This window comes from Sceloporus occidentalis, unplaced genomic scaffold, assembly GCF_023333645.1.
Source record: "Sceloporus occidentalis isolate IW3139 unplaced genomic scaffold, rSceOcc1.0.p SCAF_121, whole genome shotgun sequence".
Lineage (NCBI taxonomy): Eukaryota > Metazoa > Chordata > Lepidosauria > Squamata > Phrynosomatidae > Sceloporus > Sceloporus occidentalis.
Window position 1 is genome coordinate 2,682,346 of NW_028317101.1, and position 144,179 is coordinate 2,826,524.

Consider the following 144,179-nt stretch of genomic DNA (forward strand, 5'->3'; position numbering starts at 1 on the left):
CGTTGTGTTGAGTGCTGAGGTGATGCTTCATGCTAGCACTGGTAAAATGGCCAGACACTTTCCCTCTGCTTATTAGATTCCCACAATGCACTTTCCATGGCGCCCGTCTTCAACATTTTCAAAGTTCTCCCAAATTGGGGCGCGCATAGCCTTGGGGTGTGCCTTGGGTGCTGCTTCTACTGCTCGGGGTGGATGAACAGCAGCAGAACTAGTGGTGGTGGCACTGGTGGTACTACCAGTACTGGCCATAGTGGGACTGCTAATTGCTTTAAGTCTAGCAGATTTGGTAGGTTTTGATGCTGCTGGTGGTGGTGATGATCGCAGTGGAGAAGGTGGAGGCACAGGGGAAAATTGTGCACTAGTCATTGGACACTGCTCCCTGAGGAATCTGATTCCTGACCACTCATCTCCTCTACTTCCTCTGGCTCATAGTCTAGTTCTTCATTAGCCAGATCAAATGGAATTCCTGCTAGGCTGGAGCTAAGACTGATATCGTGACTAGTAGTAGTGCGAGCAGGAAGAACAGACTCTGCACTTGGCCTCTCAGGCTCATCTGCTACCTCGCTAGCTGGAGTTCCACTATGTGTAGCCATCTCTCTAACTGTCTTTACAAAAATATTGTAAGGACTTGGTGGCTTGCTAGAGGTGCTAGGAGGACATGGCGTGGCGGTACTGGGGAGAACAGTAGGCGCAGCACTAGTGGTGGTAGAGGTGGTGGTGGTTTTCCCTACAAAGGAATGAGATCGCTTTGGTTTGGGAAAACCCCTCTGAGTCTTGCTGCTAATTTGGCTCTGCTTGGTACCTTGCATGCTGCTCGTGGATGGGGAAGATGCTGCTTGGGGCAAAAGGCACTTCTTTTTACTGACTGGGCTAGTAGAAGTACTAGTTGTGCTACCCTTTAACTTTGAACGTGCTTCTGGTGCTTTAGGCTTTCCGTAAAAAACCATAGAGCTTGTGGGCCTAGCAGCCCTACTACTGCCTGCTTGTGGTGCCTTTCCTTTAGTTGATGATCCTTCAAGCAATGCTTCCCCAAATGATAAGCGAGAGCTTGGCCTACTTGGCCGACTAGACTGACGCAAAGGCTGCATCTTAGAACTGGTGGTGGTGGTGGTAGATGGAGCTTGTCCCTCCTTAGTCCCAAAAGGAGGATTCATTTCAAATTTTGTGTTGTGTGTGTAGTGTAGTGTTTAAAAAACTATATTAAAAAAAAGATTAAAAAAAAAAAGGAAAAAGAAATTAAAGACAAAAAAATTAGAGGAAGTTCTCTTCAGTGCTACTGCTTAAAAAGTAAAACTATGCACAACTGCACTGTGCTGTTGTGTGCAATCTGCCAAAGTGCTAAAGTTATTTAAATTATTAACTCAAGATTAACTATTTATATAACTAGCAGTATTTTATTTTTAATTTGAATTTACACGGGCCTAAGAGCTTAGCCTACTACTATGCTAAAGCTATATTTCCTTACTATAAATCTACCTCTAGGCAGACGCTCTCAAGCCCACTAAACTAAAGTGAGGTTAAATCAGATTCAGTATATGATTTATTAATTAATATTAAGTTATATAATATTAATAGATTAGAAATAATTACTTATATTGTGTATTATAGATAGAAGAATATAGATTAGGAATTAGAATTTAGAATTAGAATTACTTATATTATAGATTATGAATTACAATTTATATTATATATTTATAATATATTATAGATTAAGATTAAAGAAGATTAGAATTATTTTAGTACTACAGCTAGTAGCTTGAAGCTTTGCTTAGTACAGTTGTTGTAATCACACAGTCAATCTTTCTTCAAAAGAAATTAGAATAGAAAATAAAATGTAAGAGCAAAACAGTTATCTTCATTGCTTGCTGAACAAAAACACACAGCACTTATGCGGCTGCACTCACTAGCCCAACAAGTTCACTTCACTGATGGACTGAGGTGAGCAAAACACTAAGGGTACTTTTAATAAAATTAAAATAAAATGTAAAATAAATGAGAAAATCTTTGCAAAACAGTTAACGTCACTGCTTGCTGATCAAAAAAGAACACAGCACTTATGCGGCTGCACTCACTAGCCCAACAAGTTCACTTCACTGATGGACTGAGGTGAGCAAAACACAAGAAATAAAATTAAATATTATTAATTAAGAAAAATTGACTTGGTCTCTTGCTGTTGCTAAAACAAAGCACAAACTATAGAGCTGCAGCACCAGTACTAATAAGATTAGCTGAACTATACGCTAGTAGTAATTAATTATTAATTTTATTTATAGCTAATTAACTATTAAGCTAGCTAAAATGAATTATATAATATTACTAATATAATGATTTTAGATTAGACACTAGTAGATGTCTTGAATGTCTACAGTCCACTCTACACTAGTATACCATAGTATATAATATATATATGACTGACAAATATATATAATATTATAAATTAATGTACTATTCAATTATTATATATTCTATTAAATTATTATTTATAAATTCTATTATTTAATTTATCTAACTGAGGACAGGACAGGCAGTAGGCACTAGTGTCAGCCCAGGGCAAGGGCACCCCAGTGCCACTGAGGCACTGGGTGCACTGTCAACTCAACAGCACTACACAGTTGATGACAGAAGCACTGGAAAAAAATTAAAACTGAAGTGAGGAAGAATACACTGTGAGAAATGGCAGGCTGAGGCTTACCAGTCTCACACAGAACAGAACAATCTCTCTGTAACGCTCGGATGCAGCACAGCAGTGTTGCCAAAGCAGTCACAGCGAAAAATGAATGGATCTCTCAGGCAAGCTCTGGTCTTATAAAGGCGCTTTCAGAATTCAAAAAACAGCAGCACAGGCATTGGACGAGACCCGTAGCGTGACGTCACAAGAGTGAGCTGATTGGACAGACGAGATCAGCTCACTCCTGTTTAAAATTTTGGCGGCTGCGCGGCGAAAACGAATTCGATTCTTCGTGGTTGTGAGTCTTCGTCTTCGTCTACGTTTTGCCGGCACTGTATTCTGTTCTACGTTCCTTCGGAACGAACCAAAAAAACAGCCTCTTCGTGCTCATTTTCATGTTCGCCTGAAGACGAATGAGCAAGTCTAGTTGAAACTATATTGATCTGTTAAAAATCTTTCCATACTCCATTTAATCCACTGCCCTTCTACTGACAAACTCTGACCTAATCAAGCAATTATATATCTGTCTACATTGATAACAAAAATTAAATTCATTGCATTCTGGAAGACAGCCAGAACATTACACAGTCAGTAGGACATCACGGCATAGCTTTTGGTCCAAGTGTCATTTTCTATTCATCATTGGATAATTGGGAAAGCTTTATGTAAAGATTCAGTTGATCAAATAGTAACCTTTTAAAGCTGGTTGCTAAAAATTACCTTCAGGGGGTCAATGTTTGCAGATTCACTTTTCCAATTTCCTCATCAAACAATATTTTATATTCATATATTGGTCACTTTGCATGCCTATTGTTATTGGTTATTTGTATCACTTCTCATAAACCTATAAATCATACATGTCAGATGTTTCTAGGTTTGAGATGGCTACCCTTGCTTGTTGCTTCTTTTACTTCTTCACTACCTCCACTGATCTCAGACTGTCATCATGATTTACACTGATTTTACCCTCTCATCCTAAAATTGGTTCTGCTCACTCTGTTTGCTTTTGCAGGCAGGGGTATTATAGCCGGAGAGGAGATCATCTGGTCTCCCTTGACTTGCCCATGGAGCTGTAAAATCAATGAAGGTCTGTGCTACAAAACTCCTTCCTATGTCCAACATGGCCTCCTCACAATGTTCTGAAGGTGAACCTCTGGTTAAGGTAGGTGTGCAGTCGAGGCCCCATCCCTCCCCACCTTCAGCCACTACCATGATTGACATTAGATACAATGGGGGTTTGATATGAATTCTTACAGTATTTTTTATTTTATGTCTTCTACGTCCCCCGATAGACTTTATGGTATAGGTGGTTCACAGCTGCATCCGCTAACAACTGCAGTTATACTTCTGAATGCCAGATATACAATATATAGAACAACAAATAGCTGATTTTACCCAGAGTATCTTTAATCGGGCACAATCAAGAACACATTCCATCTATATAACTGAAAGAGTTCTGCAATGATCCAAAAAGAATGTCAAAACCAGCAAACTTCCAGCCTGAGTAACAATGCAGACTGTCTCTTAATAACAAACTCTGAGGAGCAGATATTCTTAACTTAACAAAATAACTAATAATAGATAAAGCTCTTGAGTAAAATGTATAGTTATCAGAGATCTATAAAACTTCCACACTGCCTTTCATTCTACTACCTAAACAAATGGGATGCCAAAGGAACTATAGTCAAATTGTGTGCTAATTGTACTAACTGCCTAAACCTTTACAAAATCAGTTTACTATACTCTGTATCACATTTGAAGGTTGATTATATTTAGTTATAGCTCGGTATACACTCCAGTGAGCATGTCAATGTTCTGCCAAAAGTCAGTGAATCGCCCCCTGTCTTGTTTTTTAATGCAAGGTGTGTAAATTTATGCTTTAATATATATATATATATATATATATATATATATATATATATATATTAAAGCATAAATTTACACACCTTGCATTATTATATATTCTATCAGCCTAAGGTATCAGCATCAGTCCCAGCCCTAAAATGTCTCGCTTTTTATGGCTAGGTAAACTATGTTCTTGGTGCGTACACTTGCTTGCTAACCACTTTCTTTGTGTTTATCTTATACACAGCTGGTACTACACCAACTATATTCAACTAAGTACACAAACAATATTAGCAGTAACGATAATTATTTCAAAATTTAGCAAATTGACTTCCGACAGCTTCAATTCAATGACAGAACAGCAATTGATGTTATGTTTATCAACTTACATAAACAGATGTGGCATTAGTAGTTTAGCCTGTTATTGCTATTCCCAATACTAATATCTTCGGAGGATTCCAATATCGGTGAATTGCCAGTTCCAGGTGCTAATTAAACATTATGCGTTGGATTAACAGTTAGTGTAATAGTCAGATACTCCTCCCTGAGTCTTCATAGCCAAGTATCTGGTGCGTGCTAAGACTCAGCAAGATTCCAGCTAAGCACCATTTACTTGGAATATGCTCTTCACAGTGGTAAAACTAATCACATCTCTTTAAGGATTTGAGACATGCCAGAAATGCTGACTTGCAGTGCCTATTTTTTATTAACCTTTCAATTATATTCTCGAAGATGCATTAAGTTTTTGTGATTATGTAGTTAATTGGCCTGCACTGATTGTTCAGGGGCTGCATACCGAATGTGTTGGTCCCATGCCACGACTATTCTCTTCAATTTAATACAACGAATGAGCAATAATGCTAATCTCACACACAGAATACAGGATGTCACACAGTGAGATTGTGTGTGTGTGTTTGTATATATATATATATATATATATATATATACACATTTGGATTTTGGAGGATTTAGCCCATGCTCTGCGCAGATTTTCCTGTACACAATTCCAGCAAGGATGGAGGTTGTGCCGTTCAATATATATATATATATCCAAGTGTCATTGTAGCAAACTGGACATAAGCTTTTAGTGAAAACTACAAAGCCTTTATGACAGATATTTTAGGGACAGGAGTTTGAAGCAAATGCAGTCCAACTATCCCTTTTTTTGTGGGACAAGTGTGATTTGCAGACACTGTCCCACTGAGCCGTGCCACTGCTTTGGTGTGAAGTGGTAATCATGGGCAAGTTGGGGTAATCATGAGCATATTCCCTGACTGGCCCAGTAAACTGTAGAAATGCAGCAGAGGCCTTAATCAGAGCACCTCAAATCCTATTAAAGTGGATCACTGGGATCTAGCATCATATGACTTCTACAGAGGTCTGTACCTAGCTGACATGGCCTCCATACCTCCATAGTATCTTGTACTCAGAGCTGACATCCATCTGAGGTGAAGCACTAGGGTGGCCCAGCGGTCAGTATTTGACCGACTTGACAGTTTTTAAATGTCCAGCTGGTTACTGGTTATATAGACAGCCAGTCTTTGAAGAGAGGTGGCTGATTTGCGACAGGTTGGCGTCCCCTTTAAGAGCTGACATATATACTGTAACAGCTTGCAGCTTGTAAAGGCATACTATGTTACGGCTACAGTTTGAATTTGGCAAACCAAAGGGCTAAAAACGAACCAGGGAAGCTGCATTCATTTTTTTATTGAGATTGAGGATGATATTGTTCAGACTTTGCATAGTACAAGACATTCTCTTAAAACATATGACAATTAATGCATGTAGTGTCCCATAGTAGATCCCCGCCTCGAACACTAGCCTTAATGTCCTGTAAAACTGCAGATCAATAATATTAACAATTATGTTGGGCTTCGAAACCCCTTTTTTTTTTTTTTTTTTGCTGTTAGCTTCCTATAGTGCTCCAAAAGTTCAAATGAAGTCCTGATACCGTGTACAGACTCCAAACAAGTTATAAAAAGATTGAACAGCACAAAGTTTGAAGCCACTTGTATTTCATATAGTAACATTACTGATTTTTGACTGGTCTTTTAAAACAAAAAAGCCATGTGACAAGAGTGCTTCCTCACTGTCAGTACTTGTTCTAACAGAAATAAAAACAATGGCCTGTGTGCTGCCCTTGAGCCCTTGTGAGTTATCTGGCCTGATTTATATAGCTCATTTCAATATGACGCAACATGGGCTACAACTGTTAAAAGGACAGTAGTATTAGCAAGTTGATCTAGGGAGTAATCTGATTACCACTATGGAATCAAGAAGGAATTTTTCCCCTGTTGTGGCATAATTGGTAATTGCCCCAAATACGGTTTTTGTTGCCTTATTTGGATCAACTTTTGAACTTCAGAAGTGGGTATGTGTGAAAGGTTGAACTTGATGGTCTGAAGTCTTTTCTCAACCTACTATACTATACTATATTAACATTTAGGTGCAACCTCTCACACCTTATGCATAGTGCCCAGATGAAGCTTATCTCAGAGTCATCCGGCCTGATTTATATAGTACATTTCAATATGACACAACATGGGCTACAACTGTTAAAAGGACAGTAGTATTAAAAAGTTTATCCAGGGAGTAATCTGATTGCCACTATGGAATCAAGAAGGATTGTTTCCCCTGTTGTGGCATAATTGGTAGTTGTCCCAAGTAGGGTTTTTTGCCTTATTTTGGATCAACTTTAGAACTTTAGAAGTGGGTATGTGTGAAAGGTTGAACTTGATGAACGGAAGTCTTTTTTCAACCTACTTTACTATATTAACATTTAGGTGCAACCTCTCCAACCTTATGCATAGTGCCCAGATTAAGCTTATTTTGTGGTGCCATAGGAGGGTCCAAAGTCTCAGTGATATAGTTAGATCATTGGGTAAGACTGCCTGTATTCTCTAGACACTGTGTGTTTTGGTCGCCATCCAACAAGAATTTGGTCCCATTATATAGTTAAATATCATAACATTAGAACTGTTTCCAGGCTAATGTATATCATTAATTCTACCATCAGCATAAGGCCTAAGCCTCACATAAATAGACCTGTATATGGACCCCTTGCCCATGTCTTATTCAGCGTAGCCCATGTACGTGTAAACCTCCACAAGGCTATTCCACCCTCTCAGTGAAGAAATAATTTCCTAATATTTTATCTGAACCTTTAACTCTCTGGTATTAATTTATTTTTAGTGTAATATTTAGTTATTTATATAGCATGTCTGTGGCTTGGATGTGATATAAAAACATGTTATTTCACTGGGGGATGGTCTCAGCCAATATCTTGGAATATATTGGAATATTAATTGTCTTGCTTCATAGTTTTGAGTCTCACATGATCACCATAATTGTTTCTTTTAGAGTAAAAAGTAAATGTTCTACTGGTGCGTTTCTGAAGTTGCCCAGATCACTTTACATTCATTCATTGTTTACATTACAGTTATCCTGCTTTTTATAGTTATGCATCCATATTTACCCATAACTGTCATGAGGTGGCAGTCTTCCACTATGTGACAGCCATAACTGCCCTACATTAAGGAACCTGATGGGTTGCATGAAGCTTAGATCTTTTTTGTCTGTATGGTAATAAACTTGTACATCAATATCCTGTACCTCAATCTTGAAATCCTACTTAAAGGAATTATAAAGTTTCAATAATGAAAGGCTACTATTTTTTATCCATATTGCTAAAATGACCGTTTTAATGAATGCAATTAAAAATGCCATCCCCACATAAAGAGACTAGTGACTCTCCCCCTTGCTTTCTTGTCATACAGAACCACGGATAGAGAGTCCTATGACATAAGAGTCCGGGAGCTATTTATATGGAATATATTGGGTTTGTTTGTTCACTTATTTAGATCACTCTTTCCCTATATATAGGTTGTAATTCCAGGGTATGTTTATCTGGGGATGGTATTTTGGATTGTATTATTATGGTTGGTTTAGAAATATAGACTAAAAGTTAATTTTTAAAGAGATCACACAGTATTAGTCTTTATTTTTTGGGGGTTAACCCCTAGTGTATCTCCTTGGACAATAGGTGATATATATATATTCAAATTGTTGAAATAATTTATGAAAATATGGGAAATTTCTGTTTTTGAAAATGACCAGAAACATTGAAGATACCTACATTGAAGATAACAATTTTTAATCAAATTGTAATGGGATATTAATAAATTGCTCTACACAATTGATGAATCTGATTATAGATTGTAAAAAAACAAAATGTACTTGATGTGAAATAACACTTATATTCTCATAAATTCACACTAGATTTTCAGGATTTGGAAATATTTTAAAAGGAAGTTGATATAACAAAAACACCAAAAATTCCTTAGAGATCACTGTGACTTTTCTTTGGATAATATTTTCACTCATTTACATGGTAGGAGAAAGAATATATCACCAAATAGTTACATGAGTGTTACAAATGTCAAATATAAAAGAAATCAATCCATCACAATCAGACACAGTCCATTCTAATCCCCCTCCATGCAAATATCAATCAGAAAGAATCATCACATTTAAGGTTATCACAGAAAGGAAGAAAATCATTATTATTTACCACTTAAAGGCAAATTTGCCTGGATTAAAGATATCAATTCAGAATTTTTTTACAATAAACAGAAAGAAAAAAAAGTCAAAACAAAGAAGGCTACACATGCAGGAAAAAGAATGTATCAGCAATTTAGAAGTTTTGATTGATGAACAAGAGAAAACAGAAGGCATCTATACAGGGCTTAGGACCCCGAGTCCATATACCCGTCCATTTTCAGAATCCCCAGCAGTAGAACTGTTTGTAAAAAGTATTGACATTGAATGTCTAAATTCGGCACAGATACATATTCCAAGAATTTGTCTAAAGACAAGTTGAAAGCATTAGATGCGCTACGCTCTGATAAAAATGTCATTATAAAAAAGATAAGATAATAAAATGAATAAGCCCTATCATACAACGGAGTGTTACAGTAAAACCAAACATGGGCCCGTTATAGGTGAGGTCCACAAGCATAACTCCAGTACCCAAGGTGGTTCATAGGGAACCAATGCCTAGCACAGGAAACTTAACCCTGAAGAAGGTTAGTTCAAATAGCACAGTGACCCTTTCCCACTAAAATGTTTGTTGAAGAATCAGCAGTGTCAAAACAAAGATTTTGTTTTGGAATGAAGGTCGTTGTGACATTGGAAACAGTGATTGTGATTGGTCTCTTCTTTGTTGACTACAATTCATTGGGTTTTTGGCAGAACTTCTCACCAGGTCTGGTCTTGGCAGTAGTGTGGTGCACTGACTGTCCACTGTACAGATGTAGAACCTGAAGACAAAATCTATAGATCAGAGAAGGTCTGGAAAACTTAAAGGAGAATAGGAGCAGGTATTGAGGGTCTGATTTAAATTTAAATGACTAGTCAGTATGAATAGGTAGGGAAAGTGTTTGATGGTCTGAGCAGTCTGGATGTCCACATCCTGGGAAGTAACACAACAAAATCCATAGCAGGTCTATATTAAATGGGCATTCTGATAGCTGAGTCACATTAGCAATACTTCTTTTTTATCTGGGAAATACAAGGAGGGATTTATCTGGATTCTCTTTTTCACTTCATTCCCCTATCCCTTAGAACCTTGGCTTGCATGAGATTTGCTCAGCCAAAAAAGGGGTTCATCACGTATACTTTACTTACTGCCATCCAGTTGCAGCAATAGAGATCCAGGGTATCTAATGAGTCACTTCAATTGATCCAAGCAACCATGAGAAAATTTGATAATGGAGGAGGTATCATTTTTATAAAGAAAGTTTTTTTTTTTACTTAGTTCACTTAAACCCGTTTGTGACCAGCGACGAATCATCATGAAAAGATAGAGGACCAATGATGTACCTAGTACAGCCAATCACACAGATACAGTTAAATGCTTGTAAGTACTCTGTTCTCTTCCCTTCTCCTGCTGAATATGGTTTAAAAAAAAGCCCTACAAATATAATTTGTGTGGGTTCACCAAATGAAAAAGAGAGAAAGAGGGTTAAAGAAAGACATAGCATAAACACAAAAAATGCTATGGTCCTGTATCGTAAAAAAGCCCTGTTTTTGAAGAGGTACATACTCTATGCATTGTACATTGGTGGGGCTGTATGGTGCACAGGAGAGTCACTTTAAAGCATTATTGGCATTGTTGAATTATCCCTTTAATAGCCCAGAATTTGTAAAAAAAAAAAAAAAATACTTGCACATACTTTGATTTGTGTAGAAAGAGCAGAGATTTGGACAGAAGACATCCCATTCTTGATGTTCAGAGGAATGTTTGCAGAAGCTTTTATTGGCACATGCTCTTCGTTTATTTATGTTTGCAGACAGCTGAAAATTTTCCTTTCACAAGCCAAATTAACTGCATCTAAACCATGATTTGGGATTCTCTTTGGTTTCTGCCAACAACCCGGACTTGGCAACTAATGAGATGACTGTACCTAATGGAAAACAGAAAGAGTACTCACGTAATATGCCCATATTAAAGGATATTTAGCAGGACACTTTCAAAATTAAAAGCTAGCATTTATGCCTCCTGGCTTCCTAATACACCTCATCTCCCTTCAAACCCCATGTGGAATACAAGATGTTTGCTAACTCATTTTGAAATGTTTACAAAAAAAATCTTATAATTCCAAATTGAGAAATTAAGATGCTTCTCCAAGATCAAGTCAATGAAGAAACCCCAATATTTATTGGAAAGAAGTGTTGATAGCTTTTTTTCTCTCCAAAATGTAAATTTACTAATTTACTAAAAAGTACTAATGTATAACTCTGTAACAGTTAGCAGCAGCATTGGCATTGCTGCATTCATTTCACATTAAAGAATGAATGGGGAAACGGCAGCTGCTCAGACTCTATATTTGTTGATGCCAGACGAGCCCCCTGCCGGCGACCAATAGAGTCGCTCTTACAGACCTTTAAATCCTGGCGCCAAAGCCGGGTTTTCCACTTAGTGATTCCCCGCCATGATGATTCTGGTTAGAGCGCTAAGAATCTATTTTTCTCCCACTATTAGCTTTTTCTCCCTTGTGGATTCCCATATTAACCCCTGCTATACTATGAAAGACATAAGATAGGCTAGAGGCAGTGACTTGTATTGGGGAAGGGACCAGGGAGATTAGCTAGAGATATTCAAGGAGATATTTAATAGGCTAACATGAAGAAACAAAGATTCCTCGTGTTGTGCCTCTTCGTCTTTGTCTAGGTTTATCGGGCCGCCATATTCATGTGTTTGTTATTAAGTTTGACAAATGAAAATGCAACATTCGTGTTCATTTTCATGTTCTCCTGTATACGAATGCACACATCTACTTATTATAAACATAAGCCAATACTTGGCTACTTACACCAGGATAATACTTTTAAACTCTGTCTGTGGATGAAAGGGTTACATTTCATCTGAAGCACTATTTTGGCCATCCTAATTTGTTCGGTCATTTCATCTGCAAAGGAAAAACTATCCCATTCCAGAATAAACATTCATCTATCTGATGCATGTTTACAACAATTTCTTTCATTAGTCCGAAAAACCCATCCACTATTACATTCCCATATGTACAGATCTTCTTTGTAATATGTGTGATGTAAATAAGAGTTTAAGGTTTTTTTAACCAGCTGTGGCTGCACGTAATGTCTGGAGCTATTATTAAATATATATGTATCCACATGTGAATATTATGTGCCTTGTAACTAATATGTTTCTCAAATATATCACAATCAAAGACAAATTTGAACGGTTCACGTACTAGATTAAGGGTACACAACTGCAATATTCTGGGGCCAAAACCTTTGAAGGTTAACATAATGTAACACCGTGTTTTAATGCAAAAGCATTCTTGCTGTTTCTCTGGTCTGCAAAAAAAAAATGACTAGCCCTAAGCAGTTGTGATGGGCAAGATGGTGTGTAACCAAGCCAGACCTCAAGCTGGCTTGTGGAGATGGCACACAAGCTAGGGTGTAACTAGAAAGCAGAGCAAAAATTGCCCCGGGGCCCCCAACTTTACAGCAGGCCTGTGCCATCATTGCCCTCAAACAACTCGTCTGTGCCTTCTTTGCCCCTTGCCCCCCCCCCGCTTCCAACATACACTCTGGGATGGTTGCACGCCTGTCCATATCGCTACTAGAAGGCTCTGCGGTTGCTATAACCCTTGTCTACCAGGACACCTGTAATTGTGGACTGCTTACCACCCAACATAGCCATTTATAAGTAATTAGTTGTCTTTCAAAGCCTTACTGGTTTTGGGATCTTCCTTTAGCACATAGAAAAATAATTTGTTGGCAGATCAGACCCAACCAGCCAATCCCCTGATGATAGCGTAGTGATAACAACGGTGAAATGCACAAAGGATTAATTATATTCGATTTAGTGAGGTTTGTTATTTGTCCCTCTTGATATATTAGGTCATGAATACTATATACAAAGTCAATAGACACATCAGAGCCATTATACAGGACTGTTGGATTCTGCACCTGAGGTTATAGGACTAATAAGCAACCACTAGCGATGGAGGTTTCACGTGATTAACGTGCATTGATCTCTATTTTAGTTGCGTCTTAATAAATGTTACTTTTTATCAGATAGGATTCATTCTTTTGAAAGAGTTTATATAAACATGCATACACTTTGACCAGTATAGTAGGATAACATTATGAGTGGGTATATATATATACTGTATGTATATATATATATATATATATATATATATATATATATATATATATATATATAACCTCCATCCCCTGCTTATGGCTGTGTAGCCTGCAGGATAGGTGTAAATGCCCCCCTGCTGGACTACTCCAATAGTACTACTGCTGTTATTGTGGACTCCTCCTAAAACTCGTGCGTACGCCTTTAAGATCTGCCGGCTGCCGGAGTCTCGGTGAGTCAGAGCTGCACATGGTGCTCAGAGGAGAAGCATAGGACCCCTTTACTACTGTGGGAGTGGGATCAGAGCCGAGCCATGATCTGGAAGGGGCTGTGTGTCCTGTTCCTGTTGCCCCTGCTGCCCTCTAGCAGTCAGCGGGGTGTGGAGCCTTATGACCTGATGTATGACAGTGGGATAGAAGCGTATTACAGGAACGACTACCAGAAAGTGGTGGACTTTATGGAAAACGCTATCAGCAGCTACACTACGCTGAGGCAAACTAAGATCACATGCAGGTTGGACTGCAGGGACAAGTATCCTTTGGAGCTGCAGCCCAGAGATTGGGATGTGAGCTTTTTCAGTGCCATGCTGGCCAGAGCGGCTTGCGTGAACCGGTGCGAGGAGAGCATACTGGGGGCAGTGTCCAGACACAGGGTCAGCGAGGACATCAAGAGTGAATTCTACAGGAGAGTTCCCTACAACTTCCTACAGAGGGCGTACTTCAAGGTGAGGCTGGACTCCTTTGTGTGGTCAGCGCCGAGCCTATTACACAACTGGCTGCTGTAACTCGCATAACTTATACTCTCTATTACAATAAGATGCAGGTGAGGAGGATGTGCATCTGCTGGCAGGGAGCTGTGGTTGAAAGCTTTAACCCTTTATTCCCTAAAAGATTTCATAAAAGACACACCGCTTTTTGTTTATCCCCCCTGAATACCTATCTTTTTGCATGCCATTATTTTTTTGTTCTTCATTCACTGAAGGTACTTAATGTGCCTAAAGCGTACCAACTTTTTTAAAGTGGTAGGAGGCAGTGAGTAGAGGTAATACGGGTCAACTAATAAACTAGTTCATTAAGGTCACTTCTTGCTATTAGTTATGATTCAACTGTACCTGTGTTTGGAAACAAACATGATAATGCTTTGTGGATACACGTGTATGTAACAATTGTTGCAGTGGACTTCTTAAAGTTTGTTTCTTTATGTAAAAAAGTGCCATTGGTCATTCATTCCACATAATGAAAGGGTTAAATGTAAAATTCTGCAGCATTACTCCTTGGGTTATCCGTAGTTCCATTTGTACTTAACCAGTCATTTTTCATATCGGGATTGCTTTTGTAGAACAGTAATTGTGCTCGCATGTAACACTAGCAACTGTCATTTTAATTTAGCATCCTGCCTAAAAAGGGACTTAAGAATTAAACTAAGGAAAAGTATTTAAGTTATTAAGTTAAATGTTACTTTACTGAAATGTAAATGTAAGCATTATTATGTATTGTCTTGTATGGCGCCATCATATTCCGTAGCGCTGTACAATGGGTAAATAAGTTAAAAAAAATACTCAAGATATAGTCTATGCTTTTTCCCTATTGGTCAAGAGCTATTCTGTTGTATTAATATACTTTAGTCAACAGCTATCATGACTGTAATCATAAGCTTAGGATTTATTCAGGTTGAATGTTTTAAGGAAATTAAAATCCTGAGTAGGGAGCAGGTTGCTAGCCAAGCCTAAGCAAAAATTTTTGCAAACTTGTCAACCCTCCCCTTAGTTAATAGACCCCAAAGTGTTCTGTTAAGGACGCTTTTTGGTGTGCTAGGAAATGTCAGATCTTGAGTAGGAAACAGGTTGCTGGCCAAGACTTGCAGGGTGATTCTCAGCTTGCTGAAAGACTGCTCCTTGACAGCCTCACCTGATCCCCTGGACCATTTAGACTTTTTGTCCATCCCCAGGTGTCATTCCTGTGATAACACCACAGTTTTACACGCTGAAACTAACTTTTGCTTCCCTGTGCTATATTTGTTGTATGAATGGTTGATGGTCCTGCAACAGTGCAGTACTTTCATATGTATGAGTGTTTTGGTGTCTAAGATATATACTATTTTTAATATTATTGACTGTACACATGTTATACTTGTACATATTTGGTGGAACCCTTGATATTTGTGTTCTGGTTTGCATTGCAACAGGCCTTGTATATGATATGTATCAAACTTGTGCAAATGGGACAAATACGATTTGAATTAATTTTTCGTTTAGTTTTCTGTCTGTTCTTTTTTGGGCAACAGTCTCCCTGCCTTCTCTGCCAATTACTTCTGTGTCCCTGTGAATGGGAGTGTAAGAGAAAGTGAGTGAGAATGCGAAAGAGCCTGAGAGAATAAATGAGCGTGAGTGGAAAAAAAATGACAAAATTCAAACGAAAATCCTTAGGCAACCACTTGTGCCACCTTTCCACAACACGGCAAAGCTTTTTTCTACTTGCATGACAGAGGCTGCCTACACAGAACGTGTCTTTGATGTCGTAGCTTCTAGATGTATGTAAGAAGTCAGGGGTGGCCATAGGACCTTAAATCAAACTCCTGCATTTTCTGTTTTTCCAATTTGGGTAGCTTCATCCCAAGTGGTATATTGAAAAATGGCCCCTCTACAGGGCTTTGTTTCACCACTTTTACACAGAATGTAAAATTCTTAGCACGCTTCCATCAGTCTGTATAAATATACAAATTGCATTACGAAAACAATGTAGCCTAAAAAAAGACCAGCACATTTAGTAACCTTTTATTTTTCTTTTTAAGCTGTGCATGTGGGCCTAGTGTCATGAATGCCACTGGCGGCTGGATAGTGGACTCTAAAAAATGCCATAAACCAATGTGGAAAATATCTTTTTTTTGTGAAAAGGTTTGAGATTTGTTTTTCCAAATATTACACATTTTTCATGTTTTATGCTTTTGGCAAATCATTTTCTCTTCAGTTCAGATGGGTGCACATATAAACAGGACTTATTATTTTCCTGCTTAATAATATTTGACCCCTTCGTTGTTGCATAGCCCAGTACCCTGCTGATGCTTGTGTTTTGAAGCATATACACACCTTTTTGGGTACTGTATTATGGAATACACTAATAACTACCGTTTGTTGTTTTAGAACACATCTGTGAAACCAAAAAAATATGTTAATTTTTATAGTACAATATGTATAACATAAATATGTGTATCATTTAACAAAACAGTGTCTGTATGTTTTAAAAAGGATATATTGTTGTGAAATTGGTGTAATTTAGGACTGGACAGCTGCAAGCATTTGGTGGACCATCAATCCCATTACCCTGTTCCAGAGGTTGACTCTCTCCAAATGTGTCCCTACCGTTTCAGCTGACCTCTTCTGTGTTTCTGAGTCAGTGCTGCGCATCTTCTTTCTTCATCCAACGATTCAGAAAGTCTCCATTCTTTGCCCGCGTCTCCGTAGACAACTGTACATGGCCTTCCAGTGAATTGCCGCAAAAGCACAGAGCCTCAGGCCACAGAACGGCCATGTCCAGTTGTCCACGGAGAAGCAGAAGAAAGAAGACTTCTTGGAGCAGCAGACGAAGAAAGAAGACAGAGGGATGGGAGTTGGGTTCCAGCAATTACATTTTCCAGATACTATAGAGGCCAGTCTGGTTCTATGGAAGCTCCTTAGACCATGCCTGTCAGTCTTATGAATGCCATGTATCTTGAGTATCACACACACACACAAATCACTAATCACTGGAATGTATGTGAATAAGAGACAGCTGTGCAGAAGCTGTGGCGCTGGATGACTTTGGGAAAATCACTATTTTGTATTTTAACCCTTTCGGTGTCAGTGTAGAATAGAACACCTCGCTTTTGCAAGAACGCTCTAAAAGAGAGGTATCCGGGAACGAAGAAGTGCTTCTTTCTCCAAAGGGGGTACTGTAACCTTTGCTGACTTAATGCCTGTGTTGGAGGCATAACCCTATAGTAACTAAGTATGAAAAAGCTTCATAATATGTATCTTTTCCAGTCTTCCAGCCTTTATTTGTACAGCTGTTTGCTCTTAGAGGCATAACTATGATATATACTCTTCAGCAGTAGCAAAATTTAATTCAGCTATTTAAAGGAACAGCCCACTGCTCCAAACAGCCTCATCAATGATGAATGCATATTAAAGAACTTTGTAAGTACTTTAACCTAAAAAAACTACTTCCCATGATAAAATGCTGTCAGTTTAAAACCATACCATCAGAATGAAGGAACCTGATCACCCAGCTCCTCTTTACCTTCAATACATAATTTCTTTTGGTTTTGTTTTTAACCTGATCTCATATTGATACACATATTCAGTGTGGCTTTTTAAAAAGGTTTTAGTAGATTCATTTTCTGTAGGGTACATTGGAGAACTTATACCTAACACAATTGTCACGGGGTCAGGTAGCGAAGGAGGATCCAACTATGCAGATATGCACTGTTAGAGAAGTCCAGTAAACAGTCCGTGATCAAGGGCAATGGCAGGCAGCGAGGTGAAACGTATCCGAGGTCAAGGCAGGCAGATCAGAAGCAAAAACGGTTAAACAGGTCCGGGGTCGTAGGCAGGCAGAGAAGAATCGTGGTCAAATAACAGGCAAAGGTCGGTACACAAGGCAATAGAGAAATGGCAGGAAACAGCACACCCAAAAAGCATAACACTTTGAACGGGTAAAGACTGGGGATACAAATGGGGCTTAAATAGGTCGCGGCTGACGCGGACCTTCGACGCGTCATAACCGCGGTCCCGGCAGTACGCGTAGGGGACACGCTTGCACGTCCTCGGTGTGCAGGCGCGATCCCGGCTGAGGGTGTGGAGACAGGGCTGCCCTGCGGACGTCGGATCGTGGTTGGAGGCGGAGCGGTGACACTGATGTGTGCGCACGGCGTCGGCGGCAGTGACGGAGGTGCCGGGAACTGGCGAGCCGACGCGAGCGCCAAAGGTACGTGTCACGGCGGCGCACTTGACAACAATAATCAGGAAGGTATCTTTGGTTCCTAATAACACATTTTTATCACTTTGTACCAGGGTTGCTCTTTATCCAAAATCTCGCACTATTGATGCTGTTCACATACATTGACCAAAAGAAAGATAAGAATTCTAGTGATACCATCAATTCACATCAATTTCAATATGGGTTGCCACTTACTTTTTTTTTTTTAGTTGCCCTTTACAAAAACATTAATCGTGGTCTAATATTCTCCTTGTATTGCTTTTATTGGTTTCCTTCATTCTGCCACCATCCCTATCAGACTGTCTCCCAATACATTGTTTAGTGTCCCTAGATGCTCTTATTCTATTTTCCCCCATCTTTGTTGAATCCCTTTGTCATCTGTGCATTATCATAAACATCATCAGTCGACCTTGCATCTGGACAAAGACACCCTGAGATTACCCTGCAGTCTGTAAGCCACAACACCTACTTGTTATTTTTGCATCATGCCTGTGTATCTTGTACTGTATGGTCTCTACTGTGTCATTTCCCAGCTGTGGAGGTTGGGTCACTGCTGTGAGTTTTGAAGCCATAATGAAAATATTGAAAAACCACAAGGGACTGAATTCAAAGAGTAGAACAAGTGAGAGCAAAGTGTGATGTTTAACTAGACAAGTGAGGATGCTGCTGGAGTTATTTATATCTGCGGACAAAGACATGGTGGCTGTCTACTAGTTTGCTTTGCTGTGGGTTCCAATCTGGTAAATGACAGATTCACTGCTTGACTGAATTTAGCATGCCAGCTGCACTGTTTTATAAAAAGCAAAAGTCATCATTTGAGTTCTGTTTTTTCTACATGTACTTGGAAAGCTTCCAAAATGTTCTCAAGTAGTAGATGTTTTTCAAAAAATGTACTACGGTATAAAGACTTTTGTGGAATTCACACTGACTTTCCATTTAGACTCAAATGTTGTTCTTACGTGTTGTGATTAGCATTATTTTAAAAGAAGAATTTGGATCTCAAAGAGGCATCCTCCGCTGGATTAGTTGACATGGACAACTGAACCACTTAAATTAAGGTATAGGTTTGAGAAGTGCCATATTGGACATGCTGAATAAAAGAGCCATGCAAAAAAAAAACCTGGCACACAGGGCCGGTCCAAAATTGTTCACAAAGGGTAGGTCTGACCTTTGTGTAACAAGAGGCTGGAATAGATTTGTGGAGAAAGAGACATGCAAAAACAATTCTCTTTCTCAGCCAACCTGTCTTTATTATTTTGGTCTCCCGGTGAACTTTGGCAAAAGGGTGGAGCCTGTGGGCACACTCTCTCCCTGTTCCTCCAATCAAATCCTCTCTTCCTGCATGATTCCAAGTGCTGGCTGAGTCCCATGAGCCTATGTAAGGGCCAGGTCTGGTGGGTTGCTGGTCAGCCCGGGGCATATGTTTACTTTGCCCACTTATTAATGCAGCCGTGAAGACAAGGAAGGACAGGAAGCCGAAATGGCAAAATAACAAGAGTGTTTTGTGTGGGACTGTTAAATTCAGTTAACTTTATAGAACTTTTAAAATATTGGAAACATTATTTGGATCTGTATTTACTTCCCAATTAAATACGTTTATTTTGGTTGTCTATAAGAAATATTTTTAAATGGAATAAAAATATGCTTTAATATTTCACATGTCGTGCAATCCGTTTTTTATTAAGTACTGTAAAACATTAATCAGGCCTTAGATGAAATGTGCTATAAGTTTGTCCAAGTCCTGCCTGTGCTCTGAACAAGCCAATAAAAGCTTGTGAGAAAAGAAATGTAGGTACTGGATGTGAAACTTGTACTCGGTAAACAAAGTGATGACAGAAATGTGTTAAATGACAAATAGCTTTTAATGAAATACAGACACAAAAACCTTGTAGTCCAGTTCTATTCAAAAGTCCAGATTAATCACAAAAAAACTGTTGTTGGCTGATTTATTGCATGCAAATCTGCCAACAACATAATACTGGAACATAATTCGTGTAGACCAGTAATAAAATGTATCATATCCCAGCATGCCATAGAGCAGAGTGGGGTTTAACATGGGAATGAAGGTGTTACTTGCTTGGAAGGAACATATTTAATCCCACATTAAATAGAAATACGCATTCCCTAAATTGCCTGACCACTTGATTTATTTTTCACAAAATAGTTACCAATTGGTGGGTTGTAGGAATTTTACTTGGCATTAAGACAGATAACCTCTTTGATTCTGCTCCCCCGTAATGAATGTCTGTAGATGTTTCTCTCACCTCGGTTTATTTAATTACCCTTGTTTCTATTTTTAAGTGTGTGCTGTTGAACATCTCTTTTTGATATATTTATAATGAATACGGTAATTCTTCTGTGAGCATATCCTGTGTTTAGGACATGGAATCCAAACTTCTTACTTGATGCTTCACATTTCTGGTTTAAGTAGGGCTGTATTTACCTTTGGCACTGACCCATGCCTAACCCAGGGTAGTGCCACCAGATTATGATCCTTACTGCTGAGAGCCAAGATATGACATCACATTCGCCTTTAGGATGAGAGGTGCTGCACAGAAATCAACTCCAGAGGACTGTACCGACTTTGCATAGTCCTCCATAGGGTTAGTGGGCCAGTTGGGAAGATCAGTGATGTCCCATTTTAACTGGCCCATTGTGCAGTGGAGAAACTAGTATATTCCTGGTTCTTATAGGCAGTGGTGTATTTCTGTCCTAGACAGGCAAGTTGGGGGGGCAGCCCCTCTGCCGCAGAACAGGGAGCCAAATTTGCCTACATTAAACAGTACCGATGGCTACCTCTAAAACATTATGAAATATCAACTATATTATTAAACATGTGTTGTTAATGTATTCCGGGGACCCTTTAAAGACAGTCGTGACTATTTCCCCCCTTACCTATAGACAAAGCATACTGATGCATGGACTGATAAGAGTATACTTGCAGATACTGATTCCTATAAAAAACAAAGCAGCATGACTTATAAGAAAGGATTGTCTCAGTGGAGACAAACATTTTCTGTTGTGTCTGTTCACGTAGGTGGTACTCTTTAGGAGAAGTAATTTGGACATGACAGAATTCAGTAGGTACACATAGCTCAGGAATGCTGCTTAAACATGTTTGGGGATTGCCCGCCCTGCTTGTCCTATTAAGCACGCACCTTCATACTATGCCAATTTGGAAGGAAAAAAAATGAAAGTCGAGTTTGCCCATTCTTGCCTAATGTTGCTTTCTGTTCCCCCTCTGGGGCGCAAGTAGGTCAAGCACTGTTTGATCCTAGGGCTGATTTTGTTGATCAGTGTTTTGATGCAAACTAAATAAAAGCTGTGGTCCTGCTACCATAATCAGAAATGTGTGTTTTGTTTTCATCATAAAGTTAATACAGCCCACTGAACTATGTACTAGATGAGGGCTGCAAGAGGTATTTATAAAATTGCCCTCTGAGCTGTGAAGACTTTTAGAAGCATTTTATCACTAGTGAATAATTTTGTGTTCCTTCCTCAACCAGGGCATGAGAAAACACAGATGTTGAAGGGCATTGTGTGTTATTTTTTTTTGTTGTTTGTTTGTTTTACTTTTTCCAGCAGGGTCATCCCAGGTTTATTACTTGGTTGCCCTGGTACCTTTTCCTTTATAAAAACATTGGCTGCTACGTATGTGTCTGAATTTTATATAAACTTGTCCAGGGGTATTATAATATGCTGTACATTTTAGCAGGTGTTTGTGAGAAGGCACTAAAAAGAGCTCATTGTGAATTTCCATTATTTCCGCTGTGTATATGTCCAGCCCACTACTTGCCATATAGTGGGTCTAGACTAGAGAGAAAGAGGGGATGTGATGGAAACATTTAAATACATAAATACATAAAGATTCTTAACAATGGTAAGGAGGAAAGTTTTCTTTGAAGTGGGGGAATTTTAAAAATGAAGGGTCAAAAGTTTAAATGTGATACAGGGAAGTTTGAGTTTACAGAGAGGGTGGAAGATAACTGGAAAAGCATCACAGCAGAAGCAGTGGAGGCTAAAACACTCAACAAACTGAAATGTGCATGGGATGGGAATGGACTATCCCGAATCTAAGACAAGAATATTAACTGATTGAGGTTTGATGTTGGGAAAGTTGGTAGACATGATTCTTGTCTACTATAAAGTTACACATTTCTTTATCTGGCATTTAGCCATGTCCACTTCATCTCTCACTCTGAGCCCATTTAAAGGCTGCCTCAGGCTAACCCCATCCTATGCTTGGCTAGTCACTCCCACAGAAGAGTAAGAGCTCCAGGTAGCCCACCCTATGAAGTTCCCATGGATCCAATGATACCTGGCCTAAAGCTTGTGCCCCCTTACTCATTTTATAGTGCACATCAAGTAAAGCATACAAAGTTTAGTATACATCAAAATGTCCATTGAAAGGTAATGGAAAAGTAAAAGTTTGGAAATTACAACAGCAGACCACTGAAAGTAGAATACAAAATTGATTTGTAGCAACATGTATTGCAGACTAAATGGCAAAAGAGTAAACCTCTAAAACATTAGTCAGCAGAGGATGAGGAACATTTAGTAAGTGTTCTGCTTGTTGGTTATAAGCCATTTTTCATGAAGCAGCTTGTAAACTAATTACTTTGGTGTCTATGTTCTTTCATTAATGTAACACATAAAAAATTTGAGATCACTCCAAAAGCATCGTTTTTACTTCCTTACATACCAGCCAGCACTAGCTTGCACATTACCATGAAACCAAGTTCAAGGTATTTTCCATCCACAAAGCAGCCCACCATGGCAGGGTAACCTCTGTGTGGCACCGACATCTCTGCAATAAATTTACATGAATGGTTAAAGTTATATCCTCTTTTTCACCTATACAGTATATTGTCATTTTTTCATGTCACATTTTACTGATTTTTTTTTTGTTCTATTGTACAAATTACTATGTTGAATAATTTTAACTCTTTTTTAAATAGCTGCACATTTTACTGTAATCAGTATATTTGTTCTATTATTGAAATTCATATCCTTTAAAGGCAAAAGCATGCTATTTAGGTAACCTGCATAATTGTACTTTTTTTGCAAGTCTATTGTAGGCTTGGTGGTTGAATGTTGTGACCAAAGCTTACTAGGCCAACATTGCAAGGTGGAGACTTACTTACAACAATTATTATAATTTTTATTATTATTATTATTATTATTATTAGCTCTACCACTGATATGATTGCCCAGGTCCTGTCCTGCTCTAAAGGTTGTTATATGTACCCTACACAAACCTTGACATAATCTACCAAAGCCCTACTGAACAAGGAACACAGAGTGCCTCGTGCTGCATTCAGTTAAGTTGGTCAAAAGACCAGCCAACACTTAACATTACTGCTTTTTTGTAATTGCTTGGTCTGTCAGCTACCTAGGCAAGCATGTTGGAAACAAACTAACCCCTTCTTCGTTATACTCTCAAAACCCAGCTTTTTATATGAATGCCTCGACGAAGACAAGAACTGAGCTGAATGGAAAATAAGATACATAAGGCCACAAGGGTGATGAAGAGAATGTAATATTGGATACAAAGAGAAGCCTTATTGTTCATGCATCACCCATCTTAAATTAATCACTGATTGTTCATGGCATATGGTTAACTCCTACCCTTTTCTTATGTAGTAAACCAACTTCTTCATAGGCTTACTTCCTGCTGGCATATCATGTGCTCACTGACGACTCAATTCAGTGACCTGTCTAAACTATTTAGATGAAAATGAAGTCTGCACATTAAAACCATACTCATGAGTAAGCAATTCCCAAAGAATCCATAACCTCCTACGAAAATAGTTGTGAAAGTGCGGTAGTAAATAAGTCCATGTCACTACAAAATCAGAGGAGTATTTAGCATAGTATAGTGGCTTCTTTTTTATGTTTCATTCCAAGTATTGGCATCAAAAGGTTAAATAGTCAATTAATAGGAAATAAATTTAAGTTCACAAAGGATTAAGTGTAAAGCAACCAAGTGCTGCGTCTTAAAAAACCTCTTGTTAAATTTCAATGCAGAATCTTCAGGGTTTTTTTTTAGGCAACCACCATATAGGAGAAAATCCAAAAAATAGTTCACAGTGCAATAAGCTTGTAATACATTTAACACAAGCTTATTGCACTATAAGCTCTGTTCCTATATTTTCTCCCAGAACTTCACCTGGTGGCCAGGTTCACAGAGAAGCCATATTAATTCAATCAGGTAGCCCAAAGTCACTATTAGTGACCTATGCACAGTCTGAAAGTAATAGTAGCTCCTTCATTTCTAACGGTCCGTTGCTTATCTGTTGAACCATAGCATAGCCTAACATCCGATTGTCTAGAAAAAGATGCCATGTCTTGTTGACTTGCTGTTTCATAAGTTAACTTTCTTATTGGGGTAGCTGTAGATGCCCATGAGAAAGATCTGTGATGCATAACTCACTCCTGATACAGCTAAAAGCACAGACAAAAATCTAATTGGGAATCCCAAATTGGGATTTGACTAGTACATTAGAACCATTCGGCTCATCTTGTTGCATTTTCGTGCTAACAGTGCATTTAAAAATGTGTTGTGATATTTGGAACCACTGTTAGAATTTTTAAGCTGGTTAAAATTATTTTGAAAAGCCAAATTAAGTTCAAACCTAATTGGTAAACAGGGGGGTACCTCTTCGTTTTCGGACATTCCTTTGAATTGCCAAAATTGGCAAATTTTTGTTAAAATTGCAATTTTTACAAATCCAAATGCATAGGTCTAATACATATTCTAAATATTTTTGTATATGCTTACATTTCCTTCCAAATAAGCTCCCTTAAAATAGTTTTGTTATTCACAAGCATGTTACTTTATTACTAAAAGTGTATTAATTTTGTGAAAATACTAATGAATCAAAACAAACCCAATAACAAAAACTCATGCTTTTACATTTTTAACATACTATCGAAATTCATTAGCATATGGTTAAATGCATGTTTGACAAAGTTTCATTTCTGATCTAATGGAATAACTTGCAAATAACGTTCATTGAGCAGTACGTGACATACTTTGAAAGTTTGGAGGACTTGACATACTTCCAAAGAAGTAGCAACAGTTCTTTTTTCCCATGCTTCGAGCTGTACAGGAAGCGCACATGGACTAAAAGACTGGCCTTATCTCAAATGTTTGTTTGACAAATGTTCATGATGAATCATATTGGAGGAAACTAAAAGTCATGTCCCCTGGGGACTTATCTCATTTGTTTACAAAGTATAAGCATATTCGAGTTTTCAAAGATGATGTATGCTTTAAAAACACTACACATTTGAACCCACTAACCCAAAAGGAAAGCAAAGCTGTTAAGTACCACAGCTTAGAGATATTCATGGATTTCTTTAGATCACGTATTATGATTTTGATAAACAAGTCATGGTAATATGTCAGCAAGTGCTGCAAAGAATGTACCTTAATTTATTGTTGTTGCAGGAGGTAGTTTATACATGGGTTACGAGTACCAGTAGATTCTATAAGGCTATTGCCATAGGGGTTATTAACAATAACATTAAAATTAACAATATGCTCAATTGACAATAAGCATTAGGATATGCAGGTACAGAAGGAGCAGAGGGCACTGTTCTCGTAAGCTTACAATCTATTAGGGAGTTGATGGGGAATGATGACAGAAGGAGAGGGGCTGTTGGGGTGAGAACAGTTTGGTTGTAGTGAGGGTCAGTGGCATGGAGATTTTAAAGGTAGGGAGAACAGTTGGTTTCTGGAAATAATGAATGCAATTATAGCAAAGGGAATAGCAACGCTTTAGGTAAAATCCTAAATACACAAGTGGGAAGAAGCAGTGGCATGTTCTGGTCCAAGCTTATGGCGGCTGGTCCAGGGGGATTACTGCCCGTCTGCCGCATAATACTGAGCCTGATCAACCTGATTGAACAATCAGGCTCTTTGTAATGCCACTACTCAATGGACCAGTTAAAAGGGATACCACTGATCCCCCCCACAAACACTATGGACGGCTGTGATGAGTTGGCACAGTCTACCATAGATTCCTTCTGTGCTACGCCTTCTTTAAAAGCAGAGCACCAGGATATGTTGTCATATCCTGACTCCCAGTAGAAATGAGAGGGGACGTCAGGAGGCGCTGCCCTGCCTTAGGCCTAGGCCAGCATCAAAGTTAAATACGCCACTAGGAAGAAGTGATAACGATTGAAAAGAAATTGTGGCAGAACAAAGATGGTCATATTTGGAGATAAGGGTTCGTTAATTGAAACCTATTGCAATCCATGCCATTTAGCCTGCTAAACATGAAACAGGAATGTGGATTAGAAGATCCACCATATTTAGGCCATATATAATGTTATTTGAATTCCTTAGCCATTGGAGCAAAGCCTCATGCTGGCAACCATTTGCATTTGACCATAAACCTTTTACTGCAGGTGAAGAAGTGCAGACATCTGTAGCAGCTGGTGGGTTCCCACTACAATTATATATGATGGGTTTAGGATGGAAAAAATAAACAGTTTCCAGGAAATATAATGAGTTCAAAATGCATAACTGTTGTATTGCACAATCTTGTTTAGAGAAATGCATTTTGCTTTGTTTCTGCCAGATGGTTGGGTTATAGTTGCTCAATAGCAGTTTAATTAGAAATCATTCACATGTAATTAGCAATAGAAACAGCAGCACCAACATAAATTCTGGACATTAAAAAAAAACATGTCATTTTTTTATTTAGGAAGACTGAATAATGGAGAATAATTTGCTAATTTACCTGGCATGATCTTGGGCACTTTGTCATCTGTCTCCTGCAGAGTTATCCTCTTAATCTCAGCAGTGCCATTACGTTCTGTGCCGGTGATGCCAAATCCATTGCTAAATGATTTATGTTCATGAGTACATTTGTATGTAATTTATTTATTTTATTTCAGATTTTTATTGATTCAATTGTGAATATTATAGCTAGTGTTTAACATAATGTGCCCACTCCTTGACTGCCCCATTTCATTAGCCCATTTTTTTCTCTGTGTGGTTTCACTGAAAAATGATATGATTTAAAGTAAATTACATAAAGTTTTGAACTCATGAGTGCCAGAATTGAGATGTTTATGTGAACAGTACAGCAAAACCACACTTTTAAGTTTGTAACATTGTTACAATCCAGTGCATGTGACGTCACACCCAAGGCTGCCTATGGTACAAGAGCAATACTGAGATATCATTAACATCCATGTTATTATTATTTATTGATCTATAGAGTGCCATCATGTTATGCAGCGATGTTATCCAGACACAAAATGTAAGGATGGCCCTGCTCTAACAATCTAGAAGAAGTTGTGTTGATAGGCATAAGTACAGACCAGCAGCATTAATGAGCCTAGGAAAAGGGAGGACAAGGGAGGTTGAGTGAACCTGTCAACTGGCTTTCCTGAAGAAGTGCATCTCAATGAATTTATTTGATGGACCAGAGGCAAATGGAGAGCCAGATAAGCTATGGTGGGCATTCCCAAGGATGTAAGCAGCCCTAGAAAAGTCTTTTGTATGTGTGTGTGAGGTAGAAATCGAAGCGAAGGACAGATGAAGATCATCTGATGAGTAGAAGGACCAGTTGGGAGTATATCTGGTGAGAAGAGACATAGTTAGGGGAGCCGTTATAAAGAGCATTGAAGGTGAGAGTCAGGATTTTAAACTGAATCCTGAAGCTTAGAGGCAACCAGTGAAAACAAATGAGGGAAGAGGTGTTAGTGCAGCATTGGTAAGGAAGAAAAGTCCAGCAGCATTCATGATTGATTATAACGAAACCGGTATGAGGGAGACCAGTTAAGAGTTAGAGTACTCAATACATGAACACAAAACTTACTTGCATCTTATGTTAGGAAGGAGGAAATCTGGGAAAGGTTTTTTTAAGATGTATTTTGCAATTTTTTTAAAACACACTGAATATAAGGGGTGAATGAGTAGTCGAGTATGACACTAAGGGAGAAAGCATGCGGGAAAGAGATGATTGCTGTATTGACATTGTGGAAAACTGTTGTAGGTATGTGATCTAAGAGGGAGGAAGATCCCTCTGTGGTGCTGTGGACATTTCTAGATTGTGGGGTTAGTATAATGGCTGATTTAAAAGACATTCATCGAGGTTTATTCACTAAACGGAGAGTTGGCAAGAGAGTTATGGTTTCATCTCCTTCAATTAACTATTCTTTATGTCTTTGCAAAAAAAATACTTATCTTGCCCTGTATAATGTAAAATGTAATGGATGAGGAGAGTGTCATTGCATAGGGTCAGCCAATCTTTTCCTGCAGCAGAGGCCCGCTGGGTTTCACCCTTCATAATGTACAGTGAAATCAATGAGTTAAAGCACAACTCGCATGTAAACCCTCCTGTCAACTCTTCCTTTAGTGAATAAAGCCTATTGTCTATATATGAGGAATATCTTCCCAAATTATTAAATGTAAGTATGATTTAATGTGGCATGAGAAAATGGTTAAGCATCTTTGAGAATAACAAAATAGTTCCCAGACAAATGCTAACAAGGTTATTTATAGCTTGTTTTAGCTAAATTTTTGTGTTACACTTTCTGTTTATAGTTGAGCAGAGGGATAAAATGCAATATGGCATTACAAATATATGAACAGCATCATGGGCACATTTAGGGAGGGCAACGAGCCATTCCCCCACCAAGAAAGACTGAAGCATGCACAGGTGTAGGGATAAAGAGCTTCAGCATCATATCTGTGAACTATCTTGCTGTGTGCCCTGCCACGTGCCTTGCCAGAGGACTTCTCTGCTGTGTGCTTCTGCCTTTGTGTTAACTCCAATACAGACTGTATTGTATACATATATAGCCTTATGTGTGTTTCTATTAGCCTGTCTGTACCAGGGCTTCTCCTTGACTTCCTGGTCCGTGCCCTGACAAAGCCTTAATTCCAAAGTGGAAACAAAGCCAAGCAGCTCAACCATTCACAAAAACACAGTGCAGGGATGCAAAGAAATTGCAGCAGGTGTTGTGGGCTGGTAAAAAGTTAACATTTGGCTGTAGCAGAAACCAGTTTCTTCACTGAAGGGCTGGAGACTGGTACAAGAATGAGTGTATGCAGGCAACAGTGAAGCATGGTGGAGGTTCCTTGCAAGTTTGGGCCTGCATTTCTGCAACTGGTGTTGGGTGTTTGGTCATAATTAGTGGTATCATAAATGCTTTGAAGTACAAGCATATACTTATCCATCATGCAATACTATAAGGGAGGCATCTGGTCCCAAATTTATTCTGCAGCATGACAACAACCCCAAACATACAACCAAAGTCATTAAGAACTATCTTAAGTGTAAAAAAGAACACGGAGTCCTGGAAGTTATATTATGGCCCCCACAGAGCCCTGATCTAAACATCTTCTGGGAAAGAAGAGATACGAGCAAGTGATACTGCATAAATCCAACCTTCCTTAAAAAATGTGTACAAGTGTACCTAGAAGAATTGATGCTGTTTTGAAGGCAAAGAGTAGTCACACCAAATATTGATTTAACCAAAATAATGAAGGTAAATTTGTTTAGAAAGAGAGCTGCAGAAACGCTTCTCTTTCTGTTCATTATTCTCTTCTCTCGGTGGAGACATCCCCCCTTCTGCCAGTCAGTGGAGAGGGTGTGCCTGAAGGCTCTGTCCTTTTTGCGGAAGTTCACTGGGAGGCCATGTCAAGTTGTCCACAGTAAGCGGATGAAGAAATAAGAACAAAAGGATGCAAGAGAAGAAGCAAAACTTGCAAGGCAAGTAGACCGGGACAGGATAGAAGTCAGCGGAGAAGGTAGGGAGGCATTCAGAGACAGCATGAGAGAGCATTAACAATAGCGTAAGAAAACGTGATTGAGAGAGCATCGTCTGAACTGAAGGGCCAGGAAATGTAATTCGTTGTCCGAAAACAACTGGACCAAAAATGTAATAAAGTGTTTGTTTGAATTGTCATTGGTCAATTTACACAAGGTTAATGTATAGTATATAGAATTAATATTTTGCCGTTGAGGATAACTGTGTTGGTTAGGTGGCATAGTCATTTTAGGAAGGAAACTAGATTAGATGACCACAAAGCTATCATATGCTATGAAGTGCTGTCTGAAGTGTCCAGTCTGTAGATACAATGTGCAGACTGTGCAGAAAAGTTTTTTTAATTTAACTGTAATCTTGCAACAGGGTTGTTTACCAATGAGAAGACTGCAACTATGGACTGAAATCATTGCTCCATATTTATTGAAGAAAATGTTCTGCAGATATCAATCTGTAATGATTCGTTTGTATGCAGGGCTCTATGCAAGAAATGCTCCAGTTTTTGTCTAATGACGTATGAAGTCTAGACTCTCCATTGGCCACAGCATGAATCCATGTGTTGCTATAACCAGATTCTTTAAAGGATAGGAATTTAAAAGAACATTCTTAAGCAGTAGCAACGCGAAACTTAATGAACCGATATCAGTCTATGAATGTGAAGATGAAAAACAGAACAACCGCCTAAGTAAACACACGCACACGTAGGAACCAATAACCCTGGAGAGAACTTAATGAGAAACATATGTGATTAAACCTAAAACATTAAGTGGGATACCCATTTTTGACAGCTATGGGGAAAGTCTAATTTTCTGAATTACAATAACAGTTTACGTGTTAGGATTCTGTGTTGGATGTTTTCAGTTTGGGTTTTTTGCAGACTTTCCAAAAAGTAGCTTGTAATGTGTGTTCCTTTCCCATTGGCCTGATGTTTTTCTTTAAAACCCTAGTGGCAATCCATTTATTACTTAAGAGTTATCTTGCTGCTGCCTTCTTGTATTCCATCCAACAACAAGGCTGCATCTGGATTATGTTAGATGTGTGAAAAAAACATTGTACTTTTAGCTATGTGAAACTATGTGTCAAAGTTTAGGATGGGTAGATGTTACTTGAAATTAAAGAACTTAAGCCTTACATTAAAGTGTTAGTATGAAATAGCATTTTTTCCCACGAGAGAAATGTTTAAAGATGACTTTTTGAAGGAAATTAGCATTATATTGCTAATTGTAGGAAAATAACAACAGGCCAGCTTAGGCCAATGTCTTGGACCCTGTTCCGAGCAGTCCCACAGAAACTAATGAGAGCTGACCAGAGTGTTGTAATCACTGCGATTACCAATTAAAAAGAACACATGTCATTAAGTGACATACACACATTTGTTGTTGGGGGACTGTATACCCTTAGCAGTAAAATGGTTGATAATGTATCCTGCCCAGTGGAATCTTGATCCAGCACTGATGGGAAGAAGAATGTAAGATACATGAAGTTGACCTCACAGTGCATCAGATGTTTGGATTTTACAAATGGTCATTTTAGAAATTTTAGATTTTTCTTTTACACACTAACTTCCTCTGAAACCAAGGAAAATTGGTTTAATGAAATACATTACTGGGTAAGAATAATAATATTTCGAATAGTTGGCTGTGTGATAAAAATGAGTTAGATTGCTTTGTGACAAATCACTTTGGAGCTGACATTTAAAAGATTTAAGTTTTCATCAAGCCAACGACTGTAGTAAAAATGGCAGTAAAATAATAATATAGAATAATGAAGCTTTTCTACTAACAGTGAAATTTATGAGGCTGGAGATTACATTGCATCTGATTTTTGGAGAGTAATATTTTACATTTCTCTTTATTGTAAGTTTATAAGTCACCTTTTACTAGAAATTGTTTGTTTTTTTTTAATATCATTTTTAAGCTGTTTCCTTAAAGGTGGTCATGCCCATCTGCAGTCGGGGTGACTGCAGCTCAGCTGGTACGCTCTCTGGAAACCTCCCTGAATAGCCATGGTTCTGTATAAGCACTGGGTCTAATGCCAGCAAGTAATGGGTGGTTATTTTGTTCATGTGTGACCGATTCATGATGTCATATAGTGCCCTGAAAAAATGACTCCAATCTACAAGTTTGTATTTTCAAGATTATTCAGTTATTTTGTTCCTACAAGATATCTACAGTAACATTGTAAGACAAACACCTACATATCTAGAAGATTGAAGGTTCCGGGCTTTTAAATGAACCTGCTCTTAACACATGCCTTTTCTGTACTCTATTTTATCATATGCAATGTGCAATATTATCCCACTTATCAGGAATTGTTTCATTTAATGCAGAGAACATCACAGAGAAAAAATGATTAGACCATTTGTCTTCAGTGACTTCCGTAATGCCAGATTTCACCAAAGGTCTCCGTAATGGGAGAGAAGCAACTCCATGTTTAGACTATGCTGTTATTTTTTTTTTCTTTCTCTAACCTCTATTATAATGGTTTATTAAATATTCTAATAATTGTTAAATTATTGGATCCATTTAAAAAAAATTATCTAATTTGGCGCATGTACTTCCGGGTGGCATCTATCCAATAAAAATACAACTGAGGATAACTATACTGGTCTCTGGTGTAGAGTTTAACCCAAGGGGTATGCTTTGATAGTCACAGCTGTGTCAGCAGTTTACTCTTTGTTAGCAACATAATATTTGTTTGGAGCATAATACAGCTAAAGAGCAATATTTACCAATGTAGAACTGGAACAATTATGTTACAAAATGGATTTTTCACTCTGAACCGAGACCTAAAAGCCCTGATTTATTAGTGATATTGTGAAATCTGAATCTCCCTTGATCTCTAGACATCACTTACAGACAGCCCTACGTTGTTCCGTCTTAAAGCTAATCCAGATGCACAAGTATTAAATGGTTCAAGAGCTACGCGCATATTTGGCACTTGGTTGTGCCACATATTTCTTTGTACCTTTCAGAACTGAAAGGAGCCCAAAGTACAAATACACACATTAGTGAAGAATGAAAACAACCACATGTCCACGTGATGGGAGAAACCTAAAATGTTCTGGCAACTGGGTGTAGATATTGTGCAAAAGATATATATATGCATACGCCCTCCAGAGCTTAGTTTTTTTGTTTTCTGGGTTTTTGTCTGACAGGTCTTGAAATGTCTTCAGATTTTTGGTTCCTCAGAAGCCAGAGTCTGTTTTGTGGTAAACAAATTATATGTGAATCATTATAACTACAGCTGCCTGGTGATGACAGTTCTGTATGGTCACGCCGATGGCTTGCAAGTTAGGCCATGTATAAACACAGTGCCGGAGAGTCATGTACTGCCGCACGCTCAGCTCAAACCCTGCACCAAGCCCAGGCGAGCACCACAAGGTAGCCAAGCCACAGAGCTGCTGGAGCCCCCACAGAGCAGGTGCTAGAACACTTGCCACTAAGGTGGCTGCTCTGTTTAGGCTTGCATAGATACGGGCCAATGGCTCTTTTACTAACACTCCATTATATTTCCTGCTGGGGCTTGGTTGTTAACGTGGTACTGTGTGGGTGGTGAAATTATAGTAACATAGTAACATAGTAACATAGTTCATAAGGTTGAAAAAAGACCAAAGTCCATCAAGTTCAACCTATATACATATTGTGTCCCTACTGTGTTGATCCAGAGGAAGGCAAAAAACCCTTATGAAGCAGATGCCAATTGCCCCATACCAGGGGGAAAATTCCTTCCCGACTCCAAATATGGCAATCAGAATAAATCCCTGGATCAACGTTCTGTCCCTATTAATCTAATATCCATAACTTGTAATATTATTGCTTTCAAGAAACACGTCCAGGCTCCTTTTGAACTCTTTTATTGAGTTTACCATCACCACTTCCTCTGGCAGAGAGTTCCATAATCTCACCGCTCTTACTGTAAAGAACCCCCGTCTATGCTGGTGTAGAAACCTTCTTTCCTCCAGCCGTAGAGGATGTCCCCTTGTTATAGATACAGTCCTGGGTATAAATAGGTCCTGGGAGTGATCTCTGTACTGTCCCCTTATATATTTATACATAGTTATTAAGTCCCCCCTAAGCCGTCTTTTTTCCAAACTAAATAACCCCAATTCTGATAATGAATAGTAGATTTGTATTTCTTCTCTACAGTATTTGTGGGGCCAATGGAGGGATGGCGTGCATGGATATACTTGTTTTCTTGCCCTGAAGGTTCTTCAAGTAATGATCATGTAAAAAAAAACAATTAGTTACTCTAAGTTGCCCCTGTGTACTGTTAACGTATTTGTCTCTTGCTGAATGAGGATTGACTCTCAACTTTTGAAAGTGAAGGGGCTAAAACTATAGAACATTAACCCATTAAAGATATAAGGACATATTATTATGCCTATGGAAAATGGTCCAGATCACCATTAGGACATAATATATCTTATAATTTTTACAATATGGGAGATGAGTCGTCTGCGATCTTTCCGGTTAGCTTGGTGCAAATACTCCCATGTTGGCATTATCTGCTGGCACCACCAGAAATGACGATCAGAGTAAAATAGTAAAATAGCTCCCAGAGGGTCTATTCAGATGCCCCTGGGATCTCTGACGAGCCCCCTAAATGCTGATCACAGGGAGTGCGATTAGGAATGCATGGCAATGGAGCAAACGGAACATCACCTTAATACAAACTAATTAACAACCAGGTTCCTCGACAGACAACATAACAAGACCTACATTTAATACATGCATTTAATGATGCTGAAAGCTGTATGGTGACAAAACCCTTTTAACATAAATAATCACTACTGGATATATTTGCTAAGGAGCGATAAGCTGTGCTGAGAAAAATCCACTGGAAAACAGTCCAGTGGATCTTAGTATATGTCTCCATAAATACTCCCTTAATACTCATCAATATGCTATTTTGCTCTTAAAATAGTTGGAGTGGGCCCTGCTGTGTCTTTATAGCACAATAATGTTTTTATGTTCACTTTGAACCCTGTTTATAGTCATACTTCAGAGGCACTCATGAAACCACCACTGAGGTGGAATCTTGGCATCACCTTTTTTTTCGTGTTTGGATGTCTTGCAGGCATGAAGAATGGAGCAGTGTTACCAGTTTTGCCCAGAATGATATGGGTCATCTGAGGTAACAGGGCTATTGCAAGATTACAGCATATCTCGTTTAAGGACAATAAAGCACAGTACTCAACATTTTGTGTTAGCACTTAAATCGTATAAATTTTCCGCTAAAAGGTTTACCGTGTAAGCCGTAGTCCTGCTTAATTTATCTGTTTCTATCACTTTTAGTAAAATTTACAAACAAATGTACTTATAATGGGACGTTTGTTATTTGTTAAATAATTCTGATTGCTGTGTATATTCACAGAGGGGCATTTATTATAGTTCCCTTCCAAGTCGTTTGCACATTCTGATTACAGTGTTTTGATGGAGTGAGTTCAGTGCTTGATGTATCACACGCTGATGCCCTGCATCTGCTTTCGTGTGCATATCTTTCTTGAATAATTGCTTTTCTGGGAAAAATGTTTTAGTGTTTGAACAAGCAATTACAAAATAATGTCCCCAGACTTCTGATTCCTCGGAAGCCAGAGACTGTTTTGTTGTAAACAGATTATATGTGAGTTATTCTAACTTCATATATTATTCTTGAATATTTAATAAGGCCAAATCAAAAAAAAAAAAAAAGGTGGTTCTTAATGAGTGGTAGACATTATGTAGTTGGCTGAAAATGATGTGAGTTGTAGCTGTAGAGTCCCAGTCAAAGGGATCTTTAAAGTAATCAGCAATTAAGTGCAGCGGGCTATTCTTTATCACTCACAGTCCTAAAACAACCACATTGATATTCTTTATCACTCACAGTCCTAAAACAACCACAAACGGGATGGATGCTGTAACACTAAATTGTACAAAGTAAGGTTGTAATTGACGATTAATGTTATTTCTACCCACCCCTCACTCTTTATGTGCAAGGTCTTCTATTGCTTTCTGATCCTTAAAGGAACTTTCAAGAAGGGGCCTCTCTACCTCATGTATCAGTTTGCCTTAGTCAGTCAGTTGTATTTTTGTCATGTTCCTTGAATATATGTATGGTAAGAAGCGCTGCGTAAATTGTTGGCGCTATACACGTAAAGTATAATAGTAAAGTAACAGTCATGTTAAACTATTGTTGTGCATTTATTACTGTTATGTTACTGTGCTATTATATTCCTCACTCAGGACGTAACAAGTAGTATATAACATAGCAATTTGGACTGCTACAAAACTGGCACAATAAAATTGGCCACTCTTAAGGCCAGCAGCCGATAAATCACATGCCTGCAGCGGGCATGCTACGCTTATCATCCAGGATAATCGATGGTTCAGGGAAAGGTTTCACAACATAGCAGTTGTAGAGTAGTGTGTGTGGAGAGCCATCAGTGTCCTGCTGTGGGACAATTTAAATTTGATTGAATATGCTGTTTCCAAGGGAAATATATATGTGTGTATATATACACCGATCAGCCATAACATTATGACCACTGACAGGTGAGGTGAATAACACTGATAATCTTGTTATCATAGCACCTGTCAGTGGGTGGGATATATTAGTCAGCAAGCGAACATTTCGTCCTCAAAGTTGGTGTGTTAGAAACAGGAAAAATCGGCAAGCATAAGGATTTGAGCGACATTGACAAGGGCCTAATTGTGATGGCTAGACGACTGGGTCAGAGCATCTGCAAAACTGCAGCTCTTGTGGGGTATTCCCAGTCTGCAGTGGTCAAGGAAGGAAAAGGGGTGAACCAGCGACAGGGTCATGGGTGGCCAAGGCTTATTGATGCACGTGGGGGGCGACCGCCGGCCTGTGTGGTAAAAAGGTGTCAGAACACACATTGCATAGCAGTTTGTTGCATATGGGGCTGCGTAGCTGTAAACCAGTCAGAGTGCCCATGCTGACCCCTGTCCACTGCCAAAAGCACCTACAATGGGCACGTGAGAACTGGACGCTGGAGCAATGGAAGAAGGTGGCCTGGTCTGATGAATCACGTGGAGAGCACATGGCACCAGGATGCATTCATTGATTCCCCAGCTTCCAACTTACAGGACTTAAAGGATCTGCTTCTAACGTCTTGGTGCAGATACCACAGCACACCTTCAGAGGTCTAGAGGAGTACATGCCTTGAAGGTTCAGGGCTGTTTTGGTGGCAAAAGGGGGACCTACAGAATATTAGGAAGTGTTGTGTCCAAATATACACCCATAGTGTAAATATACTGTAGGTTCTGGTTTACATGTCAATCCTGCTGAGCTACATGGGATTGAAACATTCAATTATTAAATGAATAATGTATTTATCGAATTATACATTTGTGATGAATTTGCACATATCCAACACAGTAATAATAATACTTGGCTATCAATGGCAGCCCAACTAATTTATACATATAGGGGTTCTCTGTTGTGGTTGTGGATTGACCTTTTCATTTTCTTGTCTGCCATTGTCTTATTCAATTAGATTGCTTTGTTGGTGAGACATGTTGATTGATTCGTGCACAAAGGCTTTTGAACATGTATCCCTTATTAGTCAGGCTCTCTTGCTAATGCTTACTCTTCTGATGTTTAGCATCGTCGTAATGTGTAAACCGGCAATGTATTCTGGCCTAAGCTAACTAGGCAATCAGACCCCATGTGCCCTGCTACTTAGTCTGCTGGTTACAAGGGAGAGATCTCTAATCTCGCCAACACAAGGCAAGACTGCGTAAGGCGCAATAAATGGAGCTGTGCACCCTTAAGACACAAAGCACAGAGATATTAGATCGTACCCAAGAGCTCCACCGTGGGTACAGCAGCTGCAGAGGTAAATATGCTACCTGTATGAACTGTTATAATGTGTACCTTAAACTTCAGTGAAGCTGGCCAGCTGGCAAGGTATACTCCACTGGAGAAAATAAAAAAGAGATTTTATATGAATTTTATACTTTCCTTAATATTCCTGGCATTATCTGAGTCGTATGTCACTGTAATTTAATGTCCTGCTGCCGTTGTTAATGCTAAAGTCAGATACATTTCGTAGCTGAGCAGTGTCCAGAAGGCATCTCAATACAATAGAAATTGTGTATCCTATTCTCTCTACAAAACTGAAACCCGAGTGATGAAGAACCACTGGCATAACTAATCGTACCTTCCTAGAGGAGTCTTCATTTCATGTGTAGGATTAAAACTGGAGGGACAGTTTTATCTTTCTAGGTAAATATTTTATTGACATTGTAAGGTCTCCCATATATTTAACATTAGAATAAAAATAATTCTCAGGCTTTAGATTCTGGCATGTATGTACTGTTTAATCTGAAGTTTGTCATCAGTATGTGTCTCTTTCTATAGCTTTGGGACTGAAAATCAGTGACCAATAAATACAGTGGGAGCTTTTTTTTAGGTACTGAATCTTATTTGTTTGGCTACGCATTATAAGGGGCCACTCTTGCAGCAGAAACCTAAAACGGTAAGCCGTTGATTATACATATTGAAGATGGGGACTTGATTCACCTCAACTCATCTACAACTCACCATTCACTATATAACCCCTGATCAGTACCTGGGCATATGGGCATAAAATGATTACCACCAAGAAAAAATAGCACAATTGCAACAGCTGCACCAAAGTAGAGTGTTGACCTAATTGTTATTCCTCTTTAGAAGGGTATAGGACTATAGGCAATAGATAGGTTTAAAAAGACATATTCCACTAAAAAATAGTGTATGTTAGTCACAATGGTGCCTTTTTTATGTAGAAAATAAAATATAGAAAGCATTTATGTACACCATATAATAAGAGGCCAAACGCATCCATAAAGTAATCATACTTTAGTGTTTGAAATAGGGCTGTTATTTAACGGTTTCGCACTTTATAATCAAGAGCAGAATCCATCGCGTTTGAAACTTTTTAGTACTAAAAATATTGTTTCCCACAATACAATACATTCGATTCTCCTATTAGTTTTTATATATCAAGTACAAATATGCGAGAAGCAGATTAAAGATTGATAAAATGCATCCAAAAAAATTCAACTAAATCTTACAAATAACAGAAAACTTTATTGTGTTATATAAAAACTATAGTGTGGGTATCGTTATCTTCCTAATTATGACCTCTTCCCGGGATTATTTTGTTACATTTTAGTCTGTGCATGCAGACATCCACCTAACTTTCCTAACAGAGTCCTTTTTCCAAGACTGTGCTCATTGTGGTTAATACAACGCTCTGCTGCCAATTGAGACATACATTTAGGAGGAAAAATAATTAAGGGATAAGCTTGCTGTTATAAATACGAACAGATATAAAACATTTGTGGTTCTGTAAATGTGCAGAATGTGCTCTTTTTGGAAAGTTCAATTTGTTCCAGAGTAAATGTAAAGCAGCAATCAGGGTCCTCTTTACCTAATGTATCTAGTTTCCTCGTTACCCTTGAATAAGAAGAATAACTTAAAAATAATAATTTTCTACGTAGATAGTAAAAATCCTGCAGTTTTAATTGTACACATATAGGTTTTTGCAGACTACAAGTCCCATAATCCCATAATAAGCTATTCAGTACAGATGCTTGGTTAAAGTTCATTGTGTTTAAATTAATGGCTTTTCATTCATTAGGTAATAAGAAGCGTGTTTCAATTAATAAAGCAGTTTTATAGTACCAAAATCATTTCATTAGCCTGTAAAAGTCAAATGCCACCTAATGTTTCCTATCTGGTGTATAAATTCAGTAATAAACTACAAAGGAGATTCTATGAGTTGAATTTACTAACGAGTATAATTGTATGATGAGGAATCCTCTTATAGCCACCAGATGTCCTAGATGTCCTTTGAAACTCATGGAGAACGTGTGACTTTGTTATTGAGAACGAAACTCAATGGGTGGCAAGTTTCTCCTCTGAGAAGGTCCCTTCCCTACGGCATAGTTACTGCAAGTGATGTTCTGGAGACTCGATCCGGGGCTAGAAATAACAAAATCACAAACTGTGAGGTCACTTCCTCCAGAAATGTACTCTCATCATTAACCTTTACATACATGAAAACATCTCTCGTTAGCATTAATATGGATGATTAAAGGCACCATGTCATGGAGGAAGCTGACGACATTTGTGTTTGAATGATTTGAGTAATTTCACACACTGTGTGAGAGTAAGTCTGCCGCCAGCTGTTTAAGCCAATTTCTGGGTTATAGTCTAGGGCTGTTGTCCTCTTGAAGCAGTTTGCTGAAACTCTGCAGGAAGTGATGGCGGATTTAATTACTTGGAAATATGTTCAAGAGCAGGAGATATAAATCCAGCTCCAGGCCTTATACAATTTCATTGGATCCACGTTAAAGGGCAGAGCTGGGACTTATCTGTCTAGGAGGCGAGAACAGCTAAGTAGTGTAGTGCCACAAAACACAGAAAACGTGTTCATCCTGTAAAACCGGCATTCACCAAAATAGACCTGTAAATTAATAATAAAGAAAAATTGCCTGCACTGAGCGTATCTGAATTTTCATTAGTCAGTCTGTAAATGCAGATGATCCGTCGCTTTTTATGATTCTGTATTCACATCTGTTAAAGGGAATGTGTCACATAATCAGTGTTCAACATTTGTACAGATTGTTTATCCTCTACATGCCTTCCCAGGGTGCAAGCAGAGCTGCAAATAAATAAATGAAAGGGGAAATTTCTCATTCACTATCTTGCGTAGTTACCATTTTTCATAAGAAATAAAATATTTAAAATTGTACCATTTTATTTCCATATGGGAATAAATAGTAATAACATCTCATCCAATTATGAGGGGGGGCAGTGTAATACAGTAAATGAAATGTCCCTCACAGCCCCACTACAGAAGAATGCACACTAAAATACTTTAATATTATTCCAAATTGAAAATAAAAAAAAAGTACAGTAGCAACTTGACCTGGAGGTTGATGTTGTGCGCAGCAACTGCTGTCCTCCTCTGTGGTCTGACATTTGTTGCCACTGATTGGCTGCTTGAAGCAGTCAGTCAATAACAAGAAAGTGCTTCTATTAAAATCAATTGTAGTACTTTCCACGCATGTGCACATGGGTGTGAATCCCCACATATACATTTGCACCTTTCCCCACCACCCCAGCTAAATGCTGTGAAGAAGATGTGTTCGGCTCCAGCACTGGATCAGGAATACTGCATGCAGGGGTAAGGTGAAAATGTATATGGGGGGATTCTACAGAATCCCCCATGCATTTGCAAAACAGAAAACATGAACATTTAAAAGGACCACTCAGTTATCAAATGCACTGAAGTGCACATAATGAGTAGAGATGTAGACAAGTGATATTACTTTGAATTGACATCTCCTGTGCGAGGTTTTCTTTTTCTCTAGCTTTTATTAATCATAATTAAAGGATAGCATATATTACTGAGGTTAGAATAGTCTCTGGGACGGGGCTGGTCCTCGTCAAACAGCACACCAGGTAAGAAGCCCCTTTGTCTCCCCACAGGCCTTTTCTCTACATCACTTGTGCTTGCCCCCATCACATTGTGGAGGCTTCCATTACACGCCTGCCAGTTACCAGACCGACTTTTACAGATCAGGGATATTTTCTATAGTGACTGCTGGCACCCCACCACCACCACCACCCCAGGCAGCTGCTCGGTAGCCCTGCAACAGGATAGCCAAGGAAACTAAGTATTCTGCATAAATAATGTATCTATAAATAACCAGCAGGCTTTGAGATTATGTATGTAATATACAACCAGTTCTGTAAGCTTTACAGGGCTTAATGGTTTAAAGATGTCTGTTATTTTGTATTGAATGGTCCTCTACTGCTCTTCGTCTTGTACACTCCTCCACAAACTGTCATTTGTACTTTTACACCATGTAGTCAGATTTTCCAGGGGTTTCTTTCCACTGCCTTGCCTTGACAGAGGCTGCATTGGAATGTCCCTTTAATATATGTTAACAGGACATGCATTATGTGTAGGAATGCACTTAATCAAGGATGCCCTAAGGGGTTTGCATAACAGCCCCCTATTTCATAATTTGAATACCGGCTTGACACATTCTCAGTACTGGACACATTGGCTTTTTCAGGATTTTCCATGCACTTCCCAAACGGACATTGCTGATTATTTGTGTGGGCTTCTTCCATCATCAGGCAATAAAAGCAAAGTTTTAGTGAGGCTTGTGATGTTCTTGTATATAATCCTTACAGCTGGAACATATGATTGCTTTATCCTCGCAAGGGGAGTTACGTAGCTGCAGACTGCAAATAGTAATTCCTTTCACTTATAAGAGTTGATGCAGAAAATAACTTAATAGACCGTAGCTGTTTTGTCGGGCAGGAAGAGGTGTCACCTTTTCTGAAAACAAACTTTTTTTTTATATATATATATTTATTTTTACTATGTAGAAAGAAGCCATCTGTATTTTTCTTGATAGGAAATAAAGTCTCTATCTGTTGATAATATATGGACAAAAGTATTGAGACACCTGACCATTACACTAACAGGGACTTCTATGACATCACATTCAAAATATATAGATAATATATAGTCGCGCCCCCCCCCCCCCCTTGCAGCTATAGCAGCTTCCATTCTTCTGGGAAAAAGGTTTATGTGGCAATGTTTGCCCATTCATCTAGTACAGTGTTTCTGAGGTCAGGCACTGATTTTGGACAAAAAGGCCTGGCTCGCAATCTCCATTCCAGTTCATCCCAAAGGTCTTCGATGGGGATGAGGTCAGGGCTCTGTGCAGCCAGTCAAGTTCTTCCACATCAAACTCATCCGACCATGTCTTTATGGACCTTGCTTTTGTGGTGTTAAACCAAATATAAAAATATATCACAAAGGTTCATCTACTTTAACAGATATTTAATAAGAAACAAAAACACAAAGACTAACCTGCAGCCAAAAGGCCCAACATAACCCAGCACACCACAGATTGCCCCATCCAGGCAGGATGGTGGGCAGAGAGAGACTAAACTAAGATTTTGCATTCAACAAGCGTATTGAATTGCTTGTGAGATCACTGTAGGTGTGCCCTCGCTAACATATCAAAAGACACGTGATACAGGAAGAGTTCAACTGGCAAAAACATTGACAACAATACTTGTTATGTCACCCCTGCTTTGTGCACTGGGACACAGTCATGCTGGAACAGGAAATGGCCTTCCCCAAACTGTTCCCTAAAAGTTGGATGCATACCATTGTCCAAAATGTCTTGGAATGCTGAAGCATTCAGATTTTCCTTCAATGGGCCTAGCCTAAACCCTCATTTCAATAATTAAGAGGTATGTCCCAATACTTTTGTCCATATATTGTATAGTTTGTTGACTTATGGGGCCACTTGAAAAGATCTCATCTTTCGTCTGCTAAGATCTGTCTAGTGGCAGACAGGGCCGGCCCTACAATGGGGCCGACTGGGGCAATTGCCCCAGGCGGCACTTCAGAAGGGGCGGCACTTTGCCGCCCCAAGCGGGTTTTTTTTGTTTTTTTTGAAGCGGAGGAGAGAGAGAGGGGCACCGAGTGATTTTCGCTTACCCGCTCGGCGCCCCTCTCTCTCTCCTCTGCGGCGAGTTTACCTGTTCGGTCTCGGTGCCGGCTTGAAATGCAGAGCGCCGGAAGTGACGTGAATTTCCGGCGCTCAGCATTACAAGCCGGCACCGTGGCAGCACAGGGAGACTCGCCGCAGGACTGTTTAAGGGTAAGTACCGGGGGGGGTAGATAATGCCGCCCCCCCCCGGCGTCGGCGGGGGGCGGCATTTTAAACTTCGCCCCAGGCGGCGTTAAGTCTTCGGCCGGCCCTGGTGGCAGAGATACTATAACTTCATCAGAATAAAAAGAAAATACAGAACCCAAGCCAGGTCTGTATTAACTTTTATAGAATACAGTACAACTGAAGAGAATCCTGGTAAAAAAAAAGGGGTGTAGCAAACTCTAAAGCATAGTTTTAGTACTGTCTGAATCTTTTTACTTGGTGGTGATGGGTGGGAGTTCAGAGAAGTACCATATACCTAAAAGTAGCTCAGTTTTTTTTTATTTAAAATGTGTGAAGTGCTTTTGTCAGCATGGCCACAACCTGGCTGTTTTCTGGTCATTCTTTTAAATTGACTGTTTCAGAGTTTCATAATTTCTTGTTGTCTTGGAATATTTATTGCCTATAATTTATATTCCAGATACTATTTTAGTGAACAGGAAGCATATGTGTTATTCGGACTACTTCTGTTCTCCAGAGAATTACAGGGTCTCTTTCTCCATAATAGATTAGAGGGGCATGTGTACGTGTGACAAGAACAGCCAGATGCACAGACAGTCATCACTTTTTCCATGACTCTGCCCACAGAGGATTCCTCTGCTTTCTTAACCTTTCCCCTGCCAGTAACCACAAGTGTAAAATTTCAGCCTAGTGATCTCATCTAACATTAAGCAAGTTGTTTGAAAATGCAGGGAACCCCATTTGAGCTATTAATATGGTGCTGGTAAAAAAAAACCAAAAAAAAAACATGTTGCTATTAAAATTCCTGTGTTTTTCCATACTTATTTTTTCTATGTCATTCATTGCAGTCTTCTAGATTTCAAGCTTTTTTGAGCAGGGCCCTTTTTTGTTTTTAGAATTCCTAATTGCGATGCACTACTTATGTCTTGTCTACCTATTTTACAGTCCTGTGGAATCAAAATGTAATAATAATATTTTCTTGATAATTTTGATGTCATGGTTAATAAATAATTTGTAAAGATTGGTATATGGAGAAGATGCCTAAATCAGGCTATGAACCCATAAGGGAGGCTGCCCTATCAGCCAGATGCTCCATCGCTTAGTGTGATTCTTTTCTCAACTCCCTGCAGTTCTTGTGTTACTAGTTCACTGTGTGTGAGTTTTCCGTGCAGGTCACCAAGAAGCTTGTATATGTTTGTATTGCATATTTTCTCTTCCTACAATGTTTTGTCTGAAAGGCAGATAGTACAAGGGCCGGCTTTAGGTGTGTGCCACCTGAATCTTAACCCCTGTTTGGAAATAGTATAAAAAGTGTTATGATGGGAATGTAATGCTTAAAAATGTCATGTGATTTGGCAAATGATCTTAGATATCGTTCAAGCTGAGTTCCTGAGCCAATTCTCCACGTAAATCAATTCAGAATCCATTACTGACAACTATGAGTTGATCAACAAATAGTACATTTCACAAGCACTCTATCCCTTGGTAGACCTCAGGTATTGTCTCCTAACTAATGCTTGAACAGACCCGAGTACTATTATTTTGACTTTTTTATTTTTAGTTTAGTTAAACCAGTCTTGTTAGTTTGTAAAATAGAAGTCTTCTGGATGCAGTATTCTTGTGACATTCTTATTTAAAGAAAATATCCATGCAAGTTATATGTTTTTGAACGTGTGTGAACATTTAGGGTGCTTCTAAAATGTTTTCATTCTTTTTGGCTCAGTACAGACCTGCTAAGATCAGAGAGTAGTGGACTTTTTTATACATAAAATTCTTCTGGTTTAAGGTTCCTTGCCAGGGAGTCTGACAGAACGGCAGAAAGAATCCAGTGTTTTAGTCCAAACTACTTTTTTGGCAAATAGTAAAAGAGAGTTAAACACTGTTGCCCTGTCCTTGTATGTGGAAAGCAGCCATTAGGATACAAATCTCTTCATATGAGGTCACATGGAATTCAGTGACAGTTGACTTGGCTTTGGGGTCGCCTGTTAAGAGGTTAAGTCATAAGCAGTTGTTTCGATATAGACTAAAAATACATATTTTTAAGCAGAGCATGTCCCTATTTCTGGAGTTTTATATAAGAGTTTCACAAGCAATTTTGAATTTACAATTATTTGGGTATTATGAGCCTCATGGGAAAATCATAGACTTTTTGAAAGAATTGAAATTGGTGAAGTAGGTTATATCCAATAAAGTGGTTTAGCTTTGCTATAAGAGGGCGTACCCTTAAATCTCTTAACTCATTAGATTACTAATAAGAACTGATCTCAAGATGTGAGTACCTATGATGCTTATGATGGTGTTCTAATGCAGTACGTGGTAATGGAAGCTAATAGGGCACCATAAAGCACCCCTACAGAAAAAAAGTTTATCTTTGTTTACACAAAGCGCTTCAACTCATTCCGAGTTATTTGGATACTTGGAATTCGAAGAAAGTTGGTACTTGTTTACAATAAAATTGTTCTAAGAGATCATTTTGCTTTTCACCATGCAGTTGTTTATCTTGGATTGAATATCTGAGGTCAGCAGAAGGTGATATGATTCCTACTGCATCCGAGAAATGTGTTTACAATGTTAAAGATTTTATTTTGGTTTATCTCTAGATAAATATGGTAATAGATGGTTGTCATGTGTCACCGGAACCCACAGGTTGAATCCTAAGCGTTGTTAAAGGGACACTCTATATTTTATGATAGCTGTGTGGTCCTCTTGCAAATGCATAGAGGGATTTGGCAGAATTGCCCTATATGCATTTTACCCTTTGCCCACCTCCCCAATATTTGGCTCGCGGGAAATGTTTTTGTTTTTTTGTTATTTGACTGGGCACATCTCCTGGCAAGTGATATACTCACCACCAGTCAGCTCCAGACAACTTCCAGTGTATAGAAGTGTACAGAAGAGGACGCTGTGCTGCAGCTTTGGAGCTGTGGCTTCTCCTAAATGTGAGTATTTTCTTCAGTTTTAGTGAAAGTACTTTACTACCTTTACACCTAACAGAGCAAAGTCCTTATATAATATGGTTCATATTTATTCCCCTACCAGCATCCTGAGATCTGTGCAAGGTAATTTTTTTAATTAATACATTTTAGACTTTGAGTATAGCCAGGTATTAGAAAAAAATACACACATATCCGCTTAAGCTTGTTTAAAATATTGGATTTAATTCATTTCTATTATAATATTTAACAGACTGTACAAATGTGGAGTCAGGAGGACATATTCCAGAGACCATCAAGCCTTACTTCAAATTAAACCAAGATGGATACTAAGTATTCCAAACAACAGAAAATACACTAAATTAGGACCATTAATGATCCAAGGTGAAGAGACATCATCCACAGGGATGATCTCACTCCAGAAATATAAAAGACAGGATATTCTCTCTATCCATCCTTTTGTTTTCCATTGCAATAGCTTGTCTCCAAGTGTGTCTATTCCTGCCAATTTGGCACAGAGTTTTTTGAGGATTTACAAATTCTTAGAGCTGAAGGATCATAAAAAGGAGAGAAAAATCTGCCAGTATTTGATATATTTTGTCAGCGCTGTATAAATTGTACCTTGGTGTTTATGGAATGATGGAAGAAGAGAAAATGCTTCCCAGATGCTTCTGGGAATACCATGGGAGGAAATCCTGTGTCCTTATGTCACCCTATGTTTAATTGTCTCCTGGTGGAGGGGGTCACAACCAAGCTACGTCGTCGTATGTTAATGCATTGTTAAGCAAACCACTTGAAAAAATAAATCTCGAATTTCTGTAACATTGCAGTATTAAAGGCCTCATAGTGGTTTTAAAATGAAGGCCTCAATGGTTTCCAGTAACACTGTGCATGAAAAAAATGATTTCCTTTGTATCTTTCACTATACTCCCTGATGGAACAATGGGTCAGCAGCCCTACACAGTATATTGGCAAATGTGGTTAAGTAAAGGCTTCCTCTGAATTTCATTCCCTTTTGTCAGTTTTGACAAGAAACTTGTTCCATCAACAAAACTTGACAAGGCCTTTTTGAAATCCTAATCCAACCCTGTTAGATCCTTACAAGGATGATAAAACACGACTGAAGCCTTTAAGAGTAAAATACATTACTCTTGGTATTGCCACAAGTACATTTTATAATTATTTTATAATTATGATTAGAAATGGTGCAGTTAGTAACTTCAATTTACACAAGAATTTAACTTTGTACATAAACTTCATACCTTGCAAAGAATGCATGAGAATGACTTAAGAGAGTGGATTATACGAACACAGAAAATAATTCCACCACTCCAAACAGCTTCCTAGGAGTTGAGTGCTGAACCATTTTTTCTTTTTTAGGCTAGGTTTCCACTTGGGTTTTTGTCCTGCGTTTTTTTTCTTGATGAAAAACGCCAAGAAAACTGCCACTGCATTTTCCTGCGTTTTGGCGTTTTTTTCTGGAGTTTTTTCTGGCGTTTTAGCCTTTCTGTGGAAATTGCTTTTTTTGACCTTAGGCAGTTTTTCCAGCCTTTACAAGTTAGAAGTTTCACCCAGCTAAAAGGGATTAGGATAAATGGCAAGTATCTGCCCCCTCCTGATGTCATTTACTTGGTAGAGTTCTACTTAAACGCCCCTGCGGACCCTTTTGTCTCTTTTCTGTGGTTTGTAAGGCATGCTTTATTCTGAATGTCTGCTCCTCTAGGAAGATTGGCCCCAAATGATGGTGCAAATGGTTTGCTGTTGCTTTTGGCACGCAGGATCCAGTTGGGTATGTTTGTTTGTAATGGCATGTTTGTTCCAAATGGTGTAGAATTCAATATGAACTTTGTTTTGTGTAAAACTGTTTGTTTCCAGCCTATTTCTCGTAGGACACACAGATACTGGGTCCATCCTCTGCATTGTAACTGTGGAAAAAACGCCATAAAAAAACGCCAAGGCAATAAACCCACATGGCTTTTTCATGGCGTTTTCTCTCTCCCATAGACTTCTATTGGAGAAAAACGCCAAGATTTCATTGCAAAAAACGCCAGTGTCAACATGCTGCGATTTTGAAAAACTGCCACAGAGCCCAAAAAAGCAGAAAAACGCCAAAGAGGACTAAAAAACGCCAAACAAAAAAACGCCAAGTGGATATGGCATTCTGCGATTTCCTATTGAAGAACAGCTAACATCTGGCTGCTGCGTTTTTTCACTAAGAAAACGCCAGGTGGCGCTATTGGCGTTTTTATGGGCGTTTTTAGCTAAAGAAAACCAAGTGGAAACCTAGCCTTAAGAAAGTGGAGTGTCAAAATGTGGCAAGAAAGGCCTTACTGTATCAGGAAGAGCCTTTTCATGGTACAATAAGGGATGATGAGGTAGGTTTTTAGTCCAGTCAGGCAATCCCCACCAAAATCATTGAAGCCAGCAGAAGACGGTGGTTGCACAACTAAGTACATAATTCTTATAAAGCAGCAGAGGGCTGGCAACATTAAGCTCTGGAGGGTAGTTCCAAGTGAAAGAGCAGCCAAAAGCTGGTACACAACGTAACCCACCTTAATAAACAGGGATGCATAAAAACACAGGAATATGGCTTTATGTGAGATTGCAAGTAGAACACATTATTAAGCACCAAGCCTTGGACCAAAATCATTTCATCAGAGAAGCCCAAGGGACAATTTCCCTCCTGCCCCACTATCATGGAACTGTGGAGTGCTGATTTACTAAAGTACCAATCAATGTTCTTGTAATTGATGCAAATTCTAACATTATTGGTTTCTTTAATTTCAAGTTTTTATTTTATCAAATTTTTAAAAAAAGATAAGGGATAATAGAAGAAAAAGAAGGGATAAGGGGGGGATACATGACACAGATTGCTGCTCTTCTTGAGAAAGTCTGACTAACCCATGATAATCCTTTTTTCATTTGTAGTTGGTATAATAATTGTTTTTTAAAGTGCGTCCATAGAAATGGGTGGTTGTCTTTCCAATGCCTAGCTATCAACATTTTAACTGTTGTTACAGAATGGATTAACAGGATTTTCTTTCAATAGAGAGAGTAGGTGGAAAAAGATGGAGGAGGGCTATATCAGGAGATTTATTTATTATTGGTTTCTTATTGTCATACCTGGGGACATCCCAGCTTTCTGGAGCACTCTTCGGGATGTGGGTAGGTGGGTCTAATGACATCTGTGGGCGGTCCCACTAACATTAGTCGGTGGTCCCAACATTGAAGGTGATAGGAGGGGAAGTGGGGGCGGGGAGTGGGGCTTGCCTCATGGCTGACATTCTCAGCTGTGATCTGGAGAAGCAGCACTCCCCAGTATAATTGTTGTTTTCTGTATATTTTCATGATCTTCTGTTACGCTACAATAAAATTATTAAAATAACTTAACAGAGGGTATTTTTTATATTCTGGAAAATATAGAATACCACCAATTGAGTTCATCTATTATGTGAAATAAAGTATTTGCAGCTGCTTAAGCATAGTGGATATTTGAATCTATCCAATGAACTTTTCTTAGCAGCATTCAATTATATTTGTACTGACAGTTTTTGGAAACCATTCCTGCCCATCTTTGTGTTGTTAATTTTCCTCAGATTTTTCCATAATATTTGTGAATTCTCTTCCTCTGGCTGCTGGGGACGGACAGAGAAACCTCAGTAAAATAGCATTGTGATGAGATCAGTGTAAACAGAACTATAGCCACCGCAGAGTGTGTTAATCCGTTTGCTCTACCGGTTCTCTCTAGAGTCTGCGGTATTTGTGTCAGTGGGCCGCTAAGATGTCTGCCCAGTAGGTTTCAAGGTTTTTAGCATACATTGACAAACACCACAAAGCATCATGTTAAATTGTGCTGTCACTCAAATGATCACAGGCACTAAAAATATGGCCTACTTCGTTATATTAATACGAAGTGAAAGAGTAATAAGTGAATGAGGCTTTTCCTTCTCAAAGGGGAACTCCCGTGGAGAAACCAATATTTTTATTTCAACATTAACTCCTTCCGTCCCTTGAGGACGTACCATGTCATCATAAAAAGAGTGGCTTTTAAACTGTTTATGGTGACATAATGTGTCATGTGGAGAAAAAAAAGTAAATTCATTTAAAAAAAAATATGGTTTATCAGAGGCAGTCTGCGTAAAACATCACTGAGCCCCCTGCATTGGGGGTTTTGCACATGAGACTTCATTTAAGTATGAAAGCCTTGGATGCCCGCTAAATGCACAGGCCCCGATTAACACACCCATTAACATTCACAGTGCTGGTGAGAAAAGTAAGCGCGCTCTTGGATTTGGCGGCAATAACTTCAAACAAGTACTTCCAGTAACTTCAGATCAGACCTGTACAACGTTTAGAAGGAATTTTAGACCATTCTTCCATACAGAACTGCTTAAGCTCAGCCATATTCCCAGGATGTCGGGATGGTGGCCTTTTTACACCATTCCCGAACAATTCAACCTTTAGTCCACAAAACAGTGTCAAGGTGCTCTTTGGCAAACTTTAGGAGAACAGTGATATTAAATTGGAGAGGAGAAGCCGTGACTCCATGGATGTTCAATGTTTTGCATATAGTAGACTCATGAACAGAGATGTTAACCAGTTCCAAATATTCCTTCTAGCCTTTAGCTGTTGATCTAGCGTTCTTCTGTGTACCTCATTGAGCATTCTGAATTCTTTGTACCCTTGGAGTCATCTTGGCTGGGCACCTACTTCTAGGGAGAGTAGCCACAGTACTAAATCATCGTAACTATGGACTGACGAATAGGTAAAATCTTTGAGATTACTTTGTAGGCTTTTCCAGCTTTATGCAAATCAACAACTGTTGATTGTTGGTCTTTGGAGATAGTTTTTTTGTGAGGCACGGTTTTCCTCAACAGATGCTTCCTGCAAATAGCAAATAATTTGTGTGTTATTGGTTAAACAGATTGTGTTTGTTTTTGTAACTTAGATGAAGATTGTATCATATTCTAAGAAACATTTATACATAAACTCTGGTAAATCCAAAAGGTTCTCTTATTTTTTCTTGCCACTGTATATTGCACCAACAATTTATGCAATGCTTCTTGCGTTAGATAAATTCAAAGGGAAAATACAATACTGGAATTGACAGACTAAGACATATACATTAGGTAAAGAAGGTCCCGCTTGCAAATTTACAATCTAGAGGGTAATATCTGTTGGACCTCAGTTGGACCCCAATATAGGACCATCTATAGATTTATGAGGAGTTTCTGGAACACTTGACTGTGATTTTTCTAAAATGTCCATTTTCAAATCATTCTATTATTCAATGTTTTTTTATATTAAGTGTATTAGACCTGTTTTATTAGACTTTGTATTATTCAAAGTGAACTTGCCAGCCCTGATTCGATTTTGTGATCATGTTAAATACAGTTAAACATCTCTTTTCTATGCATTATCTCTGAGCTCTGTCTCTCTGTGAGTATGCCATTCATCTCGTGGAGCAAATCAAAGCCACACTACAAATAAATATGACATAGTCCCACAGAATATAATTGATTTAAATAATTTGCAATGAGTGGAAAATTCATTTGGAAAATCACAAAGACCTTTTACTGTATTGCTGCCAGATTTTAAAATTTAGAGCCTTTTCATTAACTTTTTGACCAGATAAGAGTCCTTATTGATGTTACTCGCAGAGATTTGAAGGTCCTGGGAAAATATGCTTTGTACAATATTTTAATTGGGATGAAGCCCTAAATATACATAAATTGAGCAATTACTTTTTGCTTTCCCTCTCAATGACACGGTACAGTATGTCTTCCCTGTTTCTTGTAATAGAGCAGATGTTATGTTGGGTGGTGAATAGACCCTATGACAACCATGGCCACCTTTGTTTTTGGTTATGCATCATGAGTACACCACAAAATTGTGTAAGATATAGGGAGATGTGTTCCTTTAGTATCCTATACTAGAAGATTCTATGTAGTGGCCTATTAGTTGTTGTAACAACCATGTTGTACTGTCGGTCGTCACATACACTATAAATTGTTGGGACTGAAATATGCTCTTTTTTAAGAGTATTCAGAGATATTTATAGAGGTTACAGAGAAAACATAGACCAGGCCCCGAGTCCCATTTCTAGAGCTGCATTTTGTCCCATGCAACTCACCTCTGTGTTGAACCTGTGGGTAAAAGATCTCTACCCATAAAAAGAATATATTTTATAGTCTGTTGCAGTGATATACAGATATTTGATGGTGTTAAGTTAACAGTTTAAATACATGTGATGTGTATGTATTAGAATCCCCTCTGTGTGTACACCATAGGGCAACCATATTATGTTTATGTTCTACGAATTTGTACGATTACTCCTCCCCATTAAATTGTTTGCCTAATATCTGCACGTGTTACATTTGTTACATTTCTGCTCCCATTCATTGGAAGCTGAATGGTTGTCACATGATTTGTAAAGGTTAGGAAAGGAATAGAAAGAATTTGAGCACTTAGTTTGCCCCAATTATTTCACCAATATCAGGTGTAAATCCTTAGGGTAAAATAGGGCACAAGCCTTAAGGCAGTTTTGATAAATGAATATTCTGATAAGAAAAGCTGCATAGATGACAATTTCTTTCATAATATCTGTTTTTATTATTGTCTGTCTCCTCCCTATTTTTCTACTGTCATGCTTCTCATAAAGAAGTTAGCAGTTACAAAATATCCTGAAAATATATATTAAAGTCTTAGAATAGCGGGTACGAGGCAGAAACCACCATTGCTACTTTTCCTTGAGAACCCTATGGAAAGGAGCTCTTTACTGGTACGCTCTATTTACATGAATCTATAGTCTCTGGCATGAAAAGCAAAACATTAAAAAACATGCCTTTTGCCTTGTCCTCTTACTCTCATTGATACAACTATTTGCAGTGTTACATATTTGCTTTCGTTGTTGCAGATCAAAATGGAAAGACCCTTCAGCTATGCTCTGACATAATTTCTAGTTTACATCAGTTCCTTGACAGTTCCTGCAGTTATGACCAGATGTGAACTGCCAAGTATCCTGCTGAGCTCTCCTGACTCTATTAGACAGGAGACAGAGAACAGTAGTTACGTTTCAGTAATGAGCAAGACACCTCACTTATAAATCATGTGCCTTGACAATCTTCCATCCTGTCAGTTCTACTTTTCTATCCAATTAAAGACAGGACACTGCTTGGAACATCAACAGCCTGATAAGCAATCTATGATAGAACTCTTTTCGTGAGGTCTAATTACCAAATTAAGCACAATATTTCTCATCGTTTGTACAAAACTGTTTAAGTATCATAACATAAAAAGTCCATTGCAGTCCTGCTCCCCCACTACATTCCTGACCTTATCCATAAAGACTGCCCTACCTGAACGGGACCCCTTTCTCCTGACCTTCAGGTCATTGACACTGTCCTGACCATTGAACAATGTTGTTTCAATATTTATTAGTTTGCATCAATATTATATTTTTGTATATTCCTATTTTCTATACAACATAATCATAACAGATTTGTCTAAATATCACAGTTTTTAATCAAATATGTAATTATTTTACATAATTGTCCATATTTTCAAGATTAGTGGTTTTGCTTAAGTGCTCCTGTGCAATATAAGCAGCATTTCCAAGAGAAATAGCATTCCTCTAGCAAGCATCATAGGCAGAGTATTTCAAACTTATGTCAACTAGAGTTTTATGTTCATACATCTTTAGACCCTTCTGAGTAATTGGACGCAGAGAAGTAGGAAGTGAATGACGTATGGGTGATAAATTAGTGTTAATGATTTAGTATAATAAGCAAGATTTAACTTTATCCTGAAACAAAACACATGTGCATATGGTTATGGTTCATGCAATGTGCGCTCATGTATGCTTTCCCCATATGTTGTTACATACAATCCTCTTGGGCTACCAGGTTTAGCTTTGAGATGTCTATAGTGTGCTGGAGCTCCAGGAACCTCCTTCATATAATCAAGAAGCTATTTCTCTTTCCCGCAAGCAATTAATGCTCCAAGGCAGTGGTTAGAATATTATGTTATGTTACTGTATGCTTTATTTCTTGATAAGAAGTAGTTTTATACAAGGACAACCCAACACTCATATCTTATGTACCCTTTCGCTAAATCACCAGTAAATTAAGCTGCAGTGATTGCAGAGCTATAGTGGTCTTGGGATTGGTAGCAGTTGCATCCATTTAAGCTCTATTGAGACATATAAGAAATCCTAATTGAATCACACAATAATACTGTGCAATGGGAATCCAAATATACAGCTGTCTTTTTCATTAGCCTTATAGCATCATGGCAGAAGAATGATGTGGATTTTTCCCAGTATTGTGTCCACAGACCTATGGTTTTAGTCCAGGGACTAGTTCCGGTGAGTAATTGATACTATGCCTCTGTTTCCTCACCAGTTCCCTCTTCACGACTCTCATTTTCCATTACTGGGCCTGGGGGCAGTAGTACAGTTTAATGTCAGATTGCATTCCAAGTTCTAAGTTGTTTCTGGCTACCAGCACTTTGCAGGTTTATAATCCTAATGCCAGAAAATACATTCCAAAGTGGTAGTCAGTCATCTTCTATACACCCTCTGTTTTCCAAGACCCTAAACAAATCTCCACTGTACATGTACTGTATATAATTATTGCCTGTAATATTTTTGCAAAAGCCTTGCAAAACACCAGGTTTACTCAAAACAGCAGGGCATTGCAGAAAACATGACCGTGGTTCCTTAATTGGCTTTGTAAAAAAATTTGTCTAAGAATTTAACAGACAACAAGAGTCCCCAGCTCTAGCCCTCTGGGTAACAGTAAAACAATTGGTATGAACAAAAATATTTATCTATGCGGTCATTTGTAGATTTTTCACAACCTTTTTATTCCATCTACGTGAAGACTTTACATTTTTACTGGATTACATAGTTAAATAGCAACCACATTAAGCTACACCACATTCCCAATGTTTCACAACATCTCCTCTTAGGAAGAAATGACACACGTTTCAATAGATTTAAAGTATATGCCATCCTAAATCTAAGATGAGACTATGACGTCAAGAAAATGGGCAGACCAGATGGACTGAATGGTTTGCATCTTATCTATGTTTGTATGTTTATTAGGAAAATGTGATCTCAAAGAGAGAAGATACTACCGGATCCACCAAACTCTATTTTAATTCGCACTGGACACTGATACCTAGTCTAACATAGAAACTTTTATTAGTAAGTTTCAGACCTACTGTTGGTGTTTAAATTTACTTGAGCCATACCTGGCAGTAGTGGCGAACCCTCAGTCATCCAGCTGCCATGACTTTATATCCATCACTCAACTGAATATTGTCATCTAATGTGAACAGATTTCACCTATATCAATGTCCTTCATGGAGACTTCAAAAACACTAATTCCCGTCATATATATTACTCTCCCAGCCACATGCTTTCAACATACATTCTAAATACATTCACATTAATTTCTGGTAGTGCTGTATAATGTACAATTTGTTTGTGGTGTACAACTAAAATGCCTTGACCTATGGGTGGTGCTTTGCTTCATATGAACTTGTGTTAACAGACTTAGTTATGCTCTGTGAATATGTCAGCCTCAGAACTGACAACAACCTTCTGTACCAACAGGAGGAATGAAAGCATGTCTGTATTATCCACCCCTCCATTCATCTTTATTTTCTTCTGATCAATAAGTCTTTCAACATGCTATTTTAGCACATGGGCTAAGTCAATCAAGACAGGGGCACATCAAATTTTAGCAGTTTGCTTAACTCCCGGCTTTGAAGATACCTTTTTTTCCTATCCTGTCCGTGCTCCCTTGATTTTAATCAGGTACTACTTGAGGCACATTTTTCCGTAAGCAGCTGTCACACTTAGCATTTATAAGACATCAGAGGACTTTATACACACGTCAAGAGTGCTACTCAGTGTTTACCGGGGAAAATATTTATATTTTTTCTGGAATCCAACAGCATATATATATAAGGCCCGCATTCAAGTTGATATTGATGGTAGTTAACTATGTTGAATTTTATCTACGTAGTACAAAAACAGCAACATTTCATGTACTGCCAATGTCAATTTCTATAAAAGTAGGTCATCTGTCAACATGGTACAAAAACCAAAGTATTAACATCTGTGAATTGGCTTCCTATATCAGTGTTTCCTTTGTGGTTTGTTGGCCCATGGGGTGCTTTATATAGGTGTGTGTGTGTGAAGATACTTGTATTTGAAATGAAACAGAGGGGAACATACCATTTGTGTACCGCAAATAAAACGTTTCAGAAACTATTGTCAATATTATGTATCCCCAGTAGCGTACCTAGCGGGGGGCGGGGGCGGTCCGCACCGGGTGCCGCTCATCAGGGGGGTGCCAACTTGCCGGCACCCCTCCAGAGACGGACAGTAATGTCCGCCGCTGGAGGAGAAGGCTCGCAAGGGAGCGGTATCGGAGGTCTTTAACAGACCTCCGGCTCCCTTGAGTGATTTTAAGCCTTGAACCGGCTTAAAATCACTCAAGGGAGCCGGAGGTCTGTTAAAGACCTCCGATACCGCTCCCTCGCGATCCACGCGGCAACTGCTGCTGTGCGCCGGGGTTTGTTGTCAGATCCCGGCGCACAACACTGAAGCCGCGCCCACCGCCGTCCGTGCCCTCTGAACCCGGAAGAAGACAGAAGAAGAGGAGCGAAGAAGACAGAAGAAGAGGAGCGAAGAGGAAGAGAAGGAGCTTACTGCTGTAAGAAGAAAAGAGGAAAGGTAGGAAATCATTCAGTGAGAGTGACAGTGAGAGTGGATTGGTATGTGTGGAATCTGTGGATTGGTATGTGTGGATTGGTATGCGTGGAATCTGTGGATTGGTTAGTGTGGATTGGTAAATGTGGATTGGTATGTGTGGATTGGTATGTGTGGAATCTGTGGATTGGTATGTGTGGAATCTGTGGATTGGTATGTGTGGATTGGTATGCGTGGAATCTGTGGATTGGTATGCGTGGAATTTGTGGATTGGTATGTGTGGATTGGTATGCGTGGATTCTGTGGATTGGTAAATGTGGATTGGTATGTGTGGATTGGTATGTGTGGAATCTGTGGATTGGTATGTGTGGAATCTGGATTGGTATGTGTGGATTGGTATGCGTGGAATCTGTGGATTGGTATGTGTGGATTGGTATGCGTGGAATCTGTGGATTGGTAAGTGTGGGATCTGTGGATTGGTATGTGTGGAATCTGTGGATTGGTATGTGTGGAATCTGTGGATTGGTAAGTGTGGATTGGTAAATGTGGATTGGTAAATGTATGAGAGTGATGGGTGTTATGCTGTACCATTTCCAATGTCTTTTTCATTATAATTATGCTCTAAAGTACATCATAACTCCCATCACTCTATACTGTTCCATACAGTGGCAGAGCTGGGAGACAGAGGCCTTGCACCCCCACCGCAGGACTCCTGAAAGGTAAGTGAACTTCAAAGGGGGGAGAGGGTAGATAGGGAGAAGGGAGTGAGACGGGGGGATAGGGGGTAGATAGGGAGAAGGGAGTGAGAAGGGGTAGATAGGGCAGAAGGGGGTGAGAATGGGTAGATAGGGAGAAAGGAGGGTAGCAAGAATATTGAAATAAAGAGTCAGAATGAGAGAGCGAAAATGAATGGATTAATGTGTGGATGAATTGTTTGAATGAGTGAGAGAATTAATGAATTTGTGAGAATGCATCAATGAATATGTGTAAATAATTTGTGTGAAAGAATAAATGATTGTGTGAATGAAAGTGAATTAGTGAGTGACTGTAAAAGTGTTTGTGTTAATCATAGGTGTATAGTTGATTTGTCAAAAAGGCAAAGATGGTATAAGCAGGGTGTTTATGGGACAAAAATGGCACAGGCAGGGTGTTTATGGGACAAAGATGGCACAGGTAGCGTGTTTGGGAACAATGCTGACTCATGCTGGGCTGTTTGGGGGCAAAGATGGCACGTGTAATTTGGGTGCTGGTCAGGTTCTATGTGGGCAATGTGGACGCTGTTTTTTTTGGAGGGTTATTAAAGAAAGCACTATTATATGTTCAGTAAATGTTATTTATATGTGTTTATTTTACTTATAAGTTATTAATTTATTTTTTCAGATTTCTTGTTGTTTACAGTTGACATACAGTTTACAAATTGGTGCAATAAATATTCTTAACATAATGTCTTTACATTTGGTGGGGGGGGGGTGCCACTTACAGGATCCGCCCGGGGTGCCAAATACTCTAGGTACGCCCCTGTGTATCCCATACTTCACAAGCTGTTGTCTACAGCTATGCAAGAATCGATGTATCAAAAGCATACCAAGTGCAGGAAAAAGACTAATACATATTAATGAGGAGAGTAGAGCATAAACACTGAGGTGGAAGATGTCTCTCAAACTTGTATATTTTTACCTTTTTTTCAAAGCTATAATGCTCAAGACTAATGCCAATACTTTTTAATACATTTCTTTCTTACCCCATCCATAAGCAAGTTCTTGGGAGTATACTTGCTATACTATACCATCTCTGTTAAGCCATGGTCACACGGTGTAGATAACCATGAGGGGCACATTTTAGTAAATTCTAGCATTAGCTGGTGTCTTGTAAATGGTTAGCAAATGCTAGCCCTCTATTTCTGCCATGTCTAACTCTCGGCATTCCTACCCCTTCTTGTGGCTGAGCTTTTAGTTTTAGGCTTAATTTCCCAAGTCTTTGAGAAAAGTCCGTTCTTCTCCCTGTATTGAGAGTGTCAGAACAAATTTCAGTTCTTTATACGATAAAGGACATGATGATAACAATAATAATTATAAAATATAACTCCTTACATTTTGGCCGTTTTTAGGCAATGTGTTTGTATTCTTTTGAAAACATATCTGTAACAGGTCTGTCTTTCATCCTCCTACTGAATAGTTGTTCATCAAACTGGACAGATAAAGGTGTGCGTGCCCTGGAACCTGTCTGTGTTTGTAGGGCATAGCTCAGGGGGCTTTATCCACACTAATGAAGACTACCTTCTGTTTGTCATCTCATCTCCTATCTTAATCTTCGCATTCCAGACAGTACACATACAACATAATTTTCTCTGTTTAAAAACTATAATAAGATCAGATATATCTGCGAGGATAACATACATCATTGTAGAAGTTAATAAAGAGAGGGAAGTTAAGCTTGCATGGGCTAGGCATATGGCTATCCTGGCTGTAAAACGAGACCAAGGGCTGCTTTTAAGAGCAGATATTTCCATCAGTCTCCATTGTTGCATTTTTGTAGTGGCTGTTATCAGTTTTACCCCTGAGAATTTGATTTCAGACATGTCATTGAATCATAAACCACTCACTTTTCACCTCAGTTAAAGTTTAGACAGGTCGCTGAAGCAAACCCATTGTGGATAGTTTGAATACAAATACATTGTTTTAAAGATGTTTTTAAATAATGCTCTATCACGGTGATGCAGGTCACCTCAGGCCTCAAGAGCCTCTAACAGGCCACAATTTTTGGATATCCCTGTTTGAGCGCAATCATCGACACACAGAATTCCTGGCATGTTTTCATCCCTCGAGGCCTCAAGCTGTCCACCACTTTGACAGAACATTATAAACATTTTAAACTACGTGTTTTTATTTAAGCCATGCATAACGTAAACCGGAGCGCACAATGCATTAGCTATTGAGAAAAGCCTATTTAACATAATAGCCCAAGGGATATTGTTAAATGTAGATGCTTCTCTTAGCAACACCCTTCATAATTAGCTTTATAATTAGATAACTATTTTATAGACCTTAGGTAGAAAATACCCATAAGGGTGTTCCCAAACATGTTCAGTTCTGTTTTTAACCCCTTAAGGACAATGGGCCCATTGAAAACAATGCAGTTTGAGCCCGTACATGTACAGGCTTTGTCATTAAGGGGTAATGTATTTTTTGTTTAAATACAATGTTCTCTGAGTTTGTTTTGAATGAACAATATGTCCAAAGGTACATTGTATCATTCTGTACATTAGCATAATACTGACCTATAGTTTTGGAAGAGTGTGAAAATGTTTATTTAAAACCTTTTCTAAAATGTGTAGTTATCCCGTATAAGTAGTTTACTCTAAACATGCTTTATGTTTGTCACAGACCCTTAACAATTCCCGTTGTAGCAGTCATAGATTCCAAACCCTGGATGTGGCATAATGTCTCATATGTAAGAAGGAGCTGTGGTTTATTTTTTTCATTTAAAGTGAATGCATGAATTTAATATAAACATATGAGCATCAGAGAAAGCATATGTACAGAATGAAATGAGATGCCGGCTCTATTGAGTTTAAATTACTCTAAACTTTCCAACAGCGTATGTAAAATATGACGTGAGAAGCTAGGGTGACATCATGTCTGGTGCAGACATATTTAATTAGGAAACCTATACTGCTTCCATATGCATACTTACTGTGTATTTAGCAATTATGATAGCTTTATAAATATATGCCGTGATTAAGGGTTTAAGGGACATATGGCTTTCTTTTATAGAAAAGTCCCCAGCCTGTGGGAGTAGTTGGTCATATTCTTCCTTGTGTACACTATAAACCAAATGTATCCCCATGGCCCTGTGAACACATATGTACATTTTAAAGCCTTATGACTTTAAGGATTATTTGGAAAGAAAATGCTTCTTGGTGATCACTAGTGGTTTTAGTACATACAGGTCTGCTGTCTTCATTTCACAGGTATGGCATGACATCATACAGCTTTTAACCAATAAAACAGGTCTAAACAATCCTCATGTCTGCAGGCAGAGAGATAAGCCATGACAGTTCCCAACCATGTTGATAATCATAAATGCATTTTTTACATTTTAACTTATGTTGATTTATTGTCGCAGAAGTAGCCACAATTGATAGTTTAGCTTTGACCCAGGCATTTATGTTAGAACAGGAAGCCTTTCCGTGAAGGTATGAAGAATATTTTGCCCCTGAAGCCATCCTTTTAAAAATGTCACAAACGTGGTAAAATAGCCACATTCAGCAGGGAACACAGAGCAATACAGAGGCATTCATAGCAATGGCATTTAGTGCTCAAGGGGAAAACTTGATTTCTAAGCAACGTCACCCACAAACAAGAAAACCATTGTGGGATGGTGATGTAATTCCCAGACTTGTAACCCTTGTATTTCACCTTTTTGGAATTCTATAAAAAAACAGCTTTAAAAATGTTATTGTATTCTTAATACCCAGGGATACTGATTTATGTGGAATACAATTAACTGTGTACACTTAAATGTCAATGTAAAAATAGGTTAATCTTCTTATTTAACCAGCTACAATGTTCATTGCATTCTTAAGATAACAAACCAAGCTAATGTCTGAAACTATGTAAATTTCTGCTTTAATTAGTAGATAGCATAGTCCTATTATTCGGATATAAACCCAACTAGGTTGTGGCCCTTAAAGAAAGTTCTAATATTTTTCATTCTTTATAGTATAATACTGTCTAATTTGTTTTCACTTTGTGGGCGTTCAAATGTTTATAATCATATAATAATCCATACTCTTAACAATAGTTTTTGGTGTAGACACAGCTAAAATGGCTGATTTTGTGATATATAGATGATGGATGGCCTGGTTCAACATGTGGCCAATAATATTGTTAAGCTAATCTATTAAATATATTCTTCTCTGCTGTATTCACAGAGGAAAATGAAATGCCAGGTAATATACAGCAGGATGAGATAAATGCCCCAGTACATGTCGCCTGTCTAACCCAGGAAGAAGTGCAGTGCCGCCTAAAAAAAATCAAAATAGACAAATCACCAGGTCCAGATGGCATTCACCCCCGCGTTCTAAGGGAGTTAAGTAATGTAATAGACAGACCCCTATTTCTAATATTCAAGGACTCTATAGTGACAGGGTCTGTTCCCCAGGACTGGCGCATAGCAAATGTTGTGCCAATATTCAAAAAGGGGACAAAAAGTGACCCGGGGAATTATAGGCCTGTTAGTTTAACTTCTGTTGTGTGTAAACTGTTTGAGGGTTTCCTAAGAGATGCTATTTTGGAGTATCTCAATGAAAATAAGTGTATGACTCCATATCAGCATGGGTTTACAAGGGATCGGTCCTGTCAAACTAACCTGATCAGCTTTTATGAGGAGGTGAGCTCAAGACTGGATCGGGGTGAATCGCTGGATGTCGTATATCTTGATTTTTCCAAAGCATTTGATACGGTGCCACATAAAAGGCTCGTACATAAAATGAGAATGCTTGGGCTGGGGGAGAATGTGTGTATGTGGGTAAGTAACTGGCTCAGTGATAGGAAACAGAGGGTGGTTATTAATGGTACATACTCTGAGTGGGTGACTGTTGCTAGTGGGGTACCACAGGGGTCAGTTTTGGGTCCTATTCTTTTTAATATATTTATTAATGACCTTGTAGAGGGATTGCATAGTAAAGTATCAATCTTTGCAGACGATACTAAGCTCTGTAACGTGGTTAACACAATAGAGGACAGCGCACGATTACAAATGGATCTGCATAGGTTGGAGGCTTGGGCTGGGATGTGGCAGATGAGGTTCAACACAGATAAATGTAAGGTTATGCACATGGGGAAGAAAAATCCAGGCTGGGAATATGTATTAAATGGGAAAACACTGGGGACTGATATGGAAAAGGACTTAGGAGTTTTAGTTAACAGTAAATTTACCTGTAGCGACCAGTGTCAGGCAGCTGCTGCTAAGGCAAATAAAATCATGGGGTGCATCAAAAGGGGCATAGATGCCCACGACAAGGAAATAATTCTACCCCTGTACAAGTCACTAGTCAGACCACACATGGAATACTGTGTACAGTACTGGGCACCAGTGTACAAGAAAGATATAGTGGAGCTGGAGAGGGTTCAAAGACGGGCAACCAGAGTAATAAGGGGAATGGGAGGACTACAGTACCCAGAAAGATTATCAGAATTGGGGTTATTTAGTTTGGAAAAAAGACGGCTTAGGGGGGACTTAATAACTATGTATAAATATATAAGGGGACAGTACAGAGATCACTCCCAGGACCTATTTAGACCCAGGACTGTATCTATAACAAGGGGACATCCTCTACGGCTGGAGGAAAGAATGTTTCTACACCAGCACAGAAGGGGCTTCTTTACAGTAAGAGCGGTGAGATTATGGAACTCTCTGCCAGAGGAAGTGGTGATGGTAAACTCAATAAAAGAGTTCAAAAGGAGCCTGGACGTGTTTCTTGAAAGCAATAATATTACAAGTTATGGATATTAGATTAATAGGGACAGAACGTTGATCCAGGGATTTATTCTGATTGCCATATTTGGAGTCGGGAAGGAATTTTCCCCCTGGTATGGGGCAATTGGCATCTGCTTCATAAGGGTTTTTTGCCTTCCTCTGGATCAACACAGTAGGGACACAATATGTATATAGGTTGAACTTGATGGACTTTGGTCTTTTTTCAACCTTATGAACTATGTTACTATGTTAATACCTAGACTACCATCAACAACTATTACCATGCTCACACTGACCCTTTATTAGCAACAAACATTCTGTAACATACTACCGAAGGTCTGCTTAATTGTGCTTATCTTTCAGTTATGTGTCTTCTGTTGTTACTTGATGTTGTTCTGTTAGTTATATATTTTTCGATTGTATCTTCAAACCTGTTATTTTCTATGTCCTTCTCAACTGCCAGCTCTCGTGTAGCCAATTTTAGGTGTTTATCATGTGTGGTATCATCTTTTGTATTTATGTCTTCATTTTGACAGCAGGTAAATAAAGGCTCCAGGCACTCAAGAGTTCCAGCGTCAGGCAGATTTATTGAGACAAAAAAACAACGTTTCAACCTCACAATGAGGTCTTTTTCAAGTTTTGACAGCATCATGTAATATGCTGCACCATGGCAATGCCAACATTAAGCTGGTCAAAGCAATAGCCATTATTCTAGCGCCGGTATGCTTAAATGGCTATATATCATGAAGATGACGAGAAGGAAGATGATAATAATGAAATCATTTTGAAGTTGTTGTCCATGTGTTATATACCTTGTTAAACACTTTGCTGAACCTACGTTTGTCTTGCAGTTAAACCAGTTGGATAAAGCTGCAGAAGCTGCCCATACATTCTTCATGGCCAATCCTGAGCACATGGAAATGCAGCAGAATCTAGAGGACTACCACAAGAATTCAGATGCCCATTTGGTGGATAGGGAACGCCTCATTCATATGGTGAGAGTACAGACAGGTTGATACCATTAAAGTGATACCAGTAAGGACACCAGCTGAAGGAATATTATTTATCAAACTGAAAATCTATTTCCAGTAATTCATAGGCTTTTGATGTCATACAAGTGGCTATTTCCGTGTCAATGGTGTCATGAGCCAGAACCTCACAGAAGGAATATAATTTCTCAGCTACTAAAGCATATTAGCATTCTCTCAGACTGAGCTAAGCAGCGAAGTGAAGCATAATATTGTCAAGAACCTAGCTGACTCTGCTCTTTGATGCAATATAATACATTTTACTGCTCATTGCCTGTAAACACAATATGTGCAAATGGTCTAACAGATTGAAGTTACATTTCCTATTGAAATCACATTTGCAAATTAAATGGAAAAAACAAACAATTGAAGCATGTTCTTTTGGCACATTATCTTCCCTGAAAAAAATATGTACTTTGTAATGTAGTGATTAAAAATATATACCAAAGCTATAGTTTTGTGTAACCATTCACTCCTTCACTCAGCCTATTATGACAGAATGAGCAAATCCCAGAATGACATTGCAACGAAAGGCCTCTAAAAACAGTAGGTTGGATACCAATTTCTTAGAAATTCCCATGTGCCTTGGATATAACTAGTGGGCCACTGTCTTTAATGCCACCCTAAATAGACTGAACTCTAGAATTTGCAATATGTATGCGTATATGTTGGGGGGTGAATTGTGTCAACTCTGCAGCCAATAAATACATGCTGCTGCATGCTCGGCTTTTACACTCTTTACACATTAAACTGACCACCACCTTTGGACGTTTGCCCCATTGGCCTGCATTTTTATTATATGTTTCTTTTTTGTAGAGTGACCTTTTTCACACCGTATGTAAAATGACCATCATATTTGTTTACCAAACTACATCAGAGGGGTATCTCAAGTTATTACCGTTATTTTTAAAAAAAATCTTTCTATGTATGATACTTTGTATTGATGAAACCAAGATGGCTGCCCTCTTTACTTATGTAAACATGTTTTTCTGTGTTCTATTCCTAGGAGGATTACCATGCGGGGGTGAAGCTGTATGATGCAGAGCAGTATGAGCTGGCGATCCAGCGCTTAGAGGATGCACTCCAAGGGTATTACAGGGCAGATGTTGAGTGCAGAGCAATGTGTCTGGGTCCTCACAAGTTTGATGAATATGAACATGTGAAATATAGCGCTACTCTCTATGAAGCCATCGCAGGTTAGTTTGGTTACAGTTAATTTGTATAACTTTTAACATGTTTGGACAAGGGTGTATAAGACGATGTCTACTGAATTTCATTTGTGTTTCAATGTGCATTACCACTTGAAACAGGTGAAGAATAATGTTAATAGCCATGCAAACCTATAGCTTTTACAATTTACTTTGCTTTATCAAATACATACATATAACCATCAGGGCCTCCACTGGGGTAGGCCATCTAATTACATGTGTAGCCGCAGCAGCCAATGCACCTGCATTGGTGGCCGCATCCACATGTATAATTAGATGGCCGGTCTTGAGGGTGGCCAGGGCCAGCAATGCAGCTGCAGGGGGCAAAAGAGAACCGTGTGGGCTGATGCACAGATTTCCTACTCAGACTCCTACAGCGCATCTGCCACGCAAAGCAAGATCGCGTTGCGGACTGCCAGAGGATGGGAACGAGGGTGTGAGGTGAGAAGAGAGCTGTTCCATGATGACATATATATGGTAAGACCCCCATGCACAGAAATCTCCCATTGACTCATCAGACCACCGAGGAGGAGGGGAGCTGCAGTTCCTTAAGCATATTAACTCCTTTGGGACCAGGGCTTTTTCATAACCCAAGTACCAGAGTTTTTTGGCATTTTTACCATATGTTTGTTAAATCGTGATTCCCCTTTTCCATATATATATATGATAAACCCACACAAATTATACAGCATTTTTTCCAAGAGAAGAAGGCCCTTTTTTAAGTATATAGTCTCCTGTCGAAAAACAGCTACCCTTGCCTTGAATGTACCAGGCACAAGGGACATGCGTTGACATTCCTCCTACATTAGGCTACAAATGGCTGAAAAAAATACCAGAAGCTATGGGCTCCTTTGAGCATATCACTAGGTAAGTGTATCACCTCAATAGGTTTATCTGCAAAACTGTCATTTAAAAAGGGACAGTTTAGTGTCCCTGACAGCCTTTTATAAAGAAGAATGCCTATTAAAGCACTCTAATACTAGTACTTTAACCCATTCACACCACATTAGGACGTACCAGTACATCCTTAAAAGCAGTGCCAAGATGCCCATTAGAAAATAAGTACGACCTTACTTTGTTACGGCGGCCTGGACTCTCCCCTGTCGGCAGAAGCCAGCATTGCCGGTTTCCTCCTGGTTTACAAAGAATCTTAGTATAGGTTTTGTTAGCTACTATCACAAATAACTATTATGTTTAATGCATTTCTATTATTTTTAAAAAAGGGCCTTCTTCTCTTGGAAAAAATGCTGTATAATTTGTGTGGGTTTATCATATATATATGGAAAAGGGGAATCACGATTTAACAAACATATGGTAAAAATGCCAAAAAACTCTGGTACTTAGGTTATGAAAAAGCCCTGGTCCCAAAGGAGTTAATATGCTTAAGGAACTGCAGCTCCCCTCCTCCTCGGTGGTCTGATGAGTCAATGGGAGATTTCTGTGCATGGGGGTCTTACCATATATATGTCATCATGGAACAGCTTGGCTGTTTCTTCATTCCCAGACCTGGCCTCCATCTGGATAACCCGTTTGGCCATCCTTACAGTACTGTTACCTTACAAGATACTGTTTTCTTTTTTTATTAATAACCCATTATAGAATATAACCCCTAAAGCAAATGACAGTATTGAAACTGCATTATTTGAAAATTTTGGACACTCAACAATTAAAAGTTTAAAAGTTTTTTGTTATACAATGAGAAAGTTACCTCTTACAACTCCCTGAAGGAGCCTTCTGGGAGAAAGCTTTGCAGGTTCGTGGAATGTGCATTCTGGAAGTTAAGTGTTTGGTAGTAGTACTTGGAGTCAGTAACATGACTAATTGAAAGAATATGATGTTATATTAGGCAACGAAAAAGCAATTCCCTCTATGGAGAGCAGAAACTGAAATAAAGATTTGCCAAGTAATTTTGCCATGAATAAACAAAGAAGAAACTTTCACAAATGTACACTTGAGCAGGTCGTTTTTTTTGGCAGCTGCAGCCCTGCTGTGGTTTAAAACCTCACTGAAGATCAAGGTAGAGGTCACCAACCAGTGAGAATTACCTCCCGGTGATCCACAGCAACCCAGAAATAGTCACATTAGGGCAACCTGATATAAAAAACATAACTTATTCTCTGAATTAAAGGAAATTTCAGATTGCCTGTCCATGGTGTACTGTGCCTGATACACCTGGTATATAATTGACCATCAACTTCTCTTTCAGAGGTAGTTACTTGAGTCTGCAGTTGCCATTCAAATTCTAGTATTAATGACTTGGAGAGGTGTTTCTGTCAAAAGTGGTAAATTAATGGAAGACTTTAAACTGTTTTTGACATGCCAAAAAAGACCATTCTGGGACTTATAAATCTATATGAGAAAAGAGGGATTCCAAGTGGGAGTAACCATTTGAGGTGACCTCATCCCGTGAAAAGAATTTGTTTTTCTGAAACCTGCCAAGCTTCACAATTACTTTATTCAGTAAACTAAAAAAAGTGTTTGGATCTGTATAACTCCAGTGCTATGGTAACTGAGTACTATGAACATTATTTTCTTGTCTCAGGGCCAAATATAGTAAATTCATTTGTATGGATTCTTTGTTTGGATGACTTATTTCTATTGGCATTAACATGTAAAAGCTCTTTAAAAATAATAAAGGTTCCAGAGAGAGCTATAACAAAAAGCCTGAAAGTTATCTCATTACGCTAATGGGAATCCGTCCTAATTTCTTTCTCCGTGTAGCTTACCCTTTTTTGTGTTGTATGTCACTGGAGCATTAGACTTGGTATGAAGCCCACACACTACTAAGCAAAACAGTTATTCCCATAAGGTAAATTATGCTTAAATAGAGTATAAGAATACAGCTGTCACAGCCCAGCTGGTGGATATTTGGCATAGCTTGTAATAGTTTGGGTCTATGTATCAATATCTGTTGAATGTTTTCTGAAATATTTGTGCATCTTGCACTTGTGGACAAAAAAACTAACCTTTTGATAGCTTAATAACCTTAATACTTGATCAAAGGGAAAGTCAGTCAGTTATAAAAGAGACAGTTTAATGTCCCATACAGCCTTTCTCTCTCTCTCTCTCTCTCTCCCTTTCGCTCTCGTCCTCCTTCACAGGTAAAGAACGCATAATAAGGTATTTACAACATAATTTACTGTACATTCTTCACTTGCAGATATTGTTTGTATGTGTATGTTAGCATATTAAGAAAGTCATTCAACTTCTTACATTTACATTGGATGTAACCCAGAAATATTATGTGAGCTTAGCAAGGCCATCTTGGCTTATTGCTCAGGGTCGCTATTAGTTAGTGTTGGAAATCTCACTCTCAACAGCAAAAAGATGTTGTGGGGGTTGTTGTGGGCTGGACTGAATGCTAAAATTTCCACCAGCAGCACTCCCACACAATGAATGAGTTAAAGCCCCACAAATTTATTAAAATACCCTTATTGGTAATCATGTGAAAATCTACCAACTATTCTGATAAAAGCTGGCTTTTCAGTTAAAAATGTTGTGGTATCAGTAGGAAGAATGGTAGAAAGCTAAATATCCAAGCTGTAGAACATCACACCAGGGGACAAGTAAGTATTACATGCTTTCAGGTTAGCAAGTACTTAATGTTTATTTAGGATTAGTTTGCTGAAGACAGAAAACAGACTTCATTAGAAAAACGAGTAAGAGGATGTGTTTAATTGCACAGCAATGTGTAAAAGAATGCAGTACTTTATCATAGAGAACTTTCTTTCCTCTAACCCTTTACATCACCCTTTACAATCCAGTTCCTTCGCATAACAATCTATTAAGACAACCCTCACCAAAATTACTAATGATCTCACCGCTAAAACATTTTTCCTATTGGACCACTCTGCTGCCTTTGACACTTTTGACCACCCCTTTTGAAAGCCCTTTATTCTCATGGCATCTGTGACATGCATCTCTCCTAGGTCAAGTCCTACCGTTCTGACCATACTTTCATCGATTCTCTATCATTTGTTCCTCTCTCCCACCACTCTCTGTTAGTATGCATCAAGGCTTGGTTCTGACCTTCTACCCTCCCCTAGCCACATCTCATCCTCTATTCTATTGGATTTCAGTACCATTTCTACCCTGAGAATGCACTAGTTTACTTTTTTTTATCCTGACCCCTCACCCTCTCTTCTAACTCTTGTCTTAATGCAATGACATCTTGGACCTCCATTGGCTTCTCATACCCTCCAGAATTACATTTAAACTCCTGACCTACAAAGCCTTTAACTACACTGCAGCCCCTGCATCTCTACCCATACTACAAGTAGACTTCTTATCTACCTCGTTGTTCTTCCCATTTCTCTCTTTTATCAATATCTCCTCTTCCAGATTGTGTATCTATGATTTTACTCAAGCTGTACCTGTTTCTTGGAATGGCTTTTCCCATTCTGTCAGACTCTCTCCCACTTACTCTAATGTTAAAAGCTTACTATGAACCTACCTATTCAGAAAAGCATACAATCTACCCTTAACTTGCATCCTGGAAAAAAAGATCATGTCCTCACTACCATAGAAATTCCTATAAATGAATGTAATGTAACATATTTAATTATATTACATATCACATTGATATTGACTGAGATCTAGGAATGGAAACCACCAAATGTGAAAGTTTTTTGGTTAAGGGTGAAAGCCTAAAACACCCTACCAAGTGAAAACATTCCACAATAGCCATAAACTATCCAAGCAAACAGATAACTCATTTCCTTAGACTCAATAACAGAAAATTGCTTCTTGCACATGATTACAACCAGTCAGAATGTTATGGACATATTTTGTGGAGCAGACAACAGTTGTTAGTCTTGTATATGATTTCCCACAGATGTTCTATATCCTTTTCTCTGGAAGCTTGATTATATGACCACAGTAAGGCTTGCATTCTAGCCAAAAAGCTTCGTTTTTGAAAATACAATTAAGTAACACAGGCATATGCTTTCCTTCTTCAAGTCTTATTTATACTTTAGTAGTATTCTGCGTGCTGCAGAGACGTAGATATGATGGGCAAGCTGGTTTGTTAGTATCTTCCCAGCTGCAAAGTGTCTGCCAATAGGTCACTCGCAGAGACTTGTCATCATACCTTTATTTATACACAGCTGCACTTGATAAACTTCGGGATCAAAGGATTCTCAAATGCAGTTTTACTTTGTCATTTAGTAGAATATGTATTGTATGTACAGTTTATTTTAACTTCCATGACCTAAAAGAGATGCAGGCAAAACAATTAATCGGTTGGCTACTTTAAGTCCAAGCAAACTAATTGGTTTCGTGATTGGTACATGGACCTCCCAACAATGAAATGTCCTCCAACCATTTCTACTCTCTAAAATGGACTTCATAGAAATTGCATTTAAAGAATCACTATTCTTCCTTATAGAAGTCAGTGTAGCTAAATGGGGAATTGCAAGGAATTACTAGTATGGTTTTAATTCTTCATTGTAGAGCATGATTAAACTCTGCAATGATCCATAAATGCCAAGGACATACAGGTCTGAGAGTTAACACACTGGACTACACCATCTGGCACTAAGAACTACCGTATTGGCTCGGATATAGGCCGCCCCCGTATATAGGCCGCACCCTAAAAGTTTGGTGCTTTTTTAAAGAAAACTTTTTTTTCTTTAAAAAAGCACCAAAAAAACATGCTGCCACTCTGTCTCCCCCCCCCGAGATATGCTGCCACTGTCCTCCCCCCCCCGTGATATGCTGCCACTGTCCTCCCCCCCCGAGATATGCTGCCACTGTCCTCCTCCCCCTCCCGAGATATGCTGCCACGGCTGCGTATACAACTTCCGGTGCCGGCACTCAGCGGATGTGCCGGCACCGGAAGTTGTATACGCGTATTGCGTAGATGTCCCCCGCCGGCCCCGCAAGACACCCGGGAGTCTGCTCTGGTAAGTCTTGGGGGCAGAGGTAAAACGCATCGTGCAGACGTTCACCGGCTGCGGCGATGCGGGTAAACAGCCTCCGCAGCCGGTGACCGTCCGCACGATGCGCTTAGACAACCTCCCGTGCCGGCACCCCCCCGTGGAAAGTGCTGGCAGGGGAGGCTGTCTGAGCGTATCGGAGAGTAGGATACAGGTCCCCTGCACCACTGCGGGGGATCTGTATTCTAACCCCGCTGCTAGACCCCGAATATAGGCCGCACCCCCACTTTAAAGACTTAAAGTGGGGGGGAAAAGTGCGGCCTATATTCGAGCCAATACGGTATATTCAGAATTAATAATCCACTATATATATTATTTGGCTTTTTTTTTAATAATTATACCACACATATCATTCTATTAACCAACTTTTTATATTAGCAAATTAATCTTCCATGCCCATTCTGTTTACTCCACAAAAATGATGTATTTTATGATCAGTGTTTCCAGCGCATCTGTTTTCTCTCAACAATAAAATTGGGGGGATTGTTTGTAATTGACATAATGACTCACAATATATGACTTAACTTTTGACATACTGATTTTTTTAGTTCTATTAACATTCAGCACAAACTAATGGCATAAGGGTGTCTGTTCAGCTGCTGCCTGTGGTCGCATGAATTGGAACAGCATGCTTTGAAAGGTTATATCTGGCAGTTTACTTCATCTACGACTGTTAAAATAATCTCCTGGATAGATGTAGGAAGTTACACATTACAGTAATAGGATATGCCAAATGTGTCGTGTTAAAAGATAAAGTATTTGTGCCAGACGGATGGGCAACACATTGCAGCTGTGACCTGGTTCTTGTGTTTTTTTATACTGTCTCTGTCCACATTTGCCTAGTTTAGCTCGATCTTATGATTCCTATTAAAATGAAGTACTGTGAGGAAAGCCCAGGATTTGGCACTAAGTTTAGGTTATTCTTGTTTCTGTCTTCTTCTTTTTGGTTTTTTTTTACTCCCACGTGATCCTTTTCATCAAAGCAAATGTAATATATCTTAACCAGCCAATAAAGCAATTGCTTACAATACTCCGATTCCTACATTAATTGTCCAATTATTCTTACATCATTACAATTTTCTTTCCAGCCATTTGCATCCATGTTGTTATTCTGTTATATCCCCACCTTGAAGTCTATGGCCATTCCTATTTCTTTTAGAAGGAGGGAGACAAGGACTCATTCCTCTCAGTCTGATCACGCTGTTCAAGAGTGGTTCTTTTTATACAAAAATATTATCAGGCTTACTCTTTGTATCCAGGTTGTTGCTCAGCGACCAAACCTCAAAGAATACTAACAGAAAATGTTTAGTGATTCATTGCATGAACACCTGAGAATTCTAGCCACCCTTGGGGAATATTTCAGGGCAGAGATGGGAATCTCAGGGACCATACTGTATAGATGGTACAACTCATGTACATGATATGTATTACATATATATCATGATTATTGTTTTTTGACAGGGTACCGTGTATGTGTGATTACACAGTTTGTGTGACATAATCGTATTTTGTAATGCTTCTAATCATATTTTGGCATACATGTGTAATGTGTATCTTTGTGACACATGGCACTGATAACAATGATGTGTTCCAGATGGAACATTTTACATTTTCTACAGAGCTCTCATCTCTTTAGCTGATTTATTATTCCCCTTTCATGGCTCCCAGCCAGCTGTACCTGTGATTTTTAACAAACTTAGAAATTAACATCTGGAAATAACTTTGCGAACAACCTTTTAATTGCAGTCTAGCAACGTTTGTGCTACACAGACTCATGTTTGAATGTCACGTCATTGTTATATGTTAAACTGTCCAGATTAATATATGTATTATTTGTAATAAGGGTTATAAAAACAATCTGAAGTTCAAACCGAAACTTACCTTTCTGTCTGATTGCATCTCTTGATGTGAACTAAGATAATTTACTGCTGGTTGCACGTACCGGGGTATGATGAGACACGCATGGATAACATACCCACATTCTCTGCTTATTTGTTTGTTCGCGTAACAGCGATGTTACATAACAAGGGTATGTTGTTTGTGTTATAAAGTAGTGTTTGTTTTCCAAATTCAGATCACTACATCCAGATCCTAGCGTGTGAGCATGAGTGTGTGCGGGAGCTTGCCACACGCCCTGGGCGCTTATCACCTATTGAGAATTTTCTTCCGTTGCATTATGACTTCCTGCAATTCAGCTACTACAGAGGTGATAACTTTATATAACTTCTATAACTTTATATATATCGCACATTTCTGTGGATAATATTTTCAGTTATGTAACGTGTATGATTTTCATAAATTCCCTTTGATTTTTGTATTTTTTTTTAAAATACGGTTCTATACACATATATATATACTGGTAATACATATATTTGTGCTCTAAATGTGTGGATTATATAAGAGGTTTTACAGTGTGTGATACCAGATCCAAAATGTTCATGGCCCAAAGTCTTCTCCTATTGTCCTATTTTCTCTATGCAAAAGTAAAAGCCAGTAAGACATAGGCTAACGTACTCTGGTCTCCCATAACCCTGGAGATATAGGTTATATGGTTATTTATAACGGGTTTCATTCACTTTGTATCTCTTTGTAGTTGGTGATATCATAAAAGCCTTGGAATGTGCCAAGTCCTATCTGCTTTTCCATCCTGGGGACACGGATGTGTCTGAAAATGTGAGCTTTTATGAAAGCCTGTTACCTGAGCATGTGCGTCCAGAGGATATTAAACCTAGAAAAGTGAGTATTAGTATGGATAACAAGCAATGCTGGATCTCCTAAGACTGTACAATATTTGGTTTGTAACAAATCAAAGCAGTTCTTCACGGTGGGTACATGTATAACTCCGTTACAGATTTATTCTAAATCTGGAGATTTTCCAGCCACATGTTAGAAAAACTAAGATGAAAAAGAGTAATAAATGTTTGACATTTAAATGTCTATTGCAGTATTTGTATCTTGTCGCTATGACAGTTCTTGACAGTGTCTTTTTCCATTTTTTATCTCCAGGAAGCTGCTCAGTTTGTTAAACATCATATTTTTGAGTCTGAAATCATGCAAGCCGCAGCTGCTGGCTTGGGGTTTTCATATGATGAACCGGTATGTATTCAATGTTTTCTTAGTGTTTCTGTGTTATATTTTTTATTATTATTTAGTGATTTACAAAGCATCATCATATTCTACAGTGCTGTACAAAGGGTAAACGGGACATAGCAAATAATACATTAATAATAATAACATTACAATTTTAATTTACAGAAACAAGAGGGCCTTGCTTAAACAAGCTTACAATCTAGACAGAGTTAGGGGATGAAAGCAAATCTTTGGGAACATGGTGCAAATGTTCAAACTTTCTCTTTTTGCCCTCTTAAACATTTGTTGCACATGAATGAATGAATGAATGAATGACAGTGAATCTCATATACTGTATGATGTTATATTATTACATTGATAGCATCTGGTCTCCAGCCTAAAATGATGTGTGTACCACTATTTCAACGAGTTCAAAAACATTGTCTTAAAGCAAGAATGTAATGTACAAAAAGCCAAATTCTTAGAGAATGTGATATCATGACTCACCTGATACCGAATATGGAAGAATTTTAAGACTAAATATAATAACACGAGGTTCTTCCACAAAATAAAATCCTGCAGTGCAGTGAAGTGCTTTCTTCCATAAAAGAACTTTGGTGAGAGAGAGGCCTCTCCACACCAATGCATGATTTCACTCAATACTTCTATTCTAAATGTTATTTGATCAGCAGACCAGAACCAGCTGTGATAAACCTGAGTTTCTTGACTGCTTCCGCTGGCATAACACATCATTCTAATGAAAATACTTCCATGTGCCTGTTCAAGGGGAATGAACAGGCACACTTACTGCCCCTGTGACACCTCTCCTTTATATAGCACCTACAAATCCTACATACATAAGAAGTGTAGAGGGTTATTTAGCTGGGTGTTTTTTTCACTTTTTATCCAAATATATATGCAATGTTGTCTCTAGCATGGTTTATAACTAAATAGAAATGACTTATGACATAAAACGTAGAGGATGGCTATTACGCATAATCATAGAAACTTAGAACTTGATTGATGGCGGATAAGAATCATTCAGCCCATCCAGTCTGCCCATTTTTTCTGATGTAAAAACTCAAACATCAATCAGTCCTTGATCTTGTCTTAGTTTCATGATCGATGTATGCCTATCCCTTGCTTGTTTAAATTCTGTGCCATTCGCCATTTAGTTTGAAACTATTCTTGTTCATTGTGGCAGATAAGCATGCTTAGGTGAGATTTGTGGAGTGGCTTATCGGAAGCCATACATAGGATCAGAAACATTACTCTGAAGATGATCGATAATAGATGGTTGCTAAACTTCCAGTACAGTGTGGTATATGTGTCTTAAAATACATGTTACAGGAGGCCAACATGGGTCTTGCAGAGTCAAAGAGTATTTCTAAATGTAAGGAATTACCAAATCTTAACAATAAAATACTGAGTTTGTACCGCATACCTACAGGGCTCTGTTCAGGCACTTCTTCCTTAAGAGGAGTCATTGTAATCTTTTAAAACGATTTTAAACTATGTTAATGACCTCAGACGTCTCGTTTAGTGTGTTGGTTGACTGACATAATCCCAGCCAATAAAAAAGGGATCAATCTGTTTTTTAACCAAGGAAGAGGCATACTGAAATTATTAAATATTATATCAGACTAAATGTCATGACTGTTTCTTTACGTCCTGCACGTGCAGAGAAAATGCGATTATTCTTCCATTTTATAAAGAATTGCTATAAAATAAGTACATTTCACCGTGGATAATTAATATCTCCTTTAAGACATGTCTAACCCTATTGCACTGGGGGGGGGGTTGCATTGTGTTAATGGGAATGTGTAATTAAGTTGTTCCATATGCTCATACTATTCGGATGTCATATGTTTTACACTGATCTGAAGAATAAACATTAAGATTCTTTCAAGCTTGTGCTTTTTTTATTTCTTTACATAAAAATGTACATGAAACATAGATTAAGCATTTTGTTCTACTCAAGTTCCTGAATGCATAATCTGTAAAAAAATTATTCAGAGGTCAATACCTGCAAGCAGTGAATGCGATTGTAGTGTTTGATTTATGAAATGCACTGAAGGGGAAAAGCAATAAAGTTGCTATGAACGAGGAGAAATGTAATTTTGATATCTTGTTACAGGAGTTCTGGGTTACTGGCGGAGATCGGCAAGATGAAAACAGGTATGCACAAGGGTGAAAGTTACCGGTGCACAACAATACATTTTCAGTTTGCTCTTGAGAGGCCTAAAATGTCATCGATGTATCCGGCCACTCATGGGGTCTTTACTTTTCATACTTTATTATATCATCACAGACTAGTTATAGGCAGGTAGAAGTTATGCTGGTGTATGTTAGCTATGCAGAATAAACATGTACCATCTAAGGAACATGTCTTAAGGCTGATATAGTACAAATATTGGTGTGGTCTGAAAACCAAGTTCTTGTACCAAGAGCCCTGTACAAACAATTCACATGGGATGAAAACATTGATTACTGTTCAAATAGGGTTTTCCTGGATGATTTGCCCAAATACTGAAGAATCCAGTTGTAAACCTGGTACATTACATTACTACACCGTAATATACAATTAGTAAAGTCATCAATCCAAATTTCTGGTTATGTCTTCTTACTGTTATAGATATAATATTCAGTGTCATAGATTATTTTAATCCTTGTTTTGGTGTTAGTGTTCCCCCTGTGGCGAATGATGAACTGACAGGTGTCACTGGACTCTTATCTGGAAAGAAGGCTGTTCAGAAAATTGACCGAGAGCTAAGAGAGGGTGAGATTCCAAATTGTTAGGAGTTGCTAAGAAATTTAGATGTGTACCAAAATAATTATGGGGTATAAATAAATCAGTTTTCCTATGTCTTTGTAATTTTGTGTCGTGTGTTTTTTCCTTTGTTGCCATCTAGTGGTCACAACCAAATGAAGCACTGGCCAGCGATTATATAGTAACGGCTTCATGTATTGAATTGTTACCTGGATTAGTATTGTATTTAATATACTTATTTGTTATATTCATGTGGACAGATTTTTTAAATCTTTGTAAACACTAAGATGATAAAAGCTTGTATGGATGGGCACTGTTGTTGCCAGATCTATAACTTTACACACAAACTTTATGTGAGACAAGTTGGCAATATGGACATTGTTACAATCCCCCCCCCCAGGTTTCCTGTTGCTTCTTTAACTACCATGTTTGATTTAATGTGGTCATCATTCAGCAGTCCTTAATTGTTTTTTCCAATTTAATGTATACCTTGCATGTTGGTTGTCCTCTACATATAGGCCTGTATAAAATGACACTTATTGAATGTAAATGTTGTTGTCTGTCCTCTGCAGGAGGTCCTCTGATTTATCCAGACATTAAACTTGTCTATAACTCTGCACACCTGAATGGCACACAGAGGGTACAGCTGGACAACGTTATATCTGACGAGGAGTGCAGAGAGCTGCAAAAACTTGCCAATGTATGTATCACATAAAGTCACACCATGGCTGAACATCCATTCGTGAGGCAGTATACCGTTTTAATCATCAAAGTGTAAAGCAAAAAGCTCAAGGACATCTCGATACATTCCTATTAATTAACATGATAGAACATTTCACTTCTTTAGTATACTGAAAGATTCCTGGCTGAGGGTTTAAGCTTTGACTTTAGGATTTCCAGGAATTCTGTATAGAAACATAGTTTTAATGGAATAGTCTGTGCAAGTCTCTTCATGCTAATATTCTATTGGTTTCCATGTTCCATATATGATCTTCCTTTCTGTTTCCTGTTAAGGAATTCTGTAGACCTTATGAACCAACAAGTTGTTGCCGTTTTAAGAGGACATCCAAACTATTTGTTAACCTAGTACTTTGTGTAAATATGGGATTTGGTAAATGAAGTACTTTTGGCATTGTATGTTATGTAATAATGTCTCAACTATTTCATCTGTATGGCTAAAGTGACTCTGAGTAATAAGGTGCTATTAGTTATCTGAGACAAACACGATTTTAAACTTCCTGTGACAAGGCATAGTTGAAAAATTATTACATTTCATACAAGATGGTCTCTACTGGGAGACTTAAGTATTATCCTGGCTTTACTTGTCATGTGAAGTCCTTTCTATGGAGTCATGTGTTTCTAATAATTAGAATGTACAACGCTCACACAAGTATTATCAATAAAACCCACATTTTAATGTTTTTCCCCCAAATCCTTCATTTTACATTTTAGTAAGCAAAAAATAATTTTGTATGTATACCAAGAGATGAAGTATCTGACTTCCTGTTGTCAGGATCTGTATGATTAAGAACCCCCTATTGATTTTTATTGATTGCTTTAGGCAGACGTTGCAGGGGTGGACTGAGGAAAAGAGAAATCATTTAAACAATGCAACCTTTTCTGCCTTTTTTCTTTGCTAAACTAAATTGACTTAAAACAGGTTTCTTGTAAATTTAGTTATGCTAGAGATCATGAAAGTAACTGTTCCCCTGTAAACACAAGTAATTCACTTGCATGTCATAATGTTGTGGATATAGCATCTTGTTGGCTTTATTTGTCATTCTGCTAAACCAGATTATTTTATCAGATCATAACAATAGCTGGTGATGGATACCGAGGGAAAACCTCTCCCCATACTCCAAATGAGAAGTTTCAAGGGGCCACAGTTCTAAAGGCATTACAGGTATGGATGGTATGCTGGAGTGGGGTTTCTGATGGTGTTATACCGTGCCAATTCACACAAAGACCTACATTCTTCATAATCTAACCAAAAACAAAATACAGTGTAACTAAACCCTGCCACCTACAGTGAGTCAGTGGGACACGTCTGCGTGGATGAAATCTTTCTGATCTGTCCATTATTACTCGGTAACCACTTCCAGTGAGTTTTGGGGGTTTTATCCTAGCAGTAGCCACGTTATGATGTCCTTCATATATACATATGGTCGAAACCATGTAATAAGAACCTGCCCTTTTTTCTCTTCTCCTGAAAGCTTGGGTATGAAGGCCATGTACCAATGAAGAGTGCCCGCTTGTTTTATGATGTCAGTGAAAAAGCCAGAAGTATTGTGCAGTCATATTTCATGCTCAATACAACACTTTTTTTCTCCTACACGCATCTGGTTTGCAGGACAGCTCTACAGGGTGAGTACAACAATATTCTAGTATTATCTCTAAGCGTTCCATTCTACTTCATACTACAATGTGAATACATATACCCTGTAATTTGATTTTGAATGCACTGCTGGATTCTATTACCTATAGAATATTCTCCATATTATCATAGTCAGTAAAATGCATACATAGAATTCACAAGAAGAATTCAATGAGTTAGGGACTAGCTACTCACAGTCTATTATGAATTGATGCCAAGGTAGATTTTGTCTTCAAAATGTAGGTCAACAGGATAACAGAAATGACCTTAGTCACCCAATTCATGCTGACAACTGTTTACTGGATCCAGAGGCCAATGAATGTTGGAAGGAGGCTCCAGCCTACACATTCAGAGATTACAGGTAGGTTCCAGCCTATACATTCAGTGATTACAGGTAGGTTCCAGCCTATACATTCAGAGATTACAGGTAGGTTCCAGCCTATACATTCAGAGATTACAGGTAGGTTCCAGCCTATACATTCAGAGATTACAGGTAGGTTCCATCCTATACATACAGAGTTTACAAGTAGGTTCCAGCCTATACATTCAGAGATTACAGGTAGGTTTCATCCTATACATACAGCGTTTACAAGTAGGTTCCAGCCTATACATTCAGAGATTACAGGTAGGTTCCAGATACATACAGATATTACAGGTAGACCCCAACCTAAAAATAAATCAGTTTACAGACAGGCTCCTTCATATACTGTTCAAACAAAGTGTATAGGCGTTTTGCAACTTGTATACATATCGTACATAGTTTACAGCTAGGCTCCAGACTATACATGTGGAGATTACAGGTAAAATTGAGCCTGTACTTGCAAACATACTATACATGGAGACATTCAAATTGGGCGCCAGTCTAAATTAGCAGAAATCACATGTAGTCTTAAACTTCTATGCAGACCTGTTACAGCTACATTCCAGACTATAGTATACACAGAGAGGTAACAGGTAAGCTTCAGCATACATTATGTTTATATTCCAAAGGTATCATTAGCACTGCACAAGAAGCTGCCCCTTAAAAACAATGGAAAGTGCCTTGTTTTAAGACTTCGGTCGGTTGTAAGAGAAACTATTTCAAGATGTTGCTGCGCATTGACAGACAGCTGGAAACGCCTTATATATGGTAGTAATTTGTACTGAAACATGGCAAAAATCATCTTCCAAGTTCTCTTATCTATCCTTATCTTCTTGTATAAACATCAGATGTCAGCATGTCTATTGCAAGGAGCCAGATATTCCCTGCCCTTCCTTTCTGTCTGACACTACCCATCATTTTAGCTAGTTTGGAGGTAATAGCAGAGGTGATTTTGTCATGTATTAATCTTACAGAAAACATCTTGTAATTATATTGGAAGTGAGAGTATCTATCATTAATATTAGACAGCTTTGAGTGTTTGAGAAGTTTCTATATCTTAGCGAGTTTCCAGTGAAACGCTGATCCATAGCCACAGAAACTAAAGATCTATTAAAAAAAGAAAATAAACATCATATACCAGAAATGTAACCTGGTTGATCCATGTTAATTATATGTGTAGACGAAAGTATTTGAAAGTCTGTTATTGTTGCGTCTGCGCTCCCCTCCGAATAACAATTTCTCCATGTATCTCTGCAGTGCTCTCCTGTATCTAAATGGAGATTTTGACGGAGGAGAATTTGTGTTTACTGAAATGGATGCCAAAACCGTCACTGTGAGTTCATGTCAATAGCACCATAAATAGACTGTATGTCCAGATGCATCCATTGAAATGCAGCATACTTTTGAAGACTCGTTGAGGGCAATGTATATGATAGCCTTGACACAAATGGCAACAATGTATAAATATTATAGCAATAACACTTTTGGGGAATATGAGAATAAAAATGAAAACTCGCATGACCTCACCATAAAAAGTGTTGCATCCCAAATATAATCATTTGCCTGTTTGCAACCAAAAAATGATGTCAGATGTTGTGATATTGCAGCTGTGCCAGATGTGTAAAGCTTGATCATCTGGTTTTTACCTATGTCCAAATTGCAAATGTTGTTCTTATTACCTGCAACATCTTTATTAAGTGCCTCCTGTGTTTTTCATCTAGCTCAGACTTACAGGTAGTCATGACTTTCTGTCTTGAGCAGACAGTGTCAGCAGACAACATGCTTTCTACAAATGTTTAAGTGCCTCATTAACTGTTACTTCTATAAAAGAAGTAAACGTTCTTTGTAACATTTACAAGCTATTTAAAACCATGTCCACTTATCAACATGCTTTCTACACCCTGAGTTATTAAAACCCATAATGTACATACTATAAATATTTGACTTGCTCCCTCTAGTGGCCAGAAGATTATTGTTTATTTCAAATATTCTAAGTAATATTAAAAATAAAAAAGCCCACCACCATACAGTGCACATCCAGCAAAAAAACAAATACTTATATCAGTATGGACAGCATGGAGAAAACACTCTGCTCTTAATTCAAAATGTCCAAAGTTTTAATTGCACTTTAAGAATTCTAGGTAGCGACATTGAACTAAAAGGACACACATCATGCTATTTGGTTCATGCCTAACAAAATTTTACTTCATTTGCATGTTAGTACTGCGTATATACCATTGAGCACAACATAGGGTAAGAACAATATGAGCCAGAGTTCCACTTATATATTGTTAGTTGTCATTAGTGCAAGATAAACACATCAATGACCCGTGCAAGCGGCTTATTCAGTCAAATGTAATCCTTAATCACTTGGTCTTATCAGTGTAGTTTATTTAAAAAAATCAGTGTACTGTTTTAAGTATGCATTATGCAGGGCCAACTAAGCCCTTCCACAAAGGCAAACTTGCCAGGTGTGACCGTTCATCTTTTTAACTAATGGGCGGAGTAGAAACCATAACTTTCCAGTATACTTAGATTTTTGTGCATTAAATGCCTTACAGTGAGCAGAAACATGCAATATTGACACTTTCCCTTTTTTTTTTTTTTTTTACTTTACTGCTGAGATTCTTACCTATACTAATGTAGGTGTATTTTATTGTGTTAGAATGTATTTGAACTGTAGAGTGACTTGTTTTTACCATAGGGTATATAACCATTTCTGAATGGACACATATACATTTCATATATTGAAACCCGCTCAGATAAAGTGCTGGCATGCTGTAGGTAGGATTTATAACCTCACAGAAGGGAATCATTTATTCAGTTATACGTACCAAATACCCCAGCGCAGCACCAAACATGTACTGGTCAGTAATATGTGAAATATACATGTGTACTTGTTACAAAGACACTGCCTGTTTGACATCTGCCATCTTGGGTTTCTTTAACAGGCTTCCATAAAACCTAGGTGTGGTCGTTTGGTTGGTTTTTCTTCTGGAGGAGAGAATCCCCATGGGGTAAAAGCTGTGACCAGAGGACAGAGATGTGCTGTTGCTCTGTGGTTCACATTAGATCCAATGAACCGTGAACTGGTGAGTCGTCATCCCTTCTCTTATTCAGTCAGTGGCCAAGAACAAAGGCAGTGATGGAAAAGAGTAAGATAAAGCCTAGGAGCCTGGATGGGCAGCGATAAGACATATACAAAATCACCAGCAGAGGGCAGCAAAATTAAGTCTTTCTCTGTTCCTTCTATTGGAATCTCATTTGTAATCACAATTTCCTATTTTATTTAAATTTTTCCTATACTGTACTGGGTATGGCTTAGATTTCTTATCTCTCACCACCCTCTTGGTGTCCGTCACCCTCTCCAGATGCGGACTGGTGAAAAAAAAAGAGAGATAAGGAGAAAGGGGAGGTGATAAAGGGAAGCCAAAAAATGAGACAAAGAGAAGAGATCATGAGAAAGGAGAGAATAAAAGAGAAGATGGGGAGAGAAAGAGGAAAGATACTGAAATAGGGGAGACATTGTGAGAAAAGGAAGAGAGAGAGTATGTGTTTTAAAAGTGTTTGTATAGTAGGGCAAGTATGTCTAAGGGCATGTAAGTGTGTGAATGCTGTGGTAAGTGTAAGCCAGATGTTTGTGCAAGGGCAAGCATGAATGCGCGAGTGTGTATATGTATTTTCACAGTCTATCCATTACTATTACTGTTTTGGACCTAAAAGACTCTATAGTCACATTTTAACCTTAACTCTTCTTTTAATTTAAACTAATAATGCAAAGTTGTGTTTTTGTTTTGTTTTATCACACTACTGTGTTCAAGCTTGAAAAAACTAGAACAATTATTGGTATTCCCTACCTCTGGGTTGCGGCAAATACTAAATAACTAGTAATAATGGTGGAATGCCGGCTGAGTACTTTTTTTCCCCATAATTTCAGGAGCGACTACAGGCAGATGAAGTTATAAGAGCGCTGGACCAGGAAAGTCAGGGTGGAAGATTAAGTGAAGATCTGAATATCAACCCAAGGGATGAACTATAACAGGGCTATTTAACAAAGTATTTATTAATTATTAATAATCTTATTAGACAGTTTTATTTTTGTACAAAGCATTAATTGTAATTTAAATGGAAAACAATGTGCTTAAAATACTGAATGTTTCTCTTCTAAAGCGTGTGAGTTTTATTCTTACTGTAAAGTAAAGGGATTATAAACCAAAAGGCAAATTGGTTTATTTTATATAATCTAGACATTGTTTTTCTAATTAAAGGTAATGCAGTTGCAAAGTTTGAAAAGCCTTATCACGATTGCAGTGAAGGGATAGCCTACTCAGGACCACTTTGCACCAAAATCACATTTTATACATAACCATCATGTTCTATAAAATTGTATACAAGTATTTATTTGTGGTGCCCGCATTTACTGTTCCAAAGTATGTGCTGGCAGCCATTTTGTTTAGTTCCAACCCATCCTCAACCCCTATTTTTTCTTTATTTGCTCACTGCCATTTATTAAGTTATTTCTTAAAAACAAACTTACATAGGGAAATCATCCTAGCATCCTAGTGTTTAGCAGACACACACTAATTTATTACAAGGTTATCACCATAAATCTTAGACCTCTCACAATCCAGATCTCTTAGACTCAAGGGACTTCGTTAATGATCCTCTCTGATCCTCTCACCCATCCACAGGGCGCTACTTCTTTCACACTAGTGATGACTGACAATTCACTTGTGTAAATGATTTTTACTGTTCTGGCTCTCTACTGGCTTTTTTGATAGTATGTCCAGTGATGTCACAGAATCCAGTGCTTGTGACTATATTCTGTATTCCTCTCACTGTATATTATGTATAGCCTGCTGAGTTAAGTTAAAACGAAAGTTCTTAGTGAATTGCATTTCTCAGGTGCTGAGTACTGCAATAATTATTTGGGACAGTGCAGGACCTCCTTGTTTACCTGCCCTTGCTGCAAATGCACGTTCCTGCTCTTCAATTCATTCTTAGGCTCTATCACTTCATTCTCTCCCCTTTACAAAATCCCCCACTCACTAGCTTCTTGCTGCCCTTTCGATTCGCCCCAAACCTCCCCAAGCATTCATGTGGCCTTTGATTTCTATGAATTTAAACATCTACTATGCCTAATGCCTCACACATATGATATATTTATGCACAATCTTTTTGTGGCCCTATAAATCATCATTTATGAAGCATCTCCTTGCATGTCCTCCCATTTCCACGTTGTCCATCTCAATGCCTTCTCGTATTTACCATCTTCATTTAACGCAAATCTCAGGATATTTGTTTTAGAACTACGCTTTAGTTTAATGTCCCTTTTATGAATGCATTTCTTTATTGATTTTCAGGTTTTGTTGTTTTACACAGCCTTTGTTTAAAAAACATCCATTTGGAGATTAAAAGAATTTCATATAAATCATTTTGGTTATAAAACGATTCAAAGAGCAGATGTTCACATTGGACGAGACAAAGTTGTGCTAATAAAACCTAATCTCCTTCCTGCCTGACTTGTTCAGCTTGAGAATACAATTACCACACCTTAAAGAAATGCAATCGCTATATTTACAATCTCCCCACCTTGAGTGAACCCTGAAACAATGTATTTGGTGATTGACTAGATGCTAGAATCAAAATTCTCATGCTCTCAGCAGTATTGAATCGAGTCATTTTCCAGGAAACCAACTTTTATTTTTGAATTACTTTTCAGATGTATGTCAGGTCATATACACTGGTTTTCATTACGCACCCAATATTTATATTTGTAATTATCAGACAATATTGGAGGTAGCTGCTATATGGCTCGCCTGCTGTCGTTGACCAAGCCTTTCCTAAACACACCAGCCGAGATTAGCAGATGACTGGAGATGTTGTACGCAAGAATGAGAGAAACCGGAAAATGTTCTCAGTCCAGGTCCCACTCTCCGGTCACACTGGATTATTTGCAGTGTTGCTCTTAGTGTTGTTTAGAGGGCTTAGCACTCTGTATTCAATTGGCATGGGCCCTTTATCCTACAAGTGATAAAGGAATGAGAGAAACGCATTACCTTCCTGTCACACACTAAACAGAAGTAAAAACATGCGTTTTCCAAGAACTTTCCACTTTGTGATCAATAGCAAAAAAATCCTCTTGCAGATGGTCACTCAAAGCTTGCTCGCATTTTCATTCTTAGACCCAGTGGCTCTGGATGAACTGTATGCGTTTAATGGAAATGAAGGTCCTCTGTCCTGCTAAGGTCACCCTTGAGAGTTTTCAATCACCAACACAAACGGTAACATATCTAGTATATAAACTGTTCTTAAGCAATCATGAGAGTAAATATACATACAAAACTAGTTTTTCTGGAAAAGCTTTCCAGTATACAGTATCTGTCACCAAGGGAAGAGTCATTGCTTGAAACCCCTCTACAATATTGTAACTTTTCATATAACAATTAATCTTTGAGATGCTGAGAGTTAAATAGATATACAAATGTAAACACAACTTCACGCTCTTCCCTGTTTTACAGCAGCTGTTACTCATTTTGTGCTCGCTCATCCACACTCGTCCTATCACTTTCATAAAGTCAGGTATTGAGATAAGATGGCCATTATTTTCAATTATATTGGTTGTATATTGGGTCGATTTTATACCAGCAAATTCATTAAAATCACACAGAAGCCCCATAACCATTAAATAAGTGCAAGTAAGATTGGGCATATACATCTGTGATATATTTAAGGCATATGATATATGCATTGTATTGATATAAAGCAGCTCTGACAGATCTGACAAATGTGTTGTCTTTTACGAAGTTAATAAAAGAAATCTTAATATTTGTGTTCTCTTGTCGATCCCTTATTTGTCGACTCTGGTCTCATTTGTTTCCATTATCCTGGCAGTACCATGTAATGCTGCTGTGTGGATTTGGTTCATACACTATATACTACTATATAAAATCGTAATTTCCATAAATAGTTTGTTAGCAGCATAGCTCATACCGTATCTTGCTTTTATACATTGTTAAAATCTCAGAAAAAAAATTCTTGAATGTGGTATTTTTTGGAAACAACTTAGACACTGGGGCCGAGATTTAAAACTAGAGACTGTCCCTGGAATTCAAGGATGGGGTGATGTTATTTGTTTTTAATACACTTTCATACCATAATGTTTTTCTTATCTAATGCTGTCAGAATAGTAAATCCTGTTTTCTATGTGTTTATGTTGTTGTCACAATAAGGAAGGTGTTGTCCCTTCTTTACAAATCACACCTGGAAGAAATTGTTATGATGTGTTTTGAAATCGTTCATCTTGATTTACGAAAAATCAAAAGTAATTACAGGAAAGCTGTGTACTTCCTGGACGGCTGTCAGCATGGGTCCAGGAAGTACATCATCTTTCATCAGTTATCAAAACATATCAATCATTTGAAATGTGATTGCAAGCACCCTCCTCTTAGGCATTAAGGAGAAGTGGAGGGGCAGATCAAGGTCAGTTGGGGTTCTGGGGGACCCCTTCTAGATATATTATGTATGTATAGCATGCCTCCCAAGCGTCCCTCTTTGTGCAAAACAGTGCCAATTTTGCCACTCTCTCTCGCTGTCCCACTGAGCTCTACTCCATTTTTTGGGATAGAGGTGGAATTTGGCACCACAATCCACCAGTCCCGATTTCATTGTCAGGTGTCTGGGAGAATGCATTCTGCACATGCATAGAATTCTGCACGGTAGCCCTGCCAGTTTGAGTGACACTCAAGTTCTGCTCCCCCTGCTTCCTGATTCGCCAGGAGTAGAAGTTGGGAGGCATGATATATGGATTTATGACACTACTGTTCAAATGTTTGGGGTCACTTAGGAAAACAAGGAAAATGCCATTGCACACGGGAGTGATGGTTGCTAAGAAAGGGCCTATGAAGATATTTCATTAAAAATCAGCTGTTTCCAGATACAATAGTAATTTACAACATTAACAACCTCTACGCTGTATTTCTGACCCATTTCATGTTATTGTAATGGACAAAATTAGCTTTTCGAGATGACAGAAAGACAACAGTAACTCAAATAACCACTCATTACAACCAAGGTATGCAGAATACCATCTCTGAATGCACAACACGTCAAACCTTGAAGCAGGTGGGCTACAGCAGCAGAAGACCACACCAGGTCAGCTAAGAACAGGAAACGGGATCAAATCAATATTTCCTTCACTGTATATATATATACAGTATCTCACAAATGTGAGGACACCCCTCCCATTTTTGTAAATACTTTATTATATCTTTTCATGTGACAACACTGAAGAAATGACACTCTGCTACAATGTAAAGTAGTGACTGTACAGTCAGTATAACAGTGTAAATTTGCTGTCCCCTCAAATATAACTCAAAACACAGCCATTAATGTCTAACACCTTGACAACAAAAGTGAATACACCCCTAAGTGGAAATGTCCAAATTGGGCCCAATTAGCCATTTCCCCTTCCTGGTGCCTCGTTACAAGGTCGCAGGTGTGTTATCACTCTCACACTCTCTCATATTGGTCACTGGAAGAACTCTCTGAGGATCTGAAAAAAATGTGCTCTGTGTCATATGCAGAGGTTGTCTTTAGGAAATAGACGTATGAGTGCTACCAGCACTGCTGCAGAGGTTGAAAGGGCGGGGGGTCAGCCTGTCAGTGCTCAGACCGTACGCGGCACGCTGCATCAAATTGGTCTGCATGGCTGTCGTCCCAGAAAGAAGCTTCTTCTAAAGATGATGCACAAGAAAGCCCGCAAACAGTTTACTGAAGACAAGCAGACTAAGGACATGGATTACTGGAACCATGTCCTGTGGTCCGATGAGACCAAGATAAACTTATTTGGTTCAGATGGTGTCAAGCGTGTGTGGCGGCAACCAGATGAGGAGTACAAAGACAAGTGTGTCTTGCCTACAGTCAAGCATGGTGGTGGGGGTGTCATGGTCTGGGCCTGCATGAGTGCTGCAGGCTCTGGGGAGCTACAGTTCATTAAGGGAACCATGAATGCCAACATGTACTGACATACTGAAGCAGAGCATGATCCCCTCCCCTCACAGACTGGGCTGCAGGGCAGTATTCCAACATGATAACGACCCCAAACACACCTCCAAGACGACCACTGCCTTGCTAAAGAAGCTGAGGGTAAAGGTGATGGACTGGCCAAGCATGTCTCCAGACCAAAATCCTATTGAGCATCGGTGGGGCATCCTCAAACAGAAGGTGGGGGAGCGCAAGGTCTCTAACATCCATCAGCTCCGTGATGTTGTCATGGAGGAGTGGAAGAGGACTCCAGTGGCAACCTGTAAAGCTCTGGTGAACTCCATGCCCAAGGCAGTGTTGGAAAATAATGGTGGCCACACAAAATATTGACACGTTGGGCCCAATTTGGACATTTCCACCTAGGGGTGTACTCACTTTTGTTGCCAAGGTTTAGACATTAATGGCTGTGTGTTGAGTTATTGTAAAGGGAACAGAAACATTTACACTTTTATACAGGCTGTACACTCACTACTTTACATTGTAGCAGAGTCACATTTCTTCAGTGTTGTCACATGAAAAGATATAATAAAATGTTCACAAAAATGTAAGGAGTGTACTCACTTTTGTGAGATACTGCATATACAGTGAAGACTGTATACAGAAAGACTCTTAGTCACAAAGCATAGGGTTTCCCTTAAAAATGTTATGAAAGCTGTATGAATTACTTAAATTAGAACATCCATTTCCAATTGTTTTGTGTTTTATGTGTCTATACTATACTAAACATACATATGTTATGTGGGTCAAATGGCTAAACAATGATCCAGTTTGACAATAATAACAAACCAGTTTATGCAGGACTGGCTTAATATCCTGTTTAATTACTATTTTTCTATGCACGTTTAGCTATTGTATTAGATGATGAAATACATAATACATTGTTCTTAAAACACTTAGGAAATTTCTTAGGGCTCACCACCCTAAAATCTTGCCTCTAATACCCCTCCACCACCACCCGCAAGTTTTTTTGTGAGGTTCTGTTGACATCTTAGATTTTTAATGTAACTGTACGAAGGTGTGATGGTCATTTATTATTTTTAAATCTGCACTTAGATGGACCACAATCATTTACTTGTGAAGTGAAATCTTAACATAGAACCTTTTTCTTCTGTAGAATATAATATGTATTAAGTATTAACCCAATAACTTGTCCACAACGTGTGCCTTTGATTACTTTACAATCGGTAAAATGGAGCCAGCCTGAGGCCTGGGTGGCACTGAAGTTGACTGTTTCTCGCATAATAGTACGATGTGTGATCTTCTGGAAAAACACAATGAGTCAGCCTCATTCATTTCCCACACTGTAATCTGCATAATCAACTGTACAATGTCTTTGGTTTAGTGAACTGTCAAATTAGTGAGGTGTAGTGATGATCAACATGTTCAGGGAGTGGGCATTGATATCTCTGGCCATTTGGCACACAGTTTATATTATTAGCAGAAACTTTATCAAACTTTTTTCTGGTCTAACACAAAACCACAATACCTATAGTGAGAGAAAATAAGGAGAAATCTGTTTAATTCCAGCCACCATATTCAAGGATGACCACATTTTTAAAATGAAATCCAGGGATATTTTAATACTTTATTTAGGTTATTCCACCATTTGTATTTGGTGTAAATGAAATGTAACCATAATTTAGAACATAATCATAATTTTAATTAGAAACTTGAAACTAAATAAATGTAGCGTAATAAAAAAAAGTTTCCAAAATGTTAGAGAACTGTGTTGATGGTGTAGTGCAGTATGTCACCACAAGATGGAGCTATTTATATAATAGCAAAAATCCTGCTTTCTTCAAGTGGACTCACGTTTCATGAGGCAGCACTGGAGCTGACTGCCAGTAAGTATATCACGTGTCAGACTCATGGCAAATGGCGGGGAAAGGGGCAAATGCACATTAGGGTTCTGCAGACCCCAAGTAAATTTAAAGGGAACATAATATGCATTAGAGGGCAAATGATGGCTGGAGTGTCCAGGTATGGCCATAGCTCCCCCTACAGAAGCCCCTGATGACAAAGCAGCACTGCATGTTGCACTTGTATACTTTTGTAGAGTGCGGACATATGTACACAGCTGGCGGCCATATACCACAGGACCCCATATGTTGCTGGAACAGTAGTAAGGGTTGGTACGCGGTAGCCACTGGTCCACTGGGCATTTGCATGGTGTATCAGATGTCCTGACCTTTGTTTTTTTTGTAATTTACCAAGAATCTCATGTAAAGGACAGTGTTAGCAGTTATTATTGTTTTATATAGCACCATCATATTCCACAGTGCTGTACAATGGGTAAAGAGGACATAACAAGTAGTATATAACATAAATATTCACCTTACAGCTGGATGGTTCTTATCTGCCATCAAATTGTATGTTTCTCTCTAGATTGAGATGAAAGTTTCAGTGTAAGCATCAGTACTTGTTATGCTATTGGAATTGAATGCCCAAACCTAATGTTTAGGTTTCTTTCATGGACGGAAATAGTAGACCATTATCACGCTCCATATCACTCACCTGACAGTGTCATCACACTCACCTGAAGTTCAAAGAAGCCATACAGAATGTTACCTGCAGGTAGCTAAATAGTGGCAGACATACAGCCCATATAAATCTTGCCCTTTAAACAAAATGACCACAAACATGAGTTAATTTAATATCAGAGGAGGAAAAGACACCTACGAGGAGGTGGTTAGTGCCCTATTTAACAGTTTGTCCTTTTAATAGACAAAGTATTGTTTTCTTATTAGGGTTGAATTTGAGTAGTAGTATTGTGAGTTAAATATTTATTGGTGTTTATAGTTATTTTTTTTGAGTTATTATTCCGTTGTACATAATCAGACCTGGGGCATCCACATTTCTTGTGGACTCCAACAGGCTACCATAGGGTCCCACCTGCAGTTGACATAATCGGATAACAACTCTGTTTCCTGTTCACTGAGTAATCAAAGGGGGGAACAAAGTATCTTCCTATTCAAAAGTAAATAAACAAATAAAAATCGTATTGTCCTGATTGAATTTAAATTAGGGGTGCAGCCTATAATCAGGGTTAAGATATGTTCAATGTCCCCCTACATTGAAAAGAAAAATTAAGTGAACCCTTTGGATTTACCTGGTTTTCTGCATTAATTCATAAAATGTGATCTGATCTACATCTAAGACACAAGTATAGACAAACACAATGTGCTTAAGCTAATAACACAAAAACAATGATTGTCTTTCATGTCTTTATTGAACACACCCATTAAACATTCACAGTGCTGGTGGAAAAAGTAAGTGAACACTTGGATTTAAATAACTAGTCGAACCTCCTTTGGCAGCAATAACCTCAAACAATCACTTCCAGTAACTGCAGATGAGGCCTGTACAACTTTCAGGAGGAATTTTAGATTCCTTACAGAATTGCTTAAACTCAGCCATATTCCTATGATGCCTGATGTAAATGACTCTCTTGAGGTCATTCCACAGCATCTCTAATGGGTTAAGGTCTCTGACTGAGCCACTTCAAAAGGCGGATTTTCCTTTTTGGAAACCATTCTGTAGTAGATTTACTTTAATGCAGCTGGACAATGACCCTAAACATCAAACAACTTCGACTGAGCTTCAGCTAGAGGACAGCCACCCTGAAGTTATCCTCGATGATACCTTGATAAACTAGGGAATTCATTGTCCCCTTGGTGATGGCAAGTCCAGGCTCCAAGGCAGCAAAGCACCCCTAAATCATGCTGCTTTCTCCACTGTACTTCACCATTGGGATGATGTTTTCATGTATGTATACGGTGCCCTATTCACGCCATATGCGGTTTCATCAGTCCACAAAGCATTTTCCCAGTGGGCATGTGCTATTTGGCAAACTTCAGGCGAACAGCAATGTTTTTTTTGGGGAGCGGAGACTTGCTCTGTGGTATCCTGCCATGGCTTCCATGTCTGTTAGATGTGTTAGATGTTAACCAGCATCAATGATTCATCTAGGATTCTGTTTTACCTCATTAAGCATTCTGCTTTGTGCCCGTGGAGCCACCTTGGCTGGACGCCCACTTTTAAGGAGTGGCCACAGTAAACAATTTGTCTAAATATGACTTATAAATATGTAAACTCTTATGTAAACCCAATGGCAGGGCGCACGGCAGGAGGCTTACTGGCAGGGAGCACGGGAGGAGGCCCACTGGCAGGGCGCACGGCAGGAGTCCCACTGGCAGGGAGCACGGGAGGAGGCCCACTGGTAGGGAGCACGGGAGGAGGCCCACTGGCAGGGCGGACGGCAGGAGGCCCACTGGCAGGGCTGACGGCAGGAGGCCCACTGGCAGGGCTGACGGCAGGAGGCCCACTGGCAGGGCTGACGGCAGGAACAATTCAGGATCCAGTACACGGGAAGCTACAAACAATTCAGGGTCAGTACAGGGCCAGAGCAAAAGGGTCCTATAACTTCAATTGAAAGGCTGGGCAGGTTTATAAAGGCAAGCTTAATCCGGGTAACAAGGTTTAGCTGCTTGTAATAAGTCTGGGTGCTCCAGAGTGAGAAGGGTGGCCACTGGTGGTTGAAAAGCAATATGAGCGTCAATAAATAATGTATACTCCAGGCTGAGTAGGATGGAACCTGACAAAAGCTTTAAAACACACCTCAAACCCTGACTCCAATTAGCTTTTGTTGAAGTGATTAGCCTAGGGGTTCACTTCCTTTTTCCAACCCACACTGTGCATGTTTGAATGATGTAATCAATATGAACAAGTATACAATAATTCGTTATTGGTTAAAATAGATTGTGTTTATTCATTATTGTAACTTAGATGAAGATTTTAGGACAAATTTATACTATTCTTTGCGTGTGTGTGTGACTTTGAACATGTCATGGTTGTTGGTGCCACACGGGCTGCTCAGAGTTTTTCAGAAACTGCTGATTTACTGGGATTTTCATGCATAACCATCTCTAGGGTTTACAGAGAATGGTCCGGAAAAAGAGAAAATATCCAGTGAGCGGCAGTTGTGTGGATGAAAATGCCTTGTTGATGTCAGAGGAGAATGGGCAGACTGGTTCCAGATGACACAAAGGCAACTCAGATAACCACTCGTAACAACCAAGGTAAGGAAAATATAAATATAACATATAAATATAAAAAAGGTAAGCAAAATCTCTGAATGCACAGCATGTCGAACCTTAAAGTAGATGGGATACAGCAGCAGAAGACCACCCCAGGTGCCACTCCTGCCAGCTAAGAACAGGAAACTGAGGCTACAATTCGCACAGACTCACCAAAATTGGACAATGTAAGACTGGAAGAATGTTACCTGGTCTGATGAGTCTCGATTCTAGCTCCACAATCACCAGATCTCAATGCAATAGAGCACCTTTGGGATGTGGTGGAACAGGAGATTCGCATCACGGATGTGCAGCTGACAAACCTGCAGCAACTGTGTAATGCCATCATGTCCATATGGACCAAAATCTCTGAGGAATGTTTCCAGCACCTTGTAGAAATATGCCACGAAGAATGAACGCAGTTCTGAAGGCAAAAGAGGGTTCAACCCGGTACTAGCAAGGTGTACCTAATAAAATGGCCAGTGAGTGTATATATTAGACGTGTTACTTGTTACAATGTTACATGTTGCAATATTTGGTATTACCACACTTTGCCTGCCAATCACCATCAATTCTTCCAATATGCCTCTAGAGCCTGTAACTTGATATATGCTGGGCTCACTCAACTATCTCTCCTGCAACACCATGAAACTGCAAACATTCTATTTCTTTTTTGTCCCCTATGGATGCCTGGTGATTAAAACACCTGAACACTAAAGACTGAACAGTTTTTATTCCAACCCACTCAATGTCTATTCCAGACTTCACTACATTTTCCACCAATCACATCTTATCCGAAGCTCCTTCATCTTATCCGAAGCTCCTTCATCGTGTGGTCTGATTACACACCCATCTTTCTCACATTTAATACCACATCAACATCAACTCCAGCAAACCATTGAAGACTAAATGAGACAATACTGGAGCATCCTCTGGCCAATGCTAACTGGAAGCTTTATTTAAGGTAACATGGGTGTCGGGATGCTTGCTGGAAAGGTAGGGAGCATAGAGCAGGGTAGCACCAGATGGAAGGAATAAGCCAAATACAAAGTCCGAGTGAAAAGTCCGGGTCAGGGCAGGCAGCGAAGGAGCAATAATGGGAAACAAGCCGAAGTCGAATACCAGGAGGTCAAACACTAAAGGCAGGATAAATGGGGAATCGCACAGAGCAGAACACAAGGCACTAGAAGCCCAATAACTAAGCTCAGACTGAAGGGTGAGCTGTTTTTTTTATATTCTACAGGCCAGGTTCCTCCCACTGACTCACAGGTGTTACCACCTACACCTGAGAGTATAAGTATTCCCCCACCATGGGGTTAATTAGGGGTTAACTTTGTCTGCCCTGCACTACTGTGCGGCGGCCAGCAGGTGGCGCATGAGATTGGGATCGTGCGGGAGCGCAGCAACTGCCGCAGGTGGCCGTGATGGCCGGATGATCCGCCGCGTGGTTGCCGGCACGGGAGACACCGGAGGACGAGGACGTAGTCCGCCCCGCAACGGAGCACGGCGTCCAGCCGAAGACCCCGGTAAGGGGTATGATGAGGGGCTGGGGGCCTGACAATGGGTGTTTGTGTGCTGGTTTTTCAAAATACTGTTGGCTTGACTCGCAAGCAATAGTAACCAGAAACATGAGTTATGGGTCTCTTGAACATTGTGTTTTCAAGGAAAAGATCACCTACTCATCAGCTGTGATCTTAAGGTATTTTTTAAATCTGGATTTAGATTTTAGATTATCCACATACTCTAGAAGAAGAATATAGACATAAAATAAAAATAAACTTTTTAAAAATATTTATTAAGAACTTATGAATAAATCATACAATATAACCAGTTCACCATACAAAACAGGTATGTACATGAAAACATAACAAAAAAATTCATATTTTGTGTTAAAGGCCTCTTTTGAAATATATTTTGAATTATAACCTCAGTAAAAATAGGGCCACATGTGAAAAGAGAAACCGTTAAGCAAAATCATATATGTATTGGTATTGGTATATGTATTGGTATCCATCTGATTGTTTAAAATTTTGTTTGAGAGTTGTTTTTTATAACTTGTCTTTATGTAACCAGTGCTTTTTTTTACATAACTAAAGATCACTTTTGTTTGAAATATTGGACTCTAAATCTGAACATTTTATACAAAACATCAGCAAGACACAGGTTTCAGAATTAACAAGACCTTATTTAGCTGACCCTGCAATATTATATTAATATATCTGATTTCAATCATGCATTTGGAAGACCTGCTATCCCCAAAAAATATAGATTAAAAAAAACACAATATCACAAAACACAATTATACACAAACTGTATGTACATTTACAATGTATTACTATTTTTTGGAATTTGTAAGTGTTCCTTGTTTACCTTTTTGTTAAGTATGGCAGTGTAAGAAAAAGTTATAAAAAAGCACACAAGCACATACACTCACAAATACAAACAGAGCATTTATAACTACAGATTCAGAACCAAACATCCTTTACCGACTCTACAGCATGTCAGAAATGACTCTAACCAAATTTCTGAGCATCCTTCACAGGTTTGGACTAGCAACAATATTTGATCAACTTGGTTTTCAAAATAAAAAAAGAAATTGGCTTGTATTCGCCAGAAAACGTATCAGCCAGACACTTAGTCAGTAGAAAGCCTTATAAAGTCTCTCAATTCTGTACAAGGAACTCTGTATACCAAGGCAATGGTTTCATTATATAATAATCAGTTGGTTTAAGGTTGTTACAATGCTGGCCCAATGGTTTAAACAATTATTCTTGTGAGGGAAGTGCGATTATTTGCTAACAAAACACTTTCTAGTCTTTGTGTTGGAGCTGCAAAGTGCTCATGTACTAAACAGACTCTCTGTAACTTTTGTTGAATGTAAAGGTGCCTTCTCTACAAAGTAATTTCTAAAATGTATTTTTTTTTAGAGGAAGTGATTTGATGAGTAGAAAAGTGCTTCTGGAAGTTATGGAATAGTTGCCACTGATGAAAAGCAGGCCCGTGAAAATGTATATTCTGTTGTTTGCACCCACACACTGGGTCTAAATTTCATAGCCAGTATGAACAAAAAAACTATATTTTCTCCAAAGTTATACAATAGTGAGAAAACTAATTATTATTAGATCACATCATTTGATAAGTAAAATTGGACTGAGACTGGCTGAATGAAAACGTTTGCCTCCAAACTCTACTACTTTTGTAGGAGAAAAGTTTGATCAACATTTGATAACTCTAGAAATTAAAAAGATGTCTCATCTATGAAATCACAATACCATATCAATACCATAAACTCAGACTCGTGAACCTGTGTAATGACAGACATACCTGAAAAATTACGCACAGGCCAAACACATGAAGACTTGCGTTTAGTTCTCTGGGAACACAAGACAAACTAGTTGATTAACCCACTGTAGAATCTGTGAGTGTCTAGAGCTTACTAAGTGCAATTTTGTTCCTGGCACATTGGCTGCCAAGCTCAGCTTTACAAAACACATAAAAGGAAAAATACAAGGACTCGCCACCATCAAAGGTACATAGGTCTGGAGCACCATAATCATTACACTCAGCTTCGCATAAGTAGCCAGTAAAGGCTTGAGCTGCAGATCTTCAAGAGTCTTGATCTTCAAGTTCCTTTTCAATTCAGAGTAAAATGGTGCATGCATTCAGACTTGCAAACTCTTCAGATGCTGAGTGGTACAGAATTATATTAACTTAGCAATTCATTACCATGTTATTTATGATAAACTAATTTCAGCTATGTTTATATTGATTTAATGGATGGGATGAGACGACACAGAACGGTATGAGGGGGCATTTTTCTGTACTTTATGTTGCTACATATTACCATGATCTCCCACTTCTAACCCCAGTCCCTAGCTGTACAGTAAGCTCCCTTCTTCTAATGTTATAGCCTCAACTTTCACACTGCTCAAAATGTTTCCCAACTTGTTTGTCCATCCATGATCCAATACATCATTTATATCTGTATCAACTCTTACATTCATCCAATCTCTACCCCTTACTCACCACCCATTCTATCTTTCTTGTTCCAATGACTTTTAATCTAAATACAACAATAAATCATTATGTGTGTGTACGTGTGTATATCTATATATAAAATACATAAATATATACGCACATACACACAAATTTTTATGCAGTGCTTGTAGCAGGTTGGAGTCCCAAGCTACGTATCTTGATGGTGGCGCTATATGGCAGTTTGAAGCATTTTAAAGTACATATGAGGAAAGCTTCACTCGCCCTCTTCTTTGATACGCTGTTGCTTGTTCCTGCGGTTGTCCATGTCAAAACCAAAGTCATTCCACTCATCTCGCGGAGGAAAGGAGATGGTTTGACGTAGTGTGAAGCGTACAGCATCGATTACTCTCTCCCCACGGGATTCATTGGAGCCCACACTTACGGTGGAAGCGCTACTGGTGGTCCGGAGCAAATGAGGGGGTGATGAGAAATCATGTATTTGTCGGTGCTCCATAAGACCCTTCCAGATAGCATGGCGGTATTGCTCTGGGATCTTCAGGCTGGCCAAGTCCTAAACATAAAAAACACATAAGAAGAATTTAGAAATGGGTACCCGCAATTTTAAGAATATATCAGCCCGTAATAAGACACATTGTTAAATATATATATATATATATAATGTAAAAGCATTGACATACTTTTAACAAGCTGTTCGCTCAAACAAAAATCAAGCTTGTTAAGGGCAGAAAAGCAAGCATGTATTGCACTGATATCACTGATAAAGATAAGATGTTATTTTGAAATAAGCAAAATAACCAAAGTATATATTAACTAGTATAATTCAAACAAAGTCATCTGCATAGATTTGAGAAAAAAGCTAAATAAAAAACAAATGAATGGAAGGTTTATAACATATAGGTGTTAGAAGACTTAACTTCTATATCTCTTCTCCTATTAATCTTATGAGTAATACAGTGTCAAATATATTGTAACCATTGTTTTATATTATAGTGTATAATATCCAAAGGGTAAGTATCATTATTCAATGCAGAGGAATTCATTAGTAAGAAGTGTAGGAAAAACTCACCTCCAAAGAGTAATGTTCAATCTGATAGATTGTGGTCAAACCCTGGGTAGTGAAATAATCCAGACAGGATGAACATCCCAATCTCGCTAAAAAACTAGAGAAGAAGAGCACGTTATAGGTTTTATGTGCATTAACATGTTTTATAATACAAATACAACATGATTTCTCACGCACACATACAACAGAATTACCCTGTAGGCAAAGTTGTTATAGGGTGGGACTTCCAAAGGTTAAGGAAAATCAAGCTGCACCTGGGAGTGGAAGCAGACTGTTCTTCTACAGAACAAGTAAGTCATCAAGCAAATTGTGCTTTCCATGTAGAGTGGACTATTAGTCATGCAGCCACTTTCTGAAGCCCGTAAGCCTTTCTGCAGAGTGGGGAGAGATGCTAAATGAAGTTTCTTCCCCTGACTATAACACTATAACTACGGTTTAAAACAATGAGGTCTGGCTTCTCTGTGAACCATAAAATGATATGAAATAATGTTCCTTTAACTACATGCTCTATGACTCGGATGTAGCCACATCTTTTTGACGCATGGGTATCTAGCTCTAGTTTGGTACAATTTTCTAAAGCTCATTGATTCGCGAGAGTGTATGGAACCGTGAGATTATTTCATTAGGTCTTTAAGACAAATGATGTGATTCATATTTAGGAGACTATTTTCCTGCTTGATGGAGCGTAATGAAAGATAACTGGCAGGATGCTGTTTCACATGAAAAATGTGAAAATGTAAAAAAACACTCAAGACAATTATCCTTTAGTGCGAGAAAGAGTAAAGGTTCTATAAAAAGCAGTTCTGGTGCGAAGTGGTAAAAATGGTGCGGTTGCCAGGGAAACCAATGGAATGTTTCTGGATTCCACTTTTAACACTACACCAGAAACCGATTCTTATATATGACCTATAAATTATATTTGCAGCTCAGAGACAAGGGGGGAAAAGCACATGGAATAGATGTACACATAATCAGAAATTGCAGTTTAAGCAACACACCAGTAAGTGTACAGTGGGTTTTTTGCTTTTGCCCTTTCTCAGCAGACCAAACCCAAATTTTTGCCATGTTAACCCCTCGCATTTCCCAGATTAGATCAGAGGATCATGTTGTAGAGGTAAAGCCAGCGATGTTATCTCACCTCACGTCTTTCTTTTACTTGTCCGTACGCATGCACAAACTGATTAGGGGAGGGGGATGGATCCAAGCCCAGGTGACTGTAAGGGGGTGCAAAATACAGCCCCTTACTTTTCAATGTCAATGCAAAAAAATCTAGATTTTTGGTAACTAGGAAATCTACAATATAAGATTCTACTTAAATGTACAAACTATGTTTATTAACCACATTTCATATCTATAAAATGTGATTTAGACTGGCCCTGAACTGCAAAGACTACATGTCTGAACCTGCCACTTTCAAATGTTTAATGTATATAGAACCTGTATTTGTTAAATGTAACACAATGTGTAATTTCATTTCTTATGTAAAAACCTCTTCTTTACACTTCACTCCCGTGAACTGAACCTCACATTCTGGGAACAATTATTTTAACGCATGGAAAAATACCCTTTATCCAGTCAAAAGATGATTACATATCCATTTATGTGTTTTTTATGGTTATTTTCAGGTGTGTTTCTATGAAATTCTTTGGATTAATATAAAGAAAAAGTAGTGCTATTGCCATAGCAAATTTTTCCACCTTCAGTACACTGCATCAGAATTCCTCTTTATACATCATAACCTGTATTTTTACATACATATTAGGACTACTCATTAGGACAGTAGTGTCAAATTCGGTAGTTTTCAGGATAAAAAAAATGCCAGGGGGTTTGATTGGCAATCATCCACAATGCTTTTGAAAACGGTGATATGGGACGCCAGGAAGGGCATCATAAAAAGCATGTTAAGGTTTTTTTTTAAAATATATTTATTAATTGCAGGCTGACTAAGATTTTACATAATTGGAACCAGTATCTATGAAGCTTAATTTCGTGCAGATTTTTGTTTATAAAGCACTTATCATTCTCCTATACTATTAGTAATAGTATATATTTCATAAAATAAACTATTTTCAAGGTTAACTTTTCATGGAAACTTTGGTTACTTTTACGTTACCCAAATAATTCTAATGATTCTACGAAATCTCTTAATTAGGAACGTTCTTCCTGACTATGGCGTGTTCGGATTCAGTGCAGTGCATGCGATGGGGCGTAATGGATTTAATTTGCACTGATGTTTTAAAGAAGATCATGAGGACTTTTTGGTTCCTTACCTGGAGATACTGCAGTCTGAGGGATATGGTGGAGGTGGGGTGCAGTGTGATGTGGACGGCATGGATAAAGACTGGGGCAACGTCTGAGAGGGACTCAGTCCATTGATGTCCCCGGCCATTTGCATGTGGGTGCTCATCATGGGAACTAAAAAGACAGAAATACATACATGTAACCCTTAATCACAAAGTGCTGATGCATTTTACACAGTGCTGCTCACCAGACACAATAAATGTGTTTCTGACGTAATATTTAAAATTTGTGAATGTCTACCTTTTCTGCTTATTGGAAAATTCTAGGAAGCGGTATGAAGGTAACGGAGTAAAGAAAGATAGTGTTAACACTTCAAATATATTTTGAGAAAATGCCTAGGTTGAGATGTCAGGTGCACATTCAATCCTTTGGAATTCATCTGCTCCATTTTTAGCTATTTACTGTAAACAAACCTAGGATGTTGACATTAATTATCCTGAAATCTGATGTTCCATTTGGCATTTTGATGAGGACAGACAGTGAGAGTATGTTAGCAGATAAATAGGGTATTTTATGTACATTTGAATTACTTCTATCATGGTGGCCATATGATTTTTAAACACAGGTGGCTTTTCACTGCATAGTAGCATACTTACTGTTAGCCCCCATGCCATCTGACATGTTGTTTGGGGTAAGAGAGTTCCTCTGTGGATTCATCAGTTGGCTGACAGAAGGAAGCTTGTTCATGCTGTTCATTTTGTTGAGAGGTGGGGAGGGGGACCCAAATGAAGGCTGCACTTGTAATGAAGACCTGAAAAAGAAAAAAAAAAAGGATATTATTGTTAGTCTGTCACCTTCCTGCCAGTCACTGCTTTTACTCAAGTGGCCAAAAACCTCTCCAGGTGCCATCACTCTCTCAAAATAAACTTTGTACAGCTAAAAAAGCTTTACTTCATTTGAGATAAGCTAGAATGCTGGCTGGGGAACTGCTTGATTAGCCTTCAATGCTTCTTTGCATCTGACCTTTTTCTCTCGTGGCTTTTCCTCCTCATCGCAGAGGTGATAAAGTGAGATATGAAATTTCATCTCATTCTGTCAGGCCTAATGCTCACAGGAGAAACTGTTCAGGGATGGCTCTAAATAATCCATGTTAAGTGTATTAACCTCTATGAACACCCATATCAAGAAAGATGGACTATCTATAAACATACAAAAAAATAATTTTCATTCTGCTGCAAAGGAAAGATCTTGTATGGTTCTGACTCCATCTTTTCTCCACCATTGCAATATCAATAGTCACATCTTTTGGGCAGGTATGCGAAGAGATAAGGTCACACCACCCTCCAGGTATAAGGCAGCCAGCCAAGTGAAGGATATGATGAGCCTAAACTCCCCCGGGCTTGCTTAGCCTAATGTCTGTAGGACCCACAGATAAAATTACACACCTCACATTCCTGACTCCAATCACCTCTTATTATGTCAAATCATTCAAACAACCCGCTGGGCAGTAGTGTTCATTTCATTACTTGTAAACTGTGAATATCTTGCAGGGAACGGCAATAATTTAATAAATGATGGAAAGTTGACAAGATTTGTTACAGGAGAAAGTCTATTTGCTGTGGTGTGTAGTCACCTGACTGAAAGTGAAGCTTTTGCTTTTAGTCGATCATAATAAATACAGATCAACCAGCACATAAACCATACACTGTATATCCTAATGGCTTTAGGTCATTTGGCCTTTTACGTTTCCTGTAAGGTAAACCGTCAGCAAGGTGTATCAACAAAACATAACTGAAATCAGTCAAAAAAAAACAAATCTGAAATGTCCACCTAAATGTATTAAAAAGTTATTCTGGTGCAAAGTTTGAAAAGTCGTAGCAACCAGCGCCCCAATGACCAGGCACGCTCCATTAGTTGCTTTGTTGATTAGACTTTTTTCCAACTTTGCACCTAAATCATGGAAAGGCAGTTGTCTTTAATTGATTGAGGTAGTGTTTTTTTTGTTTGATTATATATATATATTATATATATTATACATATATATATCAGAATCAGGGAAAGTATGGGTATTAAGGATGCTAATGGAACAAAACAACAGAAAAAAACAACATCCAAGATAAACCAGTATAAGTATTTATTGGCAATTAAGAACATGAAGCCACTCGCAAAGGCATTTCAAGATGATGCCAAGGGAAAACCCAAAGTTATTTCTCAGAACAAAATGAACACATTTATTTATCCTTTTATAAGATCACATTTTTTTTCAACATACTGTCATTGGACTTAACTATACAACCATACAAAAAGTGGAGAGGGTTATGTCATGGGATCTTACTATTATGTTTTTGGGTGTATTGTTTTAGGTTAGGGATATTGATAACAACAGTCCATAAAATGGCATTATATCACAACAATACATTATTTAAATGAATAATGTGATTAATCATTTTTTGGAAGTCATTGTGCATACAATATGCCTTGCTATGAGTAGAACATATAGGAAGATGAGCTTTGCATAGACACCATTTGTTCACTTATTTAACCTGAGCCTTGTCCATCACTTGGTTTTTGTGCGAAAGAAGTAGATGAGCAAATAGAATAATGCATCTTGTCTCTGGGAATCCCTACCTTAATACAGGTAGGTCAAACACAATTGCTAAACTACATGAATACAGGTAGATCAAACACAATTACTGAGCTATCTACTAAATCACCTTTACACAGGCAGGGCTACCACCTTACTATATGTGGTCTGTTAGTGCTAGGAGATCATAAATTAAAAGCGATATACGCACACAATTGTCAGGGAGACTGAAATGTGTGAAATGGGGATAAGGGTCCCAAAGATCAATGTAACATTGCAATAAAAAAAAGCAGTACACTTAATAAAATATATTTCCATATACATCCGGCCAGCAGGCAACCAATTCATTTTTTTTAATAAATTCTCACACTCACATGACCAGCATTTTAAGCATTAAACAACTGCAAATATATACAAGTCTGAAAAAAATATCAGCAAAGTTTACCAGCCGGGGTAAAAGGTAACAGTGTTTCTTTAATCACCACTGGCTAGTGGGCTGGATTAAATTCCCAACCCATTTTAATATTACATATTCATACACATATATATATGTTATATATACATTCATACACACACACATACATATATATGTACGCTCATATATTTCTGTTTTGCCCAATGACTGCTGTTTTCAATTTTTATTCGAGACCTGCTCAAAAACAGTGCGTCACTGACACAAAAACAGACTATACTGCAAACATGAGAGGCTTGAAGCCACGGTGCTCTGTCAAACGGCCATATCAGTGCTTCATTCCCATCAGGAAATGCAACTTTTAAAAGGAGACCACACGTTTACTCTAAACCAGTCATGTCGTCATTAAAATGTAGTTGCAGATTTTTGATTTCCTGCTGCATGAGAATCAGCCCAAAGACATAGACATGCTTGGCATTCAGGGTTACAAAGGAATGTTAAACCCCTATGGCCTGATGGTTCTGACTTCATCAACTGATTTCAAAATGTGAAAATGTCCTTGAGAAACAATCTGAAACTACATTTTCAGAACCTATGCAAGATTTAATATTAATTGTACAATAAAAACAACCCTGCAGGATGCAAAGTATTTATGGCCTTGTTACATTTATCTACTAGACAGACTTAAGCTAGCACATTAGTAAACATTAGTCTATAATCGGTCGATCTAATAGTATTGTATATCATGTGGGATGAAAAGGCACATGTATCCTTAACTTTATTTCTGTATCTTTTGAGTCTGAGCTGAACAAAAAGAGGCAGTCCTAATACAGTTTAATACAGTTCATGGATACACTGCATGGTTTGGGAATGTGGAATGTTTTAGGAAGGTATCTTTGTCTTTCAGAAGATCTCCCTTGGGTTCCATGAGTTCATTCCGGAAGCAGGCCGTTAGGAGACTGTAAAGAAGAAAGCAAAGAAGAAAAGAACAAGAGATGAAGACCATGAAGAGTTGCAGATGCAGTGACACCTCTGTGATCAAAGTGTGACTTTATGGATGGATAAAATTCCCAAAAACATTTCTAGTCTGTAGTCAACTGTTCCAAAAGCGGCACTTCACTGAGGTTATTGCCAGAGCTAAGGTGTGAAGAGTGTGTAGCCGCTGACCTGGTTGAAACATCTCTAAGCTTGCCCTGTATCCTGAAAGAACTGGCACACACTGAACAAACAATCATACAATATTGCCTTTCTGGGAAGTTGGACGTGAGGGAGCAAGTGTACGATGTGGATCTAAAAACAAAGACTTACAATGTTGGGATTACAACACGTGCCAGCTCTGTAATTTCCTGAAATCCAAGCCAATTCAAGGAGTGCAGGACAAGCGACGAGCTTAAGGTAGAATGAAACATAATGCTTCCTCTGCCTTCCCATCTTGATTTGTCTCCAGTAACAAAAACATCTTAATACTTAGAGTTTAGATTATGAGCAAGCCAAGCATAACATAATACAAAGCTGCCATTCAGCTAGGAAAGATGGAGCACTCTACCTAAACATATGATTCGGGTGGTAAATCTTTTAACCGATAGCTCTCCTTTGGGCCTAGTCAGTGATGTTTACACCCCATTGTCACAACCTGTCATTTCGGTAAACAGTGTCCTTTGACCAAAATTCACAATTCAATCTATTCATCTCAAATACTATCTTTTATGATCTCTGGCGCATGGATTTTTATCTTTGCTAATTGCTAAAGGCAGCTCTTGCTTTAGGAATGCTGGATTATATCTGCTAGATCCCTGTACATGGCATAAACTCCTCAGATGTACAACATACAGGTGGTCTCAGGCTCCCTGAAGTGTTGTAAAGTCAACACCTTTACGGTACGCTGAGTGATATAGGCTTTGCTATCTTTGTAGGTGAGCTGAAATTTGAGCAGCCACGCTGTGATCACAGAGGTGCTGGGTGGTTAGTGAAAAAAACAGACAGACCATTAAAGGATAGCAGACATGCAAAATGGAAGACATGAAAGGCAAAGGCTGGGAAATAATAAACTCTTGACACCGTGATTGTCAGCGGCTCTTTAACCATGTGCGGTAAAATTACAACTCCTCCCCCATTCATGTTGATAAGCAACTATTAAATGACTTCTTGGAAAATGCATTTTTTGATTTGGTTTTCATTTTAGCATCTTGGTTTCCCTGAACAAATGATACCATTGGGGATGGAAAAGGCTTCTTGTTCATGTATAGGAGACAGAGATTTTGGCATGGGCTGTGTAGCTTTACACCATTTCTAATAATAAAGAGCCCGCAGTATAATTTCACCTAGTACATTTGTGTACAGTGCAGGCCTTTCATTCAACCTATATTGGAAGAATATGTTCTAAGACCATCTTTTGTGCTTTGAAATAACTAAAAAAAGGGGATTAATAAATTCAAACTGTAAGAATTGCTGGTGGTTCCTCACCAGATACAGAGGTTGTCTACATGTGTTGTCTGCCTATGGCTAGCATTCTAAAGCTAAATATTTCCATTTTAGTGCATATATTTCTTTAAGCTTGTGCTTCTTCTAAAACAATAATAATTGTATCTTTTCATCAAAGTAACAAAACCAGGAGTAGTAACTTGGAACGTAGAATAAATTGTGTGATATGAATCCAAGCAAAGTGAAGACTGAAGTTTAACCATGGTTATGCAAAATTCTGTTGGCCTTAATCTACTACAACAATCATAAACAGCATGGCGGAAAGAAAGTACAGTGCAGGAACCAGTAACAAGAAAAACATTAGACCATACAGAATATTTTGACATGCTCAGGGCAACACTATTTCAGTTGAGACATTGGCGATGGAATCCCAGTGATCACAATGACAGTATGGGAGTTCCTATTAGTCCCAACAGTATACTAGAACATTGCCACTTGACTGGACGTGTGCTAAACCATAAACCATTTACAATTATCCAAAGAATGGTCTGTGGGTACTAAAAAGTTCAACGAGGTTAAACATATCTGGTGTTGTGTAAAAAAGGTATTTGGATGTAAAGTGGAAAAGACATTTATATGTGGGTTGCTCCACTTTGTTCCAGATATGTTTTAGTCATCAGAGGCAGCTAGCAATGCAAACTACCCCCAGTTCTGAAACAAACTGAGCGGCCTCTGGGAAAGCAGACACATGTTGCATATATAAAATAAATCTAATACATACATTTTGTGTTTTATTGATAAATTTACATTTTGCAGTGAAGAATATCTTATGCACTGCAATGGGTAAGGTTACAATAAATAGATCATTGGCTTAATTCCTCTTGTGTGGTGATACCCTAATTGATTAATGCAATATTACAATATACGACTGCTTTGTCACCCTCTTTGTCACTGAAAAACCCACCAATCCATTGTGAACCCCCTGAAGTGTCCTCCAGATGGAACAGTGGCTGACATAGTACTCTGGTACCTTAGTCTCTAATAGTCTCTAAGAGATATTTAAAAAATTGTATTGAAGTAGTACCGTTCATTTAGGTAACTTTCATCTCTGACATCTTGTTCTACTGGAGAATGCTTTAGATTGTGTTCCATGTAGTTGTGACTGTTCTGCATTCTTTTTTGCCACTGCTGTATGGAGAAGGTGTCACTCCTCCCTGTATTTCTTGGACCAGTCATGTTGCTCTGTAGGCTTCTGTCCCTGAGCAATTTAATGTCATGTATTAAACGCTTTATAGCCATGTTTGTGAAAACTAATGCTATCTCAGGCTCCACTCACTTAAGGACCAGGTTTACCCTTAATTGTAAATAATTGTTGGAAGTTTTTAAACTATAAAACCACGATACAGTATCAATGGCACATTACTCCACATTGTACATTCACCTCCTGTTTCTAATCTATATGAATGTTACGTTGTAATATGTAGATATTGCAACATTTGGTGGAACAAGACGACTAGCAGTAGTGATTAAGCCAAAACACAAATACATCGGGTAAATCATCTAAAGCACAAGCTACATAGCAAGCATGCATAGAAGTGTCAACCAACACACTACAATATCAGTTATTGGCTTATACTGGTCTTTCTCTTGTGCTAAACATTCTTCATATACTTACTGTTTCTGGAGAAGGTGCTGTTGCTGCTGCCTATATGTCTCAATAGTGTGCTGGGGCAGGTACTGCATGAGCTCCAAAGACTCCTTGATTTTCAACAGAGTTTCGTATATCTCACGTCCCTTTACCTACATAGAACAAAGTAAAAGGACTGTTGCATTCAAGCTGGAAAGCACTTTGTATTGTACGAAGTACCAATCAGTGTCTCAGAAGTAAATATGAGTGATGTTAGTTTAAAATCGTACTAAAATGAATCTTATATAAGTGAGAAATAATGTTAGTGTTAAGAACTGCAAACCGCATAGGAATGGGATTGTAACGTATTGCATTGTATTGTATTGTGTGCTTCTGTTGCTGTACTGAACTTACAGGAAGGTACAACACCTCATCATCAGGCGACCTTCTCTTTTTAATAGAAGTCATCTGGATGCCATGCGTGGTTTGCCTGAATGCTAAAGACAGAAAAAGGAAATAAAGAAAAATGTAGAGCTTTTCATCCAGTCATGGAATAAAATTAAAATGCATTAGAAAATTCTCTTTTCAGTATTCAGTATTTTCAAAATCATTTTTGTATGTGAATTCTTGATGTATCCATACCAAATAGATAAAACATATAAGGTGCTTTTTTACATTGTGAATAACCTTGACTGGGGCTCTCCATCTATCTTGCTATTTAATTCTACCACTCTCTATCCTATGTTCACTTACATTGCTTCATACCTTCCCCATTCTTGCTGCTGTCTGTCACTTGCTGCTTGCGAATACTGTCCTCATCTGCCTTTCTATCCCTCCCAGGACACGCACAGATACGAGCTTCAAAACATCTTCGGCCAAGCACCTGACCACTGTTTAAAAACAGAAAAAAAACCAAACAAAACAATATAAGGTATGATAATATAGATAATTATATACACACACACATACAAGTCCAATAGTCCTGCACTTAGCCTCTATTAATACAAGATAATCCACATGCCCGGGGACTCTTTAGCCAATATACAAAAGTCCAAGAAATGAGTTCACGGGACTCCGAAGGGGAAAAAAAATCCAATCTTTATTACATCAACGTTTCGGGCTCTAACTTTATTATGATAACCTTGCAGATAAATATATATGTAACCAAATGTACCTTTGTCAAGTAGGAGCTATCTGTTTAGGGAAATGTCTGAAAGGACGGGATCAATCGGACTTTACATGTGTGGTATACAAAGAAACGAAAGAAGGAAAATAAATAATAAAAAAAAAACAACAAAAACTCACTCTCTTGTTTCCAGTGTCACAATGATCAGAATAGGCCGCCGGTTCATCCCTCCAACACAACTGCTATTGCACATAAAATTGTACAATATTGTTGTGAACTCTGTGCCAACCTTTGAAGAGAAAATACAAACAATAGAATTAACTATAAGAAATGAAATTACAAGTGTAGTTAGCACAAAAATATATAATACATGTTTACACTTTCTGGCAATCTACAATGTTAACTAGAAAAGAGTAACGAAGATAAATCTTAATCTATATCTCTGCTTTTGACCACCACAATTGCAGCAGGAAAGAACACACACTTCAAACAGGACTACTGATAGTAGGCTGATTGGTGCACTCACTTGAGGAGGCTCATAGGGTACCAGTACACTCTGTCTACCAGTGATCGGATCTTCTACGTATTGTGAGTGGCTGTTTCCCTCTACTCTGATCAGGTGACTAGGAGGTGCTATCTGACCTGTGAAAAAATAAAACAAAAGTAACGTTTATGAACACTGACTCTTCATGACGATAAACATCCAGTCAATTAAGGCTGGCCTCCATATGGTAGTGTTAGAACATAATCTGCTCCATCTTTGGACACAACAGAGGGCATCCAAGAATTGATCGGTATTGAAGTCGAATCCTTTCCCTCTTATTATTTCTGACCTTTATCCCTGAATCCAAAAACCTCCACGTGTATTAAAAACACTTTTTTCCTAGTCTTTTATAGATATTGATGTCAGACATTTGGATATGAGGCATGAGTGGGCCTAATGATTTGCTGTGCAGATGGTAAAACATATGGTTTTGCTCATCAGTGCTGGAAGATCCATTTTAATGAGGACAGTAGAGAACACAGCATTTCAGAACAAAATGTAAAAGAACACGTAGCCCTTGCATTGACAGGTTAGCATTCAAAAAAATTATTTGTGCTTACCTTCATTGAATTCACGGCTGAGCTCATGGTTTGGGCATCGCTTTACCACCTCGGTCACATGCTCAGCCTTTTTGTACACCGGCATTGCCCGTATGACAGCAGCCTGTGGAGGGGGAGTCATCACTTTGATCTGGATCGGACATGTTTTGGCAATCTGGCAGTAAAGCTTCTTGAGATCTGTAGAATACTAAAGGAAACACAAAGTGTCTTAAATTACCAATGAGTTCAATCATTCACGTTTGATGTATCCTCAATGCAGTTATTTTAGTCGTTGCCTAAACGACCATTGATAAAAACTAAAGCTGAACCCATTAGGTGACAAGCCCTGTCCCAAAACATAAACAGTTGTACAGCTGAAATATTTTTGGAAAAAACATTTGTATAAAAGGAAACTGTACCTATACCTGTGCAATAATTGTATGCACACAAGCCAAAACATCCTGGGAGCAGCCATTTTGTTACTTTAGCAAAACACAGCCTCAAAATATATCTATTTTTATGTTTTAACACTAGAATATATGCAAAAATATTTAAGATCCCCTAATGTAACATCCATCTGCAACCACTATCATAACAGGTCATGTGAAATCTGAGGAAAACAAGATGGCTGCCACTGTGTCTCGTATTTGTGGAAAGACAAAACATTTTTTTGTGACAAAATAAATCCCGCTGTTCTTTTTGGAACAGTATCATCAGATATCATCTCACTTCTCATCCCTCATTTGTTTTAGCTCCTGTATGTGGACAATGTGCTTTTTCGATGTCTGTTCTTCTTCATAGATAATTGCAATACTAGTCCATAACTAGGTTGACCAATAAATTTATCGATATTACCACTGATCTGCAAAACATACTTTGTTTTAATCTGCACAAAACTGTTGCCTTAGCTCTCTAAAAGTGTTAGCTGTGCTTCGGTCAACACTCAGACGCACGAGTACAGGAATTATAGCTGACATTTAAAGAGAATGTACAAGATCCCTCGGAATATGCTAGAAAACATTGTGCAATAAAGTATCTGTACCCTGAGGCCAGGGATTAGAACACAATACTTTCAAGTAGCCTGCGGATATAGCAAATGCTGCCAAAAGATAAATATATTTTCAAACAGGAGTTGCGAAACACTTATTATTTTCTTTCCATTTTACATGCATCATTGAATTAAAGGTGGGGGGGGCTACATTAGGAATCTAGAATCCAGGAACTATAAAATCCAAATAAAAAAAAATAAACATAAATTTATAACTGTGCTAGCCCTTGCTTTTAAAAGTACAAGAGGCTAATGTCTGTAACAGGATTTCCTTTGGATTTTTTAACGACAACTTTCATTCAATCAGAAAATTGCAGCAGAGTTACTATTTATTCATGTATATAGCACCATCGTATGCCACAGAGCTGTACAATGGGTAAAGTATTTCTTTATACATTCTTTACTCCTCTAGGTTTTAAATATGGAATTGCAAATGTATTTCTATTGTCAAGGATTCACGATGACAATAACTGCATATCTTGAAGCTTCATGAACCCACCAATGGGTTAAATCTACGTGTGCAACAAAAGGCCAATGTTAAATACCCTTCCACATTTCTCCAGAGCTACACCTGCCTTCTGTGAAGTCATCCAAATTCAAACAATTCACTGAATGCCATTACCAGCCCTCCTACCAACCTCCAAGTGTGTGTTAAAGAATAAGAACAAATAGTTTAAAACAATATAGCCTGGGGAAGTATATTTTGCAAGCGATATCCAGTATTACTGTTACTGCAATCCACTATCGTGTTACCGGCATGCAATCTCCATTCAGCACCTTTTTCAGGTTCACCAGCAATGTCATGTTTAAATAAGCAGTCTTCAGGTAGGCAGAGTTGGGTATTTTAATAACATGTTTTAAAAGAACATTCCAGTGGATATGACTCTCCTCTCACCACCTGCCTTGGTTGACATACTGTATTACATGCTCCTGGCATTTATGAATTGGGAATTTGTGTTAGGACGTGCGTGGGTGCCAGCTACCAACACCAGACACCTGCCTGCCTTCTCAGCAGGCTCCGCTCAAGCCTTTGTCGTGAGGAGCCTGCCCCCTCTACAGTCGCCAGGTTAGACAAGGTGAAGAAATCCAGTCTTCGGAAAGCCACCATGTTACCGGTGCATAGCCACATCAGGGATTCTTTACTTCAAGAAGCATATCCCATTAGTAGCTCGCAATAATATGCATAATGTTCTGAACTAAGCTATGCATCATTTTCTATATTTTGGAACCATTCTAGTGAAAGAAGAAGATTCGATGCACTGTACCAATTCTATAGGAAAGCATGTTTAGAAGAGCACAGTTTGGTGGGACATTATGGAAGGGGGATCTAGCTAAAATATAGCAATATAAATATTAAATCTTATAACATCATAGAAATTAAGTGCCTACTGAAACAAACATTTCATGGTGGATTATATTTTCTGGAAAACAAGACTCGCTGTTTAACTAGAAGTTACTTTGCCATCTGTCTCTTAAAATCTCTTATGTGTTATATTCCAATTTTACTGTTTGGCCTTTTCTTATTCGAAGGCATCAATTTGACTGGCAACATGTACTGTTATAAGACCTGTCAATAAGAATATGGTTTGTAAACATGCATCTTCTTTCTCTTTTTAAGGATTCAGAATATATAATCACTGCAATCCAAAGTGCTGAAACCTTACAGAAAGTTTATAACGTGTTTGGACACAGCGGATTTCATTTAAAAACTAGGTCTCAAGCCGTTCAGGTTTACCTTCCGATACAACATCTACACACAGATCAGCTAGCCGGGTTAATTAGCAACCTACAGGTTTACCAATCTCAGGAACAATACACCTTACTAATGTGTGTTATGTTTATAGCCAGAAATTGTCTAAATCTAATTTTATATCAGCGAACAGTCTAGACTAATACAGATACATGGAGATAAAGCCGAGTTGGAATTCTTTGAACAGTTGGCTTTAGTAAGCAAGTGCAGAAAGTTAGGCAGCATAGGCATGTCTCGAAAACCACAAGTGTGATCTGCCTAAGAGTATATTTACTAAGCGATGTTTTTAAGAACCCTTTGGGATTGAAGGGTTAATCTTTTGATGGATTTGTGAGTGGGTCCACATGGAGCAGAGTGTCAGTCTTACACCGTTTTTTCCACTCCACCTTGTATGCCGCCTGCTGCCACCTGTCAGTCACAAGAGATTAATTACCTGGGCGGCCGGTGCTGGGAGCAGCACATTCCAACGTGACCGCACCCAGGAGGTGTTGACATCAGACAAGTGAGGTTCCCCTCCTAAATCTAAATGCCTGGAAGAGGGCAGACAGGCCCCACCCTGTAATATGTGTCCCACTATTGCTATGACCCCTTAGGGCAGAATATGAGAGCAGTATATAGCTGTATCTGTGAAACACAATCCTTTCTCAGCTGTAATTAAGGTGAGAAAAATAAAAATTAATAAAAAAAACACCCCGGGGACATTCGGAACTAATCAAGTGCTGACGTCTGCGCGGCCCACAGCTCATTCAAAAGGATTCCATGTGAATCCGTGGTGCTGAGAGCTAGGCATAGTTTTATCAATTGCTGGGATTCTGTTTAATGCAAACTCTGTTTACTTCTTGTTAGGGTTTAGGTTGTGGAAACATGCCCTTCTAAACAACTATCCTAGGAACAAGGCTTTCCTCCCATTAACCATAAGGGTAGCAATGAGATGTCTCACTATGCCCAACCAGAGTGGAACAATGGCTATATAATTGAATTGTTGGCACTCGGCAGGTAAAAAAACATAAAAGATTGCTTCATCTTTACTGAAATATACAAGTGATAAAATTGTCCTGCAATCAGTGCTTCGCTCTGTTGTACAGTAATATTTCTATTGTCTGATGTAAAGAACAGGACATTGTTGGTAGGTTGCATTCATAGTCATTCTTCATCCAGTACTTGATGCAGAAGACTCCAAGTGCCCTTACTGTTAAGTGTGCTGCTCACAAGATCCTGAGTGTGAGTTGGAAGGAGGGCTGGCGTGTGCCTATAATTGCAATACCTCCCGCCTGGCTCTCTGCCCCGGGGGCTCTCACTCTCAGGTTCTGGGCCACGTTCCAGCCACGCTGCCCCAGTACAAAACGAAAAAGGTAGGATAAGAAGAAAGACCTGACAGCCACCTCTAGTCAAACATAGTTCAGTTTACATAGAAATTACAAGGAAAAATAGGTTGGAGGGGAGGAGGGGGAGGTGAAAGGCATACCAGTATTTCTTCTCTGGCATGCATGCCTTCAGGCTATGCATAAGGACAGAGCTGAGGAAGAAAGGGAACACTTTCAAAAGCAGACCATTCACTCCATTAAACAACAGGAATTTGTGTCTCCCAAGAAGCCAGAAAGCGTCCCATTTCTTGGTTAGAATACAAGGGGCTCTGCTTGTCACATCACTGGCAAAAGAGATAAATAAACAGAGACAGGGGAAATTGTACAGGAATAATCTCTTTGGAGACACTCATGTAGGACAGTAAAAATAATAAGGGAATGAAAGTATCACTCTATGGGACATCAAGGCTGAATCCCACCTTGCACCTTGGATGAGTGTTGGTATCATGAGAAATCTTTACTTTTTTGAGTGCCTAGTTTTTCTTTTTACATTATACTGCGCTCAAAAGCACTAAAACATAGCATCACTGTATATAGCAATACTTTATTCAAACCTCATCTGTTCATTATCTAGTAATATGAAAAGCTGTGAGCTTTCACAGTTTTGTCTGCTGGTGGCTCTGCTGACAATAAATGACAAAGTTCTACAGAACTCTGTGTACTTAAGGGGAACGACAAACCTGAAACTATAAAACACAATGTATGGGCATTGCATCTGATGTCCTAAAAGCATTATGTGCTCCCCCTGATGGTGGGAAGATTAGAATGTCAGTCTGCATTTCATTTTAAGACACGTTTAAAAGGGGGTTCCCAAACCTTGCCCTCAAGTACTGTTTACAGATGGGATTTTAAGAATATTGTTGCCTAATCAAAATGAGTCAGCCACTAGTCATGTTGGCCGAATCATCTGTAGCCATCAATTATTAAAGTATCTGTCATTTCCTGCATCTCATTCTATAGTTCAATGTACCCAATACACCTATGTAATATTTTTTACAGATTGACACAAGTAACGTTGGAAACCGTAGGTGTACACCACAGGAGTAGTGATCTCACCTTCCTGATCTCAGGATTTGCATGACTAACACTTCCCTTTACTTTATGTCCATGAAATCAGCTTTGCTATGGTGCAATCTCTGTACATTTAAATAAAATAAAATAGAAAAATGTCACAGACAAAAAAAAAATGGCCTTTTTGACATTTCAGGCAAAGTCGACACGAACCTAAAGGGAGGCAGCTGTGAAAATCGAGAGATCAGCAAGTTAAGACAAACAGCAGTTTTTTGGTAAACACGGGTTCGACCTTTTACATGGAGATCTCAAAAAATGGCACCATAGTCATTGCAATGATGGCAATTGAAAATTGAAGTCAAACGTGCATATATATCAATGTACTACTTTATTCAAAACAGCACATATCACAAAGCAAATGAAGTGATGTCTAAAGTAGAAAGTAAACACACAGTTCATTTTCTAGAAGTTCAAATATGTCCTTGTGACTTTGAAGTTTATTCACCTGCAAAAAAGTTTGCATGAGCAGGCCCTACATACTACATAGTTAAATCAGCAAGATGACAAGAACTCTCATGGATTTCAATATGCTCTACACAGGGCTATCCAACCAATTCTTGGGCCAGAACAATAGTAATCCATGACATTGCATGCATTCCCCTTAAATTTAGGACCTCAACACCCTGGTCGTCTTTGTCCTCTATTATGCTGCAAAGCTCGGTGAGCATTGTTACTGATGGATGACTATGGGGAGCAGTTGTTTAGTCTGGTGTCTGAACGTTGAAATGAGTCAGTGATGTCTAGATTAAAACATCCCTGTAAAATATTCACCTAGCGTTCACTGACTAGGCTGCACGCTGTATCGGAGTACAGGTTGTGTTTAATTACAGGTTTCTTAAAGAACATAGTCGTGGGAAAGGACGTGTCAAAATACTCATCTTCATCATATCACCTTGGGAAAAAAACCCTGCATGCACTCCCATAGTGACTGAGGCTATTATTTCCAACCTCTTTAAAGCAAGACATCACTCACAAACCATCAAATAAAATAAGGTTATATGACTGATCTGTATGACAAGTAAAACAGCGATCCTTAGTTTTTTGGGTTTACTCCAGCGCAAAAAAAAAAAAGGTGAGACGGGGAGACATTTTCCTGAGAAGTGAAACACTGAAGGAAGTGAAGGTAGCAGAGGATGTCTGTTCCTACTCCAGCACTTTAGTTCTTCAAATACCTTAATATTAGCCGTTTTACATTAAATTAATACCTGTTAAAGTGTAACATCTACCTTCCTGGTAGATACACACGCCTATGTGAGAAATCCCCATGGAATAATGCTGTGGAAATGACTTGCTTTGTTTCCAGGTGTACATCACGTTATATAATTTATCACAGGTTAAAATCAATCCTAAAGTCAGTGTATTATCACTGCCAGTAAAACAGATCATTAAAGTGAGCAATTTCCCTGTTTACTTCAAACATTTTTTTTCCCAACATAAGACTGGGCAGGTCTGATCAGGCAAGGCTTTGGAACGAGTTGTAGCGTCCCCATTTCTACATAATGCTGCAGGCCACCGAAGAAAGACAAGTCTCAACTGCGCTTTACGCAGTAATCAAGCTTCGTGGCGCCTCTGGTCTTGCCTTGTGCATATTTTACAAGCATCGTCATGTCTTCCAAAATCTCTCTCATCTGCAGTACACACAAAATGCTACTCTTCATTTTACACGCATACATTTAAAATGCATACAAAACAAACACTTTTTTTGCCTTCACATTGCTTAACAAATTACAAATGCAGATTTTGGTACCTTATAGTTCAGCACATTCCAACTTTTTTGTTTGCGACAAAGATGTGAACATTGCCCATGGGTACTTTAGACGGGGTCATAATGCGTGCTGTGTTTGTATGCACATGCAGCATGTTGAGTATAAATTACGTAGAACAAGGTTTGGTGATGGCTGGGTAAAGATTTGTAGGTGTCAATGTTTTCTGCTGCTTTACTACACCATCTGTTTATGACTATGGTTCAGACACAGTACACTGCGTCACATATTTATTCTAGTTCTAGAGAAAGAGTAGCTAACAGAAAGCTTTCCAGGTGCCGTGGAGCTATATTTTCTCTTTAACTGGACATTATAAGAGTTGCAGCCCCCCAAAACTACTATTCATACAGTGAAGATCCCACCATAACAGAATTAAAGAGAAGCCTTACTACCTCCTTGTCAGAAGTAGGCCAAAACATTTTCCAAGTAGAGCTTTATTTATTATTATTATTATTATAAATGATATGTTATAGAAGACTCTTAAAAGGGCATGTGCCAACACTCCATGATCACATGTATTCATGATTCAGTGTGTTTGAGAATGTAAATTAATGTAATTTTTCCAGTTGTGAAAAAAGCCCTTTTCAATTGTACACATTATAAGGAATAAGATATGCAAACACTAAGTTAAGCGATAACGGTATAATGGATGTGATGTTCACAGCTCTTTGTTCGAGTTTGGTTTCAGCTGTATTTAGATAAAGTATAACAAGTAGCACTGTAGTATCAAGCCAAGGTTTCATATGCAGCTCACAGATGAAGGAGGAAGCCAAGAACTTATATGTCTGTGTGTTTAAAATAGGCCAAGGTGGCTTTACTGGTAAGAGTCAACACAATGGGGTAAATATGAAATAAAAGGGATGTGTCTAGAGTTCACATCTAATATTAAACAGCATCTACACCTGTGGACGCTGGCTTAGAAAAGAGGGTACGTTCTAGTGTCAGACAGCCACAGAAAGGTTGATAACTCTTACTAAAGAGTCAAACCTTTGCATGGCTTTCAATTCACATTCAAGTTGAAGGCACATGAGAAGTTACATTTCTGCATTTAATCCTTCTAGCCTTTTAGTATTATTAGCATTTGAACACTTCCCTCACTTACACTGTGCGCCTTATACTCCTCCCTTGTTACGCTGCTTTGACTCTGTCTAGACAGCTATGGACCAAGTAGGTGGGCACGCTTTAAATGCTCGCTTGCCTAAGGCGAGAAAGGTTGGCGAGACAATGCAACTTATTAAGACTAAATATATTGCATGACATACCAACAAACACATTAGAAAACAATGGAAACAATATAACAGTAGTGATGATGATACATCACTCCGACCTACAATGTTTGCCATCCCTGCCTACTCTACTAGTGATTTCTCCAAGATCAACACACTTCATAAATGCTCACATTAGATTATTATGTGCCTTACAGAATAATAGCTTTATGTGCCATGTACAACACAAAATGCAATTATAAGCAACCACATGTACAATGCACATCTTAATAAAACACAAGATTGGTTTGTAGTTAAAAAAACGCATGGCTCGTATCTGATCAATGTCAACTACGTCAACTGAATATATCCAACCTTTTATTGTATGCTTTTTTTATGGTCATACCTTATACTAATATCTCATTTATATGGGGTGACCAACATACTGTATTGTGCATAGATAAGGTTGGGAACCTTGAGGTTTTTCATAATCGGTATCTACTATAACCATTCATGAGATTTCTGAGATTGGGCCACTGAAAATAATGTCATTTTCCTTTGGAACCAGAATTGCGCCATATCCACAACACATATATACAGTTTTTTGTTTCTACGGCAGAGCTTAGAAAATGAACCTCTCTCACCACTTTCATTTCAAAGGAAAAATCCCAGAAAACAAACATAACCGAACAAAGTTGCCAAATGTGTTGATTAATGGATTCCACATTCATTTCAAGACATAAATCAATATGCGCTGTATGTAGTTCTTTACTCTGTAGATTTTTCAACCTCAGACATGTTATGACAGGTATCAGGATGCAAACAAGTCTTGGCCCCATCTCATACAGAATGGGCTGGCCGCAGATGTTCTCCTGCAAGCTATGTCTTGTCTAAAAACATTCATCTCTCAAACAAATCATTTCTTCTCTTTTGCCAGCATGTTGAAGTGAGGAGTGGTTATTGTATAATGGATTTTTTTTTTATACATACCGGAAAAAATGGTGAGGGGAAAATTACAGAAGGTGAAAACTTGTTTTTAATTCAGAAACCATATGATACGATCAACCAGGCTTTGACACTATGCAATGTTTCCAACTTGAACACAATGTGCTATTTAAAGGGGAGCCCATTTAAAATGAAATCTTCAGTTCATGTAATGGACATCTTTCTGCCTTTGGTCAAAGTTTTTATAATTCTAGCAACCTATAGTATGTTATTGCATACCAAAAAAATTAAAATAGTATAGGAATATCCTCTCAAAACTCGTAAATGGTTTATGTACATCTGTGTATCTTATGAACATCTGTCTAAAGCACAAATACATTGAAAGATACAAAGGTGGAAGCCTCTTGCTTGGAGGAAAATCTTTGGGAACATCTTCTCGGTAGGTGGCAAATCTTTTAATTATTAGTTGGCCCCAGACACTCAAGTGAGAGAAAAAACAAAACAGGTGCTCCTGTTTTATGGCAAAGTTAAAAGGACAGAGGTAATGTTTTGACCACCTGTATGTGATCACCAAAAAGCTGACATGAAAGAAACCAGCCATGATCAGTACATCCTTTCCCTCATAAAGAGAGTAAATTAAAAGCAGGTAAAACACAAGACAAATGCTAATTCCAGAGCTAGAGATGCCAGCAATTTGATACTCCACTTCTGTCAAGTTTACTAATCCAATCGCTTTTAACAAAAAATTTTATGTGTTATGTCTGCAGTCTGTACTCGAGACTTGCGGCTTGTAAACCTGAATCTTCTGGTAATTTTGCTACAGGCCTTGGAATGTGCTTATTACACCTCTTCACACGGTGATTTCTGGGATTTTTTTTTATTTTATGCGCTGAAAACATTTTTAATCCAGCATTTGCTCTCATGAAATAGGGTGGGGTTTCTATCAAACACACATAAATTACATTTAATTAACATCCAGTTTACTTCATAATATAAGACCTTGTGGGTAGGAAACTTAGAATTATTTCTTCTTATTCATCAAAGAAAACTTCAAGGATCAATCAGAAGAAAAAAAATCTATCACAAATTACTTATTTTTGAGGACTATTCTATCTTATTGGAAGACTATTGAGCAATACCTTATAGCTAAAAAAAATCAAGGACTTTATACATCCAAAGATCCAGGAACAGATGTTCTGCTGGATGGGAACCGATCAATAGTTTTATGCATATTTTTAAGCCCAACAGTGTTTCTTTCTAAAGTAAGCGAGTACAAAACTATTAATTCCAAACTGCATTTTCTTACGCTCCTAAGTGTTTAGTTACTTATGAGCTGTTTTGGTTTAGAATTTATATAAAGTGACAATGAGGTGAATAAACTATGCTGAATTTGCAAAATAGATTATTTTTCTAAAAGGAACACTGTATTATTAAATGCTTACCAAAAGGACACCCGTAGAACCAGTTTATACCGGATCAACTTGAGAGGCGCTTATCGTTGCCAAAGGGAACCACCTTCCCTTAAATCAAAAATGTTCATGACATATATATGTTTAATAAAATATGAAACTTGGTGACATCTAGAGTTTAATTGGGATATGGATAATACCTTATTTATATGGACATATTTAATTGTTAAAAAACATGAAAATAAGTTAAGAAAGGTAAAAAGGCACTACATTTTCCAACTATTAATTTCACAGTTTTTCATGAACGAATCACAAAGATAAAAAGTATTTTTGATGTCTACTTGTGTCATTAGTCCACTCAATGCAGCAGTCACAAGCTAGTGACCATTCTTAGGTTTCGTTTAAAAAGCACAAATCATCTATTTGCCCTGCTGCACTGGTCACTGAGAGTCAAACTGGATATTTTTAGGATAATGTTATGATAAAAATTAATTTTTAAAAAAAGGTTTAGTGGATACGACCTAATCATTAAACCCATTACAAATCTATTCATGCTCACAAGACAATATGGGCTGCGCACACTGGTAAAAAACATTTGTGGCTACAGCAGGTTTATTTTGCCCCATCACCTTAAAAATCTTATGTTTCTATGTTACCTACCCAAAGCGCTACCAGTGTAACATGGTCATAAGTAGAATTTGTTATATACAATGCCACTCCGTCTTGGATACAGGATAGTACAGATGATACCTCTTATTCTTGGGCATACAACCAATAGTAACATCCAGTTGTAAGTTTTCTTATTAGTATACCGTCACAGAGATTAGAAAGATGTGTATATGCTCCTACGTGTTACTGTGTACTTATAATGGTATGTATTTATTCCGATGGAGAAACATTTTCATTAAATTATTCTGTGCAGATGAGTTTTAATTCTTTCTTAGTTTCTTACAAACACAGGACCAGTGCAGTGAATGTACTAACAGCAGCTTTACACTCCCCACTTGCAACTGGAGTTCACATGGATCAAATCTCAACTGGGCTAGTTTAGTGGTCACGGCATGATCTACTGTTATTATTTAATTTATGCTTCTGTCATGCTGAACAGGTTCTTCAACTTACATATGATTATAGGACATGTTTTAAGATAAATAGAAAGTTTAACCTCTCTACTCTGGGTGGATTACTTTGTCTGGTGAATGTAGAACAATCCAAGGTGTAGCAATTCAGAGATGTCTCATCTTTGTCTTCCAGATGGGAGGAGAGGGTGCGATTGCGGTACATGGGAATCCACACTGTGTCACTATCTCACAATACGTCGGGTGACATAAATAATAATCACTGTTTACATCCTAATTTCACCTAGTAGTCTGAGGTAATGACATACTGCCTAGTCTTCAGAGGATCTTAACTCTATTTGCTAATTATGTATTTAACGTTTCAAAGAATATAATTTTTTCCCCTATGTAGGCACATTTTGGTTTGTAATCCGAAAGTGGCTACTTCTGCAGATTTCATTTCAAGGCTAAGAGTACATGATGATATGCAATAAGCTATGGTATTTTACAAAAAAAAAAGAAATACTGAAACTCAGTTTTGAAACTTGAAAGTGCCTTTGGCAGACATTTTTTTTTTGCCGGACATTATACAATGGGAAGAGTCCTTGCAACTTTGCAAAATTGCTGATATAGAAACATACAAGACTAACAAGGGGAAAGCTGAAAACATTAAAATGTTTACAAAAAGGTTCAGAAGGGGGTAATAGTATTGATAGTAGCCCATAGCTTTAACATAAAATCTTACTGTGCCAACATCATACAAAGATCAAGGCACGAAATTTGTTTTTTTGTTAAGACAACAGACAATATGTTTAAGAAAAACAGCTTGCATAATAATTTTGCTCTTAAGCTTATATAGTTATTGACCCTGCTCGTGTACCCAGCTAGCAACCCAAGTCTAGTCCCCTGCAGCAAACCGAGGTCCCTGCTTGTGACCAAAAAGTTATTTGAAGACTGGTGGGCTCTGGCTTTCATTACTTCTACAATGTCAGGGTCTGAACCCAGGCATCATGTTATTTTATGATGGCCTTAAAGTTCAGTCTCTCTCTATTGTAATAACACTATGGAATCTGTTGGCATTCTATGTAATGTAATAGCTGCTAGTGATGCATTCCTTGATCGTTATTTCTAGAGAGATGTGATGGATTTGACGGCTATTTTTTTTTTAATACAGCAGCTTTGCTTTTGTCTTATCTTACCGTCCAAGTGGCTGACTTTGCTGTGCTGGACTGCTGAAAGGAGACATCGAAGCTGTGAGGTCCAGGGTAATCAGTGTTTGATGGGATGGCTGGAGACGGAGACAAGGCATCAAAGGTAGAGCTTGGCTGAGCATATGGAGATGGTGCAGTGACACTATTCTGAGCATGTTCATTGGTGTAAGGGCTGGTGGATGAAGAGCCATTCTGGATCTGCTGTTCCATGCTGTTGAGCAGACCCAGGTTTGTGTACTGTGGCTAAAAAACAAACAAGAACATACATGTAAGACATCAGTATTAAAAAACACTACATAGAGTCAAATTTAGAGCTGAACCCTTCAATGATGAAACTAGTTTAATACCAATTTTTTTTTTCATGCTCATCTCAGAGAGGTCTTAAGAAGTTTGTTATACAATTCAGTTCTGTACACTTTTATATGACTCAATGTCTTACAATACTCATCCACCAAAAGGTGTCAAAAAAGTTCAATAATTGGTAAGCGGACGTTACAATACAGTGCTCACCCCTTTGCAGTTAAATGTGCTAATGGTCTCAGAAGCAAGCCCCTCTGTTTGAGAACATGGACATTAAAATACAAACAACCCATGTTTAATGGAAAACTTTCAACTAAGCAGCAGAACTGAAGATCAGACAATTAAAACTGTGCATATAGACACTCCTAGCAACATGAACATACTCCAAGGGAGAGATTAGTATCTAATTACAGATAGGTTTGATTTAAAGATGAAAAACAAATGCTGTCCAACCACTTTGCAAGTCTTTAAAGGGTGACTGGTGCCTTCAAACAGAACAGCACCTTCCTTCGAAGTTGTATAACTCACTAGTTATAGTTAAACGTTACATAAAATGCATTTTATTTTCAAGAAATACGTTTTGAGATCATAGTTTCCACTATGAAGCACACAAAAGGTGTAAATATCCTGAATAAAGGACAGTCCTACCCAAAAAGTGGTCTAACGTTTGAGAAAACACACCTATTTACCAATTTGAATGTGTGTTATAATCACCTCTAGAAAGCTCCGGTGCTGTCTTACGAGAAACTTCCAAGGGATCAAACGAGACCTCCCAATGTGAAAGCACTGAGTATACTTTCCTGCCAGGAATTTGCAGCTTCAAACTGCCAAAACTGGTACCAAGGATGGTGCAAGAATATGTGGGAATCACATTTTAGATGAGGAATTTTGTCACTATGTGCCTCCAACTCAAAGATAATCCAAAGTTTTCTTTTCCTTTTAGAAAACATGCCCATTGCATTGCTCTATAGTGTATATTCCAGTATTGCCTGATATTACGTTAAAAGGAACTACTCAAGGGCAAGGCTGAATCAGTTACAAGTTAATGAGAGATGATTCAAGGTTTCCAAAATTTTCTGTTGGGGAACAGAATACATCACGTAAGAATGAAAAATCTTTCTTAGGTCATAAGATTATTTTTTTCTTTGCCCCTGAAGAACCTGCGATTTGGATCACATGAATAGACAAAGTCATGTTCTTTGGATGTCTCCAACAGATCCCCTTAACCTTTAACCTTACATTTAATGTTTTCCACTAATCATATACAGAAAAAAAGCATATGACTGGCCATGCATGAACGTGCCACTGGAAACATACTACACCATAAACACTCGCTCTCCCTGGGGCTCGTGGGGATTTGGATAATTTATGTTACCACAATAACCATTCAACAAATCTCCATGATGACCATTCCTTCTAGTTTTAGTTGGCGTTTTTCTTCATCAGGTCTAATATGCTGAACTGAGAGACAATGCCCATAAGCATAAGATGTTAGTTTATACATATGTCTCGAGGGTATAACAAGACTCTTACTGGTATGCACTTGACTTAATCTAGGCCAGGAAACATTAAACTGCACTGTATTGCTCTACAGATTAATCTAAGGTTGTTTTTACGAAAACTCCTACTTAAAGGGTTTGATTTTATGGTACAGGATGGGCCCTTGAGCACTAGGTACAACCCTACAACAACATATACAAAAATAATACAAGTAGTTGGAAATAAGTGTTTATATAAGAAGCTACAGAAGAAACAGTTCATGGTGAATGAAGGATAAGGCGTGGAAATAAGCACCATAAGACCATAGCTTGTTTTATAGCATCAAAGCAAAGCTGAACTCAAGCGGTCCTTCTCGGAAGATTCCTAGAAAGGAATTCTTGGGTTTTAAGTTACACCATGTTAGTCACAGGTTACTGAAACACCTACACCAGACAACTCTAATGCCCAGCAACAAGGCCAGCATCAGACGCTCTCACATTGCCAAGAGAACAAAAGAAATGTCAACAGGACAGACAGAAATACTTGGGGCAGGAAGTGCAAATCCCAAAGTCTGAACCAGGTGAAAACTTGAGCAAATTCAAGAGCAAAGATCTTATGACCGAATAAACAAACGTCTGGTCCAAAGTAACCCTTTACCTGCTAGGGAGAGCAGGCCTACCACAGAAGCTTACAGCAGGAATGCACATCCTGCACTAATTAAACCAGTTTATATTAGCAAATTAATTGCTTACTTATTTATTTTGCAACATTACTTATTTCTCAATATTACCAACATATTTCTCAAGAAAGAAAGAAAAAAAGCCAAAGGAACAAACACAAAAAAAATCCAAAACATAATGTAAAGCTGTTCATGCTAATATAAAGGAATGGGGTGGAAATGTAAATAAATTAGATGCTGCCAGGTTGTTTCCATGAAAGCTACCCATAGGAAAATATAAATGCCAAAATGTAACCAAATGTAACCAAATTTAAAGCTGTACCACTTGTAGTTACCCCGTTTAAAGTCCAATATAGCCAGTTTCCAGGAGAGATGGTACCCTGGAATTTTTTAAAAAAAGCCAATGCATGCCTTTAGGCCTCATGAGTTAGGTACAAATTACCATATAACTATGTAATTTCAAATAAGAATTTTATCTACAGCAGAGAAAATGGCTGTTCTGTATTAAAGAACTTGACTATTAGAGCTGGCTTCACATGTTTTGTGCTGTGAATGTCTCTTGTCCCGTTCAGCGCCTCGAAGGCTAGAATTTAAAGGGCAAGGGCCAGACTCTCTTTTACACATTCCAGCTAAGAAAATGTCCCCACAGGGCACAACTGAAAGTTTTAGGAATACCACAGCTTAAATGACTAGAGAGCAATAGAAAATACACTGGCCATCTTCTGGATCAACCAAGAAGACACTGGAGACCTCAAGAGCACATACTCTGAACTAGACTATCTAGGGACAGATATCCTACTATTTGGTGACATTCAATTGCAAACCAACTCCTTTACCAACCAAACCATAGATTGTATGGTTATGTCTAAATAGTATTACTTAGGAATAGACCTTTGATGTCATATGGATTCCCTCACAATATAAAGTAATGAGGCTGGATTCTTCCAAAGACAACACAAGAATAACTAAGTAGCCTTCTGAAGATGATGATATAGATTACAAATGTCTACAACTGTTACAACATTGCACTGAAGCATTGGATAGTGCAAACACGGTATAGGAGAATGGAGATGAAAGGTTTCCAAGCATTTCCCACCTGCAATGTTCTTCACAAGCAATTCCCATAACTGCCCAAATAATAAAAAGGAAACTCTTTGAACGAAACATTTCAACTCACCCAGAGACATCCACCCACATCTATAACCCCCCCCCACCAAACCAGGATTTGCTCCAGCTAACTTTAAAGCCTAACTTGGATATATGATCGGCCAAATGATAACTTGATGAAGACGAGACAAACGACAGGATGTGATGGCATCCATCCAAATTTAATCAGCAAACCAGTGTATTACAAACACAGAAACACTTGTTGTTTGCATTAGTCATATTTTGTACTGAACCACAATGTGATGTGAAATTGTTCTAGGATTTTATAGGTAAAATACTTATCTTTAGGGATATGACTGACCTATGCCGGATCTGCTAATTTTGCAGTATTCCACTTATTGTAATGCAGACCACACACACATATTAATCCATGTTAGTATCTCTGTTACAGATGTAAAACAATTACTTATACAGCAGATACATTAGATGGACAAAATGGAGCTTCACTATCATCAAATTCTATGTTTCTCTAGAAGGCATGGACCATTATTCCAAATGAAAGAAGGTTACAACTTGGCTTGGTTTCAAAAATGGTACTTTATGTGTTGCTGGGAAGTGGTTGATATGTTTCCCAAATGGGAGCAGTACACAAAAGGCAACAATGTGAATATGTGGAGAGGGGTAAGTGGGCTAAAATTGCGGGTGAAGGCTGAGATTTAAGGGGATTTTTTTAACCGGAACATACATATGTGACGTGCAGTGTAAAAATAAATGCCATGGCATTACTCAAATTCCTTGAACTTTAACACTAGATGCTTTGGTGAAAAAAATGAGGGTCTATGGAATGACTATATAACAAATGATCCCATATCGAATTCCACTATTTATTATTGCCATTAGAAGCACTGTTTATTTTTTATAGGCGTCGTCTTTAGTTAAGGTAAGAAAGTTTTAATTTAGGTGGAACAAACAGCCTGTAAGAAGAGGTAGTATAGGTTGATACAGTGATGATATTTAAACATCCAAGGACTGATTAGGATGCACCGAAGGGTTTCCAATCTTCTGTCACATTCTTTCTTTCTATATAATTCTCCATATTAATAGTTCTAGAAAACCCCAAAGCCACACAGTATGATAGATCCACCTTCTCTCAAACCACAAAAGCCACACATTATTAAAAACAGTGATACAAATGCAGCATGTGCATTACATTATTTTCTAAAAGGTTTGATACTCTTTTTGTAATGTGCCCCCACACCAATTAATCTGGGGTCACTGACTGGAGAGCCGGGATGTTGGAAGTTCCTTTTGAACACTGGAACAATAATAGCGGCACCCACATGATGGCAGGGCTAGAATGCATAGGGGTATGTTTAGATTTCCATCCTGATTGCTAGTTTATCATACGTTCTGAGCCAAGAGGAGGAGGTGGGGGAATTCTGACTATACAAACTCAAATTCCGTTCCTCCCACCCCTCTGGACACTATTACTACTTTAATCCCACTCTTATCCCTGGCTTCCTCTGATCTTTAAAAAACTGATCCATTAACCACACTCATTCACAAAGAATTAGTCTAATGCGTCTTATTGTATCCACCTATCTGAACACCTTTTTTTTTTTTAAGACTTTGCACCCTTGGAACAAAACATGGAATTGGGAAATGGATAGACACATCTCTGCGACCTGGGCTCCGGGCTGAAATGCCATTATTTATATGAATATGGATTTATTTTACTTAAACATTTGAACTAACTAGGTAAAACCGAATAGTGTGCAAAGTAGGTAGAATAGATGGCAGGTATGTTCATAGAAAATGTGTCTGGTTTCTTTGTACCGCAACATTTTCTAGCAATGCTTGCCGGTGCCAATTATGTTTTCTAAAATGGCCTATATGCTTTGTGAAGGTGCAAAGTCAATAATCCTGCAAAGCGTAAAGACATTGCAACTTCTTCATGTATGAGTGATAATGGATTGGTAATGATGAGTTAGGCTTGAGTAGCCCAACGGAAGTCTTGGGAGCCGGGTGTGGCTCATGGAGGCTTTTCTATGCCCCCAGCCCATGTGAGATAATAAGAACTGTAAACTTGTATAGCAATGATGAAGTCTTCATATGTAAAATCATGGAATATTGTTATTTAATGAGTACGTATTTAAAAAGCAGGCAAGTTGGGGGGTTCCTACAGCATAAACAAGGAAACATACTTATCATTTAAAGAAAATGGAATCTTCCCCATAATTAGATAATACACAACTAGGAATAATCCCTTGATATTTGCTTACAATAAACATGGGTCCTCTCTGAATGTCTGCTGATGTTTGTTTATTGTGATACTATGAAATGGCTCATCCTGTATACAGTACACTGCACAGCGATAGCTTTCGACCTACGACGTTACACAACAGGACCTGATCGGGCTTCAGCACTAAAAAGAGCCTCTCTAAAACACAAAACTGGTGTTTTCTTATTGAGTGGTTTTCTACAGTTTTACTTACGTAGGGCAAAAAAACCCTCTAAACTGAAGGATGAAACTAACATAAAATAGGTGTTCATCAAGACATAGTACACATAACACATGGGGTACATCTGTTAAAACCAGCGGGCAAATAAAAAAACATCATAGAAATGGAATTTGATGGCAGATAAGGAACATTTTCCATAGCTAATGGCATAGGATAGCAAAACTATTGCTATAAGGGATAGTTTTATTTGTTACAAGTGGTATTCTATTTTACAAAGTTCATACACAAACCATATGTAACAGAATCACCCAATTCCAGAAAGGAAGCCCACAGTATACAGCGATCTCTCTGGGACAGGGTTTTTTTTAACAAATGAAGGTGCAAAACTATATATATATATATAAAGCAATGTCATGTGTCTGCTTGGTACTACACATTCAGTACTTTGCCACAGAATTGCCCTTTGTATTGATTCAGATGGAAATCTTAACATAACATCAGCACCGGTCTGTGCTACTCTAAATGGAGTCAGTCTGTTCTGCAAAAGCTCATTGTGACACTTTTTTGGGAGTGGGTTTATGTTTTGGAGAAATACCACTTTTGTAATTCCAAAAATCTCAGATGATAGGAGAACGTTAAACTTTACAGTCAACTAGACCTTTGAAGGGTTAATGGAGAGAGAGAGAGAGAAGTAAAGTATACACATTAGCCAAGTGTGCATAGGCAAAACACAAAAATACTGCATCTACTGCTCAATACTCCATTAACAACAAACCACGCTTCTTCACAGAGGCCGACTCGTGCTTAAGAAGTAGTGAACAAATAACATTCCTATAACCATTTGCTTAAGGAACCAGTAAAGTCAGCGGTAAACACATTGTACATGAATCTTTGGAAGGTTTCCAGATCAATAAACTACTACACATAGAAAGGAACCTTTTTGATGAGCTTGTAACCGAACTTCACACCTTCCCAAACCAAACACTCGTGTGACAAAGCTAGAGAAAATAAACTCCTCAGGTGACGGGGCTCTATTCTTTCGTAACAATACCTACTTAAGTATATCACAGTAACGGCACTGTGGGCTTTTAAATGCCTTATCTGCATCCTCCTGCAGCTGGTTCAAGCTGCAAATGCTTACATCTAGCGATGTGGCCATTGTAACCACATGCAGCTGGATGTCCTTGTGCTGTCATTCTATTGGAATGTCACCTAATATGAGGTCCTCAAGGACACGGCTAACATCATCATATCTTATTTAGGACCTTAGAGAACACACAAATAAAAAAAAAAAAAAATACTGGTATACATGTAGATGCCCACTACAAAATCCCACCGAGGAGGAGACTATGTATAAATGCATCCATATATGTACCGGAAAAAATCTGCAAATTGAGACAAAGCTTCATTTATATTAATACAGTATCGTATGCAAGCTGCTTAAACACATTTCGGAATATTGTCTCATCAACATGTGCACTTATACAATTAATGTTTTTGTAGCATATTTTTGGCTATTCTTATAAAAAGATCTTTTATTTATTCAAGTTAGAAGAGTTGCAAAACAATATTTTGAGCACTAGGAATTATTTTCATGTACAAATGAATAAAATATCTGTAAAATACCTCCTTATATCATTATAATATTATTATTAGTATTTCACATTAAGCAGAGATTTCTTGCATTATTCCCAGTCTCTTACCTCACTATATTGAGCTTGTGCATTGTTCTCCAGATACAACATCTTAGCTGTGAGGTTAATCAGAGATGCTGTCCTATTTTCTGGCTCCAGGATTCTCAGTGTGCCCCCCCTTTTGACCCCAAACTGATAATACTCCTGCTAAAGGGCAACACTTATCATGAAGTTTTCTCTGCTCCTCTGTCTGTCACACCATCTATTTGAAACTCACTTTATATATACACCTGGATTTAGGCAAAGAGAGGGCGGAGTGTCTCCTCTCTACCTGTCCAATCTGTCAAAAGTTCCACCTAGGTCCCTGATCTTAAAAGAGTAAAGCCTCTCCTACTTCATTAGGTAGTTAAAATTCCTCACCAGGTCCTAGAGACACACTAAATGACATGGGGGATTCCGCATATACATCGGTGCGCAACCTGACAAGGGTACACACGTATGTGTCCAACGCATGTACAGATAGATGGTCACTTTCATTTACAATTCCATGGTCTATCTTGTTTTCGGTCTGGGAGAGCCACTATCTCATGGGACAATGATGTTTTTGGGCATCTGTATAGGTAACTTTCAAATAAAATGATTTAAAAGCTGGTTTCAAAACCAGTGAACAACTATAAAAATTCTGTAATTGTAACCAATGGCATTTTTTTTTCTATTCGCATTAAATATGAATGGAGGCATTAGAGTCAAAAAAGTGATCTGAAATTTAAATGATTCTACAATCTCTGACTTCATTCACAAAGCCTGCATAAAATAACTTCAAATCAGAAATTCATATTTTATATATATTTTTATGCATCCTTAAAAATATATCAATATTCTTGTATTAATTCTGCAAAATTGCTTCTTGCTACAAATACATTCTGATAATATTAGAGGACATATTACTTTGCTTCTAGAAAGAGAGGCAAAGGAAAGTAATTGATTCACTTTTATGAATGGAAGTCATTAACATATATCAATACATAGCACAACGTATGGATTTCATCCAATCTAAATGGCAAACTGCGGTAAAGATGCAAGACGACCAAATTTCCCAAATTTAAGTTTTACTTAACTCAGTTCTATTATAGTTCATTTATTTTCCAGACTAATTGTTCATAAAAGCAAACGCTGACTGTACGCTAATGAAATAGTATTACTCCAAATACCTGCACTGATCTCTACCCATTCCATAGATCAAGTTGCCATTGATTATTGTATCACACTAAATATGCATTTAAAACACAGCCATTCAGTAAGTGAATACAAAATTACCTATATATTTTGCAATCTATAGTTATAAATTTTGTGATCTGCTAAATTCAATTAGATAGCCTTTCCTTTAGTAGAAAACAAATCTTAGTGAGTCGAAAGTCTGGAGGGTGAATTCAGAAATATATATCTTATGGATATATATTGGAAACTTGCAGGTGATTTAAACATACAAGAGTTTTATCTCCAGTGCCCTTGACGGCAGTGTCTACCTGGCCCAGTCTATATTACTCCTCAGAATGGCTCAGTGGTGTGTAGGTCCTGTGATTTACATTATGCTGGATCTTAGGCTCAGAGAAGAATGCAGAATCCACATTACCGGAATGGATCCCTGCCTGTAGAAAGCTGCTCAGCACATCCATGTGACACATGATTTAAAGGAGATATGTGGGGATCATGGGATTATATTTAAGGGGTTGTTGAAAAATACAATCTCAGTTTTGGGGTGCATCTCAGATGCTCATTATTAAGCTGGAATATCCCATTTAACCCCTTAAAACAAACTTTTTTTTTTTACTTAACAAGAATGCTTCCACCACCGCATGCTGTGAAAACAGAAAGCAAAACCAGTCTTCTATCATGCTTCGTTGAAGATTTTTTCAGCATGTACTTTAAAATCAGTTTATCTTCCAGCTGAGCCATATGTAACATCCATACCGCCTCTCTTCATCTTCAAACACGGACACTGAAAACAATCGCACGTGCAGGAATGGAACTCTCTAAGATCCTATTGTCTTTTTTACTATAATGTGATATCTTATCTTTGTAATGTATCTCTTATATAGCTGAACAAATTGTAAAGTGCCAAGCATGCTGATTTTCAATACGCTCATATACGTTATTGTAATTGAGATTTCCAATTGGGGCTTGTGTTTCCCTCCGAACATGCAGATAACTAATTTTGTCCTCTCTGCAAAAAGCCATTGAGCCTCTAATGAGGAATAAAACAGTGACAACGACAGATTAAGGTTTCATATACTTCCATCAGGCTACTGAAATCCATGTACCTGTGTTTGCATTGTTTGGAATGTTCCCTTCCTATGGATTTCTTTGAATCACATGGATACAGGCATCACTTAAAACAACCTAGCATGCTCTTAGATATAGTTGTAACTGTTAAAGGACTCGGTATAGTCAGATGAAAATGACTCTTCTCATGTGTCGCATCGCTCAGTTTTTCATAGCATACACCTGTGTAGTTACTCAGAGATTAAAGGTAACTCTGTTTTGCTGAGGACCTCTGACAGTCATCATATACAATCCCCCTAACCTGGTTCAATAGTGTTAATACCCCTGTTATGAAGCACATTGTGTGAGCTGTGCAGTGTTAATGAACCCTTTAAAACCTTTTCAACCATGTGCTTATCAGCCAGGATCAGGACATGGGCAGTAACTAGACTTCAAAGTTCTTTCCACCCATAAAACGTTCCATCTCATACTTGATTTGGGCACTTATCATGCAAAAGCCATCCGCAGTCCCATTATACAGGACATTCGCTGGGCCAAAATATAATTTATCAGTACTATCTTGATTCGTATGAGTGCATGAAATGTATTTTTTCAACCCTTACAAACTATACTAGCCCACTGCTAATGATGACTGTTACTGTAATAACAGGCAGGGTTTAGCGTACTGAATTGCTATGACACATCATGTATGTGTCTGAATGGGAAGCAGGGTTCTATAGCTATGTGCCAATAGGATGTATTGCTCATACATGCATGGGTAGTAGGTACACACCGCTGAGAAGATATGGATCAGTGTACTAATCAGAATGTTTGGAATGGAGATGTTATAACCACAAGATATACCACATAACCCTTCTTCTGCCAGCCACCTGCACTGCCACACAACCTGTCCCACCACACAACCTGTCCCACCACACAACCTGTCCCTGTGTATAAAACATTATTCTGGTGGTTTTTCTGCAAATCCAAATTGTTTTGTGATTGCACTACTAGTTATTTCTTGTTTAACAATCACACAGCACTGCAGAGAATGATGTATCGTATAAATTAATAATAATGATGCAAACCAATGGATTATGCTAATTTAACATTAAATTTGTTGTTTTGAGAATAACTGCTTTCCACAACGAATGCTTTTGTATGGCTAGACATAGTAGTTTGTTACATTTACAGATCTGTGTGTCAGGGATACTATTATGAGAAAGATTGTGTGTGTATCAGAACGGACCTGATGCTATGCCAGCTCTGTAAATGCAAAAATGGGGCAATACCTTTTTTTGTATTGGACTATCATTTTAGATATACAGTACTTTGCAAAAGCTTCAGCCAGGTGTGAAAAAATACTGCAAAGTAAGGATGGTTTAAAAAAAAGACATGTTAATGGACATGAACAAAGAAAGTTAATCAAATCAATATTTGGAGTGACCACCCTTCAAAACAGCAACTTCTAGGCACGCTTGCACAAAATCAAGCATTTTGTTGATGTATGATTAAATAAGTATACCAAAGCGGTGCTAATGATCATTAATTTAATATGTAGGTTGAAACAGGATCATTAACTGTCTACTACTGTCTAGAGAAGTCTGTTCAGAAGTGGTCTTCATAGAAGCCATACCTCAGACCTGGAAACAAGGCCAAGGGAGTCAACTATTTTCAAAAACACAGGAACTGGGGTGCAGAAAATGGCAGCACGTGCTGTGCACTGATAGGTCAAAACGTTAACTATTTGGTTGTAGCAGAAGGCAGTTGGGAGAGTGGTATAAGAATGAGTGTTTGCAGGTAACAGTGGAGCATGGTAGAGGTTCATTGCTAGTTTGGGGCTGCATTTCTGCAAATGGAGTTGGGGATTTGGTCAGAATGAATGGTCTCTTCAATGCTGAGACGTACAGGCAGATACTTATTCATCATGTAATACCATCAGCGATGACAACGTGTATATATATATATATATATATATATATATATATATATATATATATATGTACACACACACAAGCACTACGTCTAAATATATCCCTACATAACAAACAAGTATGAAAAATTGGAGATCAAGCATAACATATATTCAAAAGTGACAATAAAGGATTTCCTAATATAATTCAAACATTAGTTTCAGCGCTGAAGAGGTTAATCGTGTTGAAGGCACATCAAACCAGGCTTTCTTTTATTGTAGCCTTAAGATAAAGCTGTGCTTTTACCTTAATGCCTAAAACTAGCCAGCCACTGCCCCACCCAAACAGGAGTGTGCCAGCACCCAGTGCATGTCACAATAGGTCTGCCCTCTGACCTTCTACAAACAGCTGCACATGCTGTCTCTTTCAGTGACTGCCTTGTATCTTTGCCCACTGCCTTCAGGCCTAATTAGATAGTTAATGACGTGCATGTTACAGATAACACAAAGGAGGGGGGTCAGGATAAAGAAAAGAGTGAAAACCTGAAGCTGGTCACTTTTCTTATCAGACATACAAGCTTTCTACACAAAAGACAAGGAACACAAAAAGAGCTCCACCCAGCAGTCTTCTATCAACAAGGCAGTTGTGCACACAATGAGGTATGGGTTTTCCTCCCGTGTCATCTCAGGGTAACAAACACAGAATGCATTACTGGAAGACACGGGCGTCAAGCATTTGTCTCAGGGAAATTGGTATCTGACCAGCGCGATAACGTGAAAGTGCTAAGCTACAAATATTGTAACAATTTTAACACGAACACCATTGCCTACTTATTTTATATTTTCATTGCAATCCCTAGTAATCTTCATGGTAGCTCACTGGCCATGTGACAACTACTTAGGATGCTCGTGAAGTAACAATTACCACCAATCAGACCCTCAAGCATCAAAGGAGCACCTATGCTTTTAACACCTGGGAACTCTCAGGGTTTGTACTCAGTGACAGGGGGAATGGTAAAGTTCTCATTGTCACACCGTCAAGAGTTTATTTCTTCAAGGACAAAAGTATTGGGACACACCTCTTAATTATTGCGTTCAGGTGTTTCAATCAGACCCATTGCCATTGCCACAGTCACCTAGCCAGGCAGTCTGCATTTACAAACAGTTCTGAAAAAAATAGGTAATTCGAAGAGCTCAGTGAATTCCAGCGTGGTACTGTAATAGGACGCTACCTCTGCAATAATGAAATTTCACCCCTGCTAGATATTCCGAAGTCCACTATAAGTGGTATTATTGGAAAATGGAAGCATTTAGGAACACCAAAACTCAACCATGAAACAGAAGACCCTGTAAAGTCACAGAGTTGGGTCACCGAGTGCTGAGGCGTGTGGTGCGTAAAAGTGACCAACGCTCTGCTGATCCCTCATTGAGCAAAGGTGACCCAACTCCACCTCCACTCTACAACATTCTCCACTTCCTATGTATTTCAAAAGGACTATTTTTATAACATTGAAGCTTTGCAACTACAATAGAATGTTTGTGATAGTCTATCAAACAGTTCAGAATGTCTGACGGTACATGCTCATGTAAGGAGATCGTGCACCCCTGCATGATATAAGGGTAAGGTTGATGTAAGGTGACCTGGTGACTTAAGGTAAACCCAAAAAACACTGCAATCATATCCTTGGGGTGTACAGCACACATAGGGCACCAAAACGTCAATATCATTGTGCTCCATCACACCCTTCCCAGCTGTCAGCTTTCATCCCCAGGCCTCTTTCAATACCAGTCGCTTTCCTTGAAATGTGATATGAAAATCCCAGTATTGCTAAAGATATTCAAGCACGTGAAGTAACTGGGGACCCAGATAGATATTTCTGCTCTAAAGTACAAAGTGAAGCACTCGCACACACACAAATTATATTGTGGCCAGAGGAGCAGCGCAGCTTAGCGGAGCAGGCCTTGACAGAGCTAGGAGGAGGGCTTTGTTATGTCACTAGGTCTGGGGTTGCTTACAGGGTTTAGTAGGTGGGGTCTTTCTGGTGCTATAAATGGGCGGACATTTTAGATAACGGTCACTTTTAATTTGAGCCACTTACCTACTTTTGTCCCACCCTCCCTCCCCATATTTCGTTTTTCTTTTGGCTTCGTTTTGTCACAGCGGCGGTACCGGTTTGGTTAGGCGGGGTAGAATTGGGATGTTTCGGTTAATTTTGGTTGATTGGTTGGTGTTGTTGGTTGGTATGGTAGGTTTCGAGCTGGTCTGTGGCTCAGAACCTGGGGGTGTAGGGGTGTCACGGTATGCCCCTACTGTTGGTTTGGTAAGGTATTGTACCTTAAAGGCATGGTGATGTTTATTGTTATATCTGTTATCTTGGGGGTCATTGTCTATGTGTTTTGACATGTGGGGAATGTGTAATGGTTTTACATTGTTATGATGTTTGGACAATGACTTATTGTTATGTTTTGATATGTTTATATCATATATATTTTATAGTTAATTCTGTGGTTATAATAAAGCTGTGGACAATATTTTTCCAACATATAATGGTGTGGTCTCAATTATTGGGTCAATGTTTGGGGGGTTTTATCTGTTCTTTTAGCCCTCTCTGGCGATGCGCCTGTCATAAGGTTACATTATACAAAGGGGTACCCACTAGACAATTGTCTAATACATAGGCTTTCTTTTTGAAAGAGTGTTTTTTTCCGGATATTTAGTTGAATTATTTACCAATTAGTCTCATCATTCTAGCTCAGGAGTTTAAAAAGACCTGTACAAGTGTGCTAAATGTTAAAAGCCACACAAGGTCCCATTATTTGTATACTGCAGCTCTTAATGGCTCATTGGAAGCATAATGGCCCTGGGCTGGTGTAGGGATTATCACTTAAGGGCTCTAACTAGACAAACGGTAAAAAGAAAAATACAAGCAGAAAAAATGTTTACAGACGGGAGAGAGAACGCAGATAAGAAAGACAAGGCAGATAAGACAGACATAAGGACTCAGAGTAGATGGTTAGGGAAAGAGAGGGGAGGTAAAGGGTTATTCCTGCTTAAAAGCACAATACAGAGTCAAGCCTCCCAGCGCAATCTCGCCAAACAAATATTTACTTAAACTTTTTTTTTTTATTATTATTCAGTTGGCTGCATGAGGTTCTAAAAATGGGTTATTTCCCATTCTTTAAATTAACTGCATATGATTCTTTCAACATGGCAGAAAGAACACTTCCAGACTTTAATGCATTGAGATGCCAGTTGACACGGATTTTATTGCTAGGACATAGCATCTGGACTTTTGGTGCTCTAGAAGGCCATCACACTGTGTACGTCAGCAGATGTATGAACACACCAGGACTAGAATTATTTTGCCAGCAGTACAAATGCCCTGTGCTGCTCAGCCTGTTGTTTGCCTTTGACAATACATTCATCTAGGTAAATATAAAAACACAAGGAGATTTAGCGACAACCTTGTACATTATCAAGAATATAAGAATATACAAAAGCATACATCAGAGTAACAAAGATCAAAGGAAAAACTCAAATGAATGAAGCATCCTCACTCCAATAAATATACCAACAGAATCCAACCGCCTATATCTAAAGTCTGTAGCTGAACACCCTGTATCTACTATGCCTAGGGGAACTGAGCATAGATTGCCCCATTGTCATTATTTCAAACTCTGTCAGATAGTATGGTGACCACATTGACCATTCTTTTCCAGAAACATGTATGTTTCACATTTCTTGTCTAGCATTAGGGAATAAATTACTCAGTTATACATTCCACATACTGCAGGGCAGCACCTTAAACATGCTGGTCACCATATGAAAAATATAGGGCAAAGTATCATATCATATATACAATTATAAAATATAATATACAAGTAAGACAAAGCCCTTGCATAACACAAAATAGAGTGCATCCACAAAAATTAGCCTGTGGTACATGCATGTAATGTATAATTAACCCCTTAAGGACAATGGGCGGTCCCTAAACCCATTGAAAACAATGCATTTTGAGCCCGTACATGTACGGGCTTTGTCATTAAGGGGTTAAAGACGCCATTAGCAGTACTAAGTTCTGTATCAGTATACCTAGGAACTTTTCAGGTCTGACCTGGAGTCTCTGGGTGAAGAGCTACTCTTCCGGGTCTCCGGGGCAGGGGGGACTTTTACCTACACCCACTTAATTTTCCTCCCAAACCATTTAATACGATCTGGGACTAGTGTGGCTAACCCCACCTTTTGCAAAGCTCCTTCAGAATAGGGAGAGTCCTGAGTAGCCTACTCCTGGGAAGTCAGTAACCTTGGAGAGTTTGCCTTGCATCCGTAATGCATAATAAATGCAGCAAGGTCAAAATCATCAACTGTTTCGTGAATAAATCCCTGTGTCTTATTAAGTGGTCTCCCATCAGACTTCCATATCCAGCCATTAGTACATGAAGTGTAGGTCAGAGAGTTTAAGATGACTTGTCTCTCCATAATGAATAATCATCATGGTGTTCTGTTCTCCAAGTGTGACTCAAACGATTTGCTAAAAGGATAGAACAATGTATAACGCCAAGGGCCTGTCTGGCCCACACCCACAGCAGGATATTGCCACAAGGGAGATGAGATCAAAAAGGCACACATGGCAGCAATAATTTGAAAGTGGCACTTTGATTTGAGAGGTTGAGTGTAACACGCTGTGTATTACACTATAATTGAGCTTTAGAAATCAAAATTTAACTATATCTGCATTTGCATTATCTGGGAAGTTCTAACGTCAGCAGCTTTCCTTGTGGGAAGGAAAGCTGAAAGTGCCAGCTTGCATAGAATTACATGAGAATGAGGAGGGGATTTGGTGGAGAGCGGGCACAGGTAACCCCAGAGAAGCAGCAGAGTGACCTGGAGACCCGGGAAAACACTGCTTCATCAGGAGGGTTACCAATTATGGGTATATATCTAAATGTAAGATTAGACTAAGGGCTGATTAATCTTTACATCAGGAGAAGCCAGGCAGACTAGATGGGGCAAATGGTTCTTATCTGCAGTCAAATTCTATGTTTCAATGAGAGGATGACAACAGTAAAATGGAGAAGCTTCTAGTTGACTTGTACCCCATGATGCTGAGCCACAACAGCAACAGCCTACTGCCATTGTCTAGCTCTATTAGATGAGCTAGACAATGATTATAGAAAAGGTGAGTGTCTTAGCACTTCTGCAGAGGTACAAGGAGGACAGAAGGATCCACAGACAATTAATAAATAATGCATTAATCGAACATTCTGCATTAAGTGTGGAGCTACCTGTTCTCTGTAGATGAAGCTTATTAATAAACTTTTTTTGTTTCTTTTGTGTTGCCGCAATGTCTTTCTACTGATGTCCTGTGTTCTGGGTCCTCACCTGCACTTACCAATTTGCTGGTCAGTGGTTGTACATTTCTGTATACTCCTGGAAGCGTGTCTAATAGGTCTCTATGACTTACTATTACTCTGCTGACTATAAAACCTTTTGCAACTAAATGAAGCATTTGAAACATGAATCCTAGTGCTGGTGTATGCCCAAACAATTCCCAGAAACAATTCTCTAATTCTGTAAAATTTTGTCTCATTCGTTGTCTCATTTTTTGCATGGAACACTTAATTATCACGAGACACAAAAGCAGGTACTGGTAGGTAATAGCCACAATGAAGAACATGACAGACCGTTTATGGTTTATTGGCTTGACATACTAGAGAGAAGTGAATGATTTGTCCTAGTAGAACACCAACTTTAAAACTTTGCTGATGTGATCACCTGATGTACTTTTGCAATGCTGTATCCTGAAGCAATTTTATTAACTGCAAAGTACTCTGTTTTAAGGCAAACATTCCAAAAAACTGGTTAGACCGGGAGTGGCTTAGAAGGAAGCTGCCTTAGGGGGCTTCTAGTGGAGAGAAGAAAACAATATTGCACTTTGGAAAAAGACAGCACTTTATTCTATTTTGTCTTTGGGATCAATTTCTATTTTCCAGTCCAAGTGCACACATCGTTACACTTGTCAATTTCACATGTTAGAGCTCATAACAACATTTCATCATCAAATTAGGTTTTCCATCTAATCAGAGTAGATTTGATCAGAGGCTCAACTTCTCCATCCGGTCTATGCAGTGTGGATCCAAGTGCAATTTAGACATAACATAATTTAATAGTACATCAAATTCTGTTACAATAAATATTTCCCCCCCTTTTTAATGCTCTTAGGCACCAGTTAATCAGGATGTGTATTGTAATGTTCAGATACAGCAGGAATACGTTTTGCACATCTATAGTTACTGGTGACTACTGGAGAATAAAGGGGGGGGGGTGCGCGTATGCGTATATCTCTTGGAATAGCCGTGTTAGTCCAGTGGTGTAAAAATTACCTTTTTACTGGACTAACATTCCAGTAGGTCGATACTGCTTTTGAGAGCTCGATCTTAAAATGAAAAGTTAGTCTAATAAAAAAGGTATTTTATATTGAAGTACTCATTTTTTTCTATATTATAATGTATTATAAATACATATACATTTACATACACAAATGTATATATACACACACACACACACACCACACCTTACGAGCTTCTGCTTCACAAATGAGTTTATCAGCCAAACTATGCATTATGCAGGGTCAGCTCAGCAGGGTTTAACTTCATAACTTCATAATGCACTGCCAAGTTGATATACCCAAGAACATCCAAAAATACCTGAAAAACACCCCATTTTGTAAGAAACATGCTAAATATGTCTGCCTGCCATTTATTTTTTGAAAATTTTCTTTTTCATTTTTTTTTTACTATGCAGTTGTAAACAAGTCACTTAGTCAAGTAACACTGCTAATAACCACTTTGTTGTAGAATAAATAGAGAATACGAAGACACTGCATGAAGAAGTGGTAAAACAGCTTAAACATACTTTCTTCTCATCTCTCAACTATTATATTTTAAACAATAATGTTACTCCAAAACTTTATTATTAGAATCATTTATTAATTTTCTCAGTAATGCATTAGCATCAAATGTTCCATAATCTGATTTATCAAAGCTAATGTCTAATACGGTGCCAAAAATGTAAATTGTAATAAAAATATTTTAAATAAATAAATAAATAAGGCTAATCCAAAGTGAAATGGAAAAACAATGACAAAAGCCTTGAACTAATAAAATACTTCTGCATTATAGCAGGTATTTATAGTAATTTAGCAAAGTAACAGGGATTAAACTACAGTTGTTAATGGTGTTTAACAAAATGGTAAGAGTATGGGACTTCCACTTATAGGGTTAACACAGATCATTGATGTCAGTGACCAAATGGAAAAAGGAATGTTTGACTGTAAAGTGAAGATTAAAGGAGGTGAGCGTGGGGAGCTTGGGTTCAGTGGAAGGAAAGCGTGTCTTGCTCGTGATTGGCTAGAAGTGATTCCTAAGGATTTGTATTTTCTCCCCTTAGGCTTTATGTTGTCAATCACCATCGGGTATCTGTTAAGTTGATGTATGGTAGTAAAATATGCTTTAAAACATATAAAATGAGTGAGATCTAGACTCCAGCTGAAAGCAGGTAGGCTAGTCAGACGATAAGTGTCTTGCTTGGCTCTCAGATTCCTGGATCCGTCTTTTGTTGCTTTGTATACACTGGTATTCTCATAATTAAGAGCTTTATAGACAAGTAACCAATATTAAAACCAGTATTAGCAAAGCCCGGATATAAATCCAAACCCATACAATCCATCAAAAGAATTATGTTCTTTTATATTTAATTTAAATATTTATTTATTTATTTTGTACAGAGAAAGTACCTTGTAATTTCCTACTGAATATCTGCAAGCAGCTAACATGAATTAAAACTGTTAATTAATAACAGTTATTACTGTCTAAGAAGCAAGGATAATATGACAGCATAATACTGAATTCCAAATCAATTCCAATTCCATCATCAGCCCAATACTTGGTCCATCTTTTTTGGACCCCAGCAGCTTCTGGTCCTGGTCTGACAGATTTTCTTGGTCATGTATTTCTTTGAGAGTTTTAGTTGCACTAGAACAGGTACACCCAATCCATCAGCTCCACAGGTGGTGGTCGCAACTGCCTGGAATATGTCTGCACACACCAGCAGCTGGCTTCACCAGTGGAGATCTATCCACGCACCCCAGCAGAGTTTTACACATAGAAATACTCTGCTGAATACTGGGATGCTAGGGGGCATCAGTTTATATTGGAAAGATAAAAGAAGCTGGTAAATGCTGCAACCTACTCATTTATCTTCTCCTTCTCAGCATGTTCTCCTAATAGTACTACTATTTCTTCCTTCTCAC

The 144,179-nt window shown here is 38.4% G+C and overlaps 2 protein-coding genes across 7 annotated transcripts in view; one reads left to right on the forward strand and one right to left on the reverse strand.

Moving 5' to 3' along the window:
* The first annotated feature begins 13,572 nt into the window (after positions 1–13,572).
* On the forward strand, positions 13,573–84,571 carry LOC149282212 (prolyl 3-hydroxylase 2-like). The gene is made up of 15 exons (XM_089498484.1): positions 13,573–13,911; positions 64,638–64,781; positions 65,821–66,010; positions 74,033–74,164; positions 74,552–74,694; positions 74,965–75,054; positions 77,165–77,205; positions 77,712–77,806; positions 78,370–78,497; positions 79,605–79,700; positions 80,011–80,161; positions 80,415–80,532; positions 81,790–81,865; positions 83,484–83,624; positions 84,470–84,571. The coding sequence occupies exons 1-15, from the start codon at positions 13,585–13,587 to the stop codon at positions 84,569–84,571; spliced, it is 1,974 nt and encodes a 657-aa protein (XP_089354610.1). The 5' UTR covers positions 13,573–13,584.
* Positions 84,572–98,904: 14,333 nt separating this feature from the next.
* The window catches only part of LOC149282213 (tumor protein 63-like), a 54,399-nt gene continuing 9,124 nt past the window's right edge, over positions 98,905–144,179 (reverse strand). The window contains exons 1-12 of one of the 6 annotated variants that reach the window (XM_089498537.1): positions 131,763–131,804; positions 124,021–124,275; positions 111,230–111,416; positions 110,652–110,767; positions 110,305–110,414; positions 109,765–109,889; positions 109,414–109,496; positions 109,048–109,172; positions 102,612–102,766; positions 101,985–102,129; positions 99,718–99,811; positions 98,905–99,201 (exon numbers count right to left, since the gene is read on the reverse strand). In XM_089498537.1, coding sequence (XP_089354663.1) covers positions 98,905–99,201; positions 99,718–99,811; positions 101,985–102,129; positions 102,612–102,766; positions 109,048–109,172; positions 109,414–109,496; positions 109,765–109,889; positions 110,305–110,414; positions 110,652–110,767; positions 111,230–111,416; positions 124,021–124,275; positions 131,763–131,804 — 1,734 coding nt within the window. Of the gene's footprint in view, positions 99,202–99,717; positions 99,812–101,984; positions 102,130–102,611; positions 102,767–105,795; positions 105,911–109,047; positions 109,173–109,413; positions 109,497–109,752; positions 109,890–110,304; positions 110,415–110,651; positions 110,768–111,229; positions 111,417–124,020; positions 124,276–131,762; positions 131,805–144,179 lie in introns of those variants that run through there. The other 5 variants (XM_089498536.1, XM_089498538.1, XM_089498539.1 and 2 more) reach the window with 5 other exon arrangements.

What these genes read in the sequence shown, in the direction of transcription:
- LOC149282212 (XM_089498484.1), top strand. Translation starts at nt 13,585, where the DNA reads ATGTATGACAGTGGGATAGAAGCGTATTACAGGAACGACTACCAGAAA. An exon ending in TGACCGAGAGCTAAGAGAGG is followed by an intron (nt 77,807 to 78,369) that starts GTGAGATTCCAA and finishes TGTCCTCTGCAG; the next exon opens with GAGGTCCTCTGATTTATCCA. An exon ending in ATCCAATGAACCGTGAACTG is followed by an intron (nt 83,625 to 84,469) that starts GTGAGTCGTCAT and finishes CCATAATTTCAG; the next exon opens with GAGCGACTACAGGCAGATGA.